Source organism: Clytia hemisphaerica, unplaced genomic scaffold (assembly GCF_902728285.1).
Source record: "Clytia hemisphaerica strain Z4C2 unplaced genomic scaffold, Clytia hemisphaerica genome assembly, whole genome shotgun sequence".
Classification (NCBI taxonomy): Eukaryota; Metazoa; Cnidaria; class Hydrozoa; order Leptothecata; family Clytiidae; genus Clytia; species Clytia hemisphaerica.
Genome location: NW_027103551.1, coordinates 686,370 through 801,576, shown reverse-complemented (window position 1 = coordinate 801,576; position 115,207 = coordinate 686,370). Strand labels below are relative to the sequence as shown.

Genomic DNA, 115,207 nt, shown 5'->3' with positions numbered 1-115,207 from the left:
GAAGGGTGCCTGTCGTGAAAATTCTGTGGGAAGAAGCGATTAATTGTTTGGGTTTTGTTTTTATCTCTCACTTACACATTCTTCCCACTTTGAGGTAACAAACTCTCTAATTCGACTATGTTTTATTCCATGGCCTCCCGTTTTCTTTCGATCAAATTAAAGTCACATCAAATTTTCTTGAGAAACTCTCATAACAGACGCTGTACTATTTGATGTTCCGAAAAATTGTTGATAAAATTTCTTTCAAAATAATGAGGAACAATTTGTTTGTGATTTACAATCAATTTGTAATTTATATCAATGTTTTTCAATGCGAACTTAAGGGAAATAAATAGTGATGGAGTTTTGTCGGATTTTTTATATCAAATTGCAAATACAGGTGACAACGAGGCTTGTTTAAAAAAAACGCCGGGTTTGGGTGCACCCTCGGACCCTTAGCAGGACTAAAATAGAGAAAAAATTAGAAAACTGCGATTTTTACGACCCTTATTGGGACTAATTTGACCAAATTTTGATCTTTCAAGGAGCAAGTAGTAGAAGTTTTCCTATTTTCCCGTCCCTTATAGTGGGACTGAAATTTAATTTGCTGGCTTTTCCAACCTCTAATAAGATAAATTTTCGCGGGGATTAAATTTCGCGGTTATACTCATCTGCAATTTAAAGATTTCTCGGGGACTTAATTTCGCGGATGGTACTATTGGGAGACTATATTTTCACGATTTTACTGCCAAATCATGCATGTTGGTTGTTGAAATACGCATTATTAGCGCTTCTTTGATGCATGCAAGTAAACATTTGAAAAGTGTTTATTTGACATTTTTGAGTTTTTTTTTAAACAATATATCGCGAATAAGGCCTTTCCAAATTCCCATTGACATTTGGACTTTCATGCCAGTGTTTTTAGTTTTGCTTTTTGTCTTTAATTTTTCTGTTGACTATTGTTTTCTACACATTGATTGATATTCGTGAATATTTATTTTGTGTTTGTCAAAATGACTGATTTCTCATCATCAATAAAACGAATTAGAATTCCCTTGTCGATTTCATTCGCGAAACAAAAACGTTGCTGATTATATTCTATTGTTTTCCATTTTTCGTCATTGAATAAAGCGTACTGATTGGTTACTTGCGATTTGAACGACCTTTCTGATTGGCCAATTGCGAAACATTCGAAATCATTGCGAAGTAAAATATTTATTAGAAAGATTTTGTGACATATTCACAACAACACGAGGCAAAGTACAGGAAAGATTTTAAAGATTGAAAGTTATGAGCTTGATTTTGTATCGAAGAAATTTGAAAATTTTGTATTTTCGTGCATTTTGTCGTATGTTTCCGTTTTATGGTGAAATTTTGGATTCATTTAAACACTTCAGAGACCCAGGTTTAAATTAAATTTACTTTATTTTCATAAGATTTACAAGATTATTTGTTCTGCCTGTTTTGGGTTCTTAAAGACAAAATCATCATTAAACGTTTTATTTCGAAAATATCGTCGATTGGGGTTTACTTTCATAGGAAAGGGGTTACCTAAATCAACTCCAGGCAGTAATTTATTTGTCATCAGTTTATTTAAAGTCATTAGAAAAGCGGCTTCCCTATGCCACCCGCTTCTCATGACAGACACCCGGTAGGATTTTTCTGCTACACGCTTCTTTTTGGACCTACCGGGAGGTCCTTTAATTTGACCGTTGTCCGTTCGTCTGTTACAAGCTTTTCTCGGGATTGGCTCATTAGTTTTTTTTAATTTTTTGCACAATGATACAAAATGGCAAAGCCTGAAAAGTGACGGAGCCCGATTTTTGAAAAAAATTCTTGGGGGGCAAATTTGGGCCAAAAACTACCTAAAAATAAGGTTTTTTGGACTTGGTGCAAAATTGCTTCATTAGTTTTTCCTGATTTTTGGCAGAAAGATAGAGTGCAAGGTAACCTAAAATGTGGCTGAAGTAATTTTTCTCGGAAATTTTTTTTTCGTCGTAAAATACGGATTTTCGCAAATTTGGGCCAAAAACTACCTAAAAATAAGGTTTTTTGGACTTGGTGCAAAATTGCTTCATTAGTTTTTCCTGATTTTTTGGCAGAAAGATAGAGTGCAGGTACCCTAAAATGTGACTGAAGTAATTTTTCTCGGAAAATTTTTTTTCGTCGTCAAATACGGATTTTCGCTTTTTTGGGGAAATTCCCTTTTACCATTTTCCTGTTAGCAGCTTTTCTCGGGATTGGCTCATTAGTTGTTTTTAATTTTTTGCACAATGATACAAAATAGCAATTCCTGAAAAGTGACGAAGCCCGATTTTTGAAAAAAATTTTTGGGGGGCAAATTTGGGCCAGAAACTACCTAAAAATAAGGTTTTTTGGACTTGGTGCAAAATTGCTTCATTAGTTTTTTCCTGATTTTTTTGGCAGAAAGAGATAGAGTGCAAGGTACGCTAAAATGTGGCTGAAGTAATTTTTCTCGGAAAATTTTTTTTTCGTCGTTAAAATACGGATTTTCGTTTTTTGGGGAAAATTCCCTTTTACCATTTTCCTGTTAGCAGCTTTTCTCGGGATTGGCTCATTAGTTTTTTTTAATTTTTTGCACAATGATACAAAATAGCAATGTCTGAAAAGTGACGGAGCCCGATTTTTGAAAAAAAAATTTTGAGGGCAAATTTGGGCCAAAAACTACCTAAAAAAAAGGTTTTTTGGACTTTGTACAAAATTGCTTCATTAGTTTTTCCTGATTTTTGGCAGAAAGATAGAGTGCAAGGCACCCTAAAATGTGGCTGAAGTAATTTTTCTCGGGAAATTTTTTTTCGTCGTCAAATACGGATTTTCGCAAATTTGGGCCAAAAACTACCTAAAAATAAGGTTTTTTGGACTTGGTGCAAAATTGCTTCATTAGTTTTTCCTGATTTTTGGCAGAAAGATAGAATGCAAGGTACCCTAAAATGTGGCTGAGGTAATTTTTCTCGGAAAATTTTTTTTCGTCGTAAAATACAGATTTTCGTTTTTTTGGGGAAATTCCCTTTTACCATTTTCCTGTTAGCAGCTTTTCTCGGGATCGGCTCCTTATTTTTTTTTCATTTTTGCACAATGATACAAAATAGCAATGCCTAAAAAGTGACGGAGCCCGATTTTGAAAAAAAAAATTTGGGGTAAATTTGGGCCAAAAACTACCTAAAAATAAGGTTTTTTGGACTTGGTGCAAAATTGCTTCATTAGTTTTTCCTGATTTTTGTCAGAAAGATAGAGTGCAAGGTACTTTAAAATGTGGTTGAAGTAATTTTTCTCGGAAATTTTTTTTCGTCATAAAATTTTCAAAAAAAGACGACCAAGTTACACAATGATAAAAGAAAATAAATCAGACGTTTTTGCATTGTTCTAAAACTTATCGTGTTTGCTCAATACCAATAGTAAAATGTAGAATACCTACTTTTATCTGATTTTGATCAACAGGTAGGTCCATTCAGCATGTTGCTTGTTTTTATAAGAATGGTGTAAATCCATTTCATCATGGATATTCTTAACTTTTTTGGGAAAATCATCCTGAAATATTCTTACAGCATTCTTAAGTTAGGATCCTAATTCAGACTAGATTTAACATTTAGTGACTGATTTAGTACATACGTCTCAAAATTCCATGATGGTGATATTCTAACCATATTCTTAATTTTTTGGCCATTTTCATCATGGACATTCTTATAAAGTGTATTCTTATAAAAAAAAGCGTGTAGTTGGAGTATAAATAACGGTCTGAAACTTGATGATGAAATGAAAATTGATATTCCCCTATTTTTTATGGCTGGTGATTTGAATTCCATTATGTTCAAATCAGAAAGTTTTGCAGTCGTGAAAATTCAACACCCTTCTTTAGGAATTGGAATGAGAGGAAGGTCAGAATAGCTGATGGAAATTATTTTCCTTTCCTTAGTTATCAGCGAGTAAAAAATCTTTTGTCCATCAGTGGTTTCGACCTTCCTATTATTCCTAATCACTAAAGAAGGGTGTCGAAATTAGAAGAGGGATGTCGAGATTAGACCAACTTACGGTATCCAATAGGAGGGGGTTCCACCGGATCTGTGAGAAGGTGATGTCATGACTTACTTACATGCAAGCTTTAAATTATGATTAAAAGATTTTGTGAAGTGTTTGAATCGGTTGAAAGTTACTCACTAACCCCAAATGACTGTACTATGTAATGTCTGCAATCATGAACATATAAACGACTGGACATCCATCTCCTTTGTCTTAGGGACCTTAAGCATCTAGAAAGGCGACTTTGAAAGAGTACGGCAGGATTGAACAAAAAGAAAATCCTTTGGGATTGATATCTGGATCGCAGCTAGATGCTTTTCTTTTCATATCAATTTTCTCATGAGAATAGTTAATTTTAATAGGGTAATTAATGGAAGTTTTCAAATCTCAAGACGACTTGAAAATTCTGTTTTGACGTCGTCTTCGGGACGAAGACGATTAAGGAAGAGTACAATAGTTTTAAATGATATGAACCCTCGAGAATTATAACGTTATTTTTTACAAAGACTTTCCTGCATTTAAAATCTGTCCATGTGATATTAAATTTAGATAAAATCAGATAAAATTTGCCACTTGCTTTTAAGATTTACTTCACGTCCTCTTTCAAGTCGCCGTCCTAGTTGCTTAAGGTCGCTCTTTTTGTAGAAAAGGCTGCTAGCTTCGTTGCCGCCTCGTTAAAAGCATAAAATGAAACAATAGATTTTGATGATATACCACTTGAGAATACCTTGCTAACAACGTCAAAACTTCGACAAAAGTCTCTGTTGTTCTATTCTTCTCAAGTGGTTTATCTATATCATAACAAAGATAACAGAGGCAAAATCATCGCCAGCTTGTCAAAACTCCGACTAATATTTCTAAATTTTGACTTAAAAGTGTCTAATAATCTTAGAGAGTGTCACATTCTAATGTCGATTTTCTTATGAAACAGGCTCTCAACTTTGGCAAGCTATTTTTTTCAAGTCATAAAAAAAATTATTTGAGTGACAAAAGGGATTCAAAAGTATACACGCAGTTGAAATTCTGCATTTTAGAGTTTTAAATGTTGATAAAATATATTGCAAACTTGTGAAAAAATTCGAAAATAATTTTTTTGTACATTAGGAGTAATGTTCAAGCTCTATCAATTCTTTTACCTAAATAATTCAAAGAAATAAAATTATGACGGAATGTTGTCGGATTTTTTCCCCGGGGGGGGGGGGGCACTGTATTTGCGGACTGATGGTATGTGCGGGCCGAAAATTGGCTTTTAAAATTGCACCCTTACAATGCAGCAAAATTCGATGAAAATCATACCCTTAGAGTGCATCTTCCCCCAAATTTTCAATCCTTTTCGTGCAAAAAATGGTCAAAATTCTAGCATTTTTGGGCAAAATATCTCGATTTTTCAAGAATTTTCTGAAATTTCTACCCTTACATTGCATCTTTAGTTTTTCCGACCCTTACAGTGCATTTTAAACATATTGGAAAAGGTACCCTTAGGGCCCGCACATACCCGTCGGTCATTTTGCCCAGCTGCCCCCCCCCCCGGGGATTTTTCATACCAACTTTGAAATACAGGCGGCAACGAAGCTCGCTTCAAAGAGACAATAAAAGATAGACGTCCAGTCGTTTATATGTTCATGCTGCAATGTACTCAACTTACATCTTGGGAGATGTCTTCCTAATTTGAAACACCCAAAATCATAACCTATTCTCAATGAATAGGATGCAATGTAAAAGAATAAAACTTCCGTACCATCAATTTTGAAAAGAGTCTAAAAAGTGCATAAAGTCCAACTGTCATTTTTTGTTTTGATTTCTATGCTATTTTACCGTCGTTTTGCATAAGGTTTCCATTCCCGCACTAAGATTCAACTGCGCCATTGTTCTATCGGAATAAAAGAACTCTGGGAGTTCTCGGGGAAATGTGGTATAATTACCATTTTCACAAAAGTGATTCTTCAATTTTAGATCATCATCACTGTCAAAAAATTTATCAAAAATATTCATTCAATCAAAAGATATTAAACAAAGTTTATTGCTGGTTGACTCTAATAAGAAGTAAAAAACGTTGAAAAACGACAAAAAAAACAGCCTTTTGTCGATCAACCAGCAATAAACTTTGTTTGATATCTTTTGATTGAATATTTTTGAAAAATTTTTTCACAGTGATGATGATCGAAGATTGAAGAATCACTCCTGTGAAAATGGTAATTATACCACATTTCTACAAGAAATTGATTTTTTTCTTCTTCATTTTCATTTTCCTTTTTTTTTCTCAAATTTTTTAATTGATAATATTCCACTCACGAATATTTTTTAAACGAGCACAAAATCCCAACTTGATTCGAATTCTATCAAAAGTTACAGCCATTTTTTTGAGACAGACTTTAGGTTAGAAATTATTTGAAGGATTATTATGCCGTATGTCATATGAGCTGAAGAAGGATTTTTTTAAATATTCAGATATTTTAAAATTTTTGTTTGGGAAATTAACATTCCTCTGTTCTTTTTTTTCTACCGTACTCACTGGTAACTTTGAAAAAAAGACAGTAATTTTCAATCAAAAATAAAACAGTAACGTTTATTCCCCCAAAAACAAACACGGAAATGTTTCTTACAAATGTATACTTTTTTACACTTGATCTTTGGGAGCAAATCAATTGGTGTTCTTTTCATTATTTTCAAGTTTCACATTTTGGGGCCTAGGAACTACTGCAGCCAGGCTTAGCCCTAACCTACTTAGAAATTTTGAGCCTACTAGGTTGAGTAAAAGCAAACTTTGCTTCAAATGGCAGATTATTTTGAAACAGACTTCAATGACTGATATAATGAAATCTGTGAATAGCGTGACAATATATGACGTACGGTAAGGTATCTGAAGAATTTTACGGTATCTAAATAAATGTTCAGTAATTCAGCGGTCGTGAATAGACTTTACTGGTACTTGATCAAAGCTCTATACTAACCATAATTATGTCAATTAATTTTGATTGCCAATTAGCAAAAATTTTAAAAGTCGCAAAAAACAAAATTTGACTTTCGTCTTTGCACAATTTTCAGAAAACTACATTATCTGACTATAGCCGATAATCTCTCTGTTATGTAAATGAAAAATGATCAACCTTCTCTTTACTTTTTAAATGCAATCAGATCTCCCAGGATCTGATCCCCTTAGTTCTGTAATCACTGACAAAAACTTTCTCCCACAAAATTAGTCGAACTAAAATCGGTCTTTTCGCCCTGGAAATTTATATTACGTCCCTGGAAATTCTAAAGTTTTATTTGAACCCTGGGAATATAAACGAGCATATATTTCCACCCCTGGAAATTGAACATAGGTAGACAATGCATGGTCATCCAAACCCTTTTAGTTATCTCAAATCGAATCAATCTCCCTGGAAAAATGCAAAGCATGTTCTTAGACCTACTGGACTCCAGGGGAATAAGGCGGGTTCGTGGAGGTCAAAATTCTTGCAACGTTACAAATCATTTTCATAAGCTCATTTTGGGCTCAAACGAAGCGTATAACTAAGTAGAAAAAGACTCAATCTAGGCAGATGTTTTTTGATTTAGAAATTTTGCGTAATTCGCAAAAATCCATAATTTTGCGCTATTTTGATGACGTCATAAAAATTGAAGATCCAATAACTTTTGATAGATAGAATCATCAAAATAATTTCAAATTTTGACAAAAGATGCATTTCAATGCAAACTTTCAAAAGATTTCAAAATCTTTTTAAATCGTTGACTTCAGCTTTTTTTAAGGATTTCAGTTTTTTGGCCGAAAAGTGATGACGTCATGTAAGGAGTGAGTGTTCCAATTCAAATCCTGTTGGATTTTAAACTACTGAGAGTGAGCTGTATGTTTTGTTGGATTTTAAACTACTGAGAGTGAGCTGTATGTTTTATTGTGACTTAGACGAAATCCCTTAGCGTGACAAACGTGCCGTGCACGATCAATATGTCTTTGTGCTTTCTAATGAATATTGATATCTTGATTTATTTTATTAATTTCACTTGTAATCAGTGCTCAAATACCAGCCGTAATTATGGCAATTAAGTTTTGGTGTTCAATTAACGAGGATTCGGAAAGCCGCAAACAAACAATCTTTATTGCACAATTTTCAGAAGTATTATTTGACCATTTGGGTACCTAAACTGAAAAGTATTTTCTTAACCGATAATCTCCCTGTTATATAAACGGAAAGTGATTTAGGCCTTGAAATTCACTTCCCTGGAAAGCAATTAATAAAGATTTTAATAGATTACACCCCGGAAATATTTGATATGAACTATAATCAACTAATTTTGAACTAATCAAAAAACGACTACATAAAAGTGTGTTTGGTGAACAAACCCCTAGCTGAAGCCATCACTATCATATAATAAAGATCGAATTCAGCAAACGGATTTTTGTTGCCAAGTTGCTAGCTGTCAATTTCAATTTTCCAGAGCACATAAAATCAAATTACTAGTATTTTTAGAACATCAAGATATCTAAATTGAGGTTCCTACGAAGTTCAAAATGATTAAAGAAGAAACGTTTATGTACTTTATCTCAAACAAGAAGCCAAATTAGTAGGGGGCGAGGTCAATTTTTGATGATTATTAGGCTGTCAAAACACACTTTTAAAATTCTAATCACCAATTTAAATCCAAGCTTAGCCTATGCATCTAGGCACAATAATTAATTGTCTTGTTGTAAAGAGATTAAAGTGTATTTTCTCTTCAATAAAGAGCCCTTTGTTTGTTATTAGTTGACTGACAAAAGGCTGTTTTTGTCGTTTTTGACTACTTTATAGAGGTCAACCAGCAATAAATTTTTGTTTGATATCTTTTGATTGAATGAATATTTTTGAAAAAATTTTTCACAGTGATGATCTAAGATTGAATAATCACTCCTGTGAGAATGGTAATCATACCACATTTCTACAAGAAGTTGGTTTTTTTCTTCTTCTTCTTCATTTTTCACCTTTTTTTTTTCTTCAATTTTTTGTTGTTTGATAATATTCCACTCACAAATATCTTTTCAATTCAGCACAAAATGGTAACTTTCGAATTCTATCAAAAGTTACAGCCATTTTTGTCTCAGATGCAAATTATTTTGATACAGACTTAAGTCTAGTAATTTCTTGACCCAAAGAAAATTAATTTTTCAATAGATGTGGGTGTCTGTGGGTAGGTCATCAAATCATATGTCAATCGGTCAATCATGATTATCTCATAAAAAAGCCATTAAATTTATATTAAGCTTCAAATCTGATCCAAAACTTGAGTTGTTTATATGGTCTTAGAGTGTCAAGTCCGAAATTTTTAAGGAATTCAGGACATTAATTTAATAAGATTATCAAATCTTTGTTTTAGCTAAAATGAAAAAGGAAAAGTATAAAAAAAGACAATAGTGAAGTCAACTTCCGCTTGATTTTAATGGAATCATACTTGGGGATTGATTGAAGTCAATGAAATCACTCTTTTGAATAAATTCAACAAATCACTCTTTTGAATAAATTCAACTTGGACACGGTGGAGGTCAATTAAGTCACACTTGGCAATTCGGTTGAAGTCGATGAACTTGCGCTTGGTAATCGATTGAAAACATAAGACATGAAATATTTCAATGTGGAACATCACGATGAAAACCATTTGGAATCAATAGAACAAATTGAATCATCTTTCAAAAGGTATAATCTTTTAAACTAGGGTATTCAAGACGATCATTAAATTCATACAAATAATCTAATAGGAACGAGGGTAATTTAGAATCAATTTCACCGGGCGTTCCAATTTGTAATCATGAGTTGCAAGATCGTTTAGCTAGTTGGCAGTGCTGTCAACCTGTTCAGATATCCTGTTAACAAGCTTGAGTAGTAATTAGAATCTATTCGGAGACCTGCCAGTATTAGCATTGAGTTTTAAGCCGAAGGATGGATTTGAATCTTTAACGTTTCCCAGGGAAAAAAAAAGTGGTGTTTTGATGTTAACGTCACATTTTTGATTAGGGATTGAATCTAGCCTAGACTGTTTTTGTTTTAGGGTTTTGCATTTTTCGAAGTCCTGGAAGTCGTTGAATTTTACTTCTATGCAGCCTTTGTATGAAAAATACATTTATGTAAAGGAAATAAGTAGCTTCAAATCCTACAGAGGAGATTCGACTCCAGCTTTCGGCTGAGTTTGAGAGAAAATCTTAAATTTTATTCGTCGAGTCATGAACGTTCAAAGAATTAGTAGAAGTTTCAATATCAAAAAATTAATTTGATTGGCGAATATTTGGCCAATAAAAGGGCCATTTACTGAAAACTGCTGAAAAATGGTGTGTTAATAGCCTAAAATATCGTCCTTTTGAGACATGCAACAGAACAGAAGGTGGCACAGCTAAATTAAAATGCTATTTTCTTTCCTACGCAAGGGTTGAAATAATGCTGAGAAAATACATTAAATCACTTTTAAAAAGGTATTAAACGATCTTTTCAAAAACGATAATTTCATCCGAATAAAGAAACAGTACAGAATTTGCACAGTTAAATTGTGTACCCCTCTAAATGCTGTGAGATACCTCGAAAGCATTATTTAAAAGTATTTAATAGGCTCATAATGCTTTGAATTAGCATATTATGTACTTTCTACACAGCTAAATTGTGTTAATTTTTCCTTCCTGTTGCCTAGACTGTGCATTTAAGATTGTTGAAAAATACTGTAAAACCCCCACCAACCGTGTTTGTACTGACAATGAATGCTAAATCAAAGCATTTGGAAACTTTTTTTTTGAGGTATTTTTAAGAAGGGTTTTAACTTTGAGTCTCTAAGCTAAGATATTATTTTGTATATTTAATGAGTTTTGGCACATAAACTTCATAACCGACGTAGACTTGCCTCTAGAACAATAAATAACGTGTTTCCTTAAATGTGCGACGTAGCCTTTTTGAATTTTCAAGTTTTTAAATACTACCATCTAAGTGCGACCCTCTTAGAGGGCGGCGCTTTTTCAGGGTTGCCACGCCTCCTCAAAAATCCTAAATTCTCCTAAATTTTGAAAAGTCTCCTAAAATCTCCTCAAATCTCCTTAGGAAATTGAAATTTTGAATACTTTCTCCTAAAATCTCCTAGAAAATATTTTACCAAGTTTTCAAAAATTCAATTTACTCTGATGATCAAATTTTCATTGCTAAATGATCCTATTCATGGCATAAATGATCGAAACGATTGTTGACAAAAGCATTTCACTCTGTATGCTTAAAGGTCTTTAAAAACATTGTAAGTTATGAAAATTTTATAGAATTTTCTCCTCAAAAATCCTAAAATTCTTTTAAAAAGTGTGAAAATCTCCTCAAAAATCCTAAATTTTTTCTCCGTAATTTTCAGTTTCTCCTAAAAACATAGTTGAAAATCACCTACAATCTACTAAATTCTGCTAAATTTTGATCAAAACAAAATAGTGGCAACCTTGATTTTTACAAACCTCAAAAGATTCAAGGGCCTTACGGATCAAACGAAAACATAGAATTCCATTACCTAATCGACCCTATACGCCGGCCCTTATTGGTGCTATTTTTGCTTGGGGCTGACCAGATAGCGACGTTAATCTTTTACCATCTATTATTATCCATATAGCGGTCATTAAGTAAGCCATTAAAGGTTCAATCGGCGGGCGGTATTGAAAGGTTTTGTGACTCAAATTGTCATACCCGCGCTGAGGAAACTAAAGCGCCAGGCTCCAGAGGGCTAAAATATCATTAACGGCCCGGGTATAGGGCAATAACGTTATTTGCGGCCCGCTCGGAATTGGATTGAAGTCGTTGCATTGAAGCGGAAGAGACTAAACTAACGTCAGAAAAAAAAACACTTTTTGGTCATTTGCGGCCCGCTCGCAAGGTGCTAAAAATTTGTTGAAGATATTGCATTGAAGCGAAAAGAATTGGTTAACGCTAGAAAAAAACGTTGTTTGAATGTCCAATATGGATAATAATAGTAATAGCGTTAAGTTTTCGTTCGTTATTGTCATTAATTCTGCCCTTGCAATTTGATTATTAGCCCTCTAGTGCCATTTGCGCCCTCTGCTTCGCGTCGGACCCAAATGACACTACAGTATATGGCCCCCAAAACGGAGACGGCCCCCAAAACGGAGGTTTTCATTAAAATAAAGATTCTGACTTGTAGATTTATCAGAATTAAACGATTTTTGTTTATTTTGAAAGAATGATGGTTATACTAAAAAATGAGCATGTTTTTGATGGTTTGAGACAGATTCAAAATAACATATTTGCGTCTAAAGGAAATACTTTAACACCAAAATTAGATAAAAATTGCATATAACTCACTCTAGCTCCTTGGCTATTGAAAATAAGTTATGAAAACGGGGTATAGGAAACTTTCTACACGTAATGCCGTTCAGAAAATGCAAATACATCTGTGACTTTAGAGGCTGGGTAAAAGATATAGCATCTTGAAGGTCAACCAGTATTTTGGAGCCCTAGAATCAGCATTGACAAAACTGAAAATTCTAAATATGAGAAAAAGCAAAAAATCTTGAAATTCTATTCCTATCACCTTGAGTTAATAGTTTATAACAAAAAATTAACATTTTATATAAAATTTTTCGCTGAATCAGCAAAAACGGCAAATTCTGTCATTTTTTTGCAAAATATAGGAGAAAAATATCCTTAAAGCTTAATATTTTCAGTTTCAGTTAAGCTATTTTTCTAAAATTTTCACAGCTTATTCCATACATGACTGGAACTATTTTCAAAAGAGATTTGTTTTCAAAAACTTAATTAAGACGTTGTTAAATCAAAATTGTCATTTTGAAAATTTCTAATTTTTCAGTTTGGACTTTGCAAATCGAAAAACTTGAAATATTTCATAAAAATCATAAATTTTACATCCATTGGGTCGTAAATTTAAGGGAAAACACAAATATGTTCATAGTTTTTCCCCATATTACCACTGGGCTTAATAATTTGATTTTAACTACACCTCCGTTTTGGGGGCCCCGAACCTGCATTTTGACAACCAGGGGTATACTGTAAAAATTTTATCAAATAAATTTATGCCCAAAACCCTCTAAATCATATTTCAAAACTATGGTCAAAATTTTGTATTCATATCTCAAAGATATCTCGAGAAATCGCTAAAATTTCAAACCTCCGTTTTGGGGGCCATTAGAAAAAAGCTACCTATCTTTAAGCGATTGAAAGATATTGTTGAAATTGAAAATTTTGAAAAAGAACTTCCAGGAAATAATGTAGAGATGTTAAAGGTTTTCATGCAGCAAAAAATTTTGTAAAATCTCTTTTCCTCTAGATTTGAGAGAAATTTCAAATTTGATCGCCGTTTTGGGGGCCACATACTGTATCGGGCGAATAATCAAACTACGCGGGCAGAAAATAACAACAACGACCTCAAACTGAACGCTATTGTTATATTCTTGACTTAAGTTTATCAAAGGCGTTATTTTACGGCCCTAATTAGCGTAAACCTAAAGATTTGACAGTGGTGGATTAAGAGCCAGCTTTCACTTGGGGCGCCGATAAGATACAAAGTTTTGATTTCTTGCGATTTTTGTACTTGGAAATATTAAAGGTTTAACCTCTAATTTGTATAATATATATATGTATAATAATAATATATGGAGAAGGGTTTAGACAAGGTGGATCGGAGACGTATTGTGTTACAAGTTTTTGCCTCAAATATTGGCTAGTCTCTTATAATTATAAGTTTTAGGGTAAAATTGTCCCTACCTATACAATCATATTTTCTAATTATAAGGGCTGCCCGCAACCATAACTGTTGGGCGGGAGGGTGGTAAAAAAGATTCTCATTCAGCTTCAAATCTCTCGCCGACGGATCGAAGGAGCCCATCCTTCGGTTCACGTTTGCCATGAATATAATATAAACCCGAAACAATGACATTTAGACAAAAAGATGCCGCCCATTCGCCAGGCCTTAACGCTGAGTTGGTTATTAGCTCAATTACAGTTAAACTACAATTTAACAGGTTAAATAGACATTCTATTTTAAAAGCTCCAGCTTCCTTATTACAAGTTCGAAAGGTGAGAAGATCTTTCTAAAAGTTAAATTATTATTAGAAACGCTATATGAGGCTGCTTATGTAAGAGACGCAATTTTTAAGTTTTCTGATTTTAGATGCGGCGCCGAAAATGAATGGCCCTAATTGAGCTAAATAGTGCTCAATTTTTATTGGACGGCGAAAAGAAACGGCTGAATCGAAAAGATAATTAGGGATTAATGATTTTGCTCTCAGTCGCCATTCTATCTTTTGATGTTAGTTTCTCGCTGAAGAAGAGTTCGGCACTAGCTGGGGCCAATGCACCCCTATCTCAAGCTAGTAGGGCACATTTCACGTCAAAAAAGAGCATCTATCTTTTTAAGGCTGTTATTTTGACATTAACTTTAAGCTAAAGATATTATTGATGGAAGTTCTTTTATGCTTTTTGGCACAGTAGACGCGGTGAACTCAGTCTGGGAATAAATACTTCTAAAACTGGGAAATCTTTCGCTATATTCTGACAGAATTTAATAGCAATCTTAGCATGATTTTCAGGAAACTGCATCTTTTACCAATGAAAGAATCTTTAGCAGTAGAAAAGTTTCGTATCATTGAGTTGTATATGCACTGTTAAAACCTACAAACTTTTTGATAATTGTCTTTTAGAGAAGGTATAATTGAGGAACAGTTGCAGAGTTTCACGGTCAAATATAAAGTTTCACGGTCAAATTCACTGTTCCACTGTGTCATATCAAAAACATTAATACTCAACACTGCATCATTCTATGATTTGCATACGTATTTTCTCTTTGTGTGCGATCCCAATACCATGGAAAGTTTATGACAATGTTTATCAGTAAGAACACTTCAGATTTTGAATCATATTTTGAATGGGTAGATTTTAAGTGCTCGGGAAACTTTCTTAGGCTTAAAATAAAAGTCCAGGTTCTCTGGGGTACCTAAATTAGACAGGTGCTTTAAAACTTGTCATATTGTTTCTGTGTATTCAATATGTCTAATGTGAGTGTTCTTTGCTGGGAATTCACAAATCAGGCTTATGAAATTGTTCTTATAATCTTATATTTTTGCATTAAACATATTGACATTGTATTAAAATGCAGCCGAACAAAATCGAAACACTATGACTTTTATTGACTTTTAATAGATGGGTTTTACGTATAAACCCAACCAAATGGTAAATGGGTTGTAAAGGGAGATTTTTAATTCGTACAAATACATTTGACTGGGCGGAATAAATTTGTCGGATTAGTGAAAATCAAAAACATAATTTCAAACTCCAAGATTCTTTATTGGATTAGTGTGGTGGAAGGAGAACGAAGAAAAAATGTTTTCTACGGAGCCACCTTCAAGTGCTATACGAGTTTTCAACACCCAGAGTATAGACAGGGATACTCGTCTCTTTCCGTTGACACTGAGGAAGACTAGTGACTCATCTATGTTACTGGAAAATGGTGCAGGGAAGTCGACAGACTATTTTTATAGTTTGTATCAGAATGCAAAGAAAACTATACAAGAAAAAGAAGAACAAGTTGAAATTTCGAATGAGCTTTCATCTATACCATCCTTATCACCGAAGCTGGTGAAGAAAGAAACAACAACAAATCTATCGCGCTCTACGTCTCTATCTTCAACAGAAACTGGCTCTTCAAGTCATCGATCCTTATCTCCTCCGAAGTCTGATTCACCTCTCGTTGCAATGAATATCATTGGATCCGCAACTCCTAGACCATCATCACCTCCAGAGCTATCGTCAATCAACCTCGATGACTATTCTGAAAGCAGACTCAGTGGCGATCCCAAATTCTTGGATTTCATCAGATCCACATCAACTCTTTCAGCCAGATCTTCACCAAGGATTGAACAACCAACACCTCCAGATTCTCCCAGATCAGCACAAATATTCTCGTTCAATCCTCACAGTCCTTCCAGACTTGCTGTACTTGATAGTCCACAACACCATACCACTGAACCATCACAGCGTCTCAGTAGATTCGATAGTCTACACCGGCCAATCACTTCAACATTTCATTCTAAACAAGAGTCTACAAACGTCGATAGTCTTCACCGTCCTCAAGAATGTTTAACAGGAAATTGTAAATACCTCTTCCCGTCTGAACGATGCCACGTATGCAGGCCTGATGAATTCCTTTATCAGAGAGGTAACTTCTAATGTTCAATTCTATTTTCATAAAGGCTTCATTTTCCTTTTTCTTAACAAAAATTATTAACAATCTACTCGAAATCAAATCGAAGGCAGAACTTCGAAATTAAGATCCAGCTCTTACTTTTACTGGTAAAAGGCACCAGTCACGGGGGGGGGGTACTCAGGCAAAAATGGTGCTGGGTATGTGTGGATTGACGGCAAGGGTCTGTTTTTTCACCCTTCAAAGTCTCTCTAAGGGTTTCAAAATCGAAGAAAGGGTTACCTTTTCGGGAAAAATCAGTCTCTCTAAGGGTCTGGTTTAGGAGGTCCAATCCGCACATACTCCTCATCCGCCAACCCTAGTACCCAATTCAATTCAATTGATTTTATTTGAAAAGATCTCTTCTAAAATTGAAATGAAAATCCAGTTAATTTGCAGAGGATAGTGGTATTTAAGATTTCTAATGATTATTTGTTGTGTTATTTAGCTTTCTACAGCAGTGAGTTTCTACTCCGTCAAAAAGAAAAATGGCGTCGGCCACGAACGGTTTACACTGAGAAGCAACTGGTTTCTCTTGAAAAAGCGTACAAGAAGAACAAATATCTTCGCGGTGAAGAAAGAAAGGCATTATGTAAAACGCTTAGCCTGGAGGAACGTCACATTAAAGTGTGGTATCAGAATCGACGGGCTAAGGAGCGCGGACAAATTCGCCATGATAAATGGCTACAACGTTCCAAACGCCATCAACTCTTAATGGCTCAACAACAAAAACAGAAGCTGAAACAGAAAGAAAAGCAAGAAAAAGTAAATGCTAATCAAGAAACTGAAGCTGATCTAACTCAACAGGATAAATAATTGTCCGTCCTTGGACGGCTCGTCTTACAATGCTAATATCGTTGGATTTGAAGCTCTATAACAGTTAGAAATATCATTACTAGTAATATTTGCCAGGAAAGAAAAATTGAATCCTTTAGATTTGCATCGATACACGTTTTTTGTATAAGAACACCCAAAAATTTTGAAGCCCTGGGATGTTCTTAACTTTTTGAGCTTTAAGCCTAAAAATGTTCTTAACATGTTCTTAATTTCACCATTTTGTGAGCATTTTCGTCCATTTTCTTAAGAAATCGGCCATTTTAGAGTCTGCAAAGCTTTAATAATCTTAACTTGTTCTTAACATTTTGGCCGAAGCATTGTTCTTATATAGTTTGTTCTTATAAGAAAACGTGTAATATGACAGCGTATTGAACCTCTTCTCTTGGATGGGAAACAAGACAGCGGGTTTCTTGGTACAGTGAAGTCTCCGTAACTGGAACACGCACGTGAGACACAAGTTTGTTTGAGTATAGTCATTATAAAAACACTGGTCTGAAGGCTTTTGTCTCTTTTTATTATTAAAATATGGAGCTTACGTACCAAAATCGATTTATTTTGCAAACTTTTTGATCATGTGATTAGAAAATAGACCATTCCCCAAGAGGAAATTTTGGTAGCGTGATCAAAAAGTATGCAAATCGCAACTTGTCTTTTGTTTGTAACAAAAGCAAATTGAACAAAAAGCTAAAACAATTTGCCAGACCGGGTTTTTTTATAATGACTATGGTTTGAGTTAAGGAAATTGAGTAAGGTTTATGAGACATTAATAAATGAAGGGACCATAAAACTTGTTCGAGTTAAAGAAACATTCGAGATATAGAGGTTCGAGTTAAAGAGACTCCACTGTAAAAACAACTGAAATATGTATGGAATTTCGCAACCTTACAGTTTGCGTGTATATTAGTGTAATTAATTGTAATTTGATCTGTATGTATTACTACTGTGTATATTTTGTAAAATTTGTATTATTTATTTTAGGTAGAGATTTATTTTGATATCATTGAAAAACATTTAAATCATTTAGATTCATTTAATTTCCTCAAGATAATTTTGGAATCTTAAACACTGCCTGACTTAAATTTTGTAAAGTGGGAAATTTCAAAAATAGCCAAGAAATTGTTATGAAATCTAAAGTAGAAATATTAGCATATGAAAATATCACAATAAATAATGTAAGATTGCTTTCTACCTTATGATCGCTAATAGTAACTTTATAATAATCTAACAATGATCTCAAAGTATAATTAGATTTTTGTCAGAATGCTCAGACAGGGGGGTTTGTAGGGGTTCGAAATACCGTTTTCGGCGTCAAAATTTTTGCTGAATCCCGGAATCCCGAAAATTGAAAAAAAAAAAATAACACCGTCACACCGGTTTGTACAGGTTCAAATACCGGCATAATGACCGTACTAAAAAAGGGCCGATCCCATCACACCGTAAAAGTACAAACCCCCCAGACAGAACCCGAAATAAATTTCTAACTTTGCTCCAGCGTATATTATACTTTCGTAAAAGTTTTGTAGGACATTTTGGTGAGAAGAACTGCACTTGAATTTGTAAGCTACTGGACTGTAACTTTTTAGCGGCAAAATGCGGTCTTCTGAATAGACTAGCAAGCGTCTGTCTTTCCTTGGACACAGGAACGCGGGAATAGTGCTTATAATAAAGAGTTCTTATAAAAAATAGAAATTGCCGCGGGAGAGTTGTATTCAGAAAACATTAAAAAAACAGATCCCATTGAAAGTTTAATCTGCAGCGAAATACAACGACGTGGTTTACTAGTCTATCTGCTGAAGGGAGGGGGGTTGTTAAATCTGCGACGGAATAGTGAAGCTTTAAAACTTTCTCTAGCCCCTCCTTCCCTACTAGACTATACCCACCCCTTTAAACCCCGTTTATTAGACACCTAAAAATAAGAAATGTATATCGATGAAAAACCTTTTAAATTTGAACCCCTATCCACTGCAAAGTTACCCCTGGACCCTCTTAGTCTAGCTCGCAATGACTCGCAAATTAGTTTCGTTTTTAGTTTCAGTTTCAGAGCAAATTGCATTAGTTGCATCTAAATTGATTTATCACGAAAACAATGACTGATTTATAATTGGAGTTAATTGCGCAGAATATGAAAATCGAAACAAAAGTAATTTGGGGTGGTACGCAAATTAAGTATGTGTATGTGTTTACGAAATTTCCTGTCAAGGCGGAAACTTATAACATTAAAGAAGTGATTTAAATATTATAGATTCAAACCCTCCCAGAATTAAAGACAAAATGAAAAAGATTTCGTCACTGCGTCTGAGACATTACATAAGTTGCTATGACAATATTCTGTACAATAAAAGCCCTGGTCTGAAAGCCTTTTGTTTCTTTTTATTGTTTCTTTTTAATGTTTCTAATTTACTATATGATTAAATTTAGAACCAATCCTAAGTCAATCCCGTATGCTATAAATTCAATTTTCAATTCAGTTAAATTTTGCTGGCTGAAAAAGTCCGGGTCTGACATCTACGGGTTTTTCATACATCCAATATTGTTGATAGCTGTTCATTTTGATATTGAGTTTGCGCGGTGAATTGCTGCAGGTTTCTAATGATTACGCCAGAACGCTATTATCAGTTATTTTAATTGCAGAATTTAATTTAATTTTCAAGTGTAGTAAAGTGTTATTGAAAATAGTGGACCCATTTACATTACTTATGGCGGTAGTTCCAGTGGTGGTTTTTGTGGTTCTCAAATCAATTCGTTTTATCAGAATTTTATTAATTTTTTAAGGGTCGCGCCTTCTTATTAAAAATACAATTTTATTATTCTATAATTGTCCAAACAAACAAAAGTTTAATGATCAAGTTTGGAACAAGTTATACACTTTGTATTTACACGCAATTTATAATTGAAAATGCTCTAAAAATGGCATTCTTAGCTTATTCTTAGCATATTCTTGATTTTTGGGCAATTTCATCATGAATACACTTACAGAGTATATTCTTATATAAAAAGTGTGTTTGTTGTGTAAGAACCAAAAAAATTTATCTCAGTTTTAGATGTTCTTGTGCCAAAGGTTTTCTGGCTCAGATGTTTTTTTAAGATATTCATTCTTAAGCATCTTACAGTTTTTATGCGAAGGCTCAAAATTGATAGCTTCTTAGTAATTTTTGGTCCAAATTACTTCTTTATTTTGCCTTGATTATTTGCAAATTTCGAGGCAAATTTAGCCCCTTATCTTCTTATAGTTATCTTTTCTTACAAAAAACTGTACAAAAAGGCATTGAAGGGTCACGTTGATTTGCAAAAATGATTAATTACGATGCGGGTTTAGTGGTTTTTATATTTGTTTCATTTATTATGGTTTGAAACGGCTTTTGTTTTTAGACACACCCTTGATGAGTCAATCAAATTTAAGTGATATTTTAAAAATTTAGCTAAATTTACTCCCTTTTAATTTTGTATAAATAGTAAAGAAATTGTTTCCAATTATCCCCTTCAGGGTAGCATATCGTTTTCAGTCTTGTTGTCAGGGTTCATCGTTACTGCGTCGATAATATGTTATTTTTATGGCATTTTATTTGATATTGGCACGTGAGCTGCTTTGATTTGGAGATATAATATCTTGCTTAACCTTTTGTGCGCACTGTTTTTTTTGAAAAAGTTGAAATTTTTCTAATTCTTTTTTTGAAACTCAAAACTTTAAAGTGCCATAAAAGCTTGTAGCCTTTGATTTAGAAGATGGTTTTGGTACCATTGAAAAGCTACTTTCATACTCTTTCTAAAAGCATTCGGTTTATGCCCCTATAAATCAAGTGGTCTGGAGCTATGGCCTCAAGACTGAGACTCAGTATTTTGGCTTATTTTGGACGCCTTTTGGCTTCCTTCGGGGTCTAAGGGTTAATTCTATCAGTAATAACAGTAACATCTGAATCTTGTTGGTATGTTTTAATTTCTGGTAAAGTTTTCGTATTTTAAGGACAAATTAGGGGAGTCTGGGAGCATAGAGGCTCTCTATAGTTGCGGTTAAGAACTCCAAAGTACAAGTTTCATAGTTCGTTCCCCCCTCTTTCTTAAGGGGGATGACACCTTCCGAAAAAATGAAGAAGGAGGATCAGAAATTTTCATGAAAAAAGGGGGGGCTGCAAGGCTTACATATATATTGTAGATTATTTTCAAACACTGTTATGAAATTTGGTTTTCATGAAAGGAAGTTTTCTGTAAGAATAGTCTGAGTCAAAAAGAAGAAAGAAGTTTATTATTTCGCTTTCTCTCTCTAAAGATATTTCACATATATTTGTTAGTTATTTTTGTCCAAAATCCTTGGGAGATGGGCATTTTTAAAGGTTGGAGGGGGGGATGCCAAGAAGGTACAGACCCCTTTCTGCACTATGAGTTTTTTTACATTATCTACTATTATGTCAATCAAATGTTAGATTGTTTGACATTTGTGTGCAAGTTGGATCCACAATTGTATATTGTATGAAAACATTATTCTTGAGAGTCGATTATATGTCGGTGAAATTCTCCTGGTGATAATGGTGTTTTGTGGTCAACTAAGTGAATTTTTTACGTGATGACATTCAATACACGTTTTTTTTTATAAGGAACCTTAACTTTGCTCTGAGCCTGGAATTTTTACAGAGAATTTAAGCCTCAAAGTTCCTTATCGAGTTCCTTATTTACATAGCTGCTAAGTTTGGATAACCATCTCTTACTGTTCCTTAAAACTTGTTTTCTTATTCTCAGCTTGAGCAGTTCCTAAACAATTCCTTATTTTTCGGACCATTTTCAGCCTCGAGTTCCTTATTAACGTGTTCCTTAGAAAAAAAACGTGTATGTATGTCACGATTTCAAAAACAATATTTTTCTCAACTAAATATTATATTGACTATACACGTTGTTTTTGTACAATTTCTGACGAAAAAAAAAACAAAAAAATTTAAATCCTCAAGTGATCCAAGGACATACGTTCTGAAAATGTTGTTGACACCTATCATGTAAATGTTCTTCTCTAGACGTCCGTCAATGGATGGACGCATACTTCGATTCGCGGGCTAATCTAATCAATCTTTTGCATTTACGAATGAAATGGGGCTCTCTGGGCTCTTTCGATTTTGGAAATGACCGACAAAAATTATTCATGATGCTCTTACAAGTCTGTTTTCTTATATCTACCGAGAGTGCTCGATGATATCAGAGCTTGTTCAAGTTAAAAGAAAGAGAAACTTTGATTTATAATTTAGAACTTTAAGTTTCATTCCGCCCGTATTGGACGACAATCATCAGCTCTTAAAGTTTTTAGCTCGATTTCTAGGAAAGGTGTTTTTAATCTGTTCATCAAGTTCATTAATATCCTTAATATGACACTGATAGAGCTCTTTAGATGTCTCTGATATTGCAAAAAGCCGCTACTTACTAACTTATGAAGAAAAAAAAACAAATATCAAAGTGCGTGTTAGGTGGATCCTAAATTGATATTAACCTCACTTTAAAATTGATGAGCAAGTTTGCTAGTTTAATTAGTTTGCAAATTGTCGCACAGGAGTTGCACCATCATATTTTCAAGGGAATTTTACAATGTCAAACTTTTTTTGGCAAATGTGGGTTGGTTTATTCAAAATGTTATTGAGAAAGAAATTCCTTGCTACAAAGCTAGTAAAAGATTTTTGCTAAAATAATTACTAACAGTAAAAATGAAAATTATATTTCATAGTTTGCAATTAACCTTTCAAGCGCGCAACATTTTTTAAAGAAATGTGAAAATTTTCCAGTTTTTCCTTGTGAAATCCAAAATTTTCAACTGGTATAAAATCTTCTAACTTGAGAGTTTATAGACAATGGTTTTGGTACCATTATAGTCTTTCTAAAAGTATGCTGTTTATGCCCTTTTTAATTCAAGTGGTCAGGAGCTATATGTCAAGTCTTGAACTAGGTATATCAGGAAATTTAGAGTTTGTACACATGTACGTAAAAATTTTTAAAAATAAATTAAAGTTTATTTGGAATAAGCTACCAAATTCCAAACGCGAATAACTTTTGATAAAATTTGAAAAAGATTACGATTTTATGTTCGTTGAAAAGATAATCACGAGTAGAATGATATTTTATGAAAACTTTATTTAAAAAGTCAAAAATGAAAAAAATCAACTCCTTCTAGAATTATGCTATGGTTATCATTTTTTAAATCTTCACTGTGGAGAGATTTTCAAAAAAAAAAATTATACAATGAAAATACAGAGCTCAAAGTTCACATTGATAAAGTTCTAAGATCTAAGTTCTAAGTCAAAACATTTTGTTGTGGGTGTCTAATAGTGGGATTGGAATATTGGCTCGTGCAACGCATAATTAAATCGGACAAATTACGCAGTTTACTGGGTTTCCCTTCTGTTACTGTTAAATAATTCGTTAAGAATGTTGAACTGACGTGAGATTTATTATGTGTTTATTATGACCTGAGCAAAATATGTCTTAAATAAAAAAAGCACACCCTTAAAATGAATTTCGGTTGAAAAACACACCCTAGCTGACGTACATACCCATTTTTGTCCGAAATTCTGAATTTCAGCTATTCTTCTTCAAATTCATTTTTTTTTGGTATTTGTTCTGCTCGTATATATTACAACGAATTGATAAGTTGATAAAATTATCGGGACAAGCTTCACAATTTATTAAGGGAATTAGCCCAGGGAAGCTTAAGGTGATTAATCTACCTTAAACCCGGTCGGCACTTGCCAAATTAAATTAGAGTTATACTTCCCAAAATGCTTTTGTAAGGTTTGATTGTAATATGGTGTAAAAATGATGTAAACAGTGAGAAAAATAAGTTTTTTGTGCTACCTTACAATTTTTGCCATATAATTTTTTTTTAGTTTGTTCAAAATTTACCAAACTTTTCTGCAAAAGTGCTAAATTTCTTGAAGACCATAATTTCTATCCACTCTTACAGTTGTTTTTGAATCGAGTGCCTATCCCTCGGTGAAATTGATAAAGTTGGAGCGTTGGTTTCAGCTTTTGAGAGTTACCAACCGCAAACACGAAACTGACATAAATATTTTCATACATAAATCAAGGTTTTTATAGCGCATAAAATTCGCATAATATCTGATGAAAAGGAAACACGTATAAGTCCGATTATCTCTCAATTAATTTTTGATTAATCACAATTACGCCACCAAGAAATTTTCTTCCAGTGTGATACCGGCTGGTCTTACGTCAATTAAGGACGGACTAATAGTTCGAAGTACACCTACGCAGGATGTGTAATATAATTTAGTTTCCTTATAAATTCAATAAGGCGAGATAAATTTATTTTATTGTTTTTTTGGGCCAAGTTAACCCAAAAGAAAGGGTTGGTCGGTCGGTCGGCGAAAAAATAAAAATAAAAGTATAATTTCACCTACAAAATCTCCTAAAAAGGCAGCAAAAACTACTACGTCTTGAAAAAATGCGAAATAGAAAATAAAAAGGCACAAAAAGGTCGAATTCATGGATAAAATGAAAAATTGAACATAAAATTCCCAAAACATCGGAAAAACTACCGAAAATTTTGAAAATTTGGGAGTCTGTAAAGCAATGAAAATAAAAATGTACAAACAAAATGAACAAACAAAATGAATTTTTCTTTATTTCGATTTTTGGACTTTCAGGGTCGGTCAGACCCGTAAAACAACTAATCAAACTGGTCTCGCCTAATATGTAATGGGATTTGATTATCTGGAAATGCGTGAAAGTGATAATTTCACGATATGATGAAACTTTAAGGATACAAATATCCTTGAAGCTTCTCTAACGACCGACTTAAACGAAAGTTTGATTTTAAAACAGTTACATTAGGACATTACTATAGCCAGTTTTCTATATCCTCAATTTTATCAAGAAACTAAACTTCTGATAAATTTATAGCATAATTTAACCAGGGGTTGAATTTTTGTAATCTTTCATATTCATTTGTGAATTAAAGGAAAATTTCACATGATATTACTCACTCACGACTTATTTTTTCAATGACCATTCTTTTCTTCACTTTTCATAATCCTTTTCTAATTTTTTGAAAATCTTTAAACCTATAAATTCGTCCACTTTAAAATTATTTTTCCTACAAAGGTGTACTACTTTAAATTTATGGAGCATTCAAATTTCTGTGACTGCCAATTTAGGAACAGACTTTCACTTGAAAAGACATGCGATCAAATTTGAATTAAGAGCTCGTTAGAAAAGTTTGAGCAAGCGATGGTCTTAGTTGAGCTAAGACGAGAAATTCATGACTTTGAACGATCCCGCTTCTGAAGTTTGCCCACTAGGACGTTGATGAAATTCAAATTCTCACCGTCCTTGGTAATCTTTTTTTTAATTTAGTTTATTCAAGAGTTTTCGAAGGTGCACATAACCACTATCTGCATAGTGTGCATATGTTTATGTTTATGTTTATGTTTCTTTTCTTTAAAGTTGATGCAAAGTAGTACAATGTGTACTTAGCTCGAGGCTAATCAATATCAACTAAGCATAGGGGTTTGAACATTTATTTTTCTTCCCCCCTATATTTCATCTCCTTTTTGAACCAGCACTAAATGCAATGGCGGGGCTAAGAAACCGTTTAAGTACAACAAGCTTAAAATTTATAAAGTAAAAAGTTAAAAATGATGCTACAGGCAAAAATTTGCCATTTACATTTTGTTAAAAAATGCCGAATTCTTTATATACTATTAAATAAAATTATCTTAACTCAAATCTTAGTTACCCCAACAAATTCTTTTTTCGCTAGCCCTAAAGGCTCAAAATATTTTCGCCCCCCCCCAAATAAAACCTGTTCCTCTTATAATTTAAAATTAATAGTAAGGAGCGGAGGGGCAGTGGTAAGGCTTTAATTCTAAAAGGTCTGTGATCAAATTTAAGTAAAAAAAAGGGGGGGGGGACACTCTATTATCTGCCAACCCGAATTACCCTGGTTGAAGATTCAATGGTTTAAACATACACTGAGATATAGATGAAAGAAAATTTCTCGTTGGTAAAATGTACTCTTTCTGGATAAGTTTTAATTTTTCTTAAATTTGTAATTTTTTTCCCTTCATTCTTGGTAAGATAATGCAGTCTTTGTTATGAGACGTTTTGATCTAACTTTTTCTGTAAATTTTGGTTTGTCAAGCTTTAAAACAAAATACGTCAACCTTACCGGAAAAATTCTGCTAAAACAGCCAAAAACTCTGAAATTTTAAAGCTAAAAGGTACAGTAGAATTAAAAAGTCTTAGCGAATAAGATTCAATAAAACGGATAATTATTGTAGAATTGATCTTCAACTTCATTCCTCGATGTAACCATGACTCTCCAAGAAAATTTAGTGAAATTTGTAAATAAAATGACAAATTAAAAAAACAAGAGGACCTTAAAAATAAGGTAAAAATACAATTTAAGCCAAAATAGAAGGAAGAAATGGAGAATATTTTTCAATACGAACAATACCCGGGACAATACTTAAACACGAGTGTAAAATCTTTGTCTGAAATTGCCAATTGGGTATCAAATAACCGAATTGATCGAAAACCGAGAAACATTGTAAATTTCTCTGAATTTTGGGCTGTAAATTTGGAACTAAAAAGGCCATTAGTTGGTTAAGTTAAAAAATTTCAGCTTTTTTTACAATAACTTGTAATTGGCTGTTTTATAAAGTACAGCTTTGTTTTATTTAGGCAATAAAATGAAATCAACTAAACTTTCATCCTAAAAGGGGACATCAAATCGGCAAATTTATACTTAACTTTCTGCATAAACTGTCATAGACAACCCGTTGGACCTGCTCCCCACTGGAAAAATTTGCAAATGAAAATAAATACTTCGAAATTTATTCTTTTCAAAATACACTCATCTTATTTGAGAAGAATATCGATTTTCCTCTGGGTTTTCGAACTGTAAGCACCGCAATAGAATTTTCAATTCCAACTAATTTAAAAACAGTTGCTATACCATTCCTATTAACATTTCGTCCCCTTATTTAGCCCAAACTGGTTGAAAAATCCTCATCGGATCAGCGAAGCAGGGGTGCTCGGTTTTTTATACACCCCCTTCTCACAGACCCGATAGGATTTTTTCAGCCAGTGGGGATAAAAATAACGGACTAAAACTCAATTGGGATTGATAGTCCCCTATTCTTTATGTCTGGGATTCAATTCTTTTCTTGGGATGGGAAAAACAGTAAACATTCTGCAGTGAGGTTTGGTTTCTTTGATTAATTTCTGTGGGGACAAAGATTGGAGGATAATTTTACACCGGGGGCGATATTTTGGCTAATTTTTTCTAGTGGGAAGGGGTCCCAGAGAAGGGGGTGTTTTTATATCGAATACCAGACATAGATATGTAATTGATTTGGCACAAAAAAGACGAATAAAAAATAACCTCAAACAAGAATGATAAAACCTCATGAAAACAATCCAAATTCCAATCCGACTCTAACAATAATAAACCAGCCGAGGCTGGAAAGTCAGCCAATATAGCTAGATTATTAGTTGGATAGCTTGTAAAGAAGTTAAGTAGCTGCGATGGAAGGAAGGACTAGATGCATAAAGAATCAAGCGAAATTGGAAAATTTTAAGAGCTAAAAACCACATTTTGCTTAAAAATGTTTGTCCAGGTTACTCAAAACTCCTAGTAGTTAGATTGAGTAGAAAATGAACATTCCGTATGTTAAGCATTTAAATTCAACTTTTAACATTTTTGAAGATAAAGTAAAAATCTAGGGACAAATTACAAATTACAAAATTTTAGATATGTCCTGTTATAAACCTGTACAAAGATTTTATCAAAAAAATCAAATAGACGAATCATTTACATTTATAAATACAAGTAGTTTTCTTTTTGAATAATAGTTCATTAACTTTATTCCAGTAGCATGTTTACAATAACCAAGCAAAACAAAACAATGCAATACGAAATGGTTAATGGACAAGTAGATAGCACTTATGATATCATTTTGATCACAACGCGTACAATCTTAAAATTATGTAATATTGCCGCCTTTATTGGCACCTTTTAAAGTTATGTATGTACACATTTTCTTTTTTATAAGCAACCAGGTTGCTAAGGTCAAATCAAAATATTTTCGGGGTATCTCTATTCTAACAAATGGAAATGGTGTTACTCGCCCTGAAATGCATTTTAAAGGTATAATTGTGGCCCCCTATAAAAAAATTCTTGAAAGGCTAAGCAACCTAGCAGGCGCATAACTTTGTGAAAAAGGTTTTGATTTTTATTAAATTTCTAAACTTTGTGAAAAAATGTTTTGATCTTTATCTGTCTTTATTAAATTTTTAAACCAGGTATGATTTTAGTATACCTGACCAAATTTTAATAACACTTTGTCACAATTCTTCAGGTGCTCCTACTAGAAATTCACACTCTAGAAATTGTAACTGGCTGCCATTAACAATTAAGCTAGTCACATACTCCAGAAAAACACAATTTGCCTCAAAAACTTTGCGAAAAGTAGTTCAGTCTCTATAAAATTTCAACAGAAACTGTATTTTACTAAGGCAGGTTACCCTTTAATGGACACCCACTATTATGGACAAACCCTTCTAAAAGATTACAGTGCACGTACTGTTCATATTATATCATGATAATTTGTATAAAAATTTTATTTTTTTATTTTTGATATAAAATTTAAGTAAAAAAGTAAAAATCAGACAGAAAATGTCAAAACAAAATTGACATTATAAACTTTAAAATAATGCACTTGTGGATCTGTATTGTCTTTTAACAGCATCAAAATAATTTATTTGACTAATGATTGGTGATGAAATTATGGTAAAATAGTGTTTCAAATGGGCGGGTCCACCCATTCTCTAACATGGATGTTTGTTACCTATTATGAACAGGTGCGTGTTTCCAACCAAAAAAGCCGAAAACATGCGCCAAGGTCACAAAACACAATCTGCATCCAGATGTGTGAACAATAAAAAAATAATATGTGATGGTCGTCATTTTATCCATTGTTCTGGCAGCAATCAAATATATGTTTCGTTCGCGTCAAAAATCTTCATAAAATAGAGTCAGTCAGTTGGTCGGTAGTAAATCTAGTCAGGTTTTTTGGAAAATGGTTTCAAAGTATAGTTTTTAATATTTATTCGCTCGCTTGATGAAAAATCCCAACAATTTTCTGACTCCTCCGGCATTTTTGTCTGCCAAGTTGGTTGGATTGGTTGGCCGACGCAAACAGCCGGCGCAAACAGAACATATTTTTGATTGTCTCCCTCTGCTGTTGTTGTAGCCAAACACGCCAGTATGGATTCCACAAAATCTCGCGCCGAAGATATTTTTCCATACAGCAAGCCTCACACCAAGCAAAATTTCTTTTGTACCAACATTCAATTTTTCAATAAGGGTGCAAGATGGGAAAAGAGACGCATGCGCCAACATAATTAATAAATTGACGCAAGCGTAAGCGAGCAAAAGCAAATTTAGCCAAATGAAAGCTAAAAATCAATGGATTATGGAGTCATTCACGTCGAGCTGGAATTATTACTTTACGCCAACTGAAAATCAAACAATCTTTGTAAGTACCCTTACGCCAATGCGCCAAAAACGTTTCAGTTGTACGCTGAAGATCTTCAACATTAGTTACACGAAATCCATACTGGCAAATACGTCCAAGTCCAAAAACATGATTGCATCCTGTCTTTATCAAATTTAGACAGTAGCTGTGCTTTTTTATACTTTATCATATTCCAATAACATTATAACATGATCAATTCCACCTACAGCTAGAGGCAAACAGGAAAAATATGTTTATTTATTATTGCAAACAAAAAGCAGAAATTCTTAAAAATATATAACAAAAACTTGAGCAAATTGCTAAACCTTCAACAAATATAAAAAAGAATCCCCTTGATGAAAATCATGTGTTTGATTTGCCAAGTTTCAAAGTCGTTATAAAAAAGATATGACAGAAATTGAAGCTTGCAACATGCATTTTTACTTCCTGCATTTACACTGAAAACACTGACTTAAACCGCCATCTTGAAACACCACATCTATGTTTTCTAAAAACAACACACGCTAAAAGTACACTAAAAGTTAACCCGATCGGATATAAACTTTAGAAATCGGGGAAACACGGCTTACGTAATGAGCATATCGGGGTAACATGTTTTTTTCGATTTTGGTCTGATGATGATGGGGAAAAAGCCTATTTGAATAATCAGCTGTTGGCTGACTAAAAAATGGTTAGGCATGGAAAAAATACTTCTTTATGTGGTGTCAGCCACATGCATAATATTGAAAGAAAATGTATCTTTCAATTCGAAATTCATTCTTCTAAATTCTGGAATTCTGGATACATATGTAGTACATATAAATAACTTCTATAAAAATTAGAGATAAAATAACCAACCAAATTTAATGTAACTTTGTTTGATGAGAAGTTTATTAAACTCTCAAATGTTCAAACCCTTTATTGCTTTTGAATTATGGTAACCAAGTAGCCAAAACGATTGGTTGGTGATGATGTAATTGTTCGCTTGTAACCAATCATTGACAAAAAAGATTATAATAATAAACAAATTTCCTCTAGCTTTAGTTTCGAAGATTGCTGCTATAGGTACACAGAGATACGCGGTAGTAAGTTTGTTTATAGCAGATTTTAAAAACAATCCACGATCCTGAATGCTTCTACCAGCCACAACTCTTGAAAAATGGTACACAATTTCTGCATTTTAATTCCATATGTTTTAGGTCTTCTTATTTAATACACCTCTGTATTGGCGACCTCCCAAAGTCGCCGAACATACCATGCGATTGTTACCCATACTGTGAACGTTGAAATTTAACAAAGGTCCTTTCGAATTTTTTTCGCCTTTCGGTTTAGGTGCTACTCCTGTTAGTGATGTTCTATTCCCTGACTGAGCCCTGCTGCTTAAATCTGCTGCCCTGATAAGGGGTGGTACGGGTGGGATTACGCGTCTGTTTGATGATGAGTGTGAGCTGGAATGGGTGGTCGAGGGCGCCGTGTTTGAACTTCTCTGACTTTGATATACAGTGAATGCTGAAGTGTGGTCTCTCTTTCTGACTGATTGTTGATTTGTGCTTGATGTTGACGAATTCTTCGCGTCCATTGGTTTGTTGCGTTTGTTTGAATCCATTTTGTATGATGATGTGTGATTCATAGTCGTTCGTCTGTATTTCTGTGTTTATGTGAGTTTTATTTGATGACTCGTTAATTAAATTTTTGTTAGTAATTATTTCTTGTCTGTTTCGACAGTACTTTTCCTCGCCCTGAAATTATTTCATTAGAGAGAAAAAGATTAAAATCAAATTAAAGTAAATGTATTCTTAGGTCCCTAGTTTAGGTGCATGAAACTATGAGATTTATAAGGTAATAAATACTGCCCTATGGCTTGTTTATCAATAATAATGAGCGTAGGTCTCTATGCACTAATTAAGGTTTACAGAGGCAAGCAGACTTGAAATAAAATTTTAGAACTATTGAGAGATTTACGGTGTTAATAGCGATTCTCAAGTATTCCAAAAACAATAAAAGAAAATCGAATAGTATAAACACGCTTCTTTTACAAGAACAAGTGGCTTAATTTGCTAAAAGCTTAGAACAAATCAAGAACAATCCAAGTCTTCGATTTCAGCAAAGCATATTAAGTACACTGAAAAATAGGAAAAGCTGAGCGCCGTAGCCCCAAAATTCACTTCTTTTAAAAACATCGTGGAGATTATCGTGCATAATACACTCTGGCTAATTGGAAATACTTTTGTTCGAATATACAATACAACTGGAATTAATTTTCCTCCAAGTCAAGGAGTAACTCTCTTAGAATATTCTCTTTAATTCAAATCTCTCTGTAATTCGAACACAAGATTCCCTGTTTCAGTTCTAGTAAACAAGCGTCAACTGTATTTCCGAAACAATATAACTTTGTAAAGCTCCCTTGAACGTTTCAAATGACCCGCGAGAAAAGACCCGAGTAAAACCATACGTTTATCTTAAAGAAAAAAAGTACACCTCTTCACTTTGAGCTACACACAATGTAATCTTCTAATCAATTTTAAACTACTTAAACTGGAGTACAACTTACGCTTATATACGAAAAATGTTGAGCTGAATTATGTAATTACCCGGATCTTCCTGGACACGCGTCTTCCGAGTTTCTCAACATTAAATAACATCTCTGATCTTCAGAAAAACTTGCATATATTTCCCATTACATAAGTAATTTGTATGAGTAAGCGCTTGTAATGGGTGAATATTAGATGTAATGTTTCTCTAAAAACTCACTCCCCCGCTCATATAAACGTTTTTAAAATAAGAACATCCGAATTTTTTGAAGCCTTTGGTTTTTCTTTTTAAGCCTCAAATAGTTCTTAAACATGTTTTTATTTTCACCATTTCATGAGTATTGTCAAGTTTCCTAAGAAATTGGCTGTTCCCTCAAAAAGCTTTAGAATGTTCTTAACTTGTTCTTAATATTATTGCCATTTGGCCATTGTTCTTACATAGTTTGTTCTTATAAAAAAAATGTGTATTTTACGTCTAGAAATTAAAAATCGATTTTTGGTAATATTGGGATACCACTCAAATTTTGTAAACAAAACGTGACTTTATGATTTTGATTTAAGATTCAATTCTCTCTAATCGACTAATTAGGAAATCGATAAGTTGAGGAGGTTGATTTTGGAAATGGGATTTTTCTTAGGTCCTGACTTGAATTATTTTTTTAAACACATAAAGTTTTTTTTACGTTTTACTATCACTTTATGACAGCCCTTTTACACACAGACACAGTCCCGGTGGACCCGTGACACTACTGTAAAAATTGGCCAAAAATCGTCCCTTGTGGAAAAATATCCTAAAATTTTGACGCCACTGGAAAATTGCTGCACGATTTTATTCCCATTCGAAATTAAATGGTAAATTGCACTCCAGAATCATCCTCAATGTTTACTGGATTTTTCGAGCTTTGAATAATAGAATTACTATCCCCATTTTGATTTTTATAGAAATTTTAATCTACACTGTGGAAAAAACTAGGTCACAGTGTGGACCGCCTTCCATCACGCACCACGCTCGCGAAAGATAATATAGATAATATAGAAAACTGTCTTTAATTAATAAATCAGACGAAACCTTAGATCCCGACATCGTCAAAAGTAGGGAATCTAAAAAATCTTATCGTTCACCCGGGGGGATCGCCCTTAAGGGTAGGTTTTTCGAGACCCTCGAAATGCACTACAAGGGCCTACATTTAGCTGGATAAACTGTAAAGGTGTGTTTTGGGACTGTTGAATTTAAAGTCTGACAGTAAAATATGGGCAATATGGTTTATCTTTATAGTTTTGTTTCTCACCTATTTTGATTTGTCTTGCACATTGTGCCGACATCAGATTCTGAGGCTCATTTCCAGGTGGCTTTAGCAAAATAAATAAGAAAAAAATAAAACTACAGTGTAAGGGTCAGAAACGTTCGGTAAAATGTACTGTAAGGGTACCTTTTCACTGCTCAAAGGCGGCATTGTAAGGATCCGATTTTTAAAGCCATTTTTTTGGCGGCACATGCTGTCGTTTAGAGATCGAGTGCCCCCCCCCCCCCACCCCGGGACCGTTTACTAAACTAACGAATTTTGAAACATTACTGAAAATACTGCTTAGCTGTCATTTTTTAGTTTAATCATCTTGAAAATTGCAAAGATATCATTTCAATCAAATCCAGTAAAACCTGACTCAATACTTTCAATACCAATATTGATCAATCTTCAGATAAAGGATGTATTAAATTAAATGTGCCCTCTTTTCTACTTGTATTAGTAATTAATATGTTTTTGCTTACATGCTATTATATACAAATTAATTCGTTACTTTTTTACATAGTTACACTTTACCATAACTCGGTTTTTATAAGAACAAACCATATAAGAACATAAGGCTACGTTGACCAAAATGTTGAAAACAAGTCATGAACATATTAAAGCTTTTACAGATTCTAACACTGGATCATTAAAGAAATTACACAAAAATATTCACAAAATGGTGAAATTAAGAGCATTTCAAGAACATCTTTTTGACTTAGAACTCAAATAAAAACCAAAGAACATCCGAAAGGCTTTAACAAATTTTGATAACTTATTTGGATTCTTATAAAAAGCATAGCTAAACGGGAAAACGGGAAAAAAACTTTAGAGGGCTTAAATGTAAACTAATCATACACAATTACATTTATCTTTTCTTATTTCCTTTTGATAATAAGCCACCATAGGTTACCAATAGGGGTACTTTAATGATGACGTAATTTCTAATGGCTACTAATAATCTCCTTGTCGCAGCGACGGTGTTCGTGAACCTGCGAAGTATTTTTCATTTCGTCTGACCTTTTGTCTCCCAAATCAAGCAAACGCTACATATTGCGTCTACACCCCTGTCTCACACCTCCACTGAGAATTTTCACACAGTGTGGATGATAATATCCATAGAAATCTCAATAAGGATTCTAAAGTTGAAAATCCCAGTGGAATTGATTTGGAGTCCATTTTCTCTACTAAATTTCAAATGGGAAAGAATTCAAAGTCAATTTCCCAGTTGGACTGAAATTGTAGGGTAATCTTCCCACCGAGGACGAAAATTTTGGCAAATTTCAAGTGGGGTGGGACAGGGGGCCGCCATCATGTCTGTGATATGGGGTGTCAAATGATTGAAAAGAAGGATAATTTCCAAAACTTGCTTTTCATTTTTTTCAAAACCTTTCGGTCTCAACAGAGCATCATCGTCAGTTAAAAAAACAATGGTGGTCTGCCGAGACTGAGAAGTTTGTTTTTTATACGAACATTCAAAATTTTTGAAGTATTCGGATATTCTTAAACTTTTTGAGATTTAAGCCTAAAAATTTTCTTAACATGTTCTTATTTTTCGCCATCTTTTGAGCATTTTTGTCCATTTTCCTAAGAAGTTGGATGTTTTAGAATCCGCGAAGCCTTAAAATGTTCTTAACATTTTGGCTATTGAAGCCTTAAGTTCTTATATAGTTTGTTCTTAGAAAAAAAAGTAGTTTTTGCTTCATCTTTATCACTGCATTGGCTTGTTTAAGTAAAAATTACAAATTTCACGGTTCTACATGTCCAGTATTAAGCCGTTTCTACACGTATACATTCACTATGAAATTCACCTTTTACTTTCCGTATTTGGTGGTAACTTAATTTAAATTAAATTGAGAGACCCAACTTAAAGGAAGTGACTTAAGGGAAATTGTACAACAGATTAAAGTACAAATCGCACCAATATGTAGGAAGACTCTTGAAAATTTTCCAATAAAAAAGCACAAACTCCTAAACTTTAGCAATACACTGTGTTTAAGCTATTAAGCTCTGACCCCTTTTTTACCGACTGCCAATTTTTTCGCTTTTAGCTTGAAGTCAAATATAACATTTAATTCGATCAATTCACCAAATGCCAGCCATTCGATTCGAGACTCAAGGTTGATGAATTAAGAACAGTCGAGTCTCAACAAATTTCACAAACTGACTCAACCTAATGCCATTATCTGACTTGACCAGTCTAATTCCATACCAAACTAAGCATTACTCAACAAAAGCCAATATTCAAAAAAATAGTTTTGCGATGTTAGAGTTCACGTCCAATAGAAATAAAACTTTATACTACATTCAAAAAGTTTGAAATGTCCTTTAAATACGTTTTTGTAAAATCATCGTTGTGCAATTGCAAAATTGTAAAAAGCACTTTATAGAGTACTAATGACAAGAAAGTTTCATAATTTTAATGGGTATTAAAAGTTTTGAATCCGAATTAATGTAAAATCTAATGTAAATGCAGTCCGGCCTTTCCAGCCTAGATAATACCCACTAGACCCGGACTTGAGTACCTTATCAGGGAAAAATGACGAAAATTTTGAGCGGATGATGAAAATTTTCCCGACATTTTTATCACCCGACCAAAACTTGTACCCGGTTTTTTTATTCCCGACCAAAACATTTACCCGAAATTTTATACCGCAACCAAAATTCAAATTCATTTTACACCTTATTTACCAAAATTAGTGCTTTAAACGTCGAATTACAAGATCTATTTTCGAGCTAGTGAAGGAAACCATTTCTTTTGGACAGTTTAGTCGGGTGAAAGTGACGAATTTGAAATTTTGTTCGGGGAAAAGTGACGAAAATGCATCTAGGTGACGAAATTTTTCCCCGACGAAAAAAAAAAAAACCCAACTAAATGAAAGTCCGACATTTTTTTCCCCGATAAGGTATTGCTAATTCAGCTATTTGATTGGTCATTCATAGTGATGTCGTAGTACGCTTTCTTGTTTCTTGTAATTAATACGCTCTTTTGGGAAAAACTGTTTTAAACTTTTTTCTGTTGGACCAAAACTCTTTTTAGCTGATTTTGAAAATTAACTATCCCTCCAATTAAAGAGTAACTCACACAGGAATTCCATGTTCCCTTAAAGTTTTATTTTTACATAAGTGTTCCTATTTCATATCAAACACATATTTTATATCAGGACAGTGTCTGCCTATTGTTATATTATGCTGATATAAGCAAAAATGTGTCTTCTTTTCCTCTTTCTGACCAATCTTGCTCCACATCCATGTCATTCCAATGTGAAAAAGCTTGTTAAATAAAATTGATGAGTAAGCAAACGATAATACTCTTACCTTATTACACGAATATTAATAGTCATTTTATTAACACGAATTGAAAAATTTCGTGTTAATAAAAACCCCCTTAATTAAAACCAGCCATGGTGTCCTTGAAAAAGCAATAAAATTCGTGTTAATTTTTGCAGTGTTAATTTCGAGGTCGTTGAATACTTGCCTAAAGTCTGTTCACGATAAGTGTGCACTCTTTTTTCTTTTACCTATAACTTTTGAAGGAATTCTTCAATCTTTATAAATTTGGTATCGTTGGAGAGATATTTGTGAGTGGAACAATTTCAAATAAAAAAGTCTTTAAAAATATTCTTAAAACGAAGATGAAAATGAAGAAGAAAAAAATGAAGATCTTGTAGAAAAGTGCTATAACTTTCATTTTTATTGGAGAGATTCTTTGATCTTAGGAGATCATCACTGTGAAGAAATTTCACTAAAATTATTTATTCAAGATAAAAAAAAAAAAAAAAAAAAATAAAAAAAACAAAAAAAAAAAAATAAAAAAAAAAAAACAAAAAAAAAAAAAAATAAAAATTTTTATGAACAAAGTTATGATACAAAGTTATAAGTGATTGACCCCAAAAAACAGCAGAAAACAGGAGAAAACAGCGTTTTTAGACGTCAATTAGCTTATAACTTTGTTTAATATCTTTTGACTGAATGATTATTTTTGAGAAATTTTTTCACAGTGATGACGTTCGATGATCAAGGATTCGCTTCAGTGAAAATGATAGTTATAGCACTTTTCTACAAGATCTTCATTTTTTCTCTTCATTTTCATCTTCATTTTTAGAATTTTTTTATCGATTTTTTTATTCCAAATTATTCCACTCACTAATATCTTTCCAATGATACCAAATTTATAAAGATTGAAGAATTCCTTCAAAAGTTATAGGTAAATGAAAAAAGAGTGCACACTTATCGTGAATAGACTTTAGTAATATTCGTGTAATAAGGTATTTTAAAACAAAACCTTTAGTGAAATACCCAAAGCAAGTTTAACGCGATTAAGAATTGTGTTTAGCCTAGATATAGACAGATGCTAAAGAACCTAAACTAATGCTAATTTACTAGATTTGCCTGCTCTGCCATCCAATCTTTTAAAAGAAGATACAGCATAGGCGTAGCGAGATACCCAGCAAAGTTTATGGATGAGAGCGGTTTTTACGACACTGTAATCATTATCTTTGTTTTATCGAAAGATAATTTATACTTATGTAGAAACAAAACCTTTAACCAAGAAATTTTATAATTTTTTATGTGAAGTTTTGACATATCGCAAAAAAAATATTCAGTGCAGTCCATTTTCTCAAAATCAATTATGTCTCACTTTAAAATTTTCATCCCACGGTTTGAGGTCAATATATTAATTAGAAATTAGATGTATCGAAAATGTGCCATTCCAATTTATATCCTTACAAGGGGGGGGGGGGTGGACGACTTTTCCGGGGGTAACCCGAATAAGAATTTCCAGGGGGTTTAAGGTAATGTTTTCTTTTCTTCCAGGGGGTAAAAATTATACAAAAATTGTTATAATTTCTCCAAGGGTTTTACTGCAAATTTTGCCATTTTCCAGGGGGTATGCACACATTTTCAAGAATTACTTCTTTGCTTGAAAACGTTCGTCCACCGCCTGTTTTGATTTTAAATGGAACTGCCCAACAAATCAAAACTTCATTTACCCACCTTTTGATAAATGCCATATTTTTAAAGAAGTGTTGTACAAATTGCGGTGGGCTATTGCGTGTTGTGAAGAAATTATAGATCTGTGGTTCTGACGTCAGTTTAAAAAAAGGCAATATTTTCAATTTGGGTGTTGCGTTTTATCATCAAAGATTGAACCGTGAAATGACATAAGAATGTAAATTTCATATCCGTGGATCTTTGCAGAGCTTTCTTAAGGGGGGGGAGGGCAAAAAAAGGACCTCTTCAAACTTTTGGTGAAGCGAATGCGTTATTACTGACAGGAAAAAGTGCAATTGAATTATTAATTTATTTGAACTTTAAGCCCGTTTCACGAACTTATAAGTACATAGTTGACGCAGAAGTTGACTCTGTAGTAATTTTTCATGTGAGTTCAGTTCTTTTGGTTTGAAGCATGAATTTATAACGTTTTGATGCTGAGACTAGGCAGTGAGCGAAAAAGTTGACTCAATTCATAGTAAATTTTCTAATTAATTTCATTCGTTCTGGAGCATGAATTCTTTTTTCTATTAATATTGAAAATTTATCAATTATCGTTCTAGATTGTTCTTATTTCATGATCTATCCCACGAAAAGAAAGAAACTTCATAGTCATCACCCATCAAGCACAAATCCAAAGGATAATTCCAATTCAACGATTTTAGGGAAGACACGATAATAGACCATTATTTGAATTCCAATGACATTGAGCATGATAATAATGATGCTACAAAAAGTAAGTTCCTTGCAATAGATATCTTTTCTTGCTTACTCAATTCGACCTTATTTTTAGCCGAAACAGTACTTCCGCCATTTCTTTTCTCAAATTTCTGTTCTCAAGATTTTGTTCTCTTTTGCGTTTCCTTTTCCTCTCTAAAAATCTTGAAATCTCAGTCTGAAGGTTGTATATGTGAAATTGATAGGAAGCTATGAAGTAATTCTACCTATATAAAATCTAAATATCTCCTTATTCTGCATCTACAAAATTAGAAAATTCGTCATTTATTTCTATCTTAATATATAAAACAATGATGAAATACGGAAATTTCAAATTAACATTCTTGAAATATTTGTAAGTGTTTGACACAGATGAAAGTTCTAGTAATTTGATCCTGGTAAGACTTGATTTGAAAACTACCGTGTGAGCGAACAAACATGGCCTCAAAATTGGACTCTTGTTAAAATTTAGCCAAACTTTCTAATTAATTTTCTCCTTTGTAGCATGAATTCTTTTCTATATTAATATTCAAAATTAATAAATTTTCGTTCTATGTTGAACGGTGAAAAAAATGCAACTATTTTATTTTCATTTTTCGTTCTAGATTGTTTTATTTCATGGACTATAAAACTTCATAGTCATCACCCATCAAGCATAAATCCAAACGATGACGACTATTCAATGATTTTAGGGAAGACACGATAATAGACTATTATTTGAATTCCAATGACATTGAGCAATATTTATAACGATGCTGCAAAAAGTAAGTTCCTTGCAATAGATATCTTTTTTTGCTTACTAAATTCGACCTTATTTTTAGCCGAAACAGTATTTCCGCCATTTTGTTTCTCTAATTTTTGTTCTCTTTTCCGTTTCCTTTTCCTCTCTAAAATCTTGAAATCTCAGTCTGAAGTTTGTATATGTGAAAATGATAGGAAGCTATGAAGTAATTCTATATAAAATTGAAACATCTCGTTATTCTGCATCTACAAAATTAGAAAATTCGTCATTAATTTCTATCTTAAAATATAAAACAATGATGAAATACGGAAATTTTAAATTAAAATTCTTGAAATATTTGTAAGTTTTTGACGCAGATGAAAATTCTTGTAATTTGATCCTGGTGAGACTTGATTCGAAAAATACCGTGTGAGCGAACAAACATGGCTTCAAAATCTTGTTAAAATTTAGCCAAATGTGAGCAAGAAATCAATCTTTAAAATGTATTATTGAAATCTTTTGTTTAATGTGTTCAAAAAATGGTTAAATTTTCCAAGATTTAGCCCAAAAAGCTTTGATTTTTTCACCTTTTCATCTTTTTATATCCCTAGAATACACTTTAGGAATCCTGAAAACGCTCCCGGGGAATCAGTAACACTTTGGATTGTAAGATGATATCAGGCACACTAGAAAATATATCTTGAAAAGGGAATCCAACCTTTTTCAATTTTGTTGAGGCTATATCCCGGTCATAATATTTGAGAAAAAAGGGAAATTCCCACGAAATCTTCTAGCCACAAACGATTTGGAAGCGCTAACTTAGCTTTGAAGAGTAGAGTTTTAACATGAGACATAAGACTTAAGATCTGAGGATCCAAAAGTTCATAAATGGTCCAATAGGGCTCAGAATATAGCTTGGAAGTCTATAAACCCCACCCAAATTGAAATATTCGATTAAATTTAGCAAATAGCCTAAAAGCGACTTTCTCGCCCAAACTTTAAAATGCTTAAAATGAGGAATAAACCAAAATTCTCAATATATTTTGACCGTTATTGTAGATTGACTTTCTTATTACAGACCATGTAAAACTTGGATGACAGACCATTATCCACCCAGCTGACACACAACGTTAAATGGACGTTGTGAACGTTAGATAAACGTTGAAACAACGTTGTGTACCAGCTGGGCAAATCAAGTCACATTGAGCAATACAATAACGCTTCAAAAAAAAAAAAAAGTTCCTTGCAGTGAACATTTCTCATTGCTTTCTCAATTCAAGCTTATTTTTAGCCGAACCTGTATATCCGTCATTTTGTTTCTAAATAACAAATTTTCACAATTTCGTTTTTTCAATCTCAAAATTTTTGACCTAAGTTTCTGTATCTATTTTCTTTTCCTTACGATGTTTAAAAATCTTGAAATCTCAATCTAAAGTTACCCAGCTGGCACACAACGTTGTTTCAATGTTCATCTAACGTTCACAACATTCATAGAACGTTAGATGAACGTTGAAACAACGTTGTGTGCCAGCTGGGTAACTTGGTAAGGAAGCTACAAAGTAATCTATATGAAATCAAAATAAATAGATTCTTCAGTTTCGATGTTTATTGTAATCTTAAAATATGAAACAATGATGTAATGCAGAAATTTCAATTCATTCAATTATCATTCTTAAAATATTTTTTTATGTGAAACAAACGATAGTTAGTGAGAAATCATCGATGATAATTACGAAATTTTGCTCGCTGAAACACAATTAAATCATTTCAGCTCTGTTTCGAATGTCCAGTTTTTTTAAGACTGCACGCTATTACGCGGAACCAGCTCGGGAATCGGATGGAGCGCTTTCTTGTAAAATCTCGATCGACTAAGGGCCTAAGCATTCCCATATGTCGAATCGGCCTGGATCATAATAAGCCACTTGGAACTCAGTCTCTCGAAAAATTTGGTCGTGAAGTTTGGGAACGAACTTGGCCACTTTCGATTTCGTATTATCAAATATAAACAAAAACAAAAGTTTTTAAAAAACGCTCTCATACGTTCATTTAACAAAGAAAAAAACGTAGTATCGTTTAGTATGTTAAGGCCACTGTGCTACCCATTCAGCACTTTAAGGTCGGTGAACCACACGGTACAAGAGAGTTAAATTTCTCTTCTGATTGGCTAATTATAAAAGAACAATAGGGAAGCTGCAGAGCTTAGCGAAAAAAAGTTGAAAAGTTTCAATACTCTTGTTGAGCTCAAAGCAACAGCCTTTTAAGGCTTAATTTATATAATTCATGCAATAATTAAGACGAGCGCATTGAATTTTTGAAAAATTGTCTGTTGTCTCCATCGTTGGTGATAAACAAAAACGAAAGTCCCTTCTCTCCTTGGATTTTATTTACGGTGGGTACTAGGGTTGCGAGCTGACGAGGATGTGCCGCCCGACTTTCGACCCTCGGAGTACCCTTAGTGGGACTAAAAAGAATATTTTGTGAATTTTACGACCCTTTTGGGACTAATTGACCAAATTTCGATCTTTCTGGGGGCAAAAAGTTAAAATTTTCCTATTTTTTCGACCCTTAGTGGGACTGAGATTAGATTTTCTGATTTTTCCAACCCCTTGTGTGAAAGTTCAAAAGAAGTATCCTTAAGGGCGGTACATACCCGCGCCCTCTATTTGCTTAAATACTCCCTAGGAATTTTAGTAGGTATGTACTCTAATTTGGAGTACTTCGACCCATACTGCCCTATTTTTGACCCATCCTGAATAGTAAGTCAAGAGTTAAAATTCTTTCTTAGTCAGGGTGTATAAGCAGATATATTCAAAATTATTGAAAATTCAAAATTACGAAGTGACGTTTTTAATGTTTTAATCTTTAAAATTCTAAATGCCTCCAAATCTTTCAATCACCCCGAAACGCGAACTCTTGGCTACATCTCTGGTCATCTAAAATCAATCGGCAGCTTGCGCAAATCTGAGCAGCACGTAGTCTCAAAGCCGTCAGGCTTTCTTGTTTGTTTTTAATCCAACTCCATACAAATGCTTTAAAGCAATGGACAAAATAAACTCCAAGTTTATCAAGGCAGGGTCCAAAAGCTCGCAACGCTACTTTATTTCATTAATAGAATTCCATTTAAGGATGAAAAAAGTGCATTATCGAGAAGAATATTTTAAAACTTAGCCAGATATGATTTGAACCATATATTTAGCGTGATTCGCAAAAAACATAAACTTTTCGTTATTTTGATGACGTCATAAGAAAAACTTTTTAACTTTTGACCTATTAATCAACTTAATCAACAACTTCACGAAAACCGAATTCGGTTAAGTTAAAAAATGTAACCCAATACACGTTTTTTATAAGAACATCTTAAACTTTTGAAGCCTTAACTTAATGTTCTTGACTTTTTGAGTTTTAAGCCTAAAAATGTTCCTAATAAAATGTTCTTATTTTCTCCACTTAGGACCATTGTTACCCATTCTCCCAAAAAATCAGGTATTTTCAAGTCGGCAAAGCCTTAAAATGTTCTTAACTTGCTCTTAGCATTTTGGCAATTGAAGCCTTATGTTCTTATATAGCTTGTATTTATAAAAAAAAATGTGTAATGCGTAACTTTTAAGCCTATAATGAGCTTCTGTAACGTTGCGACCCCTAAAACCCGCCTTGATAGTCTGGATAAGCTAAATCAAAAGATAGGGTCTATTTAGATTTCAATATCGTTTTGTGGTCCAAAGTTAGCAGAAAGTTATTGTGTTTTTGGTTAAGGAAAAAAAATTTAAATATGATTTTTGAACAAAATCTTTTGCCGCAAAAAATACCAAAAAATGGTCAAATTTTCACAAGAAATGATAATTAAAAAACCATATTTTGTCAATGAATCATTAAGAACACCAAATTCGAATATTTTTTCACTAGATTCTGTATTCTAGCGAATTGATTTAGAGTTTAACCACTTGGGCCCTTTCTGAGGCCCTATTCATACTAAGCTTTTAGGGGTGGTTCAAAATTAGAGTGTGGGCTGTTCCTGTAACACTCGTCAACTTTTGATCTAGTGGGTCTTTTTGAATGAAATTTGGCACACAAGATCCTCGTCATACAAAGTAACTTTTGACAAAAGATTTTTTGATGACGTTACTCATCATGCCCAATGTGAACAAAAGCCGAAAATCTCCTTTGTTCTTATAAATAGCTATTGTATTCTAACAAAGGCTTAAGAAAAAAGTTCCCTGAGTCTAAAATGCTTATTTTATCCTAAATATTCAATAAATTACGCTTTAAACGATATATTTGACATTAAAAATAAATTTTTATCGGAAATGTGTCAATTTTTGTGACACCTTACTGTCAGAAATGTCATCATGCTCAAGGTGTGAAAATTTTTAAGTGTCAGATTTTGAAGCTAAATAAAAGAAAATTTCATGCCAAAAGCTGGGACAAGCTGGAGTTTTTACAAGCTCTTATTTGATTTGGTTGGTCGTTAAGATGTAATAAAATAATCTTATTACTTTTTCTAAAGAACGCGTCATCTCTATCACTTCAAACGACCAATTAGTGAAGTATCTTGTAAAAACTCCAAGGCATCTCCAAAAGCTCTACACTTTTTTTATAAGAACTGCAGTAAAATCTTTCTGAGGCTCGGCTGTTCTATTATTTTTGGCACTTTGAGCCTCAAATTGTTCTTATCCTGTTCTTATTATAGGGTGTAATTGAGGTAATTTAGACGTTATACCAAATTTTTACTACTTTAACCCCTAAATTGCTTGAAATTGAGTAATTTCAGGCTCAGCATTGTTCTTAATTGTTCTCATTTTTTGGCGATTTTGAGCCTCATTGTTCTTATAAAATTGAAAAAAAGTCCTGGTAAGAGTTCCAAAATTTCTAGAATTTCGTTCTTTTTCTCGAGTTTAGATCCTGAAATTTTCGATTATGTGTGCGAGCTATAGTACCTTTTATACACCTCAAAAATTCTCTTTGAAAGAGCCCAAATAATCTTAAATATCAAAAAACAGAAGTTGAATAATTTTCGAAAGCCTCAACAATTGGGAGGAAGATTTGGATAAATAAATCTGTCTAAAGGGTTTCAAAAATGCCTTTCTAATCCAAGGATTACTGTGGGTGTGCACCTGAAAAAGATGGCGCCTCCTACGGATTACCCAGTAGGAAAAAGTCTAGGAGATCTATTCATTCTAACGAGAAAAAAAATGGAATCATTATTCTGAATAGAAGTTCCACCATTATTGTAACTTTAAAACGCCATGTAATCACGTCCAGCCATCCTGACCAAACAGACATTAGTTCGAATCTGCGACTAAACCTAGTGAATTTAAACTTTTTTGTCCCCTTTATAAGCTAAGTCTACGATGATTCCAAAACGTAAATCGCTATTTTGAATAATAAACTTAGCACCGATATCATACCATTATCGTACCACATCCATCCATGTCAAACATGCGACTAGCCCAGTGAATTTAAACTTTTTTTTGTCCCCTTTATAAGCTAAGTCTACGATGATTCCAAAACGTAAATCACTATTTTGAATAATAAACTTAGTACCGATATCATACCATTATTGTGCCACATCCATCCATGTCAAACATGCGATTAGCCCAGTGAATTTTACACCATTTATAAGGTAAGTCTACAATGAGCCTGCACTAAAATTAATGGATATTAATGACATGTATTAATTGCTTGGTTAGCACTTTTCTTTCCTGACTGATTTTTGATGGCATTGATATTGCATCAGATATGTTGATAATGGGAGTAAAATGAAAATTGAAATATTCGGCTATTATATCAGGATTATGAGCTTAAATGAGCTTGGGTAATATCTTCCAGTGTTAGCTTGCATATTGCGAATGGCCACACAGTATTTTGAATATTTATCTTAAACCCTTGAATACCCTTTTTAATTGGATAATTTTATGAGAAAAAATAGGCTCACAAATACCAAAACATAAGAACAGGAGTTTGAGGGTAAAGCACCATAACAATTACCAACAGATGAGCCGCAACAAAAATTTACTGCAACTTGTTCCTATAAAAAAGCAACACGAATATTTGAAATAGATTCAAGCTATAATATCAAGATTATGAGTTTAATCATGCTTAATGACCCTGCATTATTTCTTCCGCTGGTCACTTGTGAACGCGGCCAGGACAAGTTTTAGATATTGGCCTTTCAGTCCAGGTTAAATCTACTCTCAATACTTCCTCTACACTCTTTCTTCAATTTTCCTACTGTAATTAGGAAGTCCTGTAGTTCTTGTACTTTAATGGGGTTAACTTTCTCGGGGATTAAATTTCGCTGATTTTGCGGATTTAGGTGCAGTCCGCGAGATTGAGTCCCAATGGATATTTGGAGAGGCCATATCCGCGGAATATTTTTAAACAAAACTAAAAAATCGTCAAATAAACTACTTTTTAAATCTGTTAACTGGCATCAAAGAAGCCCGGATAATCCGTATTTTAACAACCAATATGCATGATTTGGCAATTAAAAGAAACACAATCGTGAAAATATTTTCTCCCAATAGTGCCATCCGCAAAATTAAGTCCCCGCGAAAGCTCAAAATTTCGTGGATGAGCTTAACCGCGAAATTTAATCTCCACGAAATTTATTTATTCTAAATTAATTTTTTTCATTTATTTCTTCAAGTATTTGGAAGTTGGAATTAAAAGGCCTGGAGAGGCTCAGGGTATGGCCACTAGTAACATTTAGTTAAAAATTTCAACTTTTAATTTCCAAATTCGTTCATCTGGGTGGTGGGGAAGTAGAGCGGAGTGAGACATTTTTCAATCAAGTTTAGCATTGATATATTTAGCTAACCTATAATCAGTATTTGAAAATTTAGTCTCCTGCTAGTGATAAAGAAACATAAACTAGAAATAGAGTTGACGGCAACAAATATTTGTAGGGTGGGAGTGTGGTAAAGAAATTTCTGAGACTTGAACACCGCCATGTTAGTTAGCCCTTGTTTGTGTTTTCAGAGTATAATTGATGCCGTACGAAACTAAATTAGAAGCAGCATTCTCATAGGGCGGGACGCCACGTTAATAAACACAGGTGAAATGAGTAATTTTACAGTTTAAAATTACATAATGATTTAAACTTTTGGTAAACAACTAGTATCTTTGATTACCGGACGTTTCCCCGATGGACTTTTCATTACACGTTCTGTCAATCCTGTTAGCTTAAGCGGCCAGTGGAAAAACACCCTAAAGTTTCTCATTGGTTAAAATGTTACCCCGACGGACGTTTCCCCGACCAGACATTCGGGGAATAGTCTGTCGGGGAATTGTCTGTCGGGGAAATGTCTGTCTGGGAAACGTCCGTCGGGGAAACTTCCGGTCATCGTATCTTTAGTGACAAATTTTAACTTGAATATTCTGATCAGTGTAAAAGTGTACAGCGGGGTCACAACAACTGCATTTATATTTTGAACCATTTTTGTGCAAGCTAGCAAAATCGAAACTGAAACAGTACCTTATCTGAAAAAAAGTTTGAGGAAGGCGATTTTTATACTAGTTATGTGGGATCGTGAGAAAAATTTGGCACGACCCAATTTTGCGATCCAAAACAAATCCCTACTTTTTTGCCCCTGCTAAAAGAGAGCCACCACTTTTCATGCATACCAAAACCAAAATTTAACCATTGAAATTGTGTATGCATACGTGTTAAGGGATGTATAACCTTCCGAGGATACAATATATTTCTTATCTTATAATTTGAGAAAAAGAAGGCGTATAAAACCTTTAACCCACGCTGTTATTGCGTTTAAAAAACATTGAACTTTTACTCGCAAGTTGGAATTTGTGGTTGTAATATATTCAACTTCCCTGTATATCCTTTAAATTTTTCTTTGGATGTTTTCAAGACTTTTTAGATGTCATTAAGACGTTAAGTTTCCTTCGTCTGTGATGGACACTTTTAGTAATTTTTTTGAACATGAGGTGTGATTGTGTTGCTCGTACACAACAATTTGTACAATTTAATGGGTCGATCTACTATAGTTGTGATTGTGCTTGTCAAATAGAGGCTGCTGGTAAAAAAATCCCCTGGAATGCCACTGTTTGAGCATTATCTTTTTGACAATTTCTCTTTTCCCTAAGCAAAACCTTAAGGACCAAGTTTTGTCCGGACCAAAAATCGAAAATCAATTCTTTAAGAGAAATGTTTTTTATATTTTTGAAACCCTTTGAGAGATTACCTGTTTTGACTAAGTGTCTCGGATCATTTTTCTCCGAATTTCGTGTTTCCAAATCGCCGTTGACAAATCAAAAGTGGCAATCTCAAAATTAGTGTTTGAGAAAGCTAACAGTTTTTCTGTCTAGCTAGCCTTAAATTTGAGATTGGCCCTTTTTGAATAGTGAGGAGGGTCCCATCTACATAAAGAAGGGTCAGTTTGTTTTCAATCAAAATTTATGCTCAGACAAACAGAAAAATTCTTTGTTTTCTCAGGCAATAAATTTGAGATTGGACTTTTTAGCTGGTCGACGGCGAAATGGTTCCAATAATTTCGATTTATTTTGGTCCGGAAAAATTAACGTACTTTTAGACCAATCTCATCTGTTATTTCCGAGTTGAAGTTCTTATTTTTCTAACAAGTTCCCTTTTCCGTAAGCAAATCTTGAAACGCTAAAGTTTTTGAAAATATTAAGATTTTAACATTTCTTTCTGTTCAGCATTTAATGTTTTTAACTGATATATAGAAAATCTTTCCGTTTATTTAGGCTTGGAAAAAAAACAAATAATTTCAAAATTCAAAAGCACTAATTTGATTAAGCTTAATTTACACTGTCGATAAATAAACGGTAAATTGGAAAAGCCTAACTTAAGAAAAAATTGATCAAAATTTTTGAGGCTCAGTATTGATAAGAAACTCATTATTCTCAAAAATTCTTAAAATTTTGCAAATTTCATCCTTTCCAACGTAATTATTCTAATTCTTATATATTAAAAAAATGTGTAATCATGAACTACCCCAAAATCTAAATTTAAAGATCATATTCATCAAATATTAATCCAATGCAATTTTTCATTCGGCCTACAGGTCGATCTTGAGTTTACCATTGTATGTTGTTTTTCATAGCAGGGTCTTACAAGGGGCGTGTCAAAGAAATTTAGTTCAATGCGTAAAAACTAAAGATTTACTTTTATCTAATTAACGATCACTACCAGGATTTGAAGGATTCTGCTATAGCATCTTCAAATGGACTCATTTGAAGTTTTGTTTAGTTTTTTTTGTGATTCAGCCTACGGTATGTTTAAAAGCTAAATCTCAATATTTGGGAAAAATTTCATGTTACATTTGGTCAGTCAGTTTTCTAGGCGTTGTTTTAATACACGTGGAACAAAAATCTTACATAGGATTGCATGACCGATCTTGACTCAGAGAAAGGCCGAATTTCACAAAATTCTAGTTTCTTTTGAGACATTCGTTAACAAAATAAATTCGCTGCTGTATACATTATCTGGTACCAGATGCAGAAATATGCTACGACACGCTTTGCTCTGAAGGTCTGATCAGATTTGTTATATTTTCTGGGCTAGCACCATATTGGCTTATGGTTCGGAATCATGTACTAGCTTGCTTAAATAATCAAACATAAACAGTCCCTAATTTAGCTTCATTTACATGAAAATACAACTTAAAACATGAATTTATTGCTTTTTCCTACTTCTAAACCTAGACATGTTACACTAACTTTCATAGTTTTCAGGACCTCAAAAGTGAATTTTCAATGTGCTCTGTAAAATTACAAAATTGGGCTGTTCTGTTGGCACACAAAAAGTGAAGTTAATCGTTAATAAGATACAAACTACCTATACAAAAGTCTGTAGATCTTTCTGAAGACAAAATTGTCTGTTTTGTACTGCTGCTAGAGACTTTGACTGACTTTGGCTGACTTTGACTGTTGTCGGTCAGTCAGTTGTGCTCAGTTGTCTGGCGGTCAACTATGATCTTTGAGTTTGGCTTTGAGAAAATTTAGTAAAAATCAGTCACCAAAACAAAAAAAGAAATCGGCAATGTCGGCACATCAAAGGGCCTACTAAACCTCTCCGATGGTATATTGGTCCGCTCGTCCGCTTCTTTAGAGCTTTAGCGTGGGCGGCCGCCAATACGCCATCGGAATATCAGATAACTATATACGCCTTTTCGACCGTAGTCGCGCGGTCGGGCGCGTGCCTCTTAATCATTTAATTATCCCCCTAAACTCGATCCAATCCTTTTTTGACAGATTTTTCTATTGTCTACAGGTGCGAAAAAAGGACTGGGACGGTTTTAGTGGGATAAAGCGGACAAAAAAATGCCCGCGCGGCAATTGGCGCCTACAGTCGAAAGGTGTATTTTCATGCAGTTCTCACCAGTACTGGTTCTCACGTTCAGAATCAGGTGTGGTTTCAAAAAAATATCAGTAAAAGAGTTAGTGTTCATCAATTACGAAACTGCCTTCGTTGACAGTGCATATATTTTATGAGGAAGCCGTTGATCGTATTAAGAGTAATTATTTGTAGATAAACTTCCTACATTATTATTGAAAATTGGATGCAAGAAAAACCTGTACGAAAAGCATTTTCAAGTGTAATTAACCTCTCATTAAATTGTGTGAAGCATGCCTTCAATCACGCACTGTGTGTGTGTGTCTTTTAAGCATTGCAGCCGCTAGCCAGGATATCATTAAAATATTTCCTATTTCCTATTCTGTAATTAGTATGTTTCCAAATTTTACCCCTTTTAAACAAGGACGAAGAAATAAAACACTCTAATTTAGAATCGCTCTTTACGTCCCTAGTCCAAGTAAGAAGAGATTAAGCTAATACGTGCTCAAGCAAAATCATTTTCTTCTTCTTCATTTTTCCTCTCTTTTTCAAAAGTCAGTGAAATTATTCCTCTCAGGAAAATATAATAGTCAGACTGCTTAAGGGAGTGGTCAGAAAGTATGTAAGTATGTACTAGGGGGGGGGGTCAAAAGGAGAATTTTCCCTAAAAAAGATCAATTGTTTTTATCTCGCCTCAAACCTAAATTCGTGGCTACGAGTGGCAGCTGCTATTATTGTAGCTTCAAATCAGAAAAGGTGACTATATTTTAGTCCCATTTCGTCGAGGAAAGGTATCTTACTGCAGGATTTACTGTTAAAATGAGGAGTAAGGGGTACCTTGCTGAAACTTCCTCGGAGAAAATTTTCGTCAGGGAAAATTTTCGTCGGGGAAAAATATTCGTCACTTGCTGGTAGTTGGTAAACGCATTATGGCCGGGAAAAATTTTCGTCGGGGAAAAATATTCGTCACTTGGCCAAAATTTCGTCACTTTTCCCCGACGAAGTTTTCCCCGATAAGGTACCTTGCTGAAACTTCATTTATGAACTGATATAATTGGCAAACAGTAGTGAAGTCTTCTAAATCTCGGAAAAATTTAGCATCACTAGCGATTTTTAGAAGTTTCCTACGAAGCAAACAATTGTTATATGCTGTCATAAGCAAAAAAATGTTTTTCCTTCCTCTGACCAATATTGCTCCACATCCGTGTCAATCCAATGTGAAAAAGTTTGTGAATTAAAACTGATGAGTAAGCAAACGATATCATTTTTATTTAAATACCAAACCTTTAAAATACCGAAGCATTTTTAAGCAATTTATCGTCACTGACAGTATTTCAAATACCGTAATACCCGTACGCACCGTCACCGAAAACCTTGAACCCCTGTCATTGGCTAATTGAAAGTCAAATCCAATATACCTCTTCGACGGTAAGTCGCGCGGTCAGGAGCGTGTCACTTTATTATTTAATTTATCACCCTAAACTCGATTTAATCCTTTTTTTATGCTTTTTTCTATTGTCTTTAGGTGCAAAAGAAAACTGGGACGGTTTTAGGGTATTAAAACGGACAAGAATATGCCGGCGCGGCAATTGGCGGCTACGGTGGAAAATGTGTATATATGAAAATTATTGGGCTAAGAGAAAGGAAATTTGACCCGGCCATTTAATTTCCAATTTAGATAAAATCATATAGTGTATTAAATCATGTAAATCATATAGTGTAGCATACTGTGGAACTTAGTGCAAGGAAGATCTGGATGTCTAATTATCAATCTTGACGGTTTGATGATGTTATAATTCCAAAATGCTTCCCCTAATAAAAAAAGATACACGAAAGGGCTGGTGACAAGCAAGCAAAATTTTTTAGAAAGGGTCAGGTAAATCATTTTTAAACCTCATTTATACCCAAAAATAATTTTAGGACAAATTAAATAAGAAGAATTTGAGGCTCAAAGTGCCAAAGAATAAGAACAGTAGCCGAGCCTCGTCATAATCCACTTATTGAAAAAAGAGTGTCTACACATTTCTTTTTGTAGTTAACCATAATTGTAACAACATGATAAAACCTAAGAACAAACAAGTTGCACCTCAGATTTCAAAAGTTGTTAAGAATCTTAGGATCATTTCAAGCAGGTCGATCAAAATTTATCAGCGCTCCCAAAAACCAGCCTAGTTACCAATAACATTGACTCTTAAGATTCAAATTTACATTATTTACTCAATATTTTTTTAAAACCTCTTGATACCTAAAACCTGTCATAGTTTGGATGAGCATTACCTAAAGTTTGGTAAGCTTAAGATTTTAAGATAGTACATGGTTTAGCTGGTTTTTATGACACCATTGGCACAATGAGATCTAAAGCCTGTTCCATTATTTCTATGATCATAGAAATTTGGTATTTGTGCTACTCAAAACATTTTACCCGGGGGGGGTACTTAGGCAAAAATGGGTGCTGGGTATGTGCGTGCCTTAAGGGTAGGGTTTTTCACCCTCCCAAAGTCTCTCTAAGGGTTACCAAAACAACAAAAGTCAAAATCAGTCTCTCTAAGGGTCGGTTTTTTCACAAACTCGGGTCAAAGAAAAGTGAAAAGTCAAAAAAGTGAGAACATTTTTAAAAAAAGTGAGAAAATTTTTCAAAAATTAGAGAAATTTTTCGAAAATTGGAGAAATTCTTTTAAAAATTGAATTTCTTTGGCACATTATAGAAATTTTTTGTGAAAAGTCTCTCTAAGGGTTGGGTTTTTCTACACTGAGTCTCTCTAAGGGTCACCTTTTCACCAAAATTCAGTCTCTCTAAGGGTAAGGGTCCAGAGGTCTGGCACGCACATACCCGACACCCATCAATCCTAGTACCCCCCCGGGACATTTTATCATTAAAAAGGTTTCAGATTTAATAGTTAATAGCAAAACATTTTCTGCTAAGTTATAGAGGCCCCCAAGCGGTTTGCGTGATGACGTGATACGGACTTTTGTGCAGCGTGATTACGTGATTAGGAATTTTTTTTTGTCATTGTGTGATGAGAGGTCAAACTGTGATCGTGATTTGGAATTTTCTAAAGGGATGCGTGATAAGCCATTTTCTTTGCTGATTTTCGCCATCGTGATTGAAGACAAAAAATGCGTGATATCGTTATCAGAGTTACCGCTGAGGGGGCCTCTTATGAGCTAGTTATCAGGTAGAAGCTCAACTTCATTGTTTTTCTTGCGACATTGGAAATAAGAGTAAAATGGATTTTTAAGATATAGAAAATTTAAAGGTTAAAAAATTTATTCAAAAAATAAAACTAGATTTTTACATATCCTACAAAGAGTTAAAAAGAATACAAAGTAAATAAATGATCGTAAATTGATTCAAGGATTGCTAACAATGAGTATACATAAGCATACAATAGCAATCGAGCCTGGTACAAGCACAATGCCAGTGAAAACATTTATAAATGCCCACAATATATTTTGAAGCAAGGTTGGCTCGGGTGGCGGAGGTGGAGTATTGAACCTAAAAAGATGAAGAAATGAATATTGTCTTTAAACAGGCCCAGCTGAACAACCATTAAAGTCGGGAGGCCGAAGAATCTAAATGAGATAAACTTTGATAGGAATTCGAGAAAAAAAATTTCATTTACTCAAAAGTGGGGAGGCTGAAGTCTCTAATTTAAAACTTTCTGATTTTGACTTTGAAAGGTGAAAAAACCGACCCTTACCGTCCGCACATACCCATCATCCATTTTTGCCTAAGTACCCCCCCCCCCGGGTTTTCACTTCATTCAACGTTGAATTCTTTGCCACGGAAAGTCATGTGACATCTTTTTCAACCAATAAGATTTAATAATTTCGAGGGTAAAACACACTATGGTTTAACTCACTAAAAGATTATGTTTACTGAAAACACATAATTAATCTTTAGTAAGTGGAGACACTGGAATGAAGTCCTCAATAACAAATTTAGATAATGCTTACCCTAGAATATCAAAGATAGTATTGTACTTATAGTACAGAACAGTCAATAGAACCAAAGCAGCTGCAAATGTAAGATATTTTAGTGCCTTTCTCCAATAAATGCCCTTGTGGTGTTCATCTGTTACCTTTAGCTCACTCTCGTGAACATTCTTCATCATGTACGAAGATGCTCCTTTTTTGGCGCCCATTCCAATGTACACCATTATGGATTTGACACATAGATAAATGACCAATGAAGTTACAAACGCGAAAAGAACGTAATAACTAATTGTTTCCAAGAGGCTTGGTGGAGGTGGTGGAGGTGGTGCAAAAAGTGGAATAGAATTTATACTAAAAATCGAAAAATAGAATAAATATAACATTGTTTGTGACTAGCTTTTAAAATCGTTCGGAATAATGGATTTTTCATTCAGTGGATACTTAACTTCGTTACCTGCAATCAAGGTCGTAATATTCGAGAAAAGTCTTATAACCACAAATGATTTGGAAGCGCTCTAATTTTGGTTGGAAGCTAGGTAGAGTTTTAACTCTTGAGTTTTAATACTGGCTTTAAGACTTAAGACCTTAGGATCCAAAAGTTGAAGAATTGTCCGGTGAGGCTCACGATATAGCCTGGAAGTCTATGAACCCCTCCCGAATTGAAATATTCGATTACATTTTAACAAATAGCCTAAAAGCGACATTCTCGCCCGAACCTCAAATTTCGAAAAACAAGGAAATAACCAAAATTCTAAATTTGTTTTGACGCAGATTGTACGTATAATAAGTAATTAAAGGGGAGGGGGTTACTGCTGACCTTGGTGGCCAACAGAGATGTGTTGTTGCAGTTTGACTAAATGGACCGTGTCAAGAATAAATTTTTAGTTCAAATGAGACATTGTCACAAAGGTTCTACGAAAATAATGTGGACTCTGAGAGTCACCTTTTTTTCAAAACCCAACCGGAAAAATAGTAAAAGAAAGGACCTTGTCAGGTTGAAGGTTTTTTCACTGAATTAAAAAAATGGTTATCAGATCTCTTACCAGCCAGCTCTGTAGAAACAAAAAAGAATCGACGCCAAGGCAACATTTGTCAGAGCAATGATGATGTTACGGAGCTTTTGTTCCCTACTGGCTTTTTTAACAAGAACTGCTTCATGGTGTCGACTTTCTCTGGAAATTAAATAAGAATATAAAAAATCATGTAAGAACATTTTCTATAGATCCAACAATCAGAATACTTTACCTCACTACCTGGACCATATTCTAGTAAGGTTTCTTGAATAAAACAATGGGTGCCAAATTGAAATTTTCCCACCCTGCTCTTAGCAGTGTACAGTGTATCCGGGAAAGAGCAAAAAATGCTATTTAAAAGCCCTTTCCATGAAAGGTGACCTATGTAATAAGTACTTCTCTTTATGCAAAATATGCAAATCTCTATGAACATGCAGTCTGAATCGACCCAGCTGGCACACAACGTTGTTTCAACGTTAATCTAACGTTCACAACGTCCATATAACGTTAGATCAACGTTAAAACAACGTTGTGTGCCAGCTGGGGAAGACCTCGTATAGATATACCTCCTATATAAGAAAGTGTTTTTGCTAGAGGCTGAGCAGAAGCCTATTGAACATGGTTCTATATTCTTACCTTTTTCTGATAGGAGTTAAGTACGCTGCAAAAAAGAAAACAGCAAAGTATCCCCATAATTTGTTGAGATCATTCCAGATGTTCATCTCTGGTGTTTGTTTTCCCATAAAACTGGCAATAAAAGTGTAGACCTTTGATGATATGGTTGATTGTACAGGATACGGGCCCCTATAAAGAGACCAGTAATAAGTTAAATAAAATGCTTTGAAGTCCATGGTGTTCGAAATCACTGTTTTAAAATGTTACGAAGAGACGTCGTCATGCGGCGTCTTCCAGCGTCTTCAACTATTTTCAGAAAATTGAGCCTCCAAAAAATCAAAGTCGCTGTACGCTTTCTAGGCCTGTAGATTTTTAGAACGCCATGTGTGAGGTACATTTTTTTTAATCTAGGCGTTTTCAGCGGGGAAAAGAAAGTCTTGGTAAAAGGGCTTATTTTGTTTTGGTCAATATCAATATGATTAATGGGAATCCCTGAGATGTATACCGAGTTTATCGTTCTACATCTGCAATTTGAGCTTTACTAAGCTCATTTGACGTCAATCAATACTTCGATTATCAGCCTGAGAAAATTTAAAAGAAAAGACAAAAATCAACTTACAAATATGAATCCAGGGCACAACACAGAGCAAACACCATTGGAAAAAACCAGGATACCATACACACCATCAGAATGTCATAGTCGTTGGGTGGTTCTCGTTTGTTGATGATTGTCCCTCTTCTGAATAACGAAAAACACTACCTTACTTTTCTATTACATTTCATAACTAGGAGTTCAATTTTGATTATAAGCTTGCTTATTTAGAATACCTTAATCAGATTAAATTTCGCGGGGATTAAATTTTCCGGAATTTGTAAAGGCCTTATCCTCGAAATATTTTTGAACGAAACTCAAAAAATATCAAATAAACCACTTTTGAAATTTTCACTTAAATCAAAGAAGTGCTAAAAATGTCAACAGTAAGAAATAATTTTTTTGAAAAAGTTTGAAAAATACAGATTAAACACCCCCTTCTCATAAACCCACTGGGACCCTTTCCCAGTAGAAAAATCGGCCAAAATATCGTCCCTTGGTGTAAAATTTTCCCTCGAGTTTTGGCCCCACTGAAGAATATAATCAAATAAACCAATCCTTACTGCAAGATAATTTACTATTTCCCCCGTCCCCGATGAATTTTCTGACTTGAAAACAAATAAAGAATTGAAATCTTCAGGCATAAAAAATATGGGAATATCAATCCCTATCGAATTTTTCCTTTTTTTTATCCGCACTGCCTGAACAAATCTTACCGGGTCTGTGAGAAGGTGGTGTATTAAATATAAAAGACAGTGAACTTTAAACTTTCGAACTTTTACTTTGCTCTCTAAGAGTCTAGGATCTATGACTTACCTCAAAACTTGAATGTCATCTGTTTTTTTAATCACATCTGATGAAGCCTCGATAGCATCATCTCTGATCAAATGGCTTTGACTGGAGGTGATCAATTCATCAGAAACTGCTTTCACTTCCTCGGGAACCTCTTCGGAGGTACGACTTTGTAGTTGTTGTATAATGCTTTCGTCATTCTCATCATACAACATTGAATCATGATTTGTTTCCTCGCAATGAAAAAATAAATATAGAATAAATAAAAAAGTAATATTATCTCCATCGCTGAAAGATTCTCGAAGCGATACACGAATGTTGTCCTGATTCGAGCTGTGTTGCAACTGTAATTCACTGGTTTCAGCGTCGTTAATTGCTAAGTGTGATTCTGCATTTCTCCATGAAACAGTGTGTTGGGAGGCTACATAAGTTAGGAGTTGCTGTCGGCTCCCGTTCCCAATATTCAATGAATTATTAGGTGGTTGTAAATGGCTCGAATCAACCATTCTCATAATCGAATTACTTATACGCTCCATCGAAGGACTATTCCTTTGTAGTAAACTGGAACTGACCCTTTCCAAGTTACCGGCAAAGATGCTCCTCATTGAAGCAACGTTTGTTTCGTTCACTCCGAGAGTTAGACGTTGTGATCGTACCACAAGAACTATTTGACTTGAAGCCATTCCCAAGTGATCAGGAATTCTAAAAGATACATGAAATGGTTTTAGTTCGGTCAGTTTTTGAATTCTTTTACTTTACTACTATAAATATTTGACTTAACAATCCTGTTTGAACTTAAAATTTTGCTCAAAATTCGGAAATTTGAAAGCAATATTCGTGTAAAAGACCTTTACTTGACGTAAGCAAGGAATTAACAATTTGAAACGAGGACACACTATCAGATTCTTACTAAAATATTGATGTAAAAAAATAAATACCTTATCTCGATCCAGAAAACTATTTCCGTAGTACCTTTGTCTCGACTCCACTTTATTATATTCGTTCACTCAACCGATAAGACTGAACGAGGTTTAAGAAATAGATGAAAGAAAATTTCTAGAAAATACAAAACACTTTTTCAAATAAAATTTGAAATAATTGACGTCAAATAATTTAATAACTTTTATTCAGATCTGATGTCATGGAAGTTAATTAAATTAAGCCCTGTGCACAATATGCAACTATCCTACAAACTAAATACCATTTACCTCATAAGACCCCTGTCTCAACCCCCGGTGGAAATTGTGTGGGGATAAAACATTGCTATCGAAATCATAATGTGGATAGGAATTCTATTTTTCCAAGCTAAATTCCTGTTGGAATGGTTTTCAAGTGGAATTTTTTACATTGAATTTCAAAGGGGAATGTAAGAAAGTCAGTTTCCCGGTGGGGCTGAATGCTTTGTCTGAAGCTGTAGGGTCTTTTTCCCACTTTAGACGGAATTTTGGCCAAATCTTCCAGTGTCATCGGGTCTGTGACGCAGGAGTGTCTCATCATGAAGACGCCATTTTCACTAGTTTTTAAAGACATTGTTTCTGATGTTATATAATGCAGGCCGAATTTTGAATTTCCAGATTTTGACATTAATTAGGATCTTGGTAATCTCAATAAGACTATTTCTAATCTCTTGATGCTCCTAAATTTCAACTTCCTCTAACCCGATTTTGCTGTTCACCAGGCTCTACTCATTTATGCTCTAGAAAATTTTATCATGAAATATCACTCAAAATAGACCTTATCGGAGTTTTTGATTTTTCTAAAAGCGATGCATTGTTTGATTGTTTCGGGAGTATTACAATAGAAATCTCTTAGGAATTCCTGGAGGGAATTCTATTGTAATACTCCCGAAACAATCCCAGAATGCATCACTTTTTTAGAAAAATCTAAAACTCCGATAAAATCTATTGCGAGGATTCTTCGAACCTGTACTGGAAATGGCCAGAAACAATCACTACCGACATCGACTTTTTCTTACCTATATTCTCGTTAAGTCAAAATTTTGATTCGAAGCAAAAATTTACATTGGGGGAGAGAGGAAAATTTTTTCTTTAGAAATTTGGACCATATAAAATTAGAATTTTATCAGAATTAGAAATTAGAATCTTAGAACCTTAGAATTTCGACCTTTGCAAGAAAAAACTCTGACTCCCTGGACAAAGGTTGTAAGTTTAACATTGAGGGTAAGAAGTTTAAAAAATGTTGCTGTTTTTTAACGCGAGTCACTTCTGAAGCCTTCTCTGGCTATGAACTCTGCTATTTTAATAGTATTTTTTATTAACTGTATTTCAAAACCGTTCTTCTTATTTTCAGAACCATCAGACGACTCGGAACTCAAACGATGAAATCCGCTGGTAAGTCACTACGATTTTCGCTTTTGGTGATCTGACTCAAATAAAAGAAAGATTTTCGGTGCGATCAAATACAGCCGAATTTACACAACACTTAGATCTAATTACATTTGTTCGAATCCTTGAAAGTTCAAGTTTAGATATAGGTTTCCTTCAAGCAAATCAATATTCAGTTACCTGGAGTGCGTGCAGAAAAATGAGGCAATTCATATATAACAACTAAACTATTTTCAACTAAGAATTTATTCAGTAAGAGCACACACGACGTCAGAACAAAGTGTATAATACGTCAATATATAAAAGGCCATAAATTGCTTCATTGATATTCAAACAATGCATACAGTGGATGAGCCAATTGGAGCCCACAAACTGCGCATGCGTTCTTTTAAACCGTAAGTGGTTAAATAGCGTATAGAACTAAGGGGAATGAATCGCTAGGGGTGGTACAGTAAATTTCGGTCGGGTTTGTCGATGGCAAAATACGTCGTTCTTTATTGTCGTTTTTTCGTTTTTGTCGTTTTTTTGTCGTTTTTTGTCGTTTTTATTCGTTTCTCGTTTTTTCTTCGTTCTTCCATAGTCTCTTTATGGCACTTCCACTCCCTCAATGCTCTGTATCGGTCGGGTGTCAAGGCAGCTTTGCAATATATCAAGGACTGTGAATGACGAACTTTTCTAAGTATTTGACGGATATTCTTATTTCTTATTTTCAATCCCTCGGTTCCTTCTCCATCGTTCAAAATCGCCCAAATTTGGAAATAGCAAAATTAGGGTATGAATAAAATGGGTACGCAAATTTAAAATTCAAAATTATATTACTATAAAACTATTAAAATAAGAAAGTGTAAATTATAAGCGCTAAACTAAAAAATGAGACAACCACAATTCCAATAACAAAACTAATATAGAAGTTGACGAGATCTGTCAACCATTCTTTGATATCCTCTTCAAGGGTTGTTTGAGGTGAAGTAACATCAATTGAGGTAGTAGCCTCACCATCACCATTGGACCTGAAAATTTTAAGAAGATATTTACTTTAAGCGTCGATATCAGTATCCCGGCCAAATTTATGCCAGTTAGGAAAAAAGTTTACATTTAACGCAAATATAGACAAGGGTACAAGAATAAGTTCAAATACATTGGGTTTCGAATGGCTGTTTCATCGATTCCCTTCACATTTGCACGAAAAAAATATCAAGTAGACAAACGCTCTGATAGGGTGGGGGTTAATCTAAAGAATCCTGCATTTGCTAAAAGTAGACAACAAGAACGATAAAAAGAGGTAGGTTTAGGTATAAAGCTTCCTTATGCTTAGCCCTAATTTAAACAGCCGCCTTTTTCTACCTTGCATCCATTAACTATTATCATTCGATCTTCCAATGAAGGAAAGTGTTGGCAGTTTCAAGTTTGTTGCCTGAAGAAGTCGCATCGTCGTCGAAAATGACTGGTAAAAATGACTGTTTTTTAATATAAAAACGGGTTTACTTACTTATCCTCTTTATTTGAAGGGCATCCTAAAATGGTATTGACTCCAATAGCAAAGAAAGTTGCAAATGTTGTTAATATCGCAGTACTTGTAAAAATTGCGACGCAATAAACTGTAAATACGATAACTACAGGAATAAGAATGTAGGGCATGATGGGTGTAATTTGTTCCATCAAACTCGGTGTTGGCGGGGGTGGTGGCGGTTTTGACAAAATTAGCGATTGTGAAGTCAATCTAAAATATAAAAAATTAATGTTATATATTGATATTATCATATACAAACAGTATGATGAGCCTATAGCCAGCCGAAATAATTTATCCATGCTTCAGTATGATTACTTTTGGAGATATATAGCTACGGTAGACGATGCTATCGTCCGTTAATGGGATAGTAGTAACGCGGAAAAAAACATATGCGCAGAGTTTACAGCCATCACGGCGGTATTCGGGAAAAAACAGTGGCGGGAAAGATTGGAACAAACTTAACACTACAAACACTTCCGCCACTGCTTACTCCACCCAGGGCTATAGTTGAAGCTTTCTAATTCGACTTTCAAGGGGAATCGGGTTTTCATCCAATAAGGAAGCTCATCGAATAGTAAGCATCATATACGAGTGTTTCTTGTTGACGGTGATCTCTACTTACCCGTTTATCTTGTAGTAATAAAATGCAACAGACACCATGCAAACATGAACCAATACAATCAAAGAGTTTCGAATTCTACGAGCATAAAATAGTTTTGGTGAAACAATGTAACATCGAGAAAAGTACAAGGTAATTACGCCCCATAACTTGTACATATCGTTCCATACTTCAATTTTCGGAATGTGTTTTACTTTTCCAAACACAAAGTTATACAAGTCTTCAAAAATAGTTGTGTTGACCGACTCTTCTACGATTGGGAACCTGAAAATGATAGAGCAGAATTTCATTCATGAGAGTAAAGGTAATTTCACCCGGGGCAGGGGGGCACTCCTGGTAAGTGACCTACCAGACGTGCGGCGCTTTAAGGGTTGATTTGCGAGCAATTTGGAAAGTGCACTGTAAGGGTTGATTTGCGAGCAATTTGGAAAAAGTGCACTGTAAGGGTGTAAAATTTGAGAAAATACCAAATTTTGAGGTAGAATTTGACAAATTTCAAAAATTTTGCTCTGAAAAGGGCAAAAAATTTCGAAAAATTGCACTATAAGGAAAATCGATTTTCAGCCAAATCTTTCCTGCACTGTAAGGGTCGAACGTACGGTAGCTTTCAAAATGGAGTGCCCCCCCCCGGGTAATTTCACAATCGCCTATGCGTACAGCTCAAAACAATATTTTTAACTCTCTATTTTCTGACATGTTCCTCGATTTTTCACTCCCTGTACACTGTACACACAGTACATTATTTGTGTTGATTTTTAGGCAAAAATGAAAATCTTTCATGTTTTTGCACCTTGTAAACGCAATAAAACCCTAATTAGATAAAAACATAGTTCTTAAGGTTTAAGATTTGATGTGATGGGGCTATGCTCACCCTGCCCAACCCCCCGCAATACGGGACAAGCTGGAGTTTTTACAAGCTCTTTCTTGATTTGGTTGGTCGTTAGCCTGTAATAAAACAATTTTGTTACTTTTTCTAAAGAACGCGTCATCTCTATTACTTTAAATGACCAATTAGTGAAGTATCTTATAAAAACTCCAGGACATCTCCGCAATACGTACCTTCGGGTAGTTCATCTAACATTGCCAAAGTGAACGACCAAAAAAGATGACTTAAAAATTACAAACGTTACAAAGGTATCATTCTACTTACATATATCCGTAAATCTCCATACAAATAAGATACGCCAAGATCCATAACAATGAACATCCACATGTTGCAAAGATAGACCAATCAGACGTAGGACTAACATCTCTTTCACCAACAAAAGAAGCGTCAATATCGTTTTCAATTTGAATACTATCTTTTGACACATTCTGTACGTTTAATTCGCTGGCCAATAAATTGACTGACTTTGGCAAAACTAAGTTCTAAAAGTTGGGAAAACAAAGTACTGTGTGATTTATAATGTTGAGCGTGCATTACATATTTACTCAGAACTAAATAAAAAGTCACATTTTTCATTTATTGACCTAGATTTAGTTTTGTCTGTATACAATAGTCCGGTTTATACTTAGCTGGCTCTTCAAACCCTATATTCCCGGATTTGAGTTTTCATTTCGTGAAAGCAATTGAAAAATAAGTTTTCAATCTAAATTTTACATGTTTCAAAATTGCGACTACTTTTATGTTTCTACCTGCTCTCAAAGCTTTGAAAACTCTTCAAATTATAAAAAGTTTTACCTGCTCCATTTTGTATAAAATTACTAGAAAAAGAATTCATCTGCGATTATCTTCCGTTTTGAAGATTGTGAATTTAGAATTGACGTCAAATATTTTATTCAAGAAAAAAAAGGCCTTGTAGTCTTTTAAAGGATACACGTGTATGTTTATTTTGCTTGTTACCAAGGGAATAAAAATTAACTTTGGTGAAAAGTTATCACTGAACCATATCACTTGAATGAATAATACTTCAAGGACTAATAAAAAATCAAACAGGATTTTAGTTCAAGTTACCTGGCAAAACCTTTTTACGGGCGGAAAGACGTTAAAAGCAAATGAAATTTTGCATGTATTCGGATTTAATTTTGGAGTATATTTAGGTGATTTTAGTTTCAGTATCGGCCGGAGGCAAAAAAGAGTAATTAGTTTGTGCGTGCCTTAAGGGCTCTGACCATAGTCAGAAAATATGTCAAGGGATTTAAAGATAAAACTATTGTTTTGGGTTCCCTGACACATAAAAAAATCTGTCTTTACAAGTTGTTTGGTAATTTATTTTGTCAAAACTAATTACGATTTTAATTACAACAAGAAACTTTCTTGATTAAGACGTTAAAAAAAAAACGTTATGAACTTTAAAAAGACGTTGATATAATGTTAAATTATACCCTCTTTAACAAAAAGTGCTAAGTTTCAATGGGTAATTGACCTTTTTGTTTTGAATTTTTTTCTAAATTGTCCGCAAAGAATTATTCTATTTGAAAATTTTCGGGAAATTTTTCTGAGTGGATGTATAAAAAATTACGACTTTTTTTCTACGAAAATTTGGAATGAAAAATTGGTCGAAAACCACGATTTTTGAAATTTTGTGGCAAAGAAGGTTTTACAAAAAATTTCCGAAAACTTATTTTTAGTTTGGTGAAGGTACACCATCTAACGCAAAATTTTTTCAAAAAATCTTTCCTTGCCGAAAATAAGGTCCTCAAAGCAATACTCTTCTTTGCAAAAGTATGGAACACCATAGCTGCCTTATGTGATAAAGAATTCGATCATGCAATAAACCATTCGATAAATCACCCGATTATCCGATTAATCATTCGATAAAATATTCGATGCGATAAATCATTCGATTATGCGATTAATGGCACGATGGGTTATTTTTTCTTATTTGGCACGCCCTCAAAGAGAGCAATTAATCGTTAATTGCATCTTGTAGAGAGCAATTATTCGTTAATCACACTCTCCAATGCCGCGCGCTAATTATTACAAAATTGATTTTAATGTTTTTTACTTGCATTTTTTTTTTTTTTTTTTTTTTTTTTTGATTTTCCGCGCTTTATTATGTCAAATTTTTCTTAAACTGGTATATACTATTACCGGAGCCAGTCCCGGCACGGGTCTTTTGTGTTACAAAAGTTAATTGTCTTTAAATAAATAAATAAAAATGAAAATATCAAAACCTCACTCACGGAAAGACGACAAGACTTCGTTCAGCTTTTGATCTTTCAGTGCTACTTGGTCTGGGGTAAATGTGCGACTCGCACGTTCACCTCTCAGACAAGCAACAACTGATCGGATCAAGATGAAGGAAATCTTGCGTCGAATCCCGGCGATCACGACACTCTTCATGCAATTTTGCTTCTCTGAGATTTTCTCAGAAAGTCTATTTAAAAATATCGAACATTCACGGGAAGTTCCGCCAGTAGCACCAAAAATCAATGGTGTGAAAGTCCCTCTCTCAATTTCCTGGATTCGTTGGTTATAAGCTCGTTTCTTCTGCTTCTCAAAGCTTGCTAATGTAGTTGAAACGGATTTTTCACGATAACTCGGAGCTAGAAGGTTTGAAACCTTAACATCAAAGAATGCTCTCTGAAACCGTGTCCAAAAACCGTTACCACTAACATCGGCCCTTGCCTCATTACCACAAATAGCTGATTTTTTAAAATCAGCACTATCAGTTCTTGTGAGTTCCAATAATGCGGGTTCAATTTTCACATCATGTGTAACTTCTTTCAACATCATCGCTAACGCATCACGGATGTTGTTGTGACGATGAATGACGTAACCACCGAGGTGACAAGAAAGTGCATGTTCGATGGAGAAGGATGCTTGACATGCACATTTGACCGGTAGTCTCCTCATCTGCCAACCGTACCGCATGAAAATCGCATCAAAGAATTCTTGCTTGTTCAATATGAAATTTTCTTCCCTCAAAGGAAGAGTCGTCAACCACGATGAAGCACCCGGACATTGAGCAATTTCCAGTGCTTTGCGCTCAATGGATGGTAAAGAAGGCTCAATTTCCCGAAGGGTTTCCTCATATTCCTTTAGTCGTTGGTTTTTTCTCGATTTGATTATCGAAATCGAGCTTGTATAATCAACGGGCTCTTCACATTGTTTTACGACACGATCTCGTAATTCGGCCGTCGCACTTAGGCTCGTTTCGTGTTGGAATTTCGCTTCTTCTATTACATTTATGATACCAAGTCCCCCGAATTTCGTCGGCAAAGCCATCAAACGACGTTCAGTATCATTGCATTGTCTTCCATCGCAGAAGGCGGGAATCAAGTGGAATCTGATGACGTTTTCGAGTGGCATCAGGTATTCGTCGAGGTCTTTGACCGTACGGAATATGTAGTTGAATTTTTGGCGATATCCAACTACGAATGAAACATACGCAGCTTGTGGTTGTGAACATGCTATCGTCGCCAAAAGAGTGAGCTCTTTGACCCATTCTGCAACTTTAGCTTCGATGTAATCCTTGCGGAAAGCTGCATTCCCGATCAGGGCGCCGAGATGTTTTCGTCCTTTGACAGTCACTTTGATAGAAGTTGTTGCGAAGACGCTTCTAGCATACTCTTCATATTCTGGTTTGACTATCAACCACGACTTGGAAGATTTCGGGTAATATCCGATATTTGGACCAACTTCAGATAGAACATCCCACCAAGCTTTCAGTGCATTAATCTTGCCAGCTCCTGTAAGATCATCTGCATATGCTACTTGTTTGATTCGAGCTGATTTCTTCTTGAGATAAGTTGTTAGTGGTAACAAACTTAGACCGTATAAAGCCATTGCAATGGGATCACCTTGTGTGGTACCTTCAGTGGATTTCAGCTCGACACCACCAATTACAAACAATCGAATTTCATGGCGATAGCAGTTTTCAACAAACAATGCTAAATGTGGACAAATTATCTTTATGTTCTGGATCATGACGGCACGATTAATGCTGTTGAACGCGTTGCTTGCATCCACCAGAAGAACAGCTTCAGTTTCAACGTCGTTGTAGATATCAGCCATTGCATGAACAGCAGTCTCGCAACCTCCGAGTTGTCCTGCACATAGTTGTAGGTTTCCAGCAGCATCTTGTATGTCTTTCTTTAAAATTGTTGTTATTGATTTCCCAACAATCCTTCTAAGTACTTCACCGATGCCAATGGGACGTACACCTGGATTCTTGTTGAGTGGTACAAGAGTGCACGAAAGAAAAGCCTCCATGTCACGGCCATTCTCTTTATCACATTTTTCGGTGCACATCGTGATGGCCATTTTGGCGATAGCTTTCGCCAGATCGTTTGAGCGGTCACCAAAACTTTTTGAAAGCAACAATCGATGCCACATGCTTGAGTCAAGTTGGGAGGGCCCCGATGACCCTTTTGTTTTAGCCGCCATCTTCTGAATCAGTTCTGCGTCAATCACATGAAATGTCAGGGGATGAACATCGACCACTGGACCTTCAAGAAGAAGATCGTCAAATTTGGGTTGTGCTTGTGGGTGCTTCTCTTGAAGTGTGTTGATGATCTGGTCATTGATCGGAACCAGACCAGTCGAGCTTTCATTTGACAAGAGTTTTAATGCAGCGTTGACTTTACCAAGGAACATCAGATCACTAAATCGTTTTTTGATCGTGGATATCTTCTTGGTGGTGGAGCTGAGAATTCGATTTTGGATAGCTCTGCTTTCTCTTGTCAGCTCGTCAAAATCACCCTGCTCCCAAAGATTCAGTCGTCGGTCCAAAAATTTGATGTGATCTTTGGATTTCGAAGACTTGGAAGGTTTTTGTAGCAAGAGACAGGGCATGATAAACAGAGCTTTGAGAGCGATGTTCGATAGAGTAGATTTGTTGTTCCATTCATTGATCAAGCGGGTGCATTCTTCTACAAAGCGCTTGCCGGCAGCACCACTGGGGAGGTTGAACAAATTTTTCTTCCATTTGGTTGTTTCGTTGTATGTTGCGCTGAGAATTTGTGATAGATCTTCGATTGTGTGTGGACCCCATAGTTGTGGTTCGTTGTTAAGTTCATTCATGTTGGATGGGTTGAGTTCCGCATCATGGGTAGCTTTTACATTCTCGTTTACGTCATTGTTGGTTGAGTTTTCTGACGTCACTTTTTCTGATGGTGAAATTGTCGTTGGCGCTGGAATGTCTTCTTGCTTTTTGACACATTTGTTTCTATGTCTCGTCCTTCCACCCTTGTTTTGAAATACTTTCCCACATACATCACATGAGTAGGTTTCTGAATGATTTTGTCTTGGTTGGGATAAGGGGAGGTTCTTGTTGTTTGGTGATACTTCTTGTTCCTGCAGTCGAGGTTTCGCTATTGCTTCGGAAAATAGCTGAAAGAATGATTTCGCTGCATTTTTTTGGCATCGAACGTTTTAATTGCATTCGAAATTTATTTTGTGAGAAAATGCTTTATCTAATGATTCATCGTAAAATCGAACGATTTATCGAATGATTTATCGCATCGAATGTGCTTATCGAATGATTTATTGCATAATCGAATGATTTATCGCATAGAATTATTTATTGAATGATTTATCGCATAATTGAATGATTTATCGCATCGAATGTGCTTATCGAATGATTTATTGCATAATCGAATGATTTATTGCATAATCGAATGATTTATTGCATAATCGAATGATTTATCGCATAATTGAATGATTTATCGCATCGAATTATTTATCGAATGATTAATCGCAAAATTGAATGATTTATCGAATGGTTTATATCGCATGAACGAATTGTTTATCACAAAAGGCAGCTATGGCGCTCCATACAAAAGTCTTCATTTTCTTTTTCATGAAATTTTTTCATTGCGATTTTTAAATTTTCAGTTTCAGTTTTGATTTCAACATGACATAGCTTTGTTAGTTACATCAGGCAGAAATCTATAGTCTATACATGGCTGGTCAGAGCCCTTAAATTACCTTTTACATACCTCGAATATCTCTGTGAAGCTTCCCTTTCAACTCACTGAAAGCGTCCTAAATTTATGAAAATTTAAGGATTCCTTTCTTAAAAAGATAACAATTACTAAATACTTGGACAAAAACATGGAAATAACAGCCCAACATCTTTGGGATAAAATCACTCTAAAAGGGTGTTTTTTGATTCTGAGTTACCGGTTTGGTACCCTGGGCCCAACACTATTTCTTCAATACCAAATGATAAACGACAAAGCCGTAAAAAGCAACCTACAGATTGAATTGTCAACAACTAATATTTGATTTTAATCAATTTAAGTTCTTATTTCTCTTCGATAATATTTATATACAATACAATATACAAGCTCCTTTCTGGTGAGAACTCTTTTCCTTCTTAATTCCAATTTTCATCCTTTCGCCTATTCCAGAAAACCGTTTCACCAAAAGTTAGTGTCATAGAGCAACCAGGATTCAAATCTTGTTCGCTGTTTGATTTTTAGCCCTTCGTGAATATCCTGACAAATCTTTCTGTTTCTTCCTTTAGCTTAATGTCTCTGTCGATCCGTTCCGCCAAATTATTTTGATCTCGATTATATGCATTAAGCAGTCAAGGAGTCAAGATTAATTCAAGATGTCTGCTCTGGTATATAATGTTCCCAGCGAATCGCCGCGTTTTTGCATATTACCGTATGTTCGTCTATTGATTTCTGCTTTGTCTTAGTAGTTTTGTCTGGTAATGTTCCTCGCAAATTTTGATACTGTGTCGTTATCGTGAAGAAGTCCATTGTAAAGTTTCCGTCGTCCTTTTCGTCTTGTTTCATGTGTGTTCTATCTGACCGATTTAAGGATCAAAAATTGTTCTCATCGTGTTCTCATCAATAAAATATATACGTGTCAAATAATCCAAAATGTGTTTAAAAATATCCAATGTGTTTAAAAAAAGTTAATATCCATAATTCTTTAAAAATATATACAAAAATTTATACGGTAAAACAGTTATTCATTTATTGAGAGATTTTATTGGACAACTTGATTTGCGCCCAAATGACGAACAGCGGTAGAATGACAGCGAAAAGGAGACTGACGTAGAGCGAGATGACGTATGAGGTTGAACTGATCACGTGATTCACAAGGATCGGTGTATATCTATAAGGAGAAAATAAATTGGATGAGATTCCCAAAACCAATAGCAGCTTATAACTTCAAATAAAATACAGTTGACTCTCTCCAATTCGATCTTTAACCCAGCTGGCACACAACGTTGTTTCAACGTCCATCTAATGTTCACAACGTCCATATAACGTTAGATGAACGTTGAAACGACGTTGTGTGCCAGCTGGGAAGGAACCAAGAATTTTCTTCGAAATAGAAAAGGATCCAAATTACAGAGAGTATTATATACTACTTTCTAGCTGAGATGACCAATATTTTTGTTCGAATTATTTGAAAGATTCGAATAGTAGAGGTTTGAGTTAATTAATCCTGTCTGATTTGGGTAGGGATTCATACGCTTTTCCATCATCTGTCAAAGAAAGCAAAGTAAATTGGTAGAAAGCCCTTACCTGAAGATGAAGGCTGCAGCGTTAGCATTAAGGCTGATTGTACAGCAGAAAACCAACACTGAAACCCTCAAAACCAAAAATGCATTTCTCTTTGTCACGTTTCTTGAAATCATACCGAGGACTTTAGATAGTAAGATTCCAGCTTGGAAGTCAGCAATAGACATAATGATCAGCGGTGGTAAGATAATTGCCATGAAGAAGCTAACGTATACTTCAATGATGTTTGAAATCAAATTAATGCCAAGTTTGATGACTACATTTGATCCTTGTAGTAGGAATGGAATATATCTAAATAGAAATGTGAATTCAATTATCGAGCTACCGTCTCACATCTAGACGTTTGACGGACGTTGATATAATTTTATGTTTTTGTTTGTATGACCGGCAAACACCAAAGGCCAAGTTGTAGCTTGCGCTAACTATACAGTTAAGTTATCACTGATTCGGGCCTGCACTCAGCAATCATTTAGTAACTAATAACTTATGTGCATCAAACTCCTTGAGACCATCGAGAAGAAACTTTTTCATTCATTATCTTCCAAGGAGAACGTTGATGATTGACAATTTATATGGGGACCCCCTTGTATGGGGAAGCGCACGTCTAACCAAATGAGCTAGCTATTCCCTCTGGTTCGTTCATTCCCTTATATATATGTTTATTTACCAAAATGCTTGTAAAAATATTTAGCATGTATCAGAAAGCATTGTTGGCAATGACATACCCTAAAATTGTTGCATGACCATAATTGATGTACAGTACCATTGCGAGCGATGACGTCATCGTTAAAATAATAGATTTCCATGAAGATTGTCCAATGATATTTCGGATTGTACTTAGTATAGCTGTTGTCAATGAACCAATAATATGGACCAGGAAAATGATGGCAGCGACAATTATGGGCATACGAATATAGGCTAAAGGTGACAATACCACGCTGCTGAAAGCCAATACTTTTGAGGTTATAGGATAGTTGGTAGATAGCCAGTCCATCCAAACTTTAACGAAAATAGGTTCTCGCTTAGCTTTGAAGACTTGGCTACCGATTCCAAACCAGCTCACTGCACTTTCCAGGGTCGTTGGCTTGTACTCAGGTTCCCAAAATTGTCCGAAGAAATCAAACAATTGTCTAAAAAATAATAAAATAATAAGTTCTATTTAATAGATAAAAAAGATAATATAATAATAAATTCTTTTCAATAGAATCTAATTTCATTGTCTTATATAGGTTTGAACACATCTGAAAGGAGGGCTTACTCAAAACTAAAATTGGGAGGAGGAGGATAACATTTTAAGATTATTAGAGGAGTTTAACTTACCCGATAATTTCGAAGCAATAATCATAATTCATATACATTAAAATGGAAAACGATATTGCCAATATCCAGATGATGACCGCTTTCTTCAAAGTTAAGACAACAGTGAAAGGTTGACTGAGTGCATCAGATATTTTTGTTAGCTTCTTGGATAGTTTATATTTAATCATAATTGGAACGTAGAGGACGTAGTAAACAGAGACTTCGAGCAAGATGCTGCATATGATTTTGCCGCTGGTGCCATTCATGACAGTTTCCATGACAGTAGAAATCATTGTGGTGATTGCTTGCTGCACGAAGTTAATGGTTTGTCTAGTCATTGAAGTCTCTTGTTTTGGTGCTGGTCTAAATAGGTTTCTATAAATGAAAATTGATAAGTGCGTTAATTTAAGCCCGCAGTCCAAGTCGACCCGAAGGCTTTCTTTTCTTTAGCTGTCTACCCAAAATTAAAGAACAGCACCATTCTTTCTCTAGATTTCTCCACTTATCCTTGATCATTCCCTTTAGTGATGTATCAAGTACAATTTCGGAATCTTTGACATGACCCTGATGAAAGTGGATTTGGTCAATTCGGACATCTCATATTCCGAGTTTTTTTTCTCGAAAATGAATAACCGGGGGAGACGTTTATTCGATACCTTAAAGTAGTTTCATCTGTAAATTTTTTTTCTGGAGTACCATTTTGTATTCTTTGCCTAATCTTTTAGATATCGTCGCATAACTTACCCTAAGACTGCCATAAAGTATCCATGGTTCATGTACAGTGTGGCGGAAAATGTCATTGTCGTTACCAGTATGGCGATTGCGTTTTTCCATGTTAAAAGAACAAGAAACGCTTTTTTTATGAAATTTCCGATTCGATAAACAAAAGCGGGCGTATATGACGCCATGTCGAATTGCGGGATACCTTCTATGCATAGATAACCGACAAACAAGATAAAAGGCGGAATCAACAATGCGCATACGAAATACGCATATAGGTATATGGCGTAAAATATTGCGCTAAAGATCTGACCGATAAGTTTAGCGGTTTGTCCGAAAAATGTTATCTCTGGTTTGAGTTCCTGTTCCACGTCATCATTTCTAAATAAGAAGAAAACACGATCTCTGTTATGAGGATTTGTCTTAAAAGTGATGAAACCTTTTGCTAATATTTTTAAGGCTTTTAAAACGTATCGTTAGTTGAAGGTCCTACTAGATTCATTTGTTTACTATTTTCATAGTTAATGTGCATACTTTTTTGGGACGAAGAATAGGGCAAGTCACGAGCATCACTTGCCTCGTTTTGAAATTATTGCCATAGTGGTTAACTCCCAGCGGATTTTATTAAAGCTACTTCCTATTCATAAAAAAATCATTTAATGTCTCAAGGGACACAATCACCCTGGTAATTGTTTGAATACGAGGCAAGTGATGTTCGTGACGTAATTTATGAAAAGTTCTATATCTGGTACAAAGCCAGAGAAAGTAAAATTGAGAAATCTCACCTGAAAATTGCCAAGAAACTGATATAGTTATACACGCAAGCTGTGACGGCAATCATGGTCAGGGTCAAAGTCAGTTTAATCGGTAATAGTCGGAACACTCTTCGCGATCGCACCAAAGTTAGCACACAAGTCACAAAACATACAGCTGTCGATCTGATATTTTCAGACGACAAAGATTTCATATTAAACTGGATTTGACCATTTGTGGGTTGAATTTGGGTGTCCAAGACTTCTTCAGTACTTTGGTAGCTGCTGTAAAAGTTATGTTAAAATGATTTTATTTCATGGGTATTCTTTCATTCTGGTGTCTATAGATCAGAGTTACAAAAGCAATTAACAGTTCTCTAAAAGGTTAGGAAATTTTTCGAAAATTCGTTCCACTTTTTCAACAACTTTGTCTATCTAGTCTATCTAAGGGTCGATTTTCTTAGGTCTGGTCAGTAAATACCCATTTAATCTCCAACCCCAGTAACCCCACATGATTTGTTTAGCGATGAAACGAATTTCGTGGGAAGAAATATTTCAGAGAAACTTACAAGTATTCGTAGACTTGGATATAACCCACAGCAAAGAAAATCCAAAACATCATAAATTTAAGGATGGATGACACATTGATAATTGGAGAATATTCCTCATCATCAAGTGCCTCAATATCGGGTTGTGGTGGATCTTCTAGATACACTTCTTGGTTCACTTCAGCCGGATCGGTAACAGTGTCCTGAACTGTTTCGGTAACAGTCTCCTGTACTCTTTCGGTCGGTGAAGGAACAATAGCCTTCAAAGAGGCTACATTTTCATTGTCCTCCTTTTGGAGGTGCTTTGGCAATAGTTTGCCACTTTCCAAGCATTGATGCTCAGATGATGCCATGGCCGATGTGGATGTCTTTGGATGGCTTGCCATAGATGCTATCTCTTTTTCTAAACCATCATTCTAAATATTGAAAAGTAAATTTGGATTTCGGTTTTGTTTGAAAACATATCCAGATTTAGGAAAATAATTAAATGAAACTTATAGACCCAAAGAGACCCTCTCAGTTATTTCAACGGTAAGGACGTAGTTTTATTCACAATCGCAGAACTGCAAATTTTTTTCCATACATGGACGGGAGTATCATCGACGGTCGGGAGTATCTCATCTTTGTTGTTTGGTTTTGTTGTTTGGAATTGCGTAGGCCAGGGTTGCTAGTAACGGCTTGTCACTGTGCCGGGTGCATACTCGGGGCCTTGGGCCCCGCAGGGTTGCTAGTAACGGCTCGAATTTCAGTCAGGTTAAAAAAAGGGCAATTTTACCCATATTATAATAACATTACCCCCCTCTTTTTTGTCATTCTATAAGTATTTTCAAATTTTGTGTTCTGCTGTGCAAGTGTGGCTCAACGGATAGCGCGCTGGGTTTCTGATCAGAAACTCTTTCATTTGGTGGGTTCGAACCCCGGTCGGGTCGATATTTCAAGGTTTAAGTTAAGTTTAAGATACTCCCGCCCGTCGATGATACTCCCGACCGTCAAGATGAGATACTTCCGCCCTTCGATGATACTTTTGACCGTCAAGATGAGATACTCCCGACCGTCGATGATACTCCCGTCCATTTACAGAAAAAAAATTTGCCGTGGAACCGTGGAAAACTGCGAAAAAAACTTTAACAAGCCATATCTTTCCATCTCTACGTCAAGATGTTCCAGGAGGACAAAAAATACTCAAATGATGTACATGTTTTTGATAATTTTGATATCTTCGGATGCTCTTAGCTTTTTCACTTTCAAGCCTAAAGATGTTTATAACATGTTCTTATTTTCCCCATTTTTATGTATTTTTGTCCATTTCCCTAAGAAATAGGCTGTTTTCGAGTCCACGAAACCTTAAAATATTTATAACTTGTTCTTAAAATTTTGGCCATCGAAGCCTTATGTTCTTATATAATTTATTCTTATAAAAAATGTGTACAGGTTTTTAAGATTTTACTGTGCACTCACAGTACATGAACATCAGTAATAAACTTAGTTAAAACGAAAGAAATGATATCTAATAATAAAAAATCTTACCTCGGCAATGATTCGGTCAGTAAATTCCTTTACTGACCCTGTCGACATTTTATAAGAGCAAGTCTGAAAATAAAACAGATCAAAAATTGAGGATAGTTATGATATTATGGAGTTTTGGTCATTGAAGGTAATTGGATACAACTTGAGTATCTTTGGTTAAGTGAACGTAGCTGCTCGCTTTTCTCGAATAAAATATGTACAGACAGAAGAAACTTATAAAAATTGATCAAATGTTTCTATGGAAAGAAATATACCTGTTCCTAAGAGAAACTTGCCAATTCTGTTATCTTTTACACAGACTTTACACTATAATATATTCTATTTATTCGCAATTACGATTTTTTTCCAAGCAACGTCTTCAGAATAAATAGAACATTCTAAACTAAGTTGAAACTTTTGGAATTCCACTTTTTCATGGTTGCGGAAGTTAACGTCAAATATATTTTACGAGAAAGAAATTTGACGTTCTAAAAATATAATAAATCATCATAAACATGACCCAACCTCGTCCAAGTGTATCCCAGGCTTTACTTATATTGCTTTATGGCGCTATCAGTAACTATAAAAAAGCTGATGCTACACAGTAAAAAATGTTGAGGCGTGACCTTTATTTTTGATAGAGATTGATAGTTCATCAAAGTTGGGTCACAAATTCATTTGAGTACAGTTTTTAAACTGATCAAAATTTGAAAATAAAATTAAATCTAGGTTTAAGAACTTTTATTGACTAAATTCAATAGAACAGCTCTTATATTGAGGATTTACGGTATCCGTACAATCTTACTCTCGTGTGCATTATAAGCGCCGGCCCGTATTTTCAGCAGTCAAAAGAAGAGTCCCTTTATTTTTCTCTGAAATGGACTGGTCTATATAATTAGCTTATTTTGGGGTTGTTTAGTAGCACAATTTCCAACTCCTTGGGAAGTCCCCTTCCCCGTTTATTAAAATTTGAAGATTATTCCAACCCTCTTCGTTTATCAGGCACCTGAGAGTATTTATGGAAACTATAAAAGAAACTCCCCTGTCTCGATAATCTAGAGCATAGATCCTCTCTATGATTGCATCATAGTCTCTGTATGACTCACACTTGTGGTGTCTATCGCTTTTGAAGTACAATTTTTGAATTTTGAAAGCTATTCGTTATTTTTTTTAAATTCTCTCAAGAGGTTCAAATGTCTTAAAATGCCTGATTTAATACCCCTATGGACTCCGGTACATAACGGATCTTCGGATGCTCCTGTCCAGTAGTGTAGACAAGTAGGGCGCAAAATTTGTGTAGGAGAACAGATTTTCATGGCACCTGTAATTATCTATTATAATATAAAAAGATAATTATTGTGTTAAAAAAAAGTCTACTACTACTGCCTGTCCTCTTATAAGTCGCTCACAGATTGTAAGATATCACATTCGACGCTTTTCACTAGATGGTTTGTTGCTGATTATACCTGGTACGGACGGACACTGGAAACCATCCAGTGAAATGCGTCGAATGTGATATCTCACAATCTGTAAAAGGTCTTCAGCTACAGTCGGCGAAGAAATATTTGGCACAAAAGGGGTATTTCCTCAAAACAGTCCGGAAGTTTTAACCCTGATTTTTAACTTACGACTTACAATCATGGTTGAAATATATTGAGAATTCCGGTCATTTTAACGTTTTTCAAGATTTAAAGTTCCGGCGAGAAAGTCAATTTTGGGCTATCTCTTTAATTTAATTGAATATTGCAATTTGGGAGGGGTTGGCAGACTTCCAGGCTATATTCTGAGCCTTATTGGACTATTTGAACCTTTGGATCCTCAGACCCTAAGGTCGTAAGTCTTAAGTCTAGCGTTAAAACCCAGAGTTAAAACTGTACTCTTCGAACCTACTTTAGAGCACTTACAAATAGATTGGGGTTTCAAAATTGCCCGGTGAATTTCTCTTTTCTCCCAAATATTATGACCTTGATTGTAGGACCTTAGGATTTCAGGATCTAAAAGCTCAAAAATGTTCCAATAAGGTTGAGAGTATAGCCTAGAAGCCACTTAACCCTTCCCAAATCGAAAAATCCAATCAAGCAAAGTGGAAGTACTGAAACTGCAATTTTCGCCCGACCTATAAATTCTGAAAAACGTTAAAGTAATACCCAAAATTGCCAATATATTTTGGTGTTGATTTTAGTTCTGATAAATTAAAAAGAGCTAGCTGATAAATCGATTAAGATTTATACGGTTAAACGTTCAAAAACTCAGTAGCGATTCCTAAAATTGCCTTATCCTTTATGTAGATCTTATTCAATAAATTCGGCGGTGCTCAGAAATGCCTAAATAGCAGCTTATCTAATAGACCGACTGGAGTTTTTCTTGAGAAGCTTGTACCAACTGGAAATACTGAAGTAAACAAAACGAGGCGGCGCTCCTAATTAGCTTCTGACTTGGCTTCCGACCATAAAATTAGGTGTTGGTACTCAGAGGTGCCTAAAAAGCAGCTTCTAATACACCCCTTCTCACAGACCCACTGGGAACCCTTCCTACTGGAAGAAATTGGCCAAAATATTGTCCCCATTGTTTCTGGCTAGAAAATAACGGAATTAAAATCCCCAGCCATAAAAAACATGGGAATATCGACCCCCATCGAGTTTTGGTCTGTTATCTTTACCTCCACTGGCTGATAAAATCCCGCCGGGTCTGTGAGAAGAGGGTGTTCTAATAGACCGACTGAAGTCTTTCTTGAGAAGCTTGTACCAACTGAAAATACTGAAGTAAACCAAACGAGGCGGTGCTCCTAATTAGCTTCCGACTTGGTTCAATATTCATAACCATAAAATTAGTCCTGTGAGTAACTAGTAGGAGCTTTGCTCTGGTGAACGTCTTATGATTTGGATATTCGTCACTTTATAGGAATTTCAAGAATTACATATGTCTATGGTTAATCAGATACACCTCCTTGTCACAGACCCACTGAGAACCCTTCCCAATTGAAAAATTGTCCAAAATAACGTCCCCGGTGGGAAATTATCCTCCAATTTTTGTCCCCACTTGTTAAGTTAATGTTTGAATCTGTATATATAAAAAAAATTTAAAATCAAAACAAAACAAAAATTTTATAATTTATGCAATTTCAGTAAAATTTATTCAATTTAATTTAATTTATTCATGACATCATAATTTATTTTCATTAGCTAATTATTTATACTAATTTATTCATGACATTATAATTTATTTGACCTTTGACCTTGACCTCACTTCTTAGGCTACCATTATGATGAGTCATCATGTTGGAATTGGCATGCCAACATGGTAGACTTATGCATAAAAGGTGTGTCTCAAAGTCAGTCTTGCTAATGCCACTAGACAGTAAGCATCATGCAACTTAGTCATTCATAAATTCAACATGGCTACCATTGTTCCATGTGGCACTCAGTGAGCACGCATTCAGTCTCAGCCTCTGCTCACATTTTGATTTTGGATTTGATTTATTCATGGTTCATTTTGTTTGTTTATACATTTGACCTTTTCATTTACCTACTGGCATCATTTCACAGCATCCACATTTGGCCAGCTGGTAAGTTTCTTTCACTGACACACCTTAAGTTAGGACTTCTTTACTTTTGTGACTTAGATATTATTCATCTCAGACATTTTATTTATTTCCTACATAATTATAGATTCACTCATAGACTTAGGCTTATTTTCTTTCATTGTCAAACTTTATACTTACGCTATTTTCATTTTACATTATTTAGTTTGACGGTTTATCAATATCAATACAAATCGTACAAAACTCGCCTGATTAATGCCCGCCAGCACCGGTAACCCCACAGTCAAACAGATCCAATCATCAAGGCGACCAGTCAATCAGACCAATTCGTCATCCATCACTCAGGCAATCAGTCATCACTTATCAACATCAAATGTCCTTACGCAGATCGACTAGAAAGACCAAAAGAATATCGGACTACAGTGTATTCAATTCACTCGGAAGGTCATCACTAGACGAATCACCGGAAACATCCGAACAACTACTGGACACATCTTACGAATCACCAGACACATTCGACAAATCACCGGACACATCCGACAAATCACCGGACACATCCGACAAATCACTGGACACATCTGACAAGTCATCGGACACATCCGACAAATCACCAGACACAACCGACAAATCACCGGACACATCTTACAAATCACCGGACACATCTGATCGAAGTCAAGAGGATACCTTACCAACTGAATCCAAGCAAGTTGACATCAAACCAAAGGTACCCCATTCAACTCAATCTGATATCGAGCTATCAAGGCACATCATGTCTCCCAAAGCTGAAGTGGAGGCAGAAATACTCATCGAAGAGATCACGGACCTCATCATCGAGAATCCAATTTCATCAGACACACCATAACTGAGAATGACGCTATTGTCACCCAATTGCTAGACTTACGAATTCCATTACGAAACTTCAAAAAACTCTTTAAAACTGAAAATCTGAATAAAGAACTTATTGAAGGTATAGAAAAGACCCTTCAAGACATCAGAGAGTACTTCAAATTAGCTCGTGAATTCAAGCAAGCTGCGACAGCTGCCCAAGTAAAGCAAACTACAGATGCTCAAAAACGACATACCGAATCAATGGAGTTCACTGTGACTGAGATAATACGCTTGTTAACTGAACTTACCACATACTTTCAACAATCACTAGACGACATAACCGATGCTGAGCTAATCGAGATAAAGAATGACAAGTCACACAAAACAGACATCATCAACAAAGTCGTCAAAAAGTATGAACTTATTTTACAAACTGAGTTTACAAAAACTGAAACAAAAAACTGTAGTTTCAAATATTGGTGTCAATTACAAACTTATGACATCTTTGAAAAGTACCTTTTATGAATCATTGGACAAACAAATCAAAGATCGAGATGTATATAAGCAAAAACTTTTCAACAACTCAAAGCTCAACATCACCCTCCACAAGTTCTCTGGTGCCGACACAGACGATTTCTACACATTCAAAGACAAATTCAACAAATTGCACCTACACACGACACCAAAACACCTTCTACCAGAACTCTTAAAGAACAACTTCCTTAAAGGACCAGCACTGAGTATGGTCAAGAGCATGAACGACATCGACAACATCTGGAAGCAACTGAAGTTCGCCTACGGAGACGTCAAGATGATGCTATCAAAGAAGATCAAACATGTAGCTTCAATGGAACCATTATCTAAAAGCAAAAATCATGAGTTGGCACATTCACTAAGCCGGCTCATCACCGCCATCAAAGAGATCATCCAACTCGCTGAAATCCATGGTATCGAACAACATCTCTACTACAGTGAAGGCTTACACCACATCTATAGTCTTCTCGGTGAACCAACACTTACAAGATGGCTACGCAAAAGTACAGATGAAGACTTCACACCAAGACAATCATGGTACCATTTTGTCAAGTATCTCGAACAAGAACAGAAGCTACAACAAACCAAATTGACTGTCACCCAGACGTACCTCGACAAACCCAAACCACCCAGGACTGACAGAGGACCTAACGGCAAGGGCAGATCAGGCTACTACAACAACCCAGACAATAGACTGTGCAATATCTGCGACTCCGAGCCTGGACAAGACAATCACCTTCCCTCAAAAGGTCCAGCCGGAAAGCAAATCATCCAATATCACACATGTCACAAATTTGCTGAGTTGAGTCCTGCCAACCGTTATGCTGTTCTCCAAGCAAAAGGATACTGCTATCAATGTCTCTTCCCAGGAGCAAGCATCTCACATGGGCGACACAAAGAAGGCAAATGTCAACGTGACTTCGCATGTCCGCACGCATCACATCAAGACTACCCACGTAAACATATCCTTGTCTGTCACGATCACAAAGACACGGATGCAAACAAGAAGCTCCTCGAGAAATACAAGTCGAAGTACCTGAAGAATCCAAACCTACCACCATTCACAAAGAACATAAGTCTTTCATTCCATTCGTGCTTCAAAACAACGCCTTCAGCAAATCCATCCACTTCACCAGACTATCAATCAACAAGTGACGATGAAGGCATCTACCTACTTCAAAACGTTGTCATCAACCACAAGGTATTCACAATTTTCTTCGACAGTGGTTGCAGTGACTTTATCGTGAAACACAGTGCAATCAAGAAGCTTGGTACGAATGTCACTGAAGAGTCATCAGAGATCACATAAATTGGTGGAGTTGGCACCTCGACACAAACAGCACGTGGAACATACAACGTCCAGATACCCATGATGAATGGCCAACTAGCATCCCTCAGAGGCGTGTGTATGGACCAGATCACATCAACCTTTCCACGATATCCATTGACTGAAGTATTCCAACAAATCTGCAAGACGTACTCAAAAGATCCGTCAACTCTTCCAAAGCCATCAGCCCATGTTGGTGGAGATGTTCATCTGATGCTTGGTATCAAATACAACAGGTATTATCCTAAACTTATATATCAACTACCTTCTGGTCTGGCAATCTATCAATCAGTCTTTCGCAACGGTGATGGAGGTTCAGGCATCATTGGTGGTCCACATCAAATTTTCACCGCCATTCACAATCAATTCTATGGCACCTCTAACATGTCAGGATTCTTCACCCGTCAATACAAAATCTACAAAGATGGGATCAATATCAACCCAGATGCATCTCATCTCTCATTTCCATCCAGAAGTATCAAACGTTTTGAAACATCTGAATCAACTGGCTCCGAAATTACTTATCGCTGTGTCAGTTGTCGAAATTGTAAAGATTGCAAGAATTCAGAACACCAACGTGAAATCAGCATCAAGGAGGAAGTTGAACAGAGCATCATTGACGCTTCACTTGACATCAATCTGGACACCCAAACGATAATAGCTAAATTGCCCTTTATCGACAGACCATCAAAGCTCGCTCCCAACAAAGACATTGCTTCTCGTATCTATTATCAACAACTGAAGAAACTCGATCGTCCAGAGAACAACAAAGACAAAGCCGACATCCTTGAATCGGAAGCCAAGTTGCAAAAGCTTGGGTACGTTGAGTATGTCGAAAACCTTGCACCCGAGCAACAATCAACACTGAGGGAAACAACCAACCAAAATTTCATTCCATGGCGTGCCGTCTGGAAGGAGAGTTCTGTCAGCACTCCGTGCCGTGTTGTATTTGATGCATCGCATCCAACATCATCTGGTGTCAGCCTCAATGACATCCTGGCCAAAGGACAAAACAACTATAACAAACTACAAAATCTTCTCATCCGTTGGTCAACACACCTGATTGGCATCCACACTGACATCCGAAAGATGTACAACACCATTAATCTACATCAAGAGCACTGGCAATTCCAGAGGTACATATGGCAAAAAGACTTGGATCCATCAAAAATCCCTAAAGAAAAAATCATTAAGACGCTCATTTATGGAGTCAGATCATCAGGAAATCAAGCGGAATGTGGTCTGCGATCCATTGGTCAACTCTTCAGCAAGGAGTACCCTATCATCAAAGAAGTCAACCGTATCATCAAAGAAGACGTTTACGTTGATGACTGTATCACAGGAGAGTCATCCACCAAAGAAGCATTCAAACGTGCAGATGAACTACAGTCTGTCATCAACAGAGGAAACTTCACTCTCAAAGGCTTCACTTTCTCTGGAATGAAACCAACCGAAGATTTATCAGAAGACGGTTCAAGCATCTCTGTTGGAGGAATGAGATGGTTCCCTGAAACCGACGAACTCACACTCAGTATCTCAGACCTCAATTTCTCCAAGAAGAGGAGGGGAAAGAAATCTTCAAAAGCATCTAACATCATCCCGGACAAGCTAACACGTAGAGATTGTGCATCCAAAGTTGCAGAAATTTTCGATCTGACAGGGAAAATGTCACCAATCGTTGCTTCAATGAAACTCGATCTTCACGAATTAACAGCACGACAACTTGACTGGAATGATATTATTCCTGATGAACTCCGTGTAGGGTGAACTGCACCCTAATTTAATTTGATTTAATTACTTTTAACAAAACATTCAAAATACAAAAAGAACTTAACGTAGGACAATTATATTTTTTATTGCATCGCAAATGACTTGTACTTATATTCCCTAGGCAATTATCGTAGGCAATTATCGCTAGATATTATATCAATTTTTTACAATTTCAATTCAACTCATTCATTCAATTCTGAAACTTACACAAGAAGGATGTATGTGGAAGATGTTGAGATGTGTTTTTAGATACAAGTTTTAGAGTTCAATATTTCAAGTTCAAACTTTTATCAATCATTTCATGTACCTGTATTCACTTGCCTTCAAATTTGGCATGTGGCTATCCGGTACGTTTGCCTCTTTGTTTGCCTTTGTGTCTTTCTTGTTTGCTTTTTGTGCCTCCTTTTCATGCACATTTAGGTTGGGTCCGGTTTAGGTCTGGACATTAGGCTAGGGTCATTTTTAGGCATGTTTTTTGTTAGTCAAATTTAAGTTCATTTATTGCATTCAATTATTGTCAATAATCAATTTCTCTAGTTTATTTTCTAATTGTAATTTTTCAATCAATTTTTCAGTTTGAACATAATCAACCAGTTACAAACGGAAGCTGATTCCAATCTTTGCTCAAATTCCCCAACATTCAAACGGAGTCCTACGTCATTCAACGGGAACCCGCCCATTCAATTTCAAACACACGGAATCGTTCATCAATCCAAGCGAACATCCGTCTTATCAATCGGTGATCCATTCAGTCAATTTGGTGATCCACTCAACAACGTCCACTCAACAGGAGACCTATCAATTTGGAATCCACTCAACAGGACACACCCAATAATTCACATAACGGGGATTCAACATGGCAATGAACCTAAGACCACTCGAACGTATAGACTACACTGAACCAAAGGAGAAACGAGACGTTCGACCAAAAACCAGTATAACCACATCCAAAGATACACCCAAAGACACATCCAAGGTCACGCCCGAAGTCACACCCAAAGATGACGACACAATCGAGGCCACGCCCAAGGATGACATGCCTGAGGAACTGAAAACGATACCTCAAGATATCACTCAACTCGAAATCGATATCATGGTTGCAATCGAGGATATTGATGACTTGATTGATGAGAATGCATCCTTTGATGACGTCACTACCTCGAAACTCGAGCAACATCGAACCAATCTTCGACGATTACGAAATATCCTCATGAGAAATCATCCACAGTCTGACCTGCTTTCCGAGATCAAAGTCACCTTGGATGTAAAAATCAAATCCTATATCAAATCAAACAAAGGCGCGAACAACAACACAAAAGTCTTGCAAGACAAAATGAAGCAAGACGAAATCCAACGAAAACAAAGATCAATCGAGTTTCTCGTCAACAACATTAATCGAGATCTGAAGGAACTTACAGAACAATTTTCCAAAGATACAGAAACTGCAACTGACGAGGATATATCGAAATGGAAGAAGGAGATACCCCATCTTTCATCAAAGGTCGACAAGGTTGCAGACAACATCAAAACCCTCATGCAAACACGAAGCTCTGATGCATCTTACGAGACAACACTCAAGAACATCAGCGAACAATTCGAAACGCTATTCGATCTCAAGAAGAGTTTCATCTTAGACATCAATGATGAGCTTGCAGCCAGAGACATCGAAAAGAGTCGCGACTTCAATCGTTCTCGACTAAACATCAAAATCGAAAAGTTCTCCGGATACGACAGTAAGATCGATTTCTTTACCTTCCGTACGAACTTTGAAAAGCTCCATCTGAAGACAACACCAAAGCAATTCTTACCTGAGCTGTTAAAGAACAACTTCCTCACAGACCACGCCCTTAACTTAGTTCGCAATCTTGATGACATCGACATCATATGGGAGAGATTAAAAGGTGTCTATGGTAACCCAAAGATGATGCTATCCAAGAGGCTTCTTCAACTTCAAACATTGGACGTCAGCAAATCAACGAAACCTGAAAAAGCTATCGACAGTCTTACCAAAGTCATCAACGTGCTTCAAGATTTGATGAGATTAGCACAAGAACACAACATTGAAGAGTACCTATACTATGGTGAAGGACTCAACACCATCTACCAGCTGATCGGTGATGTACAAACAACGAAATTCCTAGACACCATCTGTACCGACGACCTCGAGCAACAAGAAATCTGGTCAAAACTCATATCCTTCCTGGACCATCAGAAGAGGATTCATCAACAAAGACTTATGATCCAAGGACCAACATCAGATCCAACCAAGAGAGATCCTCCAAAGAAAGACTCACCACCATTCAGACGAGGTCCATCATCACACCACACTGATGGTCAACAGAATCGTCGTCCACCTGATCAATCAACTCAACTGCTTCATATGTCAAGCCACAAATCATGTTGCAACCAATGGACCACAAGGAAGCAAGATCGTCCAATACTTCGCATGTCCAGTATTCGTCAACATGACTCCTATCGAACGTTTCAATGCACTCAAATCCAAAGGACTCTGTTTCCAGTGCTTGTATCCTGGAGCCAAGTACGACCAAGGGAAACATAAGGAGGGACGTTGCCAAAAGATCTTCTGCTGCAAAGATACTCTCCATGACAAGTTTACTCACAAGAAACACGTGCTGGTTTGTGACGAACATAAATCTACCCAGGAGAACAAAGATCTGTTTGACTTCTACAAATCAAGATGCATCAGCAAGATCCAACAGTTAGAAGCCTTCACCAAAGACATGCGTCTCACCTATCACTTCACCCCAGACGAACCAGAGCCCAATGATCATCAAGCCATCTACGTGTTGCAAACGATTGAAGTTGACCAACAGCAATTCACTTTGTTCTACGACAATGGATGCAAGAATTCTGTCATCAAGTTTGATGCAACCAAACGACTGGGTAGCAATCGAGCCAAACAGATCATCTCAAGACCAATTCCAGTTGGTGGCGTTGGAGGTGTCACAACACAATCAACACATGGAATCTATACCTTCTCGTTACCACTGGCAACCAACAATGGTGCAGAGATGACTGGAGTTTGTCTCGACACACTCACTGCGACCTTTCCCTTCTATCCATTGCAAGGAAAAGTGGAGAACGACATTCAGCACAGTTGGGAGGACTCTGGCCACGACATCAATCATCTTCCAAGACTGCCACCAATGGTTGGAGGAGACGTCGACGTGATGATAGGTATACGTTATCTTCGTTTCTTTCCTAAATTCATCCACCAGTTACCTTCTGGCTTGACCATCTACCAATCACAATTCAAGAACATCGATGGATCTTATGGGGTGATCGGTGGTCCCCATGAGGTATTCACAAGTATCGAAAATCATCATCACTCAACTTCGTCACAGTTTGTAGCAAGTCAACTGGAAGCAGCAAAGTTCGGGTTCTACATTGATCCAGACATTCGATTACTTGGATCAGCTACCTTCAGTGAGGTTCGACATGACTTGTATTTCACTAACAACCCAACTTACCAAATCAACAACGACGAATCTGAACCATCAACTTCATACATCACCAATCTTAATGAGAAGTTCGAATCAGTTGGTACAGACCTTAACTATCGCTGTGTCAATTGTCGAAAGTGTTTAACCTGTAAGAACCATTCTACAGAAGATTCCATTAGCATCCAAGAGGAGGTCGAGCAAGACTTGATTAATCGCTCCATCACTATCGACCCATCCAATTGTTCATCGATTGCTAATCTTCCACTAATACACGACCCTCTGGTCAAACTGGCACCAAATCGAGACATTGCACTTCGCGTTTACATACAACAGCTTAAACGTTTGGAAAAGCATCAAGACGATAAGGACGACATCCTCTTCTCAGAGAAGAAACTGCAACACCTTGGATTCGTCGAATATGTCAAGAATTTGCCCACTGACATCCAAAAGCAACTATCAGAATCTCAGATCAAGAATTTCATACCATGGAGGGCTGTATGGAAAGGCTCTTCTATATCGACACCGTGCAGAATTGTCTTTGACGCTTCCATGCCGACATCGACTGGATTTTCACTCAATGACGTTCTAGCAAAAGGAAGGAACTCAATGAACAAGCTACTCGAAATTTTTCTGAGGTGGAGAGGACATCGCATCGCATTTCATACTGACGTACAAAAGATGTACAATTCCGTTAACCTTAGAGAATCAGACTGGTGCCTTCAACGTTACCTATGGCAAGAACACCTTGATCCAAGTCAACCACCAGAGGAGAAGGTCATCATGACACTGATATATGGTGTCAAATCATCCGGAAATCAAGCCGAAACAGCACTTCGAGAAACCGTCAAAATACATCGCAAAGACGAACCAGAGGTCGCTAGAGTCATCACTGAGGACGTTTACGTCGATGATTGCCTGTCTGGGGGTGATCAAATCAGTACCATCAAACTTCTATGTCAATCAATCGATCAAATTCTATCGTATGGTGGATTCACATTGAAAGGATTCACAATATCTGGAGAAGAACCGAAAGACTCTCTAACAGCCGATGGCACCACAATCTCAGTCGCTGGAATGAAGTGGCATCCAAAGAATGACCTCATATCCTTCGACATCAACCTTGACTTCGCCAAGAAATATCGCGGTAAGAAACTTGGTGAATGCAAAGAAGTACCAAAACGACTCACCAGAAGAATCTGTTCATCAAAGGCTGCCGAGATTTTCGACATGACAGGACTGCTTACTCCTATCACAGCGACGTTCAAGCTGGACATTCACGATCTCGTTCAACGCAAATTAGCATGGGATGACGAGTTACCAGCCAACCTTCGTGACATATGGATCAATCATTTCGACCTCATGGAGGAGATCAAGACGATCACATATCAACGAGCCATTGTTCCACAAGATGCAACATCACTGAAGATCGACACCCTCGACTTTGCTGATGCCAGTCCATCAATGATCTGTTCAGCAATCTACGTTCGATTCCCAGTACCAGATGGCTATTCTTGTCAACTCATCTTTGCTCGATCAAAGTTACTAAACGATACAACACAACCAAGAGGAGAGCTGGCAGCTGCAGTTCTCAATGCCCACACAGGAGAGGTTGTTCGAAAAGCCTTCAAGCAAGATCACATTGCACACAAGTTCACTGACAATCAAATTACACTCCATTGGATTTGCAACGAAAGTCGACCACTCAAGGAATGGGTTCGGAATCGGGTTGTGGAAATCCTACGCTTCACCAACAAGGACAGCTGGAAGTACATCAAATCAACAGACATGATAGCTGACCTTGGTACAAGACGTAATTCATCACTAGATCTGATCAAACCAGATTCACCTTGGTACAACGGATATGCATGGATGAGGAAACCATCATCAACGTTCCCCTCGCTGTCACCAGAAGACATCTCACTGGATCAATCTGAACTCCAACAAGCATCCAAAGAAGTACGTGCTGCTCAAGTGCATCACATATCATCCAATCAAGACCAGCTTCAGAGGAGGTACGTATTTTCCTCCTATCTTATTGATCCAAACAAGCACAAATTCAGTACAGTCGTTCGTATTATGGCGCTAGTCTTCAAATTCATCGATATCATCTTCGATCCAAAAAGGAAACAATCTATTTCTTCTCGTACACGATCAAAATGTACAAACACTTCACAAAAAGCTTTAGTTATTTCAGATTCATTGCTTCGACGAGCAGAGCAATATTTCTACAGGAAAGGAACATCAGAAGTCAAAGAGTTCGTATCATCATCAAAGTATTCAAATACCTCAATCGAAAAGGATAGAATTCTCACATACACAGGACGAATTCTACCAACTGATTCTGTTACCATCATTGGGAAGGCTACACAACGAATGCTAGATCTTCAATCGACGTCATTCTGTGTCCCAATCTTGGAGAAGTCATCACCAATCGCCTACAGCATCGTCAACGACATCCATTGGAACCACATCACTGCTTCACATTCTGGTGTGGAGACCACTTGGAGATATGTTCTTCAGAAAGTTTTCATCATCGAAGGAAGGAGCCTGGTCAAGTCAATTCGATCAACTTGTGAAAGGTGTCGATACCTTCTCAAGAAAACCATCGACGTATCAATGGGACCAGTATCACCTGACAACCTGATGATTGCTCCAATCTTCTACGTATCTCAAGTCGATTTGTGTGGTCCATTTGAATCATACTCGTATCACAACAAGAGGGCCACTGTCAAGATCTGGTACGCCGTCTTCTGCTGTGCTACTACCACCACCATCAGCATCAAATGCATGGAGGATTACTCGACAAACGCATTCCTACAAGCATTCACTCGACTATCGTGCGAAGTTGGGTATCCACGTCGACTGCTCACTGATGAGGGCAGCCAACTCGTCAAGGCTTGCGAAACACTTCAAATTGATTTTCAAGACATCCAACGTCGTCTCTTCAAAGAATCCAATGTCGATTTCAACACTTGTCCAGTTGGAGGCCACAATATGAATGGTCTCGTAGAACGAAAAATTCGTGAAGTCAAGAAGTCCATCCAAAAATCAGTCTCCAATCAACGACTATCAATCATGCAATGGGAGACATTCGCATCTCGAGCAGCAAACAGCATCAATGATCTACCATTAGGCATTCGTGACTACGATGGAGACTTGCAATCATTGGATATCATCACACCAAATAGACTGAGACTTGGACGAAACAACGACAGAAGCCCAACCGGTGAATTCAGATTGTCAGGAAATTCATCAAAGATCATTCTACAAAATCAAGCAATTTTCGATTCTTGGTTCGAGCTATGGTTAACCTCACACGTCCCAGGACTTATCGCCAAGCCAAAGTGGTTCAAATCAGACACCAGCTTAAAGAAAGGTGACGTTGTTCTATTTACCAAGCAAGATTCACCGATACGTTCAAATTACCAGTTTGGAATGGTCGAATCCGTTGAAATCGATCGAGACGAGAAAGTTCGAAAAGTTAAGGTTCGTTATCAAAATGCTTCAGAGAATACTCATCGTTTTACATTTCGTTCGGTTCGAAATCTTGTGGTGATTCATCGTGTGGATGAAACCTCTATGATGTTGTACCTTTATAATGCTAACCAATTTGCCACCTGTGGTGGGGCAGTGTAGGGTGAACTGCACCCTAATTTAATTTGATTTAATTACTTTTAACAAAACATTCAAAATACAAAAAGAACTTAACGTAGGACAATTATATTTTTTATTGCATCGCAAATGACTTGTACTTATATTCCCTAGGCAATTATCGTAGGCAATTATCGCTAGATATTATATCAATTTTTTACAATTTCAATTCAACTCAATCATTCAATTCTGAAACTTACACAAGAAGGATGTATGTGGAAGATGTTGAGATGTGTTTTTAGATTCAAGTTTTAGAGTTCAATATTTCAAGTTCAATCTTTTATCAATCATTTCATGTACCTGTATTCACTTGCCTTCAAATTTGGCATGTGGCTATCCGGTACGTTTGCCTCTTTGTTTGCCTTTGTGTCTTTCTTGTTTGCTTTTTGTGCCTCCTTTTCATGCACATTTAGGTTGGGTCCGGTTTAGGTCTGGACATTAGGCTAGGTCATTTTTAGGCATGTTTTTTGTTAGTCAAATTTAAGTTCATTTATTGCATTCAATTATTGTCAATAATCAATTTCTCTAGTTTATTTTCTAATTGTAATTTTTCAATCAATTTTTCAGTTTGAACATAATCAACCAGTTACAAACGGAAGCTGATTCCAATCTTTGCTCAAATTCCCCAACACTCCGTCAAATGTGGTTGGACAACTTCAAAATGATGAAAGACCTCGGAGAAGTACGTTTCAAACGCGCCATTGTACCAGAAGATGCTCTCAACACAGACATACACACATTGGACTTTGGCGACTCAAGCAAATCATTAATTTGCACCTGCATTTATGCACGATTCCAACGGAAAAATGGTTCATTCTCCTGCCAACTTGTGTTTGCAAGAACACGCACAGTACCAAAAGGACTCTCATTGCCACGTGCTGAACTACTTGCTGCACTTATCAACACTCACACTGGTGAAGTAGTTCGTAGATCATTTGGAACACTACACAAGTCCTCACTCAAATTCACAGATTCACAAATTGCTCTCCATTGGATCTCCAATGATGAAAAGCCACTGAAGTTGTGGGTCAGAAACCGTGTGGTAGAGATCAACCGTTTCAAGTCAAAAGAAGACTGGTTCTACATACCAACAAACAACATGATTGCTGATCTTGGAACCAGACGTGGTGCAACCATTGCTGATGTCAGCCAAGACTCAAAGTGGATGAACGGTATGGACTGGATGAGACTTCCATCGACGGAATTTCCAATCAAATCTGCTCAAGACCTGAAAGTAACTGACTCGGACATCAAAGAAATCGACAAAGAGAGGACAATTCTTGTTCATCATGCTTCAATTACACCTGATCCAATTCAACTTGCAAAACAGAGGTATCAATTCTCCAAATATCTGATCGACCCTAACCATCGTAGATTTTCAATCACTGTTCGCATCTTGGCATATGTTATTCGATTTTGCAAAAGTTTCATATCAAAATGGAAACAAAAGAAAACGTTGATTGTCCAAACTTCTAAACCACTCATCCTATCAAATGAAGAAATCATCAGAGCTGAAAAGTATTTCTATCAAAAGGGCACAATGGAAGTACAACATTTTCTACCAAAATCAAAGTATGACAAAATCTCACAAGTCAAGGACAACATTCTGATGTACACTGGCAGAATCTTGCCAACAACACAAGTTTCTGTTGTTGGACGTTACACTGACACCATGAAAGACCTCACATCAACGACAATTTATGGTTCCAATCCTAGACAACAACTCACCAATTGCTTACAGCATTGCTTCAGAAGTTCATTGGCACGATCCAAACACTCAGCATTGTGGCATCGAAACAACTCTACGACACGTTTTAAAGAAATGCTTCATCATCAATGGCCGAAATCTCATGAAAAGGATCAAACGCTCATGTCAAAGATGTAGATTTCTGGAAAAACGCACCGTTCAAATGGCAATGGGACCCATCCCAATCTTCAATTTGACAATCGCACCATCATTCTATTTCACTCAAATGGATTTATCTGGTCCTTACTCATCTTATTCACCGCACCATAAACGTACCACTGTCAAAGTATGGTTGATTGTGTTTTGCTGCTGTTCAACAAGTGCAGTGAAGATCAAGACAATGGATAATTACTCAACAACAGCCTTCATCCAAGCCATTACACGCTTTGCTGCAGATCATGGATTCCCAAAACGACTAATGTGTGATGAAGGAAGCCAATTGGTTAAGGGCTGCAAAGAAATGAATGTCAACCTACTTGATTTGCAGCACCATCTCAGCAAGACGAAAGTCGATTTCCAAGTATGCCCCGTTCAAGGACATAATATGAATGGGAAAGTTGAACGGAAGATACAAGAAATAAACAATTCCATCAGTAAATCACTCAACAACCAAAGATTATCTATTCTCCAATGGGAGACATTAACAGCTTCAATTGCTAACCAAATCAACAACTTACCCTTGGCTATTGGAGATGTCACCGGAGATTTCGAGTGCCTAGACCTCATTACACCAAATCGATTAATGCTAGGCAGAAACAACGACAGAGCAATCGACGGGCTCATACTATGCGATCATCCCACCAAGATCCTGAAGGATAACGAAAAGGTATTCGATACATGGTTTGACGTTTGGCTCACCGTACATGTTCCAAAATTGGTCAAGCAAACGAAATGGTACGTAAGCGATCAAATTAGTGTTGGAGACATTGTTTTGTTCATTAAACATGAATCATCATTATCAAACAAATATACATACGGTTTGGTAAAGGAATTGGAGTTTGGAGATGACTTGTTGCCAAGAAAGGCAAAAATTGTATATAGAAACGAAAATGAAACTGTTATGCGCGAAACCCATCGTGCTGTACGTGGACTGGTAATAATTCATCATGTAGATGAATGTGATTATTTACATGAACTTGGCATACTAGCCAAAAATATAGACTTCGCTTCCAAAGTTTAATTTTCATTTGGGGGAGTGTTAAGTTAATGTTTGAATCTGTATATAAAAAAAAATTTAAAATCAAAACAAAACAAAAATTTTATAATTTATGCAATTTCAGTAAAATTTATTCAATTTAATTTAATTTATTCATGACATCATAATTTATTTTCATTAGCTAATTATTTATACTAATTTATTCATGACATTATAATTTATTTGACCTTTGACCTTGACCTCACTTCTTAGGCTACCATTATGATGAGTCATCATGTTGGAATTGGCATGCCAACATGGTAGACTTATGCATAAAAGGTGTGTCTCAAAGTCAGTCTTGCTAATGCCACTAGACAGTAAGCATCATGCAACTTAGTCATTCATAAATTCAACATGGCTACCATTGTTCCATGTGGCACTCAGTGAGCACGCATTCAGTCTCAGCCTCTGCTCACATTTTGATTTTGGATTTGATTTATTCATGGTTCATTTTGTTTGTTTATACATTTGACCTTTTCATTTACCTACTGGCATCATTTCACAGCATCCACATTTGGCCAGCTGGTAAGTTTCTTTCACTGACACACCTTAAGTTAGGACTTCTTTACTTTTGTGACTTAGATATTATTCATCTCAGACATTTTATTTATTTCCTACATAATTATAGATTCACTCATAGACTTAGGCTTATTTTCTTTCATTGTCAAACTTTATACTTACGCTATTTTCATTTTACATTATTTAGTTTGACGGTTTATCAATATCAATACAAATCGTACAAAACTCGCCTGATTAATGCCCGCCAGCACCGGTAACCCCACACCACTGAAATAATTCAATAAACAAATCCTCACTGTAAAATATGATGGAAACAAAATAATTGAAATCCCTAGCCATAAAAAAGCATGGGAATACCAATCCCCATCGAGTTTTGGTCCGTTATTTTATACCCACTGGCTAAAGAATTCCTACCAGGTCTGTGAGAAGGGGGTGTTCAGATCGAATAAATTTCAACTCACCTTCCCTGCTGAAAGACTTTTGTCCTTTTCTATTTTTTTATATAAATTTTCAACTGATTGCAATATACTTCTCAACTCATATCCAAGACAAATCAAGAACAAACTTACTTCTACTCAGTTGAAAATATCTTTATTTTTTACCGATTGTGAAAAAAGTTTTCTGGTAACTGAATTGAACGAAAATTATTTGACGTCAAAATTATTTTTTTAGTATAAAGATTGCTCTGACGTAAACTGTTTCGTTGGTTTTTCTTTTTTGCTTCATTATCTGACACAGATATGAATATCAGAACTCAGTTCATTCAAACATTTAGGCTTAGAAAAAGTAAATAAGAACATTGTAAGAACATGACCAGCCTGGAAACTAAAGAAATTTTCAAAATATGCTGAAAAATAAAGTATCTGTATTCATTAGAAATTTTTTTAATTGCTGTAATTCTCTTATTTCCCAACTTTAAAATAGAGCAGGTTTGCTCGACTTGTGGGCCAATTTTTATAACCAAAGCTCACTCTATATATTTAAATCAATAAAAGCAATAAGAACATTTTACGCTCAAAGTTATTTTGAAAAAAATAAGCACATCTAGCTCTTAGATTAAGTCACTCTAGTGAAAAGAAAGGTGTGCAAATCGGCGCAGATATAAATAATCCAGTTTTTTCATTACAGTAAATAACTGATTCCGAAAAAATCCGATATTTGTATAGCTTCTACTCAAGATTCTCAAGTTAGGCCTTTACCAGTGAAACACTATAAAATTTCCAAAAATGATGACAAATTCAAAAATTGCGAAAAAAAAAATTTTGAAATTTAATTTCGTATTTAGGAGGGTGTTAAATAAATGTCTGATCGTTACCAAAAATAAAAACCCGCAATGTTTTTTTAAATTTACAATTTTGCGTATAGGCAAAGTGAAAAACTGGAAATTAGTAAAGCTCGTGATCAAAAGTTTTAACTCTTGTTGTGCTCAAAGCAACAGCCTTTGAAGGCTTATTAATTTATGTAATTCATGCAATAATTAAGCCGTGCACCCGCGTGCACCTTGTTCACCGACCATAAAATGCTGCGTGAGTAGCGGTCTTTATTTGGCGGAGAGCCGGACTTGAAATTTCGAAAATATCTGAGCAATACAATTTATGAAATAATTTTTGCAATTTTCCCAAACCAATGTCATTTAGAGTTTTATTGTCAAAAAGTAGCAAGAACATGATCCACATGATAGATATAAGGGCTTAAGACTTGGTTTGATTTAAAAAATGTGGTCTAGAGATATTTTATCATGGACGAGCTTTCATCAAAATAATTTTAAATTTTGACCAAAGATGCATATTATTAATGTTTTCCGAGATAAAAAAACATTTATTAAAATTTGATGACGTCATCACTTTTAGGCCAAAAAACTGAAATCCTCGAAAAATGCTGACGTCATCAAGATTTGAAAATTCTTTTGAATTATTTTGAAAATTTGCATTGAAATTCATCTTTGGTGAAAATTTGCATTGAAATGCATCTTTGGTGAAAATTTGAAATTATTTTGATGATTCTATCAAAAGTTATTCGAATTTCAATTTTTATGACGTCATCAAAATAGCGTAAAATTGAGGATTTTTGCGAATTACGCAAAATTTCTAAATAAAAAAACATCTGCCTAAACTGAATCTTATTCTAATTAGTTATACGCTTCATTTGAGCCTTAAACGAGCTTATGAAAATGATTTGTATCGTTGCAAGAATTTTAAGCTCCACGGACCCGCCTTATTCCCCTGGAGAATGGTAATCCGGGGGGGGGCACTCAATTTCAAAACGACGGTATGTGCTGCGCAAAATCTGCTTGTCGTACCCATACAGTGCAGTTCAATATGGCTGAAAAGGTACCCTTTCATTGGATTTTCTCATAATTTACCCAATCCTTATAGTGCACTATATTTTTCTGCTTGTAAATCTGCGTGAAAAAAGAAGCTTGGGAAAATTTCTGTTTCAAAGAAAAACTGAGAAAATTATTCTTGTCAGCTGTAATTATCAGACAATAGAAAATTTTTCAAACAAACGAGAAGTAAAAATCTTTCTTTTTATCAATTATTTTGAATTTGTTTGAAAATTCGACCCTTCCAGTGCAATCTCACAGAAACACACCCTTACAGTGCATTTTGGGATGCTGAAAAACCCCACCCACCCTTAAGCGCGACACATGACGTAGGTCAGATCATATAAGTGCCACCCTCGGGATGGTATTAGATGCTCAATAGTGTCTGATGTCTTATCCTAGAACAATTCATTGTGGGATGAGGCAGCTGACCACTCTAACATCAAGTTTATAACGGAGATCTAATGATAATCTATCATACGATAAAAGAAAAGTAACACTCACCTCTTCTACTGGATGACTTGCTCTGTTTCCAACTTTTACGATATTTAAAATTTCAACTGATTGCAATATATTTTTTCAACTCATTACTAATAAGGAATCAAGAAAGACACTCCAGTCACTCAGTTGAAAAATTCTTCTTTATGTTTTTAAATTTTGACTTTCCAAAACGTTTGAAACAAAAATTAAAATTGACGTCAAATATTTTTTTACATTGACGAATTTATAATTTATGACGTAGGCTACAGAAAAACCTGTTTGTTCTAAGTCAAATTTTTTTTTTTCATTTGTTCCTGGGTTTGAAGCCATTGCATTTTTATCTCGTAATTCATTTGTCCTTCGATTTTGAAGTCATTGCAAAAATCACAAATTTATTTGGATATACATATAATAGAAATCAAATATATTTTAAGATGAAAAATCTGATAAACAGTGAGCAATGACCAAGAGGGAAAAGAAAAGGTAAACATGAAACTGAAACCCTGCAAAGACCAGTGTGAAAAACTCAAAAAAATTTCCAAAAATACGTATTAAAAAATACGTGTCTAATAAAATATAGTAATAAAAAAAAACAAAAAAACTGAAAACTTATTGAAAACTTTAATTAAATATTACAAATGAAATTTGTGACTTCTGGCAGCGGTGTTAACGAAAGGCGAGTGTCTCCGGTGCCTCCAGGACCTCGAGCCTCTCAAACACACCACAGCTGACCGAAAAAGACTAAAAGAAATTTTTCTTTTAATATAAAAATATGTTTCCGAAAATGAAGATCTATTTTTCTCACATAGAAGCTCGCTTAAACGGGCGTAAAATCGCTTAGTTTCTGTGCTCATTCCACCGTTGGCAGAAAAAACGAGTGGTGTAAAAGTACCGTTTTCTCGATCGAGTATGCGATTTACATACTTTCTTTTCTTCTCTTTCTCCATTTGCTTCATTACACTAGCAAGATTTTGGTTTTGGTAACTTCTGGCTGAAAGGGAAAAAACCCTCACGGCAAGAAATGCCTTCTGTTGCCTCTGCCAAAATCCTCTTAAAGCTCTTAACTCCAATGAAAATGAATCTATCTCACATTATCCCCAATGAAAATGTTTCCTTTAAAAGTCTAATAAATTTGATTTTCTTTGGAATTGTTGAGTCGTTTTTAAATGAATTAAATTGTTCTCTCGATTTTTCAGGTTCAGGCTATTCGACATATGGTCGCTCATTTGGTTTAAAATCAGAAGAAACTAGAAATCTTCAAACCATACCAGGATCGCATTGTCCAGCTCAGAACAAATATTAATAAAAAAGAAGGTACTCAAAATTTTAATTTTATAAACCGGGCAACTACGGTTTCGGTTCAAATACATAACTGCGGGATTGACATTAATAAAAATCTGAGAAATCAAATTTTCTTAACTTCGGACCTTGGTTGATTACAATATAGGTCATTTCAAGTTGGCCTTGGGTTTATCAATCAATTTGCGGTTTAAGATTTCATACTAGCTTTTTTAAAGACAAGGGTAATTGAAGAATATGGAAATATTTGTTTTATGGTGAAGCATTACTTGCATTAAGATCTATTTCTTCTTTGCCACATTTGGCGAAAACGAGGCGAAGTTAAATACAAAAGTCTCAAGACTAAGATAATACCAGAGATCACATATGCAATGAAAAAAAGATAAAAGAACAGAACTTTCGTCAATGCCCTTAAGAAGGGTGAGTTATAAATCGTTATAACCATGAAAACAACAAGTAAGACACTAATGATGACTCCAAATACAAGTGCCAAATTTCGGACACGGTTGTCCGGTAGTTTGACGATGTATTTTTTCTCGTTTTGCTCATCTTCAGGTGGTTCGATTCTAGAAACAGGAAAAAAAGTTTTCATTATTATAATACACATACGATTGGGAGAAGAGAAATAATATAAAAATGCATAAGTTAGGGTTCTGAGAATCCGGTATCAACCAGTTTTCCGGTATTTAAAAGCCGAGTTTCCGGTATTCCTGTACTCGCAAAGCCTTTTTGATCGGTTTTAGAATCTTTTTGCCGTTACGCTGGTCATAAATTAAAGCCGAATCAACGTCCATCTTATGAATATCGAAACAATGTTGTGCACCCTGAAAACCCAGTTATTGGAGTTACCCCACTAGAAAATCACTCTATATTCAACCGTAGTATGAAGTTAGAGCACCCGGCTACGGTGTGCAAGATTGTGGGTTCGAACCCCACCCTGATCATATTAAAGATACCCAATATAGTACTTGATGCTTCTCTTCTTGATGCTGGCAATTAGATGGGTCAGGGGTTATTTTGCAGAATGGAGAAAAGTGCCTTGTGGCACCTTAAACGGGGAATTTTCATTCCGTTTCTCCGACTCCTAATTTCAAAAAATAGAAGTCTTTCAAGTGTATTGGCGCAAATTCATTTTTTTTTTGCTACTGGAAGAGCTTCGAAAGCTTAAAGTGACGTCAAAAGATCGAATGCTTGGAGCCCGAAAACCTGGGCTCAAACGGGGGTTCAAAACATTCGGAAAAGTCGCAAAGTGAAATAGACGTTATTTGCGTATAAAAACGCGGGTGATGTCTATCTAGTAAAGGCAAGTCTTTTACCTTCGTTGTGGCGTAACTATGTATGTATATGGGAAGTATACAGCAAAGAATATCCATAGATTCCACAAGTGAAAGTACACATCAATATTGGATGGTCTGATATTTGCCGGTTTCTTAACTGGTAAAGCCATCATGTAGTTGTACATATTGGTGAAGCATTGCAATAGGAATTTGAAGATTAGATAGAAAATATTGATAGGCGAAGGTTTCGGTCGTGGATGACTGTAAAGAAAGTTAAAAGTTATGATAATAGACTCTCTACCACCGCTGGCACAACTTTCTCTTTCAAAAACTGACTGACGATCGAAGAAGTCCAATTCGCCTGTTAAAGCTTATATTTTCAGATGTAGAACGATATAATCGGTATACAAAAAATTTCAAGTTGTATTAATGAAGTTATGGTGGCGAGATCTTTTACTTGCAAATAAAATGTCTGGAAAAGTGTGCCTCGGATCTTGTTCAAAGTAGGTTAAATTATGTAGTAAGTTAGTGAAAAAGTCTTGATTTATATTGCGATTAAAAAATTACAAGGTCAAATCACATGTAAATGATAAAGAACATATGTCCCTACGGATAACAATTATAGCTCTTTTGGCAATTTTTTCAACGATGAAATGCCGAGTCAGCAGAAATGTCGGAAATAGTTGCTGTTTTTGGCAAGAAACATTAATTTTATTGTTGAACATGTGGTATTCGACACCCTCTCAAGTGGCGGCCCACTCTGCCTCTTTTACTCGAGTTTTCAACTGTTTCTTTCTGGAATGCAAACCAGAAAAATCAAGAGATATGGTAAACAAATTTTTAACAGATTCTTTTTCTGGCTGTGTTTTGGCATCGCGATGCGATCCTTACTTTGAGATATTATTTTGAGATTTTCTGTGTTTTTACAGAAAAATTTTAAAAGTTACTTTTAAAAATCCGAAGACTATTTTCTGCAATATTATTCAATTTTCATCTCCGACATGTTTTCATAAATCTGCTGGTTTAGCATTTTATCGCTCATAAAATTTAATATTTTACTATTGATGTGTACTCACTAATAGTTGTATATGTTTTGGTAGATTTTGTCATAATTTGCATAAAAGGCCATTCCGATAAAATAGCTAACGACAAATATTAGTGAGCATGCGCATGCGATCATGGTACTGTTATCGTCAGGTGCTGTATAGATGGTTGGAGGTTTCCTAAGGAAGAGAAATAGAATGGGCTATTTCGATTTTGATTCATACACAGGGGTTCCTCCAAGACGAAATGTCAGGGAATCTAATCTATTTTTTGCATTTTCCAAGAGACTTTTGAGTTATTGTTGTAAGAAAAGAATCGTCAATCGATATTTCCTTTTTCTTGGAATGAAATGATAAGCTCGTTTATATAACAAATGTGAAAAGAAAATTTGCAATTTCAAAGGGGAAAACAATTGATTTTGGTTCACCCATCGCACCCATCCACACTTTATTTTTCCAAGAGTAATGGAATCCTTTTTCCAAAGCAAATTTTTCTAAGATCTGAAATACTTTCGCACCCTTACCTGAGGTGTTGTATCATTGGACAGTCTTCGTCTCGAACACGTGTAAAGCACAAAGGTGAAATGACCGGCCTTGACCAACAGTCACGAGGTTTGCAATAGTGGTATGTTGTCGGAGCGACTTCTTGAGAATGATAATTTACCAGTGAGTCATTATCTTCAGATTCTTCTTCTCCTTCAGAGCTATCTTCACTCTCAGCATCTTCGTTTTCATCAGCTTCATAATCAGAGTCTATTTCTCTTAGTATGTTGTTTACCTCTCTTAGTTGGTTCTCAAGGTCTCTAAGTTCTTGTTGAGCGGCTTGGTGCTATAAGAAAAACAGATTCCATTTTATCTTCTGTTTCTGAGCTATCCTTAGCATCTTCGTTTTCATTAACTTCAAAATCAGAGTCTATCTCTCTTAATTGGTTTTCTTGTTGTGCGGCTTGATGCTATAAGAAAAGCAGTTCTTAGTGGTGTGGGGCCTTTAATATGGACCAATAAGCTATTCTAGGATTGTTCGTTGTACAATTTACCGGATGGAAAGTTTATGATTCAAAAGGTAAAATGCGGAACCAAATACATAAAGGCCGTTCATATTGAATCAACATTCAGAAGGAAAAAAGTTTTGCGATTTTTTTATAAAAGCTGATTGATACTCTAGGGGCTGAGTTAGGTCTCGTATGCACATCGGCGTATAGTCATTTTTTCTTTTGATCACGAAAGTATAGTCCTTGAAGAATCAGAAAACGTGCGTGGCGTTATTTGGATCAGGCACAAATTTCCATAATGGCGGATTTTAGATTTTCAACCCTTTTTAGCCCTCTTGCTTTTTTTAACTTTAAACATAGTAATATTACATAGCAATCGATCACAAATTGTATGCTGATTAAGAAAAATGTCAGAACCATGGTCTGAAAATTTCGTTATCTGGAGATATGAAGCACTTTCGATTTTGATTTTTTGAAATGACTACTTTTGGTTCCAAATTTGCGTGGCTGTAACATTTGATTGGCTTACTTGATTTACTTGAAATTTTCGGAGGGTCTTGCCTACCGTTCAAATAATAAAATTCAGGAAAAGTTTTTTTTCTACCATGAATTTCGAAATCCATAATGGCGGATTCAAAATTTTCTTTCGTCACATGGGCTCTTAGGCTCTGCTTGCCTAAGAAAAATATTTTTTGAGCTTAAAACCCTGCATTTTATATACCAATCGATCAGAAATTTCATGCTGATTAAGAAAAAGGTCAGAACCATGGTCTGAAAATTTTTCTATCTCGAGCTATGAAGTACTTTCGTTTTCTAAACTTAGAAAACGTAAGTACTTCGTATCTCTTGATAACGAAATTTTCAGACCATAGTTCTGACCTTTTTCTTAATCAGTATAAAATTTTTTTTCAAGCAAGAGGGCTAAAAAGGGTTGAAATCTAAAATCCGCCATTATGGAAATTTGAGCCTGATCCAAATAACGCCAAACACGTTTTCTGACTCTTCAAGGACTATACTTTCATGATCAAAAGAAAAAATGACTATACGCCGATGCGCATACGGGACCTAACTCAGCCCTTAGAGTATGATGGAGGTATTTAAATTCTTTCTACTCACCGCTGCGTCAAATTCAGCAATTACCCCTGTTGACATTATGTGTGTGGTGAATGAACAGATCTATAAGAAAAAGGCCGTGTACACTATAGTTGCAATGCCGTAAGTGGACGAGTATAATGTCGACATCCCTCATCTGATTTCGACACCCTTTTCAGAGATATGAAAAATACACCCCTGTCTCACAGCCCCGGTGGAACTTTTTCCGCAGTGGGGATGAAAATTGATATCGAAATTCCAATCATCGATATTCCAATGGAGATCCAGTGGGGTTGGTTTTGCCAAATCTTTAAGTGAAAACTATATTTTTTCCAGCCCTATCAGTTTTTGACACCCAGTAAGTTTCAAAGCTGCTGATCTGCGGTTTTTGGCACTCTATGATGACCAGGACTTTATAGAGACTTCATACTATTTGATACTTCCAAGAACAATTGAAAATACCCCCAAGGGGAATGAGGAGAAAAAAAGAAGGTTAAAAACTGAAGAAAAAAGTATCTCTATCTCAGCGCCTATTATCGCAGCATATATTATCTCAAGTTTGACTCATGTGTCTGTCAAAAAACTTGGCAGAAGTACCAAGCATGTCTTGAATTTCATAATTCGAAGTTTTGAGCTAAAAAAGCTTCAAAGAAAAACTTACTTTTTGGTGGTTAGCTTTTTATTTGTTCCGTTGTGGAGATTTGATTTTCTTACAAATCTTTTATCTTTACATATTTCTTTTTTGACGTCAAATTATAATATTAGTAAAAAAAGTTTTCGTCAATCGTTTTTGTTTGCAGAAAAGATTACGTCATTAAAAAAAGTTTCGAGTGAAAAAATAAAAGGTTGAAAGGACTACAACTTTTTTTAAACTGTTCTGACGTAACGTTGGGTTAACCCAATAGAATTGCTTCTTTTGTCAACCGACGAATAACCTTTTAAAAGCGTTAGCGACCGTAGTGCAGTGGTAGAGCATCCGGCTACGGTTCGCAAGGTTGTTGGTTCAACCCCCAGCCGAGTCATACGGAAGATTCCCAAAAGGGTACTTGATGCCTCTCTGCTTGATGCTCAGCAATTAAGAGAAGGATCAAGGGTAAGTGTAGTAATCCAGGGAGAAAGAGTGGCGCCCTCCCCTACCTTCGGGTAGATAGCTATCGAAAGAGAAGTCTTCGGCTCGCCTCCTATTGCAGTCGGAAACTTATACTTACTTACCAAAAAACGTTACTAGGTTTTCGCTTTATTTTGCGCGACTGTGGCGACCGGCCTTAACGTATGCAAAAATATGTATTTTTTTCTTTTTGCGATGTCAACTCTGGCTTCAACTGTTACGTTAAAAGACGTGTGTTAAAACTTCTTCTTGCCGGTCAATTTCGTTAGCTCTGGTTCAATTCTGACATGGTAGAAAAGCTGATGGAAGAGCTACGCAAAGCCTTCCATTAACTTTTCGGTGAAATTTCTAATTTCTTAATGTCATATGTTGTGACAAGAAATATAGAAGCATTTATGGCTTTTATACCGTAAACATATATGGCTGGCTCGTTTCTAAGTTTGATGTTGTACCTCAGATATGGACTATCCAAAAACGCTTGATTTTCCAAATGGAAGTCTCTAATTTTACGTCCGCTTAAAACCATAAAGTAAATTAAGTGGAAATAATTGAAATTTTTTGTTTTTTTATGGGACCCTTTAGGTATACAATCATGGTCGTCATATTTGAGAAAAAAGGGAAATCCACCGGGAAGTTTTGAAACCACAATCGATTTGTAAGTGCTCTAAAGTAGGTTTGAAGGGTAGAGTTTTAACTCTGAGTTTTAACACTAGACTTAAGACTTCTGAGGATCCAAAAGTTTAAAAATAGCCTAATAAGGCTGAGAATATAGCCTGGAAGTCTGCCAACCTCTCCCAAATTGAAATATTCGATTAACCCTTAGCCCACGCGGGACGCACATGTGCGTCCGCGCCTATATACGAGGGACGCGTATACGCGTCTTTTATATGTATGGTCATTTAAGCAATGATATTTAGTTTTCTGTTGTTGTGAGAATCAAATGGTTATGATATTTGAAAAGAGCGATAAATTTCCATTCCGGAAAGTATAGGTTTCAAAGGGTTAGGATGAAGTGCGCAATCAAAACAAACATTTGAAAAACGTTCAAATTCAAGATGGAGGCGGTGAAATGACTGTTATGAAAGTTAGAGGTAAGGATTTGAGATTTCTTCAAGTATTTTGGCAGTTTTAGTGCAGAATTTTTTTATCCTTCAACACATCAATGTCTTCTACTGCTGTTCTGTAAGTTTTTTATTTGTTTTTCACTAAAATAGCTTTTGAAAAAATAGATTTTCATTGGCCCATATTTTGCACTTTTTTTCAGTGTCGTAAAATGTAGTGTTGTTAACCTTTTGAAACTTTGACTGAGATAAAATGCAGTATAGGGGTTATGTTATGGCTCAGAAGAAAGCAGATAAATTTTCCTTTTCAAAGATATATAACTTTTTAGCTGAAGTTGTTTTGTTTAAAAGTTATACCGGTTTGCGTAAAAGGTGACTTTTTATGAAAAACCACTGCGCGCTGTAGGGTCAAACACAGCGGTCGACAGCGGAGTCAAAGGGTTAAGTTAAAGAGATAGCCCAAAATCGACTTTCTTGCCAGAACTTTAAATCTTGAAAAACGTTAAAATAACCAGAATTCTCATTCTATTTTGACCATGATTGTAGGTACCCGCTGACCATAAAAATTCCAAAATTCGTGAATTGACCGTTGGGATCCAAAATCAGATATTTTGAAAAGGATTTAAAAAGTGTTTTGACCCCTTGATCGATTGGTAATCATCGAAAGTATCTTTTGGAATAGTGAGTTATTGTAGCTATCTCTAGGAGCATTGCGTGCGTTCAGAAACACTTAAGCGGCGTTTGCGATTACGGTAAACTGTCTAGTTAGCTCTATAATATAATTTACAATTTCTAAAAATGCTTTAAATGAAAAATAGATTAATGAATGTGTTACATTATTGTGTGCGGTATTTGAAACCTTTTGGGTGACGATATGTTATTATCAACTTTAGTCTAGGAGGTCTGGATTCGAACTTTCATTCGGTTCTGTAGCATGTAAATTTTTTTATAAGAACAAACTATATAAGAACATAAGGCTTTGATTGCCGAAATCTCAAGATTAAGTTGAGAAAATTTTAAGGCTTTGCATACTCTAAAACACCCAATTTCTCAGGAAAATGGACTAACCTTTGTAAACCCTGGGCCAAGCTATATCCGCCATCTTTGACCGGAGTTCTTTTGAAAGTGGTACCCGCAAAGAAGCCAGTGCAGTGTTAAAAATTTGCCTAGCGAAAAACGTTATCAAATCATTTGAGTGCAAGCAAAGTAGATCAAGTGCTCTCGATGCGGTAACCACTTTCAAAAGAATTCCGATCAAAATAAAAACAATTTGCAACATTCTTTTTCAAGTGGCCCCAAACCTTTATGTAAATCTACAACCATTGGCGCACTTAACATTTCGAATTTCTTCGATGAGCATCGTTTTGAATTCCACGCTGTCCAAATCACCTTCCCAGATCAATATTGTTCCATCTTCTTTCTTAACGAAGGGCTGATCGTCATCATCAATCATAACTTTGATTCTCAAATCAGCATTCTCGAAGATTCTTGCGTCTTGTCCCATCTTGCATTTTTCTCTCAATAATGTCTTTTTACTGACAATTTCAACGTGTATATTACAGAAAGCCTGATTGTTAAACATTTCATAGTCCTCTTCTAAACTTCGGTAATCCTGGTTATTCCATTCAACTTCATACCAAACTACCCCATAATCTCCAACTGAGTAAACTGAATATGCCGTTACTATTGGTGACCACTTTTGGAAAAAATACACCAATCTTTGTAAAAGAGAACTTTGTAAATTACTACAATCTTCTCTAATGTCATCATAAAAGATCATTCCCATCCATGCAAAAATTTGAATATTACATTTTTCATCAGAAGAAGAATTCTGAGGGTTCAAATTATTGTAATATTGAAAATGATCAAAATCAGGATTTTTCAACACGTCCAAAAGTTCTTTGTTCATTGAATCATCTACAGGATAATGATCGTGGTCATGCCTTTTATATTGACCATGATGCAAATATCTGTTTGGAGAAATCCAATCAGCTGTAAGCTTACAGATATCCTCGTAGACTAAACAAAGGAAAATAACTGTATAGCCTTTAACTTGTTGAGTTAATTGTAATTGTTTTGATACTAGTGTTGGATTTTTATAGTATATGTATCCCTCTGCATTTATAAAAAGCAGTTGGTGATTTTTGTTGCTTGTTCTCGGTAACTGATCAAACAAGTTTGAGAAATCATCTCGATGGTCATTCTGCAAAAATTCAACATCCAAAACATTTTCTATAACACTGTTTTCACTTTGCTCAACAAGAACTCTTCTTTTTTTGGAAAATATGAATAGTTTAAAACACGATGAACGTTTCAGCAACATTTCAACAAGATAGTAAAACATCTTCGAAATCATTTCAACTCGTTGGCCGGGCAATCTTAATTTTTTAATATCCATAAAAATTATGATGGTTTTTCGTTGCACAAGCAAACACTCAATTGCCGAATGTTTCTTTATTTCCGTACCTCTTATCTTCATTGAACTTCTGAACAAGATGAAAGCTAACAGTAGGAACTTCATTATTCCGATCTATTTCCCTGATGTAGATTTGATATTGAAATTTTCTTGCCGAATTTCTTACGCCTCCTCCTTCAATCAATTTAATGTGAATTTAGATGTCACTGGAAAAATATATGGCCACTATAAGATATATTCACGATTTTTGATTCTTTGAGTGAGTGACAGATTTTATCTCAAGGTAAAAGACTTATCTATTTTAAGAAACCTTCCTTCTTGTGCCCCGTTGGGTCATGACCTTGTTGAACAATGGGAAGCGAATGGGTTGTCAATGATTTATTCATAGTAATTATTTTCACCGTCATTTTGTTTTTTCATTTTTAAAATACAATTCTGGGACGAGATGGAGTTTTTAGAAACTTATTTGATTTGGTTGGTCTTTAACCAAAAATGAAACAATTTTGTTACTTTTTCTAAAGAACGCGTCATCTTTATTACTTCAAATGACCAATTAGTGAAGTATCTTATAAAATCTCCATCCCATCTGACAATTCTTATGCTTTGAGTCATCATATTTCAAGAATTCAAAGTTTCATTTTGAACATTAGTAACTACAATCAACGAAAAAGATTAAATGAAATTTAGAATTGATAGACGACCTCTCATTTGTTTAAACTCAAATTGAAAAATACAATTAAATCACAGGGTTTAAAACTATCCACTAAACGTTCTGATGAAAATCTATGGCTCATTGCTTTGGCCTTAATTGCATCCAGATTTTGGATGAATATTTGATGAGCTTTTAGTGCGCTGATTGGCTAACGCAAAACAATCACATAAACAGTTAATTTTTTTTGAGGACATTACGGTATTTTAATATGTTTTTTGTTCTGGGAATATGAAAATTTCAATTTGTGACAGTACACCCCAGAGGGTCACTCGATTTAATAAAAAATAAATAAATGGTTTGCAAATTCGCCCTTGAGCAGTGAAAAAGTACCCTAACAATGCATTTTTTGAAACATTTTTGACCTTTACAGTGTACAGTTCTTTTTTTAAACACACTTTTAAGAAACATGAGGCTCAGAATGCTTAAAAACTAAGAAACATCTAAGAAACATGCTGAGGCTGAGAATGAGAAAATAAAATCGTTTGATTCGGTTTTTCTTAAGAACTTTCCAATTCATAGACTTCGAGGATATATTCTGAGCCATATTAGACCATCCTTGAACTTTTGGATACTGAGAGCCTAAGAAACATTTGGATCCTGAGATCCTAAGCTCCTAAGCCTTAAAGGAGCGTTAAAGCTCAGAGTTTATGCCATTCAAAACTTTTGCTTAGATAGGCAAATTGGCACTTATTTTAAGTTTCAAAGTTAGCAATAATGGCTATTGATTTTCTTTACATTTAAAAACTAATTATGAATTAACCATATATGGTAAAATAAAAAGAGCTTAGTCTGAAGATCAAGTAAAGTATAAAAAGGGTTTTGCATTTGATTTATATCAAGCAAACATACAATCTCCTACTAGGTAAACTGTAGAAGAAAGTAAAATTTAACACTGAAAAATCTAAATCATTAAATATGGTAGATTCCGGCATCAAAATCACTAACGACTGCATTGAGGCTTTCAAAGGATTTCACAAAGCACCACAAAAGCACCGTTTCTGTGTCTTTGGTTTCAAACAAAAATTTGACAAAGTTGTCTTGGTTCATTCAGCACCGTTAGACACTAAATTTGAAGACTTGGTAATAATTCTTGCTCAACATAAAGCTTGCTACGTTTTCTACGACTGCCAATATGAAAACAAAGAGGGACACAAAAGCTAATTTCAGAAAGAAGCTTCAACAAACTTTTCAAGAATTACGTCACAAACATCACTTGCCTCGTTTTGAAATTATTGCCAAGGTGATCAACTCCCAGCTGATTTTTGAAATAATACCTACTTTCTATTTACAAAAAAGTCATTTTAATGTCTCAGGGGACTTAAGCGTTTGAATACTAGGGGTGCTTTTTCACTGAGCCTGTCTGCCGAAAACAAAGCTGAAACAAAGAAAATTGATAGGAAAACATTCCTGACTTCCAAAACAGTTGTCAAAGCGTTTACGACCCTTTGAATTTGGAGTTAATTGCATCATGGTTGAAAAAATTTAATTGAAAGTAATTATAAGTCAGTCGTTTTTATAAACAGTTCTCCAACAGTGGAGACAGTTCTTTCATTTTATGCAAAAACCAAACAATTTCACTGCTGATAAATGTTGATGCTCTGAATGCTATTTTATTGCAAACAATCTGTTTTCGGTGTATCTTTGGTTTAATTGGTCATTAAGCCAAGAGAGCTCTACTCCTCTCTTGGAGAACAAAAGGTTTAATGACCAATTTTCGATGGACGTGATGTAACCGTTCGTGCGTGTTTTAAGAATTAGGTTGTAGTATAGGAATGGGTTCGACAGGTTCGAGGTAAAGCTTGAATACATTTAACCATCAACTTTCATATTCTTTTACCAAATTTTAAAAGTGTGCATTCAACACTTTTGAAAAACCTCGCAATATGCCATTGTGACTTCCAGAACACGACAATTTTCTTGCTATTTTAGTTGTAATTCTTTCCGTAAATCAACTTTAATTGTGACATCATTTGAGCTCCTCCAATTAACAAACCTAAGTTATAATTTTAAGCTATTACGGGTTTCTCGACTTCGCCTTTAAAAACGTAATAGTTTTCATCAATTTCTTCGTTACTGTATGCATGAGAAACTTTACCTTGTCGTTGCCGTAAACTTAGACTGCTACTTGGTCTACTCTTATCATCGTTATCATCTTTGATTTTCATATTAGGGCCTTCATCAAGTAGATTTTTCATTTTGTCAGAAAGAATTGAACTCTCTATATTAACATCTAAAAATCGGATTCGGTATTTGATAATGCTAGGGTTCATTGTCATTGTTACGAATAAATGCCAACGATTTCGAGCTCTTATATGTTTGTTGCGAGCTTCTTTTGCTTTTGTTGCGACAGTGTTATCGATTTTGATGAGTTCCATGCATAAACTTTGCGAGTTGTTAACTAGAAAAAGAAGAAAGATTTGAATTACATTTACCATGCAGTACTTAATTTTCGTTTTTCTCATTCTAAATATACCCCTCAATTGTAGAAATTACAGACTTTTTGAAGTATAATTTTAGCAAAAAAAGTTAAAAAATGGTCGTTACCTAATTGATAGTAAATGTGTTGAAACTGGATGTTTGATGAAAACGTAAAAAAAAGTTTTAACGAAGAAGAAGACTTTTAAGCGAAGTCCCTCCTGTTTTCCTCTGTTCCAAATTACCTTGCTCATTTTTGAAGAAGTCATCTTTGAGATCTTTTTTCATGTCTTCGAGTAAAAATCTCACGAAACATTGGAGAGCTGGGTTCGAGTGTTGATGTTCAAGAAGCAAGAAGGAAACGTATGACAAATAGCCTATAAAAAATTGAAATTTAAAAAGAAATTTGGTAATAGGGATAACAACGCTTCAGTAAAAATACACTTAAAAGGTTTTATTTTTACATAAGTGTAACGTATCAGACACATGTTTCATTACAGGACAGTGTCTCCTTATTGTTCTGTTGTGCTGATAGAAAAAAACCTTAAATCGTTTTGAAGAGAGTAGCTAAATTTTAGACCATTGTTCTGACCTTTTTGTTAATCAGCATGAAATTGTTGATATGTGGTGTAAATGTTTGAAGTCGCAAAGTTTGTAAACCTTTTTCTCAGATAAGAGGGTTAAAATGATTAAATCACTGCGTACACATTTTCTAAGCGCGGGTGTTTATGTGAAAGTTATTCAGTTTCTAGAGTATTTATCAAAAAGAAAACATGATTATAACAATTGCGAGAACTAAAACAACGCACTCACCCCGGTCCCTTCTTTCATAAGATCTTGGTAGAGTACTTTTACTCAACCTCTGCATGAAAACTACTCCAAGGACCAAACCGATTATGATACGAAGTAAACAAGACACCAAACCAAAGAAGATATTGAAAAAGAGCATGAAATATGAGAAGATGTGATACGCTCGCCTGAAAACAAGGAAGAATAAAAGAAAGAGTTAAAAGTACCTTAGCTATCTAAAGTATTCTTCTGGTCACCAACGGGTCTATAGTAAGATCAAGGAAATTAACTTTCCTAGATACTCTGAAGAGGGGAACAGGTCTCAAGATTGAGGAAGTAAAGACGGGTATTGTGAAATATTCTAATTTAGATATACATGGAAAGACCACCCACTCACTATAGAACCGATTCCATACAAGGCCTGCGACAAAGTCTGGAAAGTGGAAAGGCCAGAAACTTATTGGTTAAGACTATAAGATGATGCGGGAGAAAAGTTATTTTTCACCCCTAATATGCTTTGAAATAGAGCTATTTCAAACTGATTACAAACTGATATCTTAAAAATAACTTTTTAGTTAGAATAAGTGTTAGGAAATGTCCCCTGACCCTTGGCCGCTAAAGGCTCTTTCTAAATCTTCACAACATGGCTTGAACAAGAATCTAGCTTTTATATAATGTTGATTGTCAACATTAACGGCGACTATTTCGGATTGTTCTGATCGGAAGACTGTTGAAATATTCAAGCAAAACCAATGTCCTATCAGAGGTACTAATTAATCTAAGTGTCTGTATGGGTAAAAGTAATACTGTCGGCTAGGTTGCAATGAGATCTTCAATTAAATACGCCCAAAAATATGATTTAGTGTCTCAATTTGGGAGGTTATTAGCTAGAAGGTAAAATGTTACATTACCTGTTATCGATAGCCAGCGAATCAGGTGAAGCGACGAAACAACATCTTGCGATTAACATCTGTAGAACGATCATGGTAATTGCTATCAGAATATTGGGCCTAAAATAAAGTATTTAGTTTAAGCCTTTCACGTTATTTATCATTAAGGGTTCCAATAGAAAGTATTGTTAACATCCTGTCTGTCCGTCCGTCCGTCCGTCCGTAAATAGCGGAAGAGCAACAGTTGTTGTCTATTTTTTGACGCCATCTTTGTTTTGACGGTTAAAAGCAGTATGGTCCAATCATCAATACGCTTCCGAACCGGGTGACGTTTCCCGATCGAATGGACGGACGGACGTCCGTCTATCCGTCTGTTTGTCTGCCTGTTTTTGTTTTGTACGTTAATTCTTACCACTGTTTGATGAGTAACGTTAAGAGTAAGGAGAGTTCATGGCGTTTCATGGGTAGAATGAACTGTGTGACGATCACCATCCATCCGATGTAGAAGACAAAAAAGGATAAGAGAAAACCTACAGATAGAATAAATATACAAATAGAGGGGTTTGATTTCCCTTTTTCGATACAAATTCAAGCCCTTAGGTTGCTTCTTTATGATTCCAAAAACTGAAAACGCTCACGTCCAGTAACATCAAAAAGTTTCTTAACATTTTTAAAATCTATACACTGACTTTAGAGATTTAAAACATATTTACCTTATCAGCCAAAACTTAGTCGGCCCCAAGTGACCAAATTTTGGCTTGGTGACTAAAATTAGGGCCAACTAAAATTTGGGCCGACTGAAAATTTGGGCCAAATTAAAAGTTGTCCAAAGATAGCGCCAATAAGAGCGCAATACAAGAAGGTCTCAGCTTTATTCACTCAATTTATGGGATTTTGAGCTACGTTATCGGCCAAAACTTATTCGGCCCTTAGTGACCAAATTTTGGCTCGGTGACTAAAATTAGGGCCGACTAATAATTAAGGCCGACTGAAATTAAGGTTGACTAAAATTAAGGCCGACTAAGTTTTGGCCGATAAGGTAGCTTGTCTATGTTATGTGGTCATATGCTGCCTGTCGAAAATTAGTAAACTCACCCCATATACAGTAACCAACTTGGAAACCAGCATATTTGAAGCTTGCTGTCTAAAAGAACAGACCGAAAGCTTGGGAATGCATTTTATTATGTTGTAAAAGCCTTGGAACTCGAGTTCCGAGGAGGGAAATGTAATAGTTTTATCTAACACTAGATCTGCGAAAAGCTCAAAAAATGAGTTGATCAAATTTAATCAAGAAAAAAGTATTTTATCCTTGTTATAATAAAAGTGTGAGTTTACCATAAGTCTTGCTGGAGCTAAAGTCTTCTTTTGGATACCACTTGGTAAAAAGGACCTATCACCGGAACGCAATTTTATCACGTGACGTCTATACCAAGTCATTTGATTCATCATGACGAGAGCAAAAAGTATAACAGAGGTCATCATTGCCAACCAGTATGAGGCTAAGGAAAAGAAAGAAGTTGACTTCATTTATTATATGCGTTTGGTTATGTGGTATTTTTTACAACTACGCATAAACCTGTGTCAACTTTCACTCACCTTCTAACAATTTTGAGTGTTTCTACCATTCCTTACGATCATACATATATCTATAGTAGTGATTCTGAACATGCACTTCAGATGAGAGTTTATTTAAAAATTATATTGTCCCCAGGTCAGAAAATCCAGTAGAGATGGTTTTGGAGTGCTCATCTTGGGCTCAAAATTTTGTTTTTTCCCAGTCGGGACGAAACTTTGGCAAAACCTTCCAATGGGGCAGAGCAGTTTCTATAAGGTCAAAAAGCTTGTACTTTGGATGCGTGGTTTGGCTATTTTAATGCGATAAATTTTCGCAGGGATTTAATTTTGCGGATTTCGCGGCTTCGGGTGTCATCCCCGAAATTAAAAGTCTCAATGGAAATTTGGAAAAGACCTCATCTGCGAAATATTTTAAAAAAAAACCTCAAAATTGTCAAATAAATTACTTGTAAATATTTACTGGCATCAAAGAAGCGCTAATAATGTGTATTTCAACAACCAAGATGTATAATTTGGCAATAAAAAGACAGAAAATCTTGAAAATAGCGCCATCCGCGACATTAAGTCCTGCGAATATTTCTCCCATCAAAGTTTTCCAGATAAAAGATCCACATACTTCCCAAAGCATTCCCATAATCAATGATGTCTTGTTTGGCAACTTTGATGTTATCAGATAACCATTGTACACCATCCACGTTGTCGATGAGTTGATTCAGTAATTTTACGAAGATGACTATACCGAGCCCGATTGAGAAACACATAATCTAAGAATGGACAAACAAAGTTAATGAGCCTTTCCCAAGACCCGATAAGACCACTCCCACTGGAAAAGTCGGCCAATATCGTGCTTAGTGGAAAATTATAATCGTGTTTTTGTCGACGCTGAAATCTATCAAATAATTAAAAATCCTCGCTGCAAATTTTCTTATCCCCACAGAATCTTCTAACTTGAAACAATGGATGTTCCAATCCCTAGCCAAAAAAAACTATTAAATCCTATCGAAGTCTAGTCCATTATTTTTACCTCAAATAGCTGAAATAAACCTACCGGGTCTGTGAGAAGGGGATGTATTCCCGCTTTTGAGAAAGATTTCAGAGTTTAAGAAGTGATAAGGGGGCTATTATATCCATTTGATTCGAGGCAACAGTTTTCAGGAGAGTATTTTTCGTTATAAATACTAACTGCTAAAAAAGAAAATGATGTTTCTAGTAAGCAAATCATATCAACATATAATAGTACGTAACTGGCTAAGATTCTGCTTGTCCTCTGACAAAGTTTTTTCATATAAGATTATTACTTTAAAGTTAAAGATAGAGAGTTTTGGCAGCAAACTGTTACATGCCAAAATAGCCAATAATGGGCTGGCTTAGAGAGCGTTGATATAAGATAGATATGGAAGAATAACTTACCCCGTAAACGGCTAAGACGGCGATACAAAGTGACACACAAAATCGTGTGCCGTACTGAAATCCTGATGAAAAATTAAAAGCATCAAAATACAGATGACGAATTTATAGTTACTAGAACTTCAAGTGAATTAAATTTTGCGTTGATTAATTTTCGTAGATTGTGGCTCTTTTCGAGAAATTTAGTTTCTGAAAGAAAGTAGATGAAAAAGACGGCAAGTACAACACTATCTTAACACACTATACCAACCAGTAAGTTTTGGCTTAGCTGCTATTTTCAAAGTTTGAAGTGTTACCTGGTTTGACTTCATACATCATTCCTCTTATCTTTGTTTTCATTCGTTGTAAGAATGGTGGCTCTTCTTCTACTTTGCCCAGTCTGCAAAAACAAAAAGAAAAAATGATCCTTTTTTTTATTATTTTGGGGACATCTCTGTTACTTGTTCTTGAGCAAGCACAAGCAACTTGGTGGCCCCTTTTTCATAATCCGAACATATCTGAGAGAGTTGAGATGATATAATGTTTTTTCATTGATTTTGATTTTGGTTCCTGAGCAACTAAGTCCCTTTTTAATGATCTGAGAAAGTCTAGGCTACGTCATATCTTCCTTTGTTTCGAGCGTAAAACACCTACTCTTCGGGATATGAGCACTGCTCTTGTTTTGAATATTGCACTGAGGTTTTAATGAAACAATAGAGAGTTTCGAAACCTAAGCCAATCAGCTGTGATTTAAACATTCTTTTATTTGAAATTTCTATTGATAAACATCTTTTGTAAAAGTTGTCTATTATTTTCAAACCTATTAATAAGTGATTTTCGGCGGGGGTTACTAGTGGCCGCCTATAGCAGTGCCTATAGACCAAGAGTAAAAGCCTGGAGCTATTGTGTAGACTAAGAAAGTCAAGATAATAGAAAAGGATAGAAAAATCATTTCATCCATCCAACAGAGTCAACTATTTTT

The 115,207-nt window shown here is 35.4% G+C and overlaps 8 protein-coding genes and 1 long non-coding RNA gene across 11 annotated transcripts in view; 4 read left to right on the top strand and 5 right to left on the bottom strand.

The window, feature by feature from the left end:
• Positions 1 to 9,371: 9,371 nt before the first annotated feature.
• LOC136800190 (uncharacterized) lies at positions 9,372 to 97,481 on the top strand. The gene is made up of 5 exons (XR_010845680.1): positions 9,372 to 9,683; positions 38,928 to 39,100; positions 39,687 to 39,845; positions 59,373 to 59,413; positions 97,367 to 97,481. It is a non-coding gene; the product is annotated as an uncharacterized lncRNA (long non-coding RNA).
• LOC136800189 (homeobox protein Nkx-6.1-like) lies at positions 15,109 to 17,192 on the top strand. Its single transcript, XM_067056811.1, has 2 exons — positions 15,109 to 16,185; positions 16,658 to 17,192. The coding sequence occupies exons 1-2, from the start codon at positions 15,351 to 15,353 to the stop codon at positions 17,023 to 17,025; spliced, it is 1,203 nt and encodes a 400-aa protein (XP_066912912.1). The 5' UTR covers positions 15,109 to 15,350; the 3' UTR covers positions 17,026 to 17,192.
• LOC136800151 (uncharacterized) lies at positions 53,358 to 56,407 on the bottom strand. Its single transcript, XM_067056764.1, has 5 exons — positions 56,298 to 56,407; positions 55,700 to 55,867; positions 55,094 to 55,222; positions 54,072 to 54,401; positions 53,358 to 53,610 (listed from the first exon to the last, which is right to left on the bottom strand). The coding sequence occupies exons 1-5, from the start codon at positions 56,363 to 56,365 to the stop codon at positions 53,466 to 53,468; spliced, it is 840 nt and encodes a 279-aa protein (XP_066912865.1). The 5' UTR covers positions 56,366 to 56,407; the 3' UTR covers positions 53,358 to 53,465.
• LOC136800075 (uncharacterized) lies at positions 60,237 to 63,270 on the bottom strand. The gene is made up of 5 exons (XM_067056684.1): positions 63,218 to 63,270; positions 62,687 to 62,904; positions 61,540 to 61,800; positions 60,897 to 61,127; positions 60,237 to 60,417 (listed from the first exon to the last, which is right to left on the bottom strand). The coding sequence occupies exons 1-5, from the start codon at positions 63,224 to 63,226 to the stop codon at positions 60,237 to 60,239; spliced, it is 900 nt and encodes a 299-aa protein (XP_066912785.1). The 5' UTR covers positions 63,227 to 63,270.
• Positions 68,946 to 96,316, bottom strand: LOC136800188 (uncharacterized). Of its 3 annotated transcripts, none has more exons than XM_067056809.1 (9): positions 96,195 to 96,316; positions 74,813 to 74,875; positions 73,307 to 73,701; positions 72,771 to 73,022; positions 72,010 to 72,366; positions 71,287 to 71,640; positions 70,692 to 71,096; positions 69,970 to 70,257; positions 68,946 to 69,553 (listed from the first exon to the last, which is right to left on the bottom strand). In XM_067056809.1, exons 2-9 carry the CDS (start codon positions 74,858 to 74,860, stop codon positions 69,412 to 69,414), a joined length of 2,241 nt encoding a protein of 746 aa, XP_066912910.1. In that variant the 5' UTR covers positions 74,861 to 74,875; positions 96,195 to 96,316; the 3' UTR covers positions 68,946 to 69,411. The 3 variants fall into 3 exon arrangements, with proteins under 3 accessions (XP_066912910.1, XP_066912909.1, XP_066912911.1); XM_067056808.1 differs by lacking the exon at positions 96,195 to 96,316 and adding an exon at positions 75,067 to 75,158; XM_067056810.1 differs by lacking the exon at positions 96,195 to 96,316 and adding an exon at positions 75,067 to 75,158 and having other exon boundaries at positions 71,323 to 71,640.
• Positions 82,784 to 85,351, top strand: LOC136800074 (coiled-coil domain-containing protein 186-like). The gene is made up of 2 exons (XM_067056683.1): positions 82,784 to 83,138; positions 83,367 to 85,351. Exon 2 carries the CDS (start codon positions 83,648 to 83,650, stop codon positions 85,349 to 85,351), a length of 1,704 nt encoding a protein of 567 aa, XP_066912784.1. The 5' UTR covers positions 82,784 to 83,138; positions 83,367 to 83,647.
• LOC136800329 (uncharacterized) lies at positions 89,250 to 91,791 on the top strand. The gene is made up of 3 exons (XM_067056962.1): positions 89,250 to 89,741; positions 90,149 to 90,246; positions 90,474 to 91,791. Exons 1-3 carry the CDS (start codon positions 89,250 to 89,252, stop codon positions 91,789 to 91,791), a joined length of 1,908 nt encoding a protein of 635 aa, XP_066913063.1.
• Positions 97,482 to 97,721: 240 nt separating the features above from the next.
• LOC136800187 (uncharacterized) lies at positions 97,722 to 102,595 on the bottom strand. Its single transcript, XM_067056807.1, has 6 exons — positions 102,535 to 102,595; positions 101,898 to 101,957; positions 100,314 to 100,618; positions 99,823 to 99,969; positions 98,786 to 99,007; positions 97,722 to 98,035 (listed from the first exon to the last, which is right to left on the bottom strand). Exons 2-6 carry the CDS (start codon positions 101,931 to 101,933, stop codon positions 97,744 to 97,746), a joined length of 1,002 nt encoding a protein of 333 aa, XP_066912908.1. The 5' UTR covers positions 101,934 to 101,957; positions 102,535 to 102,595; the 3' UTR covers positions 97,722 to 97,743.
• Positions 102,596 to 108,424: 5,829 nt separating this feature from the next.
• Positions 108,425 to 115,207, bottom strand: part of LOC136800181 (stimulated by retinoic acid gene 6 protein-like) — a 20,247-nt gene continuing 13,464 nt past the window's right edge. The window contains exons 8-17 of the mRNA XM_067056799.1: positions 114,543 to 114,625; positions 114,250 to 114,311; positions 113,456 to 113,603; positions 112,600 to 112,763; positions 112,360 to 112,408; positions 111,677 to 111,794; positions 111,286 to 111,384; positions 110,399 to 110,562; positions 109,831 to 109,962; positions 108,425 to 109,568 (exon numbers count right to left, since the gene is read on the bottom strand). Coding sequence (XP_066912900.1) covers positions 109,177 to 109,568; positions 109,831 to 109,962; positions 110,399 to 110,562; positions 111,286 to 111,384; positions 111,677 to 111,794; positions 112,360 to 112,408; positions 112,600 to 112,763; positions 113,456 to 113,603; positions 114,250 to 114,311; positions 114,543 to 114,625 — 1,411 coding nt within the window. The 3' untranslated portion in view covers positions 108,425 to 109,176. The remainder of the gene's footprint in view (positions 109,569 to 109,830; positions 109,963 to 110,398; positions 110,563 to 111,285; positions 111,385 to 111,676; positions 111,795 to 112,359; positions 112,409 to 112,599; positions 112,764 to 113,455; positions 113,604 to 114,249; positions 114,312 to 114,542; positions 114,626 to 115,207) is intronic.

Coding starts and splice junctions, on each gene's coding strand:
- LOC136800074 (XM_067056683.1), top strand. CDS start 83,648: ATGGCAATGAACCTAAGACCACTCGAACGTATAGACTACACTGAACCA.
- LOC136800189 (XM_067056811.1), top strand. CDS start 15,351: ATGTTTTCTACGGAGCCACCTTCAAGTGCTATACGAGTTTTCAACACC. Junction 16,186..16,657: donor TGAATTCCTTTATCAGAGAG/GTAACTTCTAAT, acceptor TGTGTTATTTAG/CTTTCTACAGCAGTGAGTTT.
- LOC136800151 (XM_067056764.1), bottom strand. CDS start 56,365: ATGGTGTGTATGGTATCCTGGTTTTTTCCAATGGTGTTTGCTCTGTGT. Junction 55,868..56,297: donor TGTGCCCTGGATTCATATTT/GTAAGTTGATTT, acceptor GTCTCTTTATAG/GGGCCCGTATCCTGTACAAT. Junction 54,402..55,093: donor TGTTTCTACAGAGCTGGCTG/GTAAGAGATCTG, acceptor TTCGATTTTTAG/TATAAATTCTATTCCACTTT.
- LOC136800329 (XM_067056962.1), top strand. CDS start 89,250: ATGAATGGTCTCGTAGAACGAAAAATTCGTGAAGTCAAGAAGTCCATC. Junction 89,742..90,148: donor AGAAAGTTCGAAAAGTTAAG/GTTCGTTATCAA, acceptor ATGTGTTTTTAG/ATTCAAGTTTTAGAGTTCAA. Junction 90,247..90,473: donor ATTTGGCATGTGGCTATCCG/GTACGTTTGCCT, acceptor TCAATTTTTCAG/TTTGAACATAATCAACCAGT.
- LOC136800187 (XM_067056807.1), bottom strand. CDS start 101,933: ATGTCAACAGGGGTAATTGCTGAATTTGACGCAGCG. Junction 100,619..101,897: donor TTGCTGAATTTGACGCAGCG/GTGAGTAGAAAG, acceptor TTTTTCTTATAG/CACCAAGCCGCTCAACAAGA. Junction 99,970..100,313: donor CCAATGATACAACACCTCAG/GTAAGGGTGCGA, acceptor TCTCTTCCTTAG/GAAACCTCCAACCATCTATA.
- LOC136800075 (XM_067056684.1), bottom strand. Junction 61,801..62,686: donor ATGGAGATTTACGGATATAT/GTAAGTAGAATG, acceptor TATCATTTTCAG/GTTCCCAATCGTAGAAGAGT. Junction 60,418..60,896: donor CCTTCAAATAAAGAGGATAA/GTAAGTAAACCC, acceptor TAAAATTTTCAG/GTCCAATGGTGATGGTGAGG.
- LOC136800188 (XM_067056809.1), bottom strand. CDS start 74,860: ATGTCGACAGGGTCAGTAAAGGAATTTACTGACCGAATCATTGCCGAG. Junction 71,097..71,286: donor TATTGCTTCGAAATTATCGG/GTAAGTTAAACT, acceptor ATTATTTTTTAG/ACAATTGTTTGATTTCTTCG. Junction 70,258..70,691: donor GGTCATGCAACAATTTTAGG/GTATGTCATTGC, acceptor ATTTCTATTTAG/ATATATTCCATTCCTACTAC.